The sequence below is a fragment of the Cucurbita pepo genome, chromosome 6, assembly GCF_057944985.1.
Source record: "Cucurbita pepo subsp. pepo isolate OVF chromosome 6, ASM5794498v1, whole genome shotgun sequence".
Taxonomy (NCBI): domain Eukaryota; kingdom Viridiplantae; phylum Streptophyta; class Magnoliopsida; order Cucurbitales; family Cucurbitaceae; genus Cucurbita; species Cucurbita pepo.
Genome location: NC_141803.1, coordinates 15,859,101 through 16,002,864, shown reverse-complemented (window position 1 = coordinate 16,002,864; position 143,764 = coordinate 15,859,101). Strand labels below are relative to the sequence as shown.

The window sequence follows — 143,764 nt, the reverse complement described above, 5'->3', positions numbered from 1 at the left end:
TATTTGAGAACATACTAGATTTTATATTAATTATCGAAGCTTATATTAGTTGTCGAACAATATTAAACAATAAATCATTGTTATATTTCCAAGTGATAAGACCAACTTAAGACAATCTATCATATTTATAAATAATAATACTCTAAATGTGAACTGATTAGGGCATTGGTTTTAATATTTGTAGGTATGTCGTCATCGTGGTGGGCAATGCCTCCATTTTGGCTGTCTCAGCCTTTGACTTTGTTAGCATGATTTAAGGAGGTGGCGACAAGGAAAATACTAAACTAAGTTATCATGTTTGGTCTTTTTTTATTTCATATCTAGCGACAGCCTTTCAAAAGGTTTAAGGTTTTTCTGACCTATTTTTGGTATTTGAACTTTTGTCTCTCAATTCTAAATCTCTGACATCTTTATCTTTAAGGTTTTCAAAAATTAAGGTAAACTAAATTTTCTTCATATGACGAAACTACCCCTCTTAATTATTTATGATTTCAATACATATTTTCCTTTTTGTATAATAAATAAATATAGTTTATTCTTTTGTGAAAGTAATAATGTTTTATTAGTCATCGAATTATAAAAATTAATAAAATAAGAATCGTTTTAATGTACAGTGATCGATCCTCAGTGTAATGTATAGTTGTAACGGCCCAAGCCCACTGTTGGCAGATATTGTCTTCTTTGGACTTTTCCTTTCGGGCTAACCCTCAAAGTTTTTAAAACGCGTCTGCTAGAAGGAGGTTTCCACACCCTTATAAAGTGCTTCTTATAAAGGGTGTTTCGTTCTCCTCCCCAATCGATGTAGTATCTCACACTCCATCCCCCTTTAAGGCCCAAAGTCCTCGCTGCCACTCGTTTCTTTTTGCAATCAATGTGGGACCTCCACCAAATCCCACCCTCCTTCGAGGCCTAGCATCCTTGTTGGCACATCACCTCATGTCCACCTCTTTCGGGGCTTAGCCTCCTCGCTGACACATCACCTAGTGTCTGGCTCTGATACCATTTGTAACAGCTCAAGCCCACTGCTAGCAAATTTGTCCACTTTGGCCCGCTACGTATCACCGTCAACCTCACAGTTTTAAAACCTATATGCTAGGAAGGGGTTTTCACATCCTACCTTTATAAGGAGTGTTTCGTTCTCCACCTCAACCGATATGAGATCTCACAATAACGATCAAATGATCGTGGAATCGAGTCGAGAAGACAAACCGAACACAGAACAATGAGGCTAGACGCCAAGACAAAGGTGGGTGGTACAAACTTTGAAACCAACAACGACAACAAAGCCAAAATTCCCTCATTTGGCAGCTTCGAGCAATGAATTTTTGTGAGAGAAGTCGATCCTACTCGACTTTTATGGCCAGGTGATAGGTCTCTTTTTCAATTTTTTTTTCTTCAAGATATTACTTTAACATAGTTCAACTAGATAACACGTACAAAAGTTCCTTATTCCGATTAGAGAATAGGTACATTTGGAGACTAAATTGTAATAAATGGTAAGCCAAGTTTGTCCAAAAGCAAAAAGGTAAAGGCTGGCTAGCCATGTGCTGATATGATCAATATCAATAAGTTGATTATTTTAAACACAAGTGGGGATTCATTAATCTAATTTTTGCATAACCTAAAATGGTCTTTCCAATCTCAAGACATTACTTTTATCACTCAATGATGGAGCTTTGGATAATTATATCCAAACTTTTTGACAATTTTCCAAAAGTTCAAGTGGATTCAACACCTACTAAAAGCTTGCATTTCTTTATATCAAGAACTTGTCGTTTTGTTTGTTTCTTCTCATGGTCGGTACCTATATTTGTTTAGAACAAATATTGGTCTACTCCAAGTGATTTCTTTATACCTATATTTGAGTTCATATGTCGTTAGGTAAATGAAAAATAAAGACATGTTATGCCATACTTGGTTGAATTTAATAATATAAAACAACTCAAGTTCATCGTTAGTAGATATTATATGTTTTGGTTCGTTACGTATCGCCATCAATTTCACAGTTTTAAGATATGTTACGGGCCAAAGTGGACAATATCTTTTAGCGATGGGTTTGAGCTATTATAAATGGTATCAGAGTCAGACATCAGACAGTGTGCCAACGAGGACGCTGAGCCCCAATAGGGGGTGGATTGTAGATCCCACATCAATTGGAGAGGGAAACAAAAAATTTCTTATAAGGGTGTGGAAACCTCTCCCTAATAGACAATTTTAAAACCACGAGGCTGACGACAATACTTAACGAGCTACAACGGACAATATCTACTAGTGGCAGGCTTGAGCTGTTACATAATATACGAAGAATTAACAAATAATGAATAAATTGATCATTATAACAATAATAAAATAAAATAAAAAACTAAAAAAAAAACGTTTGAAAGCTTCGTAACAATTTATAGCACACGATGAAATTAGGATCGCTACCATATGCATGCTATGAAAGTGTTTCAAAATTTAATCAGTTAAAAGATAAAACCTCTCAAAATAAATCAAAACTTTTATTTGTGATCTTTAAAAAATAAAAACAACATTAAAATATGAATGGCTGCCATTATTTGTTAGGTTATGCATGATTAGGATATTAGTTGAGTAGCTAACAATAGTATGCTGAGTATGTCGTAGCAAATGTCTCAAATGTTCTTAGAATGAAATTTTATATATCTAAGTAATCACAGTTAAAAATAAAAATAAATAAGTTAATTAATATACAATAATAATAATAATAATAATAACCGATCCATCTCTCCACCAACCTCTCACAACTTCTTCTCTAAAATAATTATTCTATCGATAATTCTTTCTTGAAAAAACAAACATAAACCGAAACAAAAATAGGTTTAAGCAGATTTATCGAGTATATAGCTTGAAGAGTTAGTTTGTCTAGTTAAATCTTCATTTTTTTTTATCTATTTTATTTGTATGAAAATAATATTATAACAAAAAATATTTGGATGGTATGATCCAAGCAGCATGAAATAATATTGACATTTTAAATGTATGTATTACTACTAAACACAATTTAGAAACAATGAAAACGTGAGATTCAATTTTTAATGAGATAATTAAGTTTATATTCCAAATAGGTGAAGCCTCAACATAAATGAGAACGAATTCGAAGGACGAAAGCAAGCAAATTTGGAGTTAGATAGAACTTTGGCTAAGGCCAATCGAGTAAGTGGTCTTACTATTGGCTCGGTCAGAAGACTTGCTCTATGTATGACGACACGTGCCCAGTGACACTTGCATGTGTCATTTATGCTTTATGTACTGTGATGATGATGATGATGTGAACTAGTATGATATTAGATTATGATGATGTTATATGATGATATGATGATGTTATACGATGATACGATGATGTTATATGATGATGTAATGATGTGATGATGTTATATGATGATATGATGGCGATGATGACGATGATGACATTATGATAGGACGATATAATGATATGATTATGACATGATATGATGACATGATGATGTAAAATGCATGATGGTGATATGACTTAATATGATGATATTCCATATTAAGATGATGTACATGTACTAAATTCCATGATACACTGTGATGAAGAGTTTTATAAGACACGTATGAAGACCAATGCATGCATGTTAAGAACCAAGGTTTCAGAATCGAAGGACCAAGGTCCTCAGGATAGATCATGATAAGAATCCCAAGTTATGTTTTAAATACCGTTTGTTTTGTTTCACGAAAAACTTACCCGTCTTTTTGGAATCGTCGAGTCACCCTATCCTTACACTTCTCGAACAGGAGCATTTTCTGAAGGTTGACTAAGGAAAATTTGGCATAAGAGGGGCATTGGGAGATCGTGTATGATGAGGGCACGATACTTTCGATGCCTCGCCAGAATTCTCGCACCTTTTTCGGCGATCGAGTTATTATTATTATTATTATTATTTTTGTCGTTAATTTTCTCTTTTGCTCTCTCTTTTGCCACAACTTCTCCCATTCGATATGTATTTTGTTTAGATATTTTACGCTCATCAACACACATTTGAATGACACTTAGAACTCAATTTTCTACAAAAAAAAACGTAACTCAAAAATAGATTTTCTATGGAATCGATAATTTACTTGTTACTTGCTACTTGTGGTAGTGTATATTTCCAATTATTCTTGTGAATGTCGCACCATTTTACTCCTATGCTTTCACAAGATTTCACCATGTGATCAATCAGCTTTGGTTTCATTTCACCATTTGAGACACTGTGGACATGAAACGTATGGTAAGTTACTTTCGAATATTTGGTTGTATTTACTAGATATTGTGTATAGTCATTTATAGTCTAAGCTTGACAAGAAAGCAGTCGAATGTATATTTATTGGATACGACGACCAAAGAAAAGGATAGAAGTAATGTGATCCACATTATCTATTGTGATTCACGTTTAGTCTCTACTATAAATATATCTTCAAAAAAGTTATAACTAGATATCTACGTGTCCATCGTTTATAACCCTGTCTCTAATCGGGAGAGACAAATAAGTTAGAGAATAAAAGAAAGTTTTAGAGAGAATTTAGAGATCTACAAAATTTTCTTAAGAGAGAACTTTAGGGACAAAAAAGTTATTAAGTAGATATGTTATAGAGAGAATATGTTATAAAGGAGAATTGGATGAGATAGTTTGAAAAACAAACATTTACAATTTTTTTTTTTTTTTTTTTTTTTTTTTTTTTTTTTTTGCTTCCATTTTCAAAGCACAAATTTGGTGCAAGTCACGTTCCTCACATTATAAGGCCAACTCAAATTCCATTTCATAGCAAAATTATTCAATATATGACCACTATAGTGTATGGTTGTCCTTTTAAAATTCTTTACTCTCTATGCGTAGGATTCAAATTACAATTTAGAATCTGAATTCAACGCTTGTATACCCTAGCATTTTCTTATATCTTCTACGACATGGTCTCGTTACTTATTTCTGGCTTCTAAAAGTGAAGATTATCCCCACAGATCATTATAGAGTTCTTTTAACATGCTTTCTCCTCTCTCACATGCTTTTTAGGAAAATTTTCAAAAGATCACTTGTGAAATCTCACATCGATGGAAGAGGGTTACGAAGATTGTGAGATCCTACACCGGTTGAAAAGGTGAACAAAATATTCCTTACAAGGGTGTGGTAACCTCTTGATGCGTTTTAAAATCGTGAGGCTGACAGTGATACATAATAGGCCAAAGTGGACAATCTCTACTAGCAGTGGGCTTGGACTGTTACAAATGGTATTGGAGTTAGACATCAGGCAATGTGCCAGCAAGGATTGTGAGATCCCACATCAGTTGAAGAGGGGAACAAATATTGTGAGATCCCACCTTGGTTGAAGAGGGGAACAAAGATTGTGAGATCCCACATTGTCGGAAGAGGAGAATGAAGCATTTCTTATAAGGGCGTGAAAACAATTTCCTAGTAGACGCGTTTTAAAACTGTAAAGCTGACGATGATATGTAACAGGCCAAAACAGACAATATCTGCTAGCGGTGGGCTTGGGTGGTTACAAATCATATTAGAGCCAAACATTGGGCGGTGTGCCAACGAGAATTTTGGGTTTCCAAGGGGGTGGATTGTGAGATCTCACGTTAGTTTAAGAGGGGAACAAAGATTGTGAGAACCCACATTGTTCAAAGAGGAGAACGAAACATTCCTTATAACGGTTTAAAAACCTTTTCCTAGTAGACACGTTTTAAAATTATGAGGCTAATGACGATATGTAACGGACTAAAGCGGACAATATCTCCTAGCGGTTGGCTTGGAGTGCTACATCACTCAACAAGAATTTCTCCAACAAAAGCATGCTAAACTTTGGAGTTTCAATAATTCAGCCATTAACAAAATGTATCTTGTTTGTATAGGTAGTAACTTTCAATTTTTTAGTATTTCTTTGTCATCCTATTCTCAAGATCAGATCGGTCTCATTTGAATGTGGTATTGGTTCATTCATGTACGGTAGAGTCTGGTATTAAAGTTTAGAATTTTAAAAATACAATCAAAGAACAAAGTTCAAATATAATTTAACTATTCATAATTAAATTAAACAAATTAAAATAGTTTTTATACTAAAGTTTAGTGACTAAAATCTACCTTTTGAAGTTTAAATTAACAAGAAAAGAAAATTAAATTTAACCCTAAATTTTGCGTGGGTCAATTTCAGTTATTTAATTTCATGGAATATCACTTTAATATTACCATCTTTACCTTTAACATGAATACATTTTGTTGCGAATTTTACTTTTTCATTGATTTTCTTTTGAAAAATGAGCAAACAATTTTATATTAAAATATGTGAAATTTTGAAGGTTCTTAAAATTGCATTTTGTGTTTTGGCAAATGAAATACTAAAATATTAAATAAAACGTTTCTTGAAATTTATCGTCTAATTTGATGGCGTGAAAACCTAGTTTCGGGTTTTTTTTTTTCATCATAAGCCCAAAATCAAGAATACTAAACTTTAATATATAAGAACAACGAACCTTCGTAATGATAATATATTGTTCATTTGAATCACTATGACTATACCTCCAAAACTTGCAAGTTTTTTTGTTGGACACCGGAGGATTCTATAAAATATCTAAGAGAAGGGATTGATTATGATACCATTTGTAGGAACAACGAACGTTCGATCCTTCACAATGATATGATATTATCAATTTTGAACATAAACTCTTTACTATGACTAAACCTTCGAAGCTTACAACTTCTTTCTTTAACACATGAAGATTCTTTAAAATATCTAAGATAAGAGCATGACTCTGATACCGCTTGAAGGAACAAGTGTAACAGCTCATACCCACTGCTAGCAGATATTGTCCTCTTTGGACTTTTCCTTTCGGGTTTTCCCTCAAGGCTTTAAAGCGGGTCTGCTAGGGAAAGGTTTCCACATTTTTATAAAGGGTGTTTGATTCTGGCATTCGTTCCTTTCTCCAATCGATGTGGGACTCCCACCAAATCCACCCACCTTCGGGTCCCAGCGTCCTTACTGGCACACCGTCTCGTGTCTACCCCTCTTCGGGGAAGAGCCTCCTCGCTGGCACATCACCCGGTGTCTGGCTCTGATACCATTTGTAACAGCCCAAACCCACCGGATATTGTCCTCTTTGGACTTTCCCTTTCGGGCTTCCCCTCAAGACTTTAAAACGCGTATGCTAGGGAAACGTTTTCACACCCTTATAAAGGATGTTTCGTTCTCGTCTCTAACCAACGTGGGATATCACGACAATGAACCTTCAAATCTTTATAACCATATGATATGGTTCATTGAATAGTGTCCTTTCCTCATATATTCTAGATCTTTCTCTTAATTAGCTACTCTAAAACACCCACGTACCACAACAAAAGTCCATAAATCATCCAGCATATAAAGTAAATTTGATTCGATTCTTTTCATTTTTATTGACTTCAAAGTTTCATCACGTTTTCTTTTTTATAATCCAAAGTTCATTACTTTCTCATTAAGTTTTATGTGCTCTCTATATTAATAGCGAGTTCTTTGAGTTGAGTATCCCATCCATTACAAAGCTTTTAGAACTCAGCAATAATCTTAAGAAACTAAGAGATTAGTATGGCCTCTGATGCTGTGCATGATATCAATTCCCTCGTTTCCTCTAAGGGGAGAGACTTTCTTATTCGTAACAACGGCGATCAGGTATGGTCGTTTGGTAACGTTTCTATTTTTAATTTCGTGTTTTTGTAGAGACAAAAGGATAGATAGCTGTTCATATTTCTTGTTTGATTCTCGTCTTTTAGAAATACATTCAAATTTGTGTAGGAATTTGAGTAATGTTCATTTTTCTAGTTTCATGTTTATCCGTTTCATTGTTTTTTTTTTTTTTGGAAGAGAAGTTTCAATAACTTTGCATTGTATTTGTAATAGCCCAATCCTACTGCTAGCAAATATTGTTAGTTTTGGCCCGTTACATATTGCCTTCAGCCTCACAATTTTAAAAGAGTGTAACTGAAGGCAACAGTAATAGGCCAAAACAGACAGTATCTACTTGTAGTGGACTTGGGCTGTTAGAAAGGGTATCAGAGCCAATCACTAGGCTGTGTGTGCCAGCGAAGACGCTGGACCTCCAAGGGGTGGAGTGTGAGATCCCACATCAGTTGGAGAGGGGGACGAAGGAACGAAGAATCCTTTATAAGGGTGTGGAAACCTCTCCCTAGTAGACACGTTTTAAAACCTTGAGACTGACGCCGATACGTAATAGACGAAAGTGGACAATACCTACTAGCGGTGGGCTTGGGCGGTTACAAATGATATTAAATCTAGACACTGGGCGGTGTGCCAACAAGGATGTTGGCCCCCAAGATGAGTGGATTGTGAGATCCCACATAGGTTAGAGAGGGGAACGAAACATCTCTTATAAGTGTGTAGAAACCTCTCCCTAGTAGACACGTTTTAAAACCTTGAGACTGACCACGATATGTAACAGACCAAAGTGGACAATATCTACTAACGGTGGGTTTGGCCTATCACAAATAGTATCAGAGCTAGACATTAGATAGTGTGCGAGTGAGGACGCTGGCCCTCAAAGTGGGTGGATTGTGAGATTCCACATCGATTGGAGAGAGGAACGAAACATTCCTTGTAAGGGTCTCGAAACTTATCCCTACTAGATGCCTTTTTAAAACAGGAAAACTGACGGGATATGTAACGATCAAACCAGACAAATATCTACTAGTAGACTTGGGCACTTACAGTATAATTTAAAAAAAACTAATTTTCATATAAATTTTTTTACATTCTTAATTTAAAACATACGAACATAATTATCGAACATGTTTATGTTTTTCCTAACTAGTTACCTAGGCCATTAATTTTTATTCTTGAACAGGTAAAAATCAGTTCTTTGGTGGGAAAGAACGTGGGATTATACTTCTCAGCATCATGGTGCATTCCCTGTTGCCTTTTCACTCCAAAACTAGCAAAAGTTTATGAGCCATTAGCTTCTAAAAGAGACTTTGAAGTTATCTTTATTTCATCTGATAGAGATGAAAACTCATTCAAAGAGTACTTCTCCAAAATGCCATGGCTATCCATTCCTTTTGCCGATTTAGAGACCAAAAAGAGCTTGAAAAAGCTCTTCAATGTGAATGGAATTCCTCATCTTGTTGTTCTTGACGCCAAGGGGAAGGTTTCAACTGAGGAAGGAGTGGATCTAGTGGTTGAATATGGAGTTGATGCCTATCCTTTTACTTCTCAACAAATCCAATCTTTGATTGATAAAGAAGCTAAGAAAATGAACCAAACCATTAGTTCTCTTTTGGGCTCAACGTCTCGGAGTTATGTTCTTACGAACGATGGAAATCAGGTATGCGAACTTCGTTCTTTTGACTCGATGTAAAACATTTGAACCAATCCGAGGGTTTGTTGGGTTGGTGACCTAGGAAATCAATGGAAATCAGTTGGATTGAGTTGGATTGAGTTGAGTTGAAAAAAAAATCTTTTGAACCAATCTAGGGTTAGTTGGGTTGGTGACCCAAGTAACCCGAAAAAAGTTCACAACCCAACTCAACCAATCCCTCTATTTTCAAATTCAGTCGGGTTATTATAATTCTCATCTCATAAAGTTTAAATATCAAACATTTACCAGTACTAGTTTCACTAACATTGGTTACAAAAGTTAAATATTCTTAATCTTTTTAACAATAGAGTAGGGTTAGGTTGGGTTGTAAGCCTATTTTCGGCTTGGTCGGGCTGACTTGACCAAAAAAACATTCAACCTACAAACCAAATCGAATTTTTTGGATTTAAAAAAATAATTCAAAAAATTCAACCTAACCCAAAACCGAAAAAATCTAACCCAACCCAACCTTTATAGTTTGAGTTGGATAGTTCGAGTTAGTCTAGTTAGCAAGTCATACGAACACTCCTCTTAAAAATCACTCTTAAACATGCTCTTAGGCTAGTTTCGATATTTTTATTTTGATTTATATATTTTAAAAGAATAATTTTTTTTTTCTTGTTGATTAAATTCTAACATAAACTTTTTCTTATAATAAATTACAAAGTGCACTATAAAGATTTAGGAAGGAATAAACTTTTTTTTGATTGATAAGAATAAGGGTATTTTATGCTTTCTTTATACCTTTCTAAAAGTTAAAGCTTTTAAGTTATTTAATTAAAATTACTTATCCATTACTTATATAATTATTTTTAGTACACTAATTTATGTTCATGGATACTAAAAAATAATTACAATCGAGGAACTAAAAAAAATCTTAAATATTATATTTATTTATTTTTTTTTTTATTGTAGATTCCTGTCTCTGAGCTTGAAGGGAAATTGATTGGGCTGTACTTTTCAATGCATGGCCATAAACTTTGTGATGAATTTACACAAAAATTAATTGAAGCTTACAAGAAATTGAAGGAGAAAGGAGAGAACTTTGAGATTGTGTTGATCTCTTTGGATGATAAAGATGAGAATTTATTCAAAGAAGCATTCAAAACAATGCCATGGTTGGCATTGCCTTTTAAGGATGAGAAATGCCAAGAATTGAAGCAATATCATGAGGTTAGTGACATTCCTTCCCTTGTTATAATTGGGACGGATGGGAAGACATCGAACCCGAATGCGGTTGAGCTAATCAAAGAGCATGGTATCGATGCATACCCTTTCGCTCTGAAGAAAATTGAGGGAGTTGATGAGGTTTCGAACGCAAAACTCGAATCAGAATCCCCGAAACCTGCTTTGGTTTGTGGAGCTAGAGATTTAGATTTGGAAAAAAACAAAGGGAAGGTAAAAGTTTCTTGTTGTAGCGGCGAGATGTCGAAAATGGACAAGGTAACCGAGAAGGAAAAACTAAATGTAACGGTTTCTTGTTGTAGCGGCGAGACGTCGAAAAATGAGAAGGAGGCCGAGGAGGAAAAATCAAAGGTAAAGGTTTCTTGTTGCAGCGACGGGATGTCGAAAAACGACGAGAAAGTCGAGGAGAAAAAATCGAAGGTAAAAGTTTCTTGTTGTAGCTCGAAAAATGACAAAGAAGAAAAAGACGGGTGCGAAGGATAAGAAAACAATTAAAGCAAATCCGAATATGGAAGTTTTATGAGTGTTCTTATACACTTATAAAACTTTTCCATATATATATGCTTTGGTTGTTTCCTTTGATTTCGTTGTTTGAATAAATCGAAAGATGTTTGTAGTTTCGAACATTTTATGAGCTAATTGTCCTTTGTATGTGCTTTCTACGTTCTAAAGTTGTTCTCTATAATATTCGTGAGTGTCACTTTTTTCTTCTCCTACATTTTTCTTTAGTCCGTTCTCTACTTGAAATAAATCTATTTTTTTAACGTCACACCATATAGTCGGTTGATAATATTGTGCAATGTGACATATAAATAGGTAGATAAATAGGTAAAAACTTGAAGGTGAAGCTATTTAAATTCAATAGTTAAATTGTTACGAGCAAGTTCATATCTAAACTTATATTTATGCAAATTGAGAATGTAAAAATTATTTTATAATCTTATAAGAGAACACAAGTAAAAAAAGACCATGCTTGTCCAAGACGTGTTTCTATGACTGCATTGTCAGATGTCCTGATCATGCTTGTTCAGAACGTGTTGTCCATGGCCGCATGTCCGTTTCAAACCTCTTTTACATGCTTTCATCTTAGATAGACCTTTACTGTTTCTTGTTGTGTCAATACGGGGGTGTATGACCGGTCACCAAAATCATGTCTACACTTGCCAGGGCTAAAGTACCCAAAAATGTACTATAGAGGGATGTGACTAGTACTCAATTCTTCATACCCAGATTATATACTATCAAAATCGTTGTTGCCTACTTGCTTTTACTTTTAGCTTATAAGATTTCTTTCTTTACAATTGATTTCAATATATTTCTTTGCTCACATTTTCCAAAATATTTCTCTCAAACGTGACCCGAGGCTCGAGCATACACTTATATTGTCCACAAAGTTCGAATTTCACATGGCTGACTTGTTTCTAGGGTTAGAATAAGTGTCGGACAATCACTATCTTGCTACCGCAAGAGTAAGATTGTGACAAGTGGTATCAGCGCCGAGTCAGATACTTGGAAAGTAGTACACTAGCATCTTCGTTGTAAAACAACTGGGCAAGTCTTATACTGACCGACTGACTAAAATAAAAAAAACAGTTACTCTGCATGAGTGAAGTTCCTGATAAAATTGGGCTTTTGGAATCTCACATGAACGAGATTTTTGCTAAAGCCGACAAGATCGACGAGATGGTAGGCCACCTTGAGGCAATGCCTGTCCGCCAATTAATGTTTAGGGTTGAGGCCCTAGAAGACAAGGTCATAACTTCTGGTGGCTTCGAGCGTAGAGATAGCTAGATGGGCTGTTTGTCCAAATGGAAGAACACGTCGAGGGCTTAGACAATGCCCAAAAAGCGATCATTCAGATGGTCTCAGAAATGTCTGAGTATTTAAGAACAACTCTTGGAATGGTCAGAGCTAAAGTGGCGGATCTACATGCTAGATTAAACCTCACCATAAGATCAGTGGGGACCAAATAGGGGTGTAGTACAATTTAATAAGATAAAGGTCCCAGAGCCCAAGCCCTTTTGTGGGGTTCGAGATTCCTAGGATCTAGAGAACTTTATCTTCAACCTCGAACAATACTTTCAAGCCACAAATATCGTGGTGGAGATCCAAGTACACGAACATTCAAGATGTTCGATGTGTTGGATCGCTATGGCAACCCTAGAGGGGGTGAATAGGGTTTCAACGATAAAAATATTTAAGCGTAATTAATTTTTCTAATTATGAAACTTTTTACAAATATGTAGAGGATGATAATTACTAGAACAAAATAGTTCAAGCCAAAACAATAATCAACTAAACATGCAATAAATCACAATAATAATTTTAAAATTAAATAGGAAAGAGTTAGAAAATATGACACCGTAGTCCACTCCCCAAGCGCCTCTTGGGAATTTGAATAAATAACTTTCTCGACTCTTTACATGGATTAGAGTCAAACCACTACACCACTCTTTTTACGAGTTCAAGAGCAAACTCAATCATTTCCACGACGTAGGATCAAACCGGTACAAGTATTTGAATTTGATAGTAACACACTACAACTCTCTCAAAGAGTAGATTTACAATTTGGACCACTCGCAACTATTTCCTCACAATACAATAATAATCCCTCTCAAGAATAAGATGAAGAGAAACAAACTTGGAAGCTTGGAGAAAACAACAAACAATGGAGACTTTAAACAATTGAGGATTGTAGAATTACAAAAGTTGTGTATTTTAAAATGTGGGGAAGTTGATGAGTTTATATATGGAAGAAGAGTGGCAAAATGTAGAATTAATATTGATCATTCAATTGTGTTAGGAATAATGAAAGGTGGAGATTAAAAGTAAATAAATAAGAAAAATTTTTAAATTCATTTATTTAATTTTTTAAAATATAATAATAATATAATATAAAAATAATAATAACGAAGGTGAGTAAGGGTCAAATAACAAATTCAAAATTTATTATAAATCTAATAGTCTAATAATAATAAAAAGTATGCGAGTAAACACTAAAATTTTAAAATATAATAATATAATACAGTAATAATAAAAATCGGTGTAACGGTTAGATTCAAATTTATATTAGGTAAAACTCATTTTATTTAGAAATATAATATTAAGAAAAACTCCTCCATTTGTTACTCTTCCAAAATTATAAGTGTTATACTTTGATATATTTTGATTTGCTGCCACATCATCACGTCAGCTATGTTGTCTCGACTGTAATTTCTTCGTTTTAGCTCTGATTTAAGTAATTGAAAAGTCGTTGAAATTGTTATTTCCAACCTTATACTGTGGATGGCTCAAAAGACTGAAAATAGTTAATAATTAAAAGTAGGTTTGTTATCATCAAAACATCAAACAATTAATTGATTGAGATTAATTAAAATGAGATCAATGGCCAAAAAGCCAACACGATGTATTGTGGACACTTATAAAAGCTTACACGTAAACCTACACGTAAAGACAAGTTGGGTGTCATTGACCTACACTCTCCAACTTGAGAAAGAGTATTGGAATATATTTTATAGAGCTTTCCTTATTTTCCAGATTTGGTTAATAATATATTTGATATACTTCATCTTATTTTTCAAAATTTGTAGTTTGTATTCTATGTGAACGTTAATGGAAATTAAACTTTCAATCCCACTTCTGGACTTTTGATCCCATTTCTTTTTTCATTCTTAACATGGTATTAGAGTAAGGAGTAACATCATGTTGATTTAATCTAAGCTAATTCATCATGCTATACGTGTAGATAAGTGTTCGTATTCATCACTTGCAACAACCATAGGCTCAAACTTTCTTGATATACTAATGAGAAATATTTAAACTTTTTGATTACCAATTTCTTCCCCAATTGATCTCAAATTGTTGCTATAGCACGAATATGATTAATATATATATATTTTTTACATTTGATTTCTTTGATCATCTCGATGGAGTAAAATTCATACATGAAAAGTTTTAGTCTTACAATATTTACCATATATGGCAAAATTAATGAAATGATCAAAATAAAATCAAATGAAGTAGTCAAACATTCTATATATGGAGTACTATGATACCCACAAAATATAAGAGCCTCTTTAAATTTGGTGGTCTTTTCTTAATATAGTTTTCCTATAAACCTATATATAGGGCTTCACCTTCTTAGAAAAATTCAAGCATCCACTTTAGCCATTGGTACTCTTCATCAGTTGTGAAACGAGCTTGTAACCTTACAACTTGAAGACGCTCCACAATGGCTATGGGCAAAGGTTTCAAGCTCTTTCACATCCTTTTCTTAGTGATTGCTTGGCAATGTTGTGCGAAAGTGGGTGCCGCTTTTGGCGATGTCACCGGTGATGTGAATCTTGATCATCAATTTTCATTTCGTGCTCTTGGATCACATGAAACACAAATCCCAACAGTTGCACCAATTGGAAGTAGTACAGAAGTCCTAGTGGATGCACCGTTTGGAAGCATTGCTCAAACTCCGGAAGCTCTAACCCCGGAGGGTGCATCGGTTGGAAGCATTGCACTGACCCCGGAGGGTGCATCGGTTGGAAGCATTGCACTGACCCCGGAGGGTGCATCGGTTGGAAGCATTGCACTGACCCCGGAGGGTGCATCGGTTGGAAGCATTGCTTTGACCCCGAAGGGTGCATCGGTTGGAAGCATTGCTCTGACCCCGAAGGGTGCATCGGTTGGAAGCATTGCTCTGACCCCGGAGGGTGCATCGGTTGGAAGCATTGCTCTAACCCCGGAGGTTGCACCAGTTGGTATTGTTCAAACCCCAACCATTGCACCAATTGGAAGTAGCACACAAGCGTGAAAGTGAGAGTACAATTGGAAGTAGAACACAAGGGTGAAAGTGAGAGTAGCATTGCTGCCCATCGAGGATTTGTTTTGGCTATTAACAAAGTAAAACCTAAGCCAGATTGAATCAATATTTTGTATACAAATTCATTATTTCTATATTTTTTCATAAATGGACTGATGTTCCTTTTTTTTCTTTCTCATATTTAATTTTCTATTTTAATTTATGGACTCTATTCTATCATTAAAAATTATATACATGTTACTTGACTTACTACCATAGGAACGTAAATGATGTAAATCACTTAAAGAATGGATGGAACAAGGACCAAAGGTTTTTTGGTATTGATATTTAGGAAATTATGAGTTGAAAAGAATATAATAATAGTATTAAAAAATTTACAAATTATACGCCTCCTAATTTTCTAGATCTAATTAGTGACGTTACCCATGCATACGACTTAAGCGGAAGCTCATCATAAATAACCTTGGAAAATACAAAATTAGTTTTTATAAAGGTCAAAAAAAATCAAAACACACAAAGTTTTTCATAAAGGTCGTCCATAAATCCAAAAACACAAAAGAAAAAAAAAATCCAAAAACACAATAAAAGATCACTTCATAAAGGTCACAACAAAGTCTTTCATAAAGGTCCAAAAACCATCACAACAAAGTCTTTCATAAAGGTCCATCTAAAAATCGTCACAATCCAAAAACAGTCACAACAAACCTCAAACCTCCCTCTAAGTCCAAAAATCCATGTTCAATATCACTAAATAAAACCATGTTCAATAACTTAAATTAGTTAAATAAACTTCTATGGTGTCTTCAGCTCCACTATCAACGGTGCATTGGTGCCTTGCCTTTACTTCAAAAATATGTACATTGGCGCCTTGCCTTTACTTGAAACATTAATGTAGTATAGTCGTACATTGGCGCCTTACCTTTACTTGAAACATTAATGTAATACATTGGCTCCCATAGTGTCCTCAGCTCCACCGTCAACTGTACATTGGCGCCAACCGTACATTGGCGCCTTGCCTTTACCTGAAAAATTTATCAACCGTACAATGACGCCTTGCCTTTACCTAAAAAATGTAGTACATTGGCGCCTTCTTTACCTGAAAAATTTGTCAACTGTACAATGGCGCCTTGCCTTGAAATAATGTAGTACATTGGCTCCTTGCCTTTACCTAAAAAATGTGTCAACCGTACATGGCGCCTTGCTTTTATCTGAAAAAATGTGTCAATCCTACATTGGCGCCTTGCCTCTCCTTGCCTTTACCTAAAAAATGTGTCAACCGTACATGGCGCCTTGCTTTTATCTGAAAAAATGTGTCAATCCTACATTGGCGCCTTGCCTTTACCTGTCTGAAAAATGTGTCAACTGTGCATTGTCGACTTTGCCTTTACCTGAAAAATGTAGTACTATCTGAAAAAATGTGTCAATCCTACATTGGCGCCTTGCCTTTACCTATCTGAAAAATGTGTCAACTGTACATTGTCGGCTTTGCCTTTACCTGAAAAATGTAGTACTATCTGAAAAAATGTGTCAATCCTACATTGGCGCCTTGCCTTTACCTATCTGAAAAATGTGTCAACTGTACATTGTCGGCTTTGCCTTTACCTGAAAAATGTAGTACTATCTGAAAAAATGTGTCAATCCTACATTGGCGCCTTGCCTTTACCTATCTGAAAAATGTGTCAACTGTACATTGTCGGCTTTGCCTTTACCTAAAAAATGTAGTACTACCTATCTGAAAAATGTGTCAACCGTACATTGGCGCCTTGCCTTTACCTAAAAAATGTAGTACATTGATGCCTTACCTTTACCTGAAAAATGTAGGTAGCATGGCTTGAGTATTTTATGAAATAATCAGTAAGTCACCCCACTGTTGGGGTTAGAAATACAAACACATGCAACATATGAGCGGAACCTAACTTTTCATAAACTTTACATGGCGCTTTTCTATTTCGGGTAGGTTGGATGTATGGTACTCCTTCACACACGGCCCATGTATGCGTACATGGACCCACTAGGTGGGATCATATACGTACCCCAGGGCCTGGCTTGGTCGGGCACAACGTATTACACGTCGCCGGATACCACAAATTAGAAAAGGGCCCTCATGATATCATGGCGAACATAAATATCGTATTTCATTCTTTCGTAACATAAAGTGGAAGTATCGCAAGTGACATACATATATGCATGAGGTCCCTTAACGTACCTAACATGGCGTTACATAAGCATTACTAATATTACATGTACGTTTCTTACATTACATGACATATTACATAACATGAAAATACATTCTAGTTCCATAAGCATCTCATGACATGACTCGATAATACTACGTGTATCCATGACATCAATCAACATTTTCATGGCATATAATACTAGCAGATCAACAATCTTTTCGCAGTATAAATAGTCAACATCATCCATAATTTTTCATAGCGTAAACAGTCAACAATCAACATAATCCATAACATTTCATAGCGTAAACAGTAAACAGTCAACTGTTAACATAATCCATAACTTTCCATAGCATAAACAGTCACATAATCCATACATCATAGAGTCATAACACATAAAATATGGTGCATGCAGGGGCCACAGGGCACGCACCATCATACAACACGCAGTAAGCTAACTCCAACAGTAAGGTCACTTACCTCGAAAGCCTTGGTCGAAGTCAGTCACAACAAGCTAATTCCAACGGTTAATGACGTCCTATAATCACCTCATAAAAATTTAGGAACCTTTCATAATATACCCTAGCTAAATCTCATGCTATTTATAAAAAATAAACTCCCAACACAATCTTTCTTTGATGGGTAGGAATCATACTGATCTCAGATGGTAAAAGTAAGGGCAGAAACGGCTTCGGAAGGGCCAAAAATCTTCGAGTTGATATATTATAGTGATACCGAGCCGATAAGCCGAGTTGTCGAGTCGACCAACTAAGCTGCCAAGTCGAACTATGGGAATTGATGGAGCCGAGCCGACGTACCCGCCAAGTTGAGCCGAGAGTACACGTGCGGAGCCGAGAGCATGCGTACGGAGCGAGAGCAGAGTTGCAGGCACGCGTCTGTGTTGGGCCGAAACGCACTAGGCCCACGTTCGTCCACGGGCTGGTTCAGAGGCCGAATGATCCGACCCCGACTCTGCGTCTCCTTCGCCCGAAACCTCACGAAAACCCTAATGAATGATGTGTCGCCGCCGCCGACGGCACAAACTTCTCTATTTCCAACGATCGTCACGTGGCGTTTTCCTTCTTCGATTCCGACAGTCTACCTTCTTCGACGCAGCGATCTCGACGTTGATGCTTACTTCCACTCGATTCTTCCTCCGAAACAGCAACACTAATCGATTTCGAGAACTCACCGAAAAACCAGCAAACCAACCCACACGCCTTCTCCTCTAGCACTCTCTATTTTTCCTTTTAGACACCCTCGGACACACAAACGAGTTTGGAAAGCAAAAGTTTTTTTTTTAAGTAAAGAGAAGGGTTAAATATAAGAATACAAAGAGTCTCATAACATTTCATAACTTCCTTGTCGGAAATCACACCCGCCACAATAAATACATAGCATAATATCTTGTCATTTATAAAAATAAAAATAAAAATAAAATCTTAATCAAATAAGAAAAAATGAAAAAATCTGAATCATTACAGTATCATTATTGGATTTGTGGCACAATAATAGTCCGTTTGACTCTAAAGTGAAAGGTTGTGTGTTTGATTAACCCTAATTTGTAACGCTAGAAAAAATTGATTCACATCGGGATTCAAATAGGATTGTCTTTAGTAGGGTGACTTTAATTAAACAAAGGAGAAAAAATCAAAGGTAAAAGTTTCTTATTGCAGCGAAAAGACTGTCAAAAAAATGACAAAGAAGAAAAAGACGGGTGTAAAGGATAAGAAAACAATTAAAGAAAATTGGAGTATGGAAGTTTTATGCGTGTGTATGTGCTTTCTACGTTCTAAAGTTGTTCTCTATAATATTCGTGAGTGTCACTTTTTTCTTCTCCTACATTTTTCTTTTGTTCGTTCTCTACTCGAAATAATTTTTTTTTTTTTTTTTTTTTACATCATATCATATAGTCTGTTAATAATATTGTGCAACGTGACACATAAACAGGAAGATAAATATGTAAAAAGGTGAAAATATTTAAATTCAATAGTTAAATTGACACAAACAAATTCATGCCTAAACTTATATTTAAATTATTTGATAATATTAAAAGAGAACTCAATTACTCTACCTGAGTGAAGTTCTTGAAAGAATGAGGCTTTTGAAATCTCGCATGAACAAGATTGTCACTAAAACCAACAGGATCGACGAGATAGCAGGTCACCTTGAGATAATGTCTGTCCGAAAATTAATGATTAGGGTCGAGGTCTTAGAAGACAAGGTCATAACTTATGGTAGCTTCAAGCATAGAGATAGCTAGACGAGCTTTGTTGTCCGAATAGAAGAACATGTCGAGGGCTTAGACAGTGTCCAAAAAGTGATCATTTAGATGGTCTCAGAAATGTCTAAGGATTTGAGAGCAACCTTTGGAATGGTTAGGGCTAAAGTGGCGGATCTAAGCGCTAGATTAAACCTTACCATAAGAGTGGAGAGGTACCAAACCCCAAATAGATGTGTAGTACAATTTAATAAGATAAATGTCCGAAAACCCAAGCCCTTTTGTGGGGTTCGAGATTCCTAGGATCTAGAGAACTATATTTTCTACCTCGAACAATACTTTCGAGCCATAAATATCGTGGCAGAAGAAGCGAAGGTTACATTGGCAACAATGCATCTAGTTGACGATGCAAAGTTGTGGTGGAGTGCCAAGTACACAAACATTCAAGATGGTTGAGGTATTCTGGACACTTAGAAGAGCTTAAAACCAGCACTCTTCTCTTAGACCTTCCTAGAGAATGTCGAGATAATCGCAAAAAGGAAGTTAAGAGAGTTGAGGCATACCAGCAATATTTAAGAACAAATCAAAAGTCTAGAATAGTTTTTCGACACTCCAAACTCCAAACTCCAAACTATCGAGAAAATTTTGACCTTGTCTCATGGAATTGTGTGTAGGTGCTTACCAGACCCTAATTACAGGTTGACTTTGACAGGTTTCCCAAAATTTTTACTATTTTTTTTTATATTTTTCTTAAGCTCATGAATTTTTTTTAATCATTTGTTTCTTCTACCTCGAAATTTGACGTCTAAGTTCCTTAGTAAAATGGAAAAAGTTTAACTTATAAGAAAAAAATCGTGAATTTAGTTTCTTGTCGGGGCTTGATTTTTACAATGTCAAGCGCTTAGCTTTTAAGTATTGTTCCCTATATGTATTGCTTGAGAAAAGTCGGTTACGACCAGTTACATATTCTTTCATGGCCAAGAGCCTAGTTTAAGTCCTTAAAATGCTTAAAATTCCTCTTATTATTCTTGCAGAGGTCCCTTCAATGAACTATGATTCCACAACTATCAATAAATCTATAAGAATCGATCAAAAAGATCAACTTAGAAAAAATAAAGGTTGTTCAAGAAAATAAAAAAAAGTAGTTCAATCAATAGAATGGACAACCACGTCATTGTCTTCTACCTATAAAAAAAGTATTATGATGTAACGGCCCAAGCCCACAACCACGTCATTGTCTTCTACCTATAAAAAAAGTATTATGATGTAACGGCCCAAGCCCACCACTAGCATATATAAAAAGTCTTCTACCTATAAATAGTATCTTTGATATATTTTATCTTATTTTCAGGATTTGGATAGTAGAATATTTTCTCTTGTTTTTAGAATTTAGTTTGTCTTCAAATTGGACTTTCAATCTCACTTTTGGACTTTCCATCCCCTTCTACTTCTCTTTCTTAACATGATATCAGAGCACAGTAAAATCAAGAACATATTTTTATCGAGATGTTTTTGGTGAGCTATCTAGATTTCATCACCAACAAGTAGCCTCCTAATCTCATCCTTAAATCATTTATGCGTGGACCAAGAAGTGATTAAGCAGGATATTCACTTATTCCAATCAAATTAACTGGACAAATTACCAATTCTGGAGTAAATCATTACCGTCTATGGCAGGGTTTTGCATCTTCCTAATAAATTCCATAATTTCTTGGAAGTCTAAAAAGCAAACCAATGTGTTAAGATCATCTGGGTTTTGCATCTTACTGGTAAGTTCAATTATTTGTTAGAAGTCTGAAAAAGCAAACCAATGTTTCCAGTTTTGCATCTTCCTGTGACATTCATTTATTTATTGGAAGTCTAAAAAGTAAACTAGTGTTTTCAGATGATCAGCAAACACTTGTTTAGAGTTAACTTGACAGATATTTTCACTATTGGAGAGACAACAATTTGATTTTCTAAAAGACAAGTTGGGTGCTATTGACCTACACATAGAGATAAGTTGGGTGTTATTTGTTAAAAGAAGACTCATTAATTTTTGAGGTAAATCTCACACACACTAACGATAGAACGCTCCGATACCACTTTGTGAAAATACTACTCGCATATTTGCGAAGGAGATGTGGAGAGAGGAGAGACAAGGAGACAAAGAACACTATTTTATAAAAAAAAAAAAAAAAAAAACCTTTTCTATTGCTCTATATTTCTTTTCTCTCTCTCGCTCTCTTTTGCTCTAACTTTACAACAGAAGGACGTATTTATAACTTTTCTATCGCTAATAATAAGGATGAGAGACACCCATAAGCGTACCATTATTCGTACAAAGGCTCTTTTCTTTGGCCTGACTTTTCAAATTAACCTCTCCTAACAAATTACCCAAAATTAACCTTTAGCATTTTAAGTTTATTTCAACAAAACTCCCCCCATAAACTTAAATGCTTCCACCATCTGTCATGCCAATCATCTTCTTGTATTTGTTGAAAAGTACTTTCGGTAGCCGTTTTCTAAAGATGTCCGCAACTTGATCCTGACTTGCCACATGCTACAATTCCACGCTTCCTTCCTTCACTTTTCTATTTTTTGTAATTAGTTTTTCTATTTTTGTAATTACATTTGTTATTGAAAGAATTCAACGGGAGAGAAATAAAACATCGAGTCTTCAGCAAATCTCTCTCCCTCTCTCCTTTTACTTCCACTCTTTTTTCTTTCGAAGAAACCTTCTGCCAGCTTTTTCGTCGACATTTTCCTCCGAATTGCCAGAGTCAACATGCACCTCGTTGCTTTAGCTTCATCTTACTCAACAAATTTTTAAGTCATCTCGCGTCACACACACACCAAGATGGTGCCACATACTCAGCTTCACACGTCGAGAGTGTCACAATCAGTTGTTTCTTTGAAAGCCAAGTAAATGCTATGTTGCCCATGAAGAATACAGATGTACTTTTTCGATCGTCTATGTCTCCGCAGCAATCACTGTCAGAGTAACCAACTAACTTGTAATCTTTTGTTTTCGAGTAGAATAACCCAAGTGACACTGTTCCTTGGGTACCGTAGGACTCGCTTCAATGCCTTCCAGTGTGAATAAATCAACTCCTCCATGAACTGGCTTATAATGCTGACACATAATGAAAGATCTGGCCTTGTGCATGTAAGATAGCGAAGGCTTTCTACCAGGCTCTCGTACTTATTTGCATCTACTCGTTCTTCTTCATCGTACTTTGAGAGTTTTGCACTTGGTTCCATTGGTGTTGATACTGGGTTGCAATTTTCCATCTTGTACTTCTTCAAAATCTCCTTTGCATATTTCTCCTGTGATATAAAAATACCCGTCTCTCCTTGTTTAACCTTCAAACGAATGAAAAACTTCAACAATCCCAAGTCTGTCATCTCAATTCTCGTGTCATTGTGCTTTCAAACTCTTCTATCATTTCATCATAGTTGCCTGAAAAGATGAGGTCATCGACATAAAAAGCAACAAGTATCACATTACCTTCACTTTTCTTTGTGTAAAGTGCATGCTCGTGGGGATATTCGTTTGAAAAATCGCCCATTTGAATTGAGTTGCTTGAGAAATGAGCAATCGGATTGTCTCCATTCTAGCGACGGGAGCAAACACTTCGTCATAGTCGATTCCCGCCTTTTGCTTGTATCCCTTCGCAACAAGTCGCGCCTTGTAACGCTCTATCTTCCCTTGAGCATTCATCTTTTTCTTGAATACCCACTTCACACCTATGGGCTGACTTTCTTCTGGTAATTCTATCACCTCCCATGAATTGTTGCGATGAATCGCTTTAATCTCCTCTTCCATGGCAGTTTGCCACTTCTTGTCTCGCACCACCTCTTCAAAGCTGATATTTTCAACATCTGCTAGAAGACATACAAGGTGTACCTCATTTGTTAAGTCATACAGGTCTCGCAAACTTCGCATTTTGGGTTGTCAGGGTTCATCTTCATCATCGAAAATTTGTGAGTCTTTTGGTGCACTTGTTAGTGCAACGACTAATGATTCTCCAACTTGGATATTAACTTCTATCGAATTGTTCCAGTCCCATTCGCTTGCTTCATTTACTCGCACATCGTGACTTACTATCACCATCTTGCTTATCGAGTCAAGTAGCTTGTATCCTTTTGTCTTCTCATCATATCCAATAAAAATATACCTTTTGCTTTTGTTTCAAGCATATACCTTCGTTGATCCGGTACGTGAGGATAAGCCACACTATCGAACACTTTGAGATGAGAGATTGTTGGCTTTTGTCCACTCCAAGCCTCTTGTGGTGTTTGATCATCTAACTTCGCATGTGGACATCGACTTTGTACGTAGATGGCGCATTGCACGACTTCTGCCCAAAATTCCTTTGGCATCCTTTTGCTCTTGACATTGATCGAACCATGTCGAGAATGGTCCGGTTCTTTTTCTCGACCACACCATTTTGTTGAGGGGTGTACGATGCTGTTAGAAATCGCCTTATGCCTTTCTCCTCGTAATACTCCATGAAAGCCATCGAAGTATTCTCGCCACCTCTATCGGACCGTACAACTTTGATGTGTCTACCAGTTGCCTTCTCCACCATCACTTTGAACTTTTTGAACACCTCGAATGCCTCGGATTTTTCTTTCAAAATTTAAGCCCAAGTTTTTCGTGAGTAATCATCGATAAGGAAATAAAATGCCTCTTTCTGCTGAAAGACTCGGGGGTAATTGGTCCACATGTATCTGTATGAATCAACTCAAGAGGTTGTTTAGCCCAAAATTCAGCCTTCTTTTGAATGGAGGTTCTCGCATGCTTGCTGAGCATGCATTCTTCACAAAATTTTCCTTCAAGTCCATGTTGGGTAGCCCATGCACCATATTCTTCTTCGCTAACTCTTTTAGGCCGCCATGATATAGGTGACCAAAGCGGAGATGCCACAGTGATGCTTTGTCTTCTACGTCGACTCACAAACAATTTTCTCATATGCTTCTTAAATTCAGTTTCTACATCCGATTTCTTCCTATCTCGACTCGAGCAACCAAACACCCTTGCTTATCCTTCAGGTGTAGCAGGCGGTTCTTTAAGAATATCGAGTAGCCTTTCTCTATGAGTTGCCCCATACTCAGTATGTTGGTCTTGAGGTGTGGTACGTAATAAACATCTTTCGTTGACCCCATTACACCATCCTTTTGTAAGAAATGTATCATACCTCTACCTTTGACCTCCACCTTTGATGTTAGATAAATCCCTAGGTTGAAAATCATTCCTATTTTTTTGGTTATATTTTTTAGTTAACCACGTAATTAAAGTTATTTCTCTCTCCCTTTGTTTTCAGTTATTTTCTTCCTTGAATAAGTTTTCCTTACGGCTGTTTTTTACTTCGTCGACGTTTTCCTCTCAATTGCCAGAAGTCAACATTTGAAGCATCTCCAAATGACACACGACCATCTTTAATCTTTTGCATCTCTTTGAATAGGTACTCGTGACCGTACATATGGTTGCTTGCCCCTGAGTCGAGGTACCACAAAATGTCATTGTTGATATTGTCTTCATTTTGAGCCATCAAGAGAAGACCTTCATTTGTTACGTCTTCCAAGGCTAGGTTGGTTGCTCCTTCCACCTTTTTCCGGCTCAACAATCTTTTGCAACATGCCCCACTCTGCCACAATTGTAACATTTGTTAGAGTTACAATCATTTGTATAGTGACCATATTTTTTACATTTATAGCACTGAATGTTGGAATAGGTTGATCAGCCGCCTCTTCCTTGACTGTGTCATCTTCCACGACAATTTGCTTGGCTCAACTGTCTCTTCTCCTAGTAATGTCCTTCATTACTGCTACCTTGACCACCTCGACCATTTTCGCGACTTCCATGACCTCTACCTTGAAAATTTTGAGAGTAGAGTACCTTTTCATATTTGATTGATGCCTTGGTTTGAAGTGCTTGATCGAGTATTTCCTCCTTCTTCTTCTTACGTTGCTCGTGTGCCTCGAGAGAACCGACGAGCTCATCGACCGTGAACGTCGCGATCCTTTGACTCTTCTATCGCACATACAACATTCTCGAAGTTGTTGGTTAATGACCTCAGGATCTTCTCCACAATCCGCGTCTTGAGTAACATTTCTTCATTTCGATTTAGTTGATTTGTCACGGTCTATATGTGTGTAATGTAGTCAGATACATTTTCTGACTCCTTCATCTTCATGCTCTCCAACTCGCCACGCAAAGTTTGGTGACGCACTTGCTTGACTCGGTCGGTTCTTTTCAACACCTTTTCTAAAGTGTCCCACGCTTCTTTTGAAGTAGTTGCCTTGGCAATCTTCTCAAAGCCCGACTCATCTATAGCTCGGAACAGCATGTATAATGCTGTCTTATCCTTTGATCGTAATTCTTTTAACGCCTTGTTTTGCGTTGCCATATAACTCGTGGTATCTTTCGGTTCTTCGAAACCTTCTTCGACCACCTCCCATGCGTCTTAAGAACCGAGAAGAACTTTCATTTGGATGCTTCAATTCTCGTAGTTCGTCTTTGTTAATCGCGGTAGCGACAGTTGACCCATCATATTCGCCATCGGCTCTGACACCAATTTGTAGAAATAAAAGCTCACTCTAATACCAATTTCTTAAAATAAGACTCACTGTGAGGTAAATCTCACACACACTAACGATAGAATGCTCCGACTGTGTGAAAATACTACTTGCGTATTTGTGAAGGAGATGTCGAGAGAGGAGAGAAAAGGAGACTAAGAATTGTGTGAAAATACTACTCGCATATTTGTGAAGGAGATGTCGAGAGAGGAGAGACAAGGAGACAAAGAACACTCATCTTATAAAAAAACCTTTTCTATTGGTCTGTATTTCTTCCTTCTCTCTCTTGCTCTCTTCTGCTCTAACTTGACAGAGTACTAGTTATTTATAACTTTTCTAGCACTAATAATAGGGATGAAAGACACCACTTACTTTTCAAATTAACCTGTCCTAACAAATTATCTCAAATTAACCTTTGCCATTTTAAGTTTATTTCAACGTTATTAACCTATGCTTAAAGACAAATTGGATGTTGTTACTGACCTACACTCTCCTACACTCTCCAACTTGAGGGAGAGTATTAGAATATATTTTATATAGCTGTAATCACGATTTTTCTTTATTTTTAGGATCTGGTTAATAGTATATTTTATAAAATCTTATTTTCGAGAATTTGGATAGTATAATATTTTCTTTATTTTTATGATTTAGTTTGTAGTTTGTATTCTATTTAAATGTTGTGAACATTAATGAAAATTGGACTTTCAATCCCACTTTTGGACTTTTTGATCCCACTTCTATTTCTCATTGTTAACATGGTATTAGAGCAACGAGTAACATCATGTTGATTTAATCTAAGTTTATAGGAGTAACATCATGTTGATTTAATCTAAGTTTATAGGATTGAAAAAACTCATCATGAGTATAGATAAGTGTTCATATTCATCACTTGTAACAACCATACACTCAAACTTTCTTGATATACTATGGAGAAATTTTAAAACATTTTGATTACCAATTTTTTCCTTCCCCATTTGATCTCAAGTTGTTGCTATAGCACTAATATATATATATATATTTTTTGACATTTAATTTCTTTGATTTCTTTGATCATCTCGATGGAGTAAAATTCAAACATGAAAAAAGTTGTAGTCTTACAATATTTACCATATTCTCTTCTTGATAGGTGAATTAATGGAAAAATTAATGAAATAATCAAAATAAAATCAAATGTAAATCTAAAGAGTAATTTTTAGACTTGAAAATTGAATAACATTAACTTACCTCGCAATTTCATAGACCAAATTTATACTTTGACACATTAGAAATGGAGTAGTCAAACATTCTATACTTGGAATACTATGAAACCCACAAAATATAAGAACCTCTCTAAATTTGGTGGTCTTTTCTCAATATAGTTTTTCCATAAAACTATATATAGGGCTTCACATTCTTAGAAAGATTCAAGCACTCACACCTTTGCTATTACTACTCTTCATCCTTTTTGAAACGAGCTTGTAACCTTACAACTTGAAGACACTCCACAATGGCCATGGGCAAAGGTTTCAATCTCTTTCACGCCCTTTTCTTAGTTATTGCTTTGCAATGTTGTGTGAAAGTGGGTGCCACTTTTGGCGATGTCACCGGTGATGTGAATCTCGATCATCAATTTTCATTTCATGCTCTTGGATCACATGAAAAACAAGCCCCAACCATTGCACCAATTGGAAGTAGTACAGAAGTCCTAGTGGATGCACCAGTTGGAAGCATTGCTCAAACTCCGGAGGCTCTAACCCCGGAGGGTAAATCGGTTGGAAGCATTGCTCTTACCCCGGAGGGAGTTGGAACTATTGCTCAAACCCCAACCATTACACCAATTGGAAGTAGCACGCAAGCGTGAGAGTAGCATTGCCGGGCATGGAGGTTTTTTTTTTTTTTTTGGCTAATTACTAAGTAAAATTTATGCCAAACTGAATCATTATTGTGTAGACAAATTCATTATTTCTATATATTTTTTCATAAATGGAATGATTTTCCTACATTTTTTTTTTTTTTTTTGCTCATATTTAATTTTCTATTCTATCATTAAAAATTATATACATGTTACTTGACTTACTACAATAGAAACCAAAATGAGGTAGATTATTCGAGGATTGAAGTCAACCAAAATGAATTGAAGTCAACCATAAATATTGGTAGTACTAAAGTCTAAAAAATTAACCACTAAAATACCAATTCTAATGGAAAGATGAAAAATGACATTGAGGTAAGTTGTTTCATTAATGACAATAGTTTTTAGGACCAAAGGTTTTGGGTATTGATTAGTACATTTACGAATTTGTGAGTTCAAAAGAATATAATATTAAAAGATAGTTAGAATATAATATTAAAAGATAGTTTGTTTGACTCCCGATTGAAAGGTTATGTGTTTAATTCACATCTGATTCAAATAGGATTGGTCATTGTTTAATTTAGTAGGTAACTTTAATTAAGCAAAGGAGAAAAAATCAAAGGTAAAAGTTTCTTGTTGCAACGAAAAGACGTCCAAAAATGACAGAAGAAAGAAAAAGATGGTGTAAAGGATAAGAAAACAATTAAAGCAAATTGAGTAGGGAAGTTTTAGGAGTGTTCTTATACACTTATAAACCTTTCCATATATCTGTGTGCTTTGGTTGTCCATTTGTGATCGAGATTTAGTTGGTTGAATAAATCAAAAGATGTTTGCAGTTTTGGTATGTACTTTCTACGTTGTTCGCCGTTTAATTAAGCAAAAGATGTTTGTAGTTTTCGACCGTAGAGATAGTTAGACGGGCTCTGTTGTATGAATGGAAGAACACGTAGAGGGCTTAGACAATGTCTAAAAAGCGACCATTCAGATGGTCTTAGAAATGTCCGAGAATTTGAGAGTAGCCCTTAGCCCTTGGAATTGTCAGGGCTAAAGTGGCGGATCTAAGCGTTGAATTAAACCTCACCATAAGAATGGAGAGGAACCAAACCCCAAATAAGTATGTAGTATAATTTAATAAGATAAAGATCCGAGAGCCCAAGGCCTTTTGTGGAGTTTGTGATGCTAAGGATTTAGAGAAACTTATTTTCAACCTCGAACAATACTTTCGAGCCACAAATATCGTGGCAGAAGAAGCGAAGGTTATATTGGCAACAATGCATCTAGCTGATGATGCAAAGTTGTAGTGGAGTGCCAAGTATACGAACATTCAAGATGGTCGATGTACTGTGGACACTTGGAAGAGGTTAAAAGCAGTACTCCTCTCTTAGTTCTTTCTAGAGAATGTCGAGATAATCGCAATATCTAAGAACAAATCAAAAGTCTAGAATAGTTTTTCGAACGCCCGGAGCATTTCTTATAAACAAACTCAAGTGAAATTCAAACTCCAAACTACCGTCTTTAACTTATAAGAAAAAATCATGTATTTAATTTCTTGTGGGGCTCGATTGTTACAATGTCAAGCTTAACCTTTTAGGGTTATTCCCTACCTGTATTGCTTGAGAAAAGCTGGGTACGGCTACTTACATATTCTTTCATGTCCAGGAGTCGAGTTTAAATTCTGTTTAAATTCTTAAAATGCTTAAAATTTCTCATATATTCGTGTGAAGATCCCTTTAATGAACTATGATTTCACCATTCAATAGAAAGGACAACCAAGTCATTGTCTTCTACCTATACAATGGAGAACAATGGAGAACACGTATGCAACTCTTACTCTGATAGCTTAAAACTTGATTTTGTGAGCTCGATTAAGTAGCTGTCTCTAGATAGTTCCTTATAAATATTTGTAAAGAATTTGATTTCATCTGATGAGAGTATGTAAGAGGAAGAATTTCTTGATTTACAAAATGAGCATTAGATCCTATTGAAATGTATTCTATATATTAGGATTTTTCCTTATTTTTAGGATTAAATTAAAAGTATATTTGATATATTTTATCTTACTTTAAGGATTTGGATAGTAGAATATTTTCTCTTGTTTTTAGAATTTAGTTGGTAGTTTGTATTCAAATTGGACTTTCTATCTCACTTATGACTTTGGATTCCACTCTTATTTCTCATTCTTAACGTGGTATCAATCAGAGCTTCTCATTCTTAACATTGTATGAAAGCAAAGAAGAACAGAAGAAAAGTGATAAAGATTAGAATCTTAACATTATAGTAAGAAGGAGAAGAAGAAGAACAGAAGAAAAGTGATAGAGATTAGAACCGAAGACGATAGATGAATTGGGATCACCTTCCACAAATATATAATCATTTTAACCTCACATCTAAAAAGTTTTAATTTCTGATCTCTATAGCCATTGTTACTGATTGAGCACAATCAATATCTCTATAGCCATTGTCCTTGGTTGAGCACAATCAATATTTGGTCACCCTCCTAATCTCAACCTGAATAACATTTATGCATGGACCAAGAAGTGATCGAGTAGGATATTCACTTTGTTCAATCAAATTAAATGAGACAAATTACCAATCCTGGAGTAAATCATTGCAGTCTATTGCTGGATTTTGTATCTTCTTGATAAATTTAACTATTTCTTGGAATTCTAAAAAGCAAACCGATGTGTTAAGATCATCTGGATTTTGCATCTTAAGAGTAACAATTATTGTAAATGGGATTTTGCAAAAAGGGAAGATTCTTTTTGGTACAGGTAGTAATAAGGATTGGAGTGGTGGCAACAAAATGAGTTATGGACTTGGAGATTGTGACAAGGTCGAGATTGTAAATTGTCATAAGTTTTTTTTATATTTAATTTAGTTATTAATTCTCATCCATTTATAACATTGATTAAATAAGAGTATTATTAATTTGGTTATAAATCTTGCAACCATTTTAATATTAATCCTTATTTAATTTCATAACTTTTGATGATTCAAACAATTGTCCCTATTAGGATTGTCTAGGAGGTTGTTGATATAGGAATTTGATATCAGAATTCATTTCTTAAGTGACATTTTGGTGAGAGTCTTTTGTAGTGTAAGAGTGAGGTATTCACTTGTAACACTTTGATTATTAGTGATTGTTTGCTACACGTGGATGTAGGAAAATTTCTTCTCTCCGAACCATGTAAATATCTTGGTGTCTCTTTGTGAATTCCGTTCATTGTGGTTATGAGTACATTCGTTCCGTTTTCGCTACAATAATCGGTATCATATTTTTGTGGTTGTAGGCATTTGACGCACAACCAGTGGTATCAGAGCCTGATTGTGGTATTTGGGGTATTGTGAAAGTTTTGACCTCATCGACTACTAGACGTGCTTACAATCGTGCTTATTTTTCTTGAAAATCAATTTTCAAGAATTGTGTTTTTCTACCTTCATCCAGATTACTTATTACAAATGGCAGAGCCATCTGGAATTAAATCACGACGTGGATCAAGAATTTTAAGTTATAACCTCGAAGTAGAGAAATTTGATGGAACCAATAATTTTAGTGTTTGGCAAGGCGAAGTTAGCAATTTGTTGGTCATGCAAGATCTTGATGCTTCTCTCTAAGAGGAGATGCGTGAAGACATGACAGATGCCGAATGAAAGAAATTAAGTCGACAAGCTTGTGGAATTATTCGATCTTGTCTGGGTAAGGATCATAAATATTCATTTATGATGGTGACCATGGTGAAAGAACTATGGGACAAGCTTAAGGCGAACTATGGGACAAGCTTGAGGCGAACTATATGCAGAAGAGTGTGGAAAATAGACTCTATGTGAAGAAGAAACTCTTCTGTTTTGATTATAAGAAAGGTATCCCAATGGCTGAGCATTTGGATGATTTTAACAAAATCATCACTGATTTGCTCAATCTTGATGTTATAATTAATGAGGAAGACAGACATTATTACTATTGAATTCTTTGCCAGAATCCTACGAGTTTTTAGTAACCACCCTACTACATGGAATCATTGATCTTGAATTTGAAGATGTTTCAAATGCCTTGATGAATAATGAGGTGCGAAAGAAGGAAAAGGAGGCATATCAAGATTCTAGCTCAAATGTTCTCACTGCTCGTAGAAGGACTTCTACTTGGAAAAAGAACGAATGTGGAAAGTCCCAATTAAAGTCGAGAGGTAGATCTAAAAATTGGAAAAAGCTTGATAAAAATGAGTGTGCATATTGTTGACAGAAAGGCCATTGAAAAATTGCCCGATCTAAGGGGTCGAAGTCCAATGTGGTTAGAGATGATGACACTGATACAAATAATGCCTTGACGATTTCCTTATTAGTCAGCCAAATCAGTGAATGGATTCTTGATTCTGGATGCTCCTATCATATGTGTCCCAATAGATAGATGTTCTTATTCTTTAAAGAGTTCAATGGGGGAGTTGTCTATATGGCAATGATAGCACTTACAATATGACGGGAATCGGCTCAGTACAAATCAAGATGTTTGATGGGATATACGAAAACTCAATGATGTGAGGTATGTCCCTGATTTGAAGAAAAATTTGATTTTCCTTGGCATTTGGGATGCGAGTGTTTATCGTATCATTTTGAAAGGAGGGAATTTGAAAGTAGCTCGTGGAGCTTTGGTGGTAATTAAAGGGACTAGAAGAGGTAGCATATACTACCTCAACGGAACCACAATAATTGGGCATGCTGCTGTGGCAAGTTTAAAAGAACAAGACATCAAAATTATGGCACATGCGACTCAGGCATGCTGGTGAGAAGGCGCTCCAGACATTGGTGAACCAAGGAGTCCTTAAGGGTGCCACAACTGGTAAAATTGATTTATGTGAACATTGTGTATTTGGTAAACAAAAAAATGTGAAGTTTGGTAATGCTATACACCAACAAAGGGCATCTTGAATTATGTTCATACTGATGTATGGGGTCCCACGAAGAATGTCACATTGGGAGGAAAGAGGTGGTTTCTCACCTTTATTGATGACTACTCGAGGAGAGTTTGGATGTATCCACTGAGGCACAAAAATGAGGTTCTCCAAATTTTCCAAGAGTGGAAGAAAATGGTAGCAAATCAGACGGACAGGAAAATAAAAAAGCTGAGATCAGAAAACAGTGGAAAATATACTTATGATCCATTCCTTAAAGTATGCTGAGATAAAGGGATCGTTCGACACTTCACCGTTCCTGGTAAACCACAACAAAATGGAGTTGCTGAGAGAATAAACCAGACATTGATAGAGAAAGTTCGATGCATATTGTCTCAAGCAGGATTGAGTAAGACATTTTGGGCTGAGGCTCTCACTTATGCAGTTCACTTGGTGAATTGTTTACCTATTTTTTGAAATGGTTGAAAAACTCCGCTTGAGGTATGGTCAGGTACTCCTGTTAGTGATTATGATAAATTGCATGTGTGTGGTTGTCCTGCTTATTATCATGTGACAAACGCAAAGCTAGATCCTAGAGCAAAAAAAGCCAAGCTTATGGGCTTTAGCAAAGGCGTGAAGGGCTATAGGTTATGGTGTCCAGAAAAGTAAGATTGTTAATAGTCGAGATGTGACAATTGATGAGTCTTGGAATGTTTTTGCATAAAATTGAAAATAATGACAAGGGATCGAAGCAGGTGGAGAAGGTGGTGTTCTCTCCTGATATGGTTACTTCTACTAAAGAACCTATTGAGCAGGTAGATAATATCTCTAATGTCTTAGAACAGGTGGAGCAAAGCCTTGTAAATGAAAGAGTGAAGGAACCTGAGTTCATTGCCAGCAAAGCCTTATAAATGAAAGAGTGAAGGAACCTGAGTTCATCGCCAGGAATAGACCATGAAGGAAAATTCGAAAACCTGCTGGTTTGATGATACAATAGCATATGCTTTCCCTATGATTGATGGTGTTCCCAACCACTGCAAAGATGCTATTTAGAGCCCAGATAGATTATGGCAAGAGGCTATGAATCAAGAGATAGAATCATTGCAAATAAATCAAACTTCCCATTTGGTACAACTTTTTAGTATAGGTAGTAATAAGGCTTGAAGTGGTGGTAACAAAATGGACTTGAGATCTTATCACAAGATGGAGATGGTAGTAAATTGTATAAGTTTTTATTTATTTAATTTAGTTATTTACTCTCATCAATTTATAACGGTTGATTAAATAAGAATATTATTATTTTGGTTATTAATCTTGTAACCATTTAAATATTAATCCTTATTTAATTTCATAAAGTTTTGATGATTCACACTGTCCCTATATAATGGGCTTGTATAGGAGGTTGTTGATATCGGTGTTCATTTCTTGAGTGACATTGTGGTAAGAGTCTTTTGTAGTGTAAGAGTGAGGTATTCACTTGTAACGCTTTATTATTAGTGATTGTTTGCTACCCATGGATGTAGGGAAATTTCTTCTCTCCGAACTACGTAAATATCTTGGTGTCTCTTTGTGTAATTCCATTCGTTGTGGTTGTGAGTACATTCGTTCCATTTTCGCTACAACAATCGATATCATATTTTTGTGGTTGTAGCATTTGGCGCACAACAACAATAATTTGTTAGAAGTCTGAAAAGCAAACCAGTGTTTCAAGTTTTGCATTTCATGTAAAATTCATTTATTTATTGGAATTCTAAAAAGAAAATTGGAATTCTAAAGAGCAAACTAGTGTCAAATCTACTTGTTTAGAGTTTACTCAAGAGAGACAACAATTTGATTTTTTGAAAAACAAGTTGGGTGTTATTGACCAACACTCTCCAACTCTCTACAACTTGAGACACTCCCCAACTTGAGGGGGAGTAAAGACAAGTTGGGTGTTATTAACCTACACGGAAATACAAGTTGGGTGTTATTAACATACACGCAAAGACAAGTTGGGTATTATTAACCTACACTTAAAAGACAAGTTGGGTATTATTAACGTACAGTCTAGATGTGTGTTATTGACCTACACTCTAGATAGGTGTTATTGACCCACCCTCTAGAACTCGGAGGGAGAGTATTGGAATATATTTTATATACTCCTTAATTAGTTAGGGTTTTTCCTAATTTTCAAAATTTTGTTAATAGTATATCACGTTTATTTTATCTTATTTTCAGGATTTAGATAATACAGTATTTTCTCTAATTGTTAGGATTTAGTTCGGGGTTCTGTTTCTCATTTTTAATGTGGTATTAGATCTTTTCATGGTATTAGAGCCTCTCATTCTTAACACATCCACTAGAAGTAACATCATGTTGATTTAATCTAAGCTAATTCATCATGCTATAAGTGTAGATAAGTGTTGGTATTCATCACTTGCAACCATACACTCAAACATTCTTGATATACTATTGAGAAATTTTTAAACTTTTTGATTACCAATTTCTTCCCCATTTGATCTCAAGTTGTTGCTATAGCACCAAAAAAATATATATATATTTCTTAGATATTTAGTAATAAATTATAGTTTACCATATATTATATTTGATATTTTATTATAAGGCAAATATCTAATAAGTATCTTTACATTTGTTGTTATTTCCATTTATTACTATTTTCATATCTTTGTAATTTATTTGATTATAAATAAGATAACTTTCACACCATTTAGGTACGGTGGATTAATCAAACATTCACATGGTATCAGAGCCATTTTGGTTTAGCAACCCGTATCCTTTCTTTTCAATGGCTTTTGAAATCCTCTACTGTTTTTCTCCACTACCACTGCTGGCTTTGACGCCGCAGGGGCAGTCGCCATGGCTGCCACATGCAGAGCCGATTGATTACTCTTCGGCTCCACCCTTTTGACTTCCAAATAATCCTTCGTCATACTCTATACATACAACCTCACCTTTTCCAAACATAGTCACTTTCATTTTCTTCCCAATTTTCTCTTCATCATTCATCCTTCATCTCTTCATCCTCATCTTAGGATCTTCATCAGCGTTCTATTCGGAAATATACAGAATCTCGATATGCCCATCGACCCTATGCAGAGATTTACCTTTGGAATCTGGGCGCCGCACTGGCCTCTTCGCCAACCAAGTTGCCGCCGCCCTTCTCGCCAAAATTGGCTCCTTCGCCCAATGTGGTGACTCTTCCAGCTGCCCTTCTTGCCAAATTTGGCTCCTTCGCCCAATGTAGCGACTCTTCCGGCTTCAACATTATCTTTGTCCCTTGCTCTAGGTTTCCCCTTCTACTTCTTGGGGTTAGACATATTCTCACCAGAGCCAAGGCAGCATCGTCGCTAAGCGACAATCCCTCTTCATGGGTTAGACATATTCTCGCCGAAGCCAAGGCAGCATCGCCGTTGAGCGGCGATCCCTCTGCAATTTTCGATGGCCAAGAAAGTGTTTCTCTACGCCTCCTCTGAACCAGGTTGTTGACATCTTCACAAAAAGTGTTTCTCAGCCTCTTTGAATTTTTCAGATCCAAGCTTCACATTCGTTCAAATCTGACGCTTAGCTTGCGGTGGGGTGTTAAGGATATTTAGTAATAAATCATAGTTTACCATATATATTATATTTAATATTTTATTATAAGGCAACTATTACCATAAGTATCTTTCCATTTATTGTTATTTCCATTTATTACTATTTTCATATCCTTATAATTTGTTTGATTATAAATAAGATAACGGGTGGATTAATCAAACATTCACACTTACATTTGATTTCTTTGATTTCTTTGATCATCTTGATGGAGTAAAATTCAAACATGAAAAGTTGTAGTCTTACAATATTTACCATATTCTCTTCTTGATAGGTGAATTAATGGAAAAATTAATGAAATAATCAAAAATAAAATCAAATGTAAATCTAAAGAGTAATTTGTTAGACTTGAAAATTAAATAACATTAACCATTAAAGTACCAATTCTAATGGAAAGATGAAAAACGATATGGAGGAAAATCTCAATATTTAGAATGAGCAATTATGAGCATGTCCACGTTTTGAGTTGTTGTATTAATGACAATACTTTTTAGGACCAAGGTTTTGGGTATTGATTAGAATTTGTGAGTTCAAAATAATATAATATTAAATGACTTACAAATTGTATCATTATTAGATTTGTGTTAGATTGATTTGTTAGACGAACACGACTCTCCACAATGGTATGATATTGTCCACTTTGAGTATAAGCTCTCATGGCTTTGCTTTGGGTTTCCCCAAAAGGCCTCATACCAATGGAGTTAGTATTCCTCACTTATAAACCCATGATCATTCCCTAAATTAGTCGATGTGGGACTTCCATCATCCAACACCTCCCCTCGAACAAAGTGCGCCTCCCCTTAATCGAGGCTCGACTCCTTTGGAGTCTTAGTCTTTCTTTAGGAGTTCTTTGTTCGATATTTGAGGATTTGAGGATTTATCAATCTATTGGCACGACTAAGTTTAGGGCATGGCTCTGATACCATGTTAGACGAACACGACTCTCCACAATGGTATGATATTGTCCACTTTGAGCATAAGCTCTCATGGCTTTGCTTTGGGTTTTCCCAAAAGACCTCATACCAATAGAGTTAGTATTCCTCACTTATAAACCCATGATCATTCCCTAAATTAGTCGACGTGGGACTTCCATCATCCAACATGATTCACATTAGATTTAAATAGGATTGGTCATTCAAATGGTTCTTTGTAATACTGTCACTTATTTCTTGGCCTACATTTTTCTTTTGTCCGTTTTCTACTTGAAATAAATTTTTCTTTTTTTTTTTTAACGGTTCGTTCTCTACTTGAAACTCAAAATAAATCTTTTTTTTTTTTTTTAACGATACCATATAGTCATATTATGCAACATGACAAATAAAAATGAATATAAATATGTAAAATGGTGAAAATATTTATTTAAATTCAATAGTTAAATTGATACGAACAAGTTCATGCCTAAACTTATATTTAAATTATTTGATAATATTATAAGAGAACACAAGTAAATTTTGCCTAAACTTATATTTAAATTATTTGATAATGTTACAAGAGAACACATGTAAATTTTTTTGACGTTATAGTTAACAATAAGTGTTTTAGATTTTTTTTAGTTCTAGTAAAAAGAAAATTATAGAAAATTATTCTTCATTTAAATACTTGAGCACTCTATTTGTCAAAATACTCTATTCTCTCTTTTATTTCATTCCTCATCACACTTTCTACCTTTGGATTTTGGTTGTTTGCTCTAAACTAATGGGATGGACTAGTTTTATGATCAATTAATAATGATCAATTACTTTGCATGCGTGAAGTTCCTGATAGAATGGGGCTTTTGAAATCTCGCATGAACGAGATTATCGCTAAAGCAGACAGGAACGATGAGATGGCAGGCCACCTTGAGTCAATGCCTATCCGCGAGTTAATGATTAGGGCTGAGGCACTAGAAGACAAGATCATAACTTCTGGTGGCTTCAAGCGTAGAAATAGCTAGACGAGCTCCGTTGTTAGAATGGAAGAACACGTAGAGGGCTTAGATAATGTCCAAAAAGCGATCATTCACATGGTCTTAGAAATGTCTCAGGATTTGAGAGTAGCCCTTGGAATTGTCAGGGCTAAAGTGGCGAGTCTAAGTGCTAGATTAAACCTCACCATAAGAGTGGAGGTGAACCAATCACCAAGTAGGTGTGTAGTACAATTTAATAAGATAGATCCAAGAGCCCAACCCCTTTTGTGGGGTTTGAGATGCCAAGGATCTACAGAACTTTATTTTCAACCTCAAACAATATTTTCGAGCCACAAGTATCGTGGTAGAAGAAGCGAAGGTTACATTGGCAACAATGCATCTAGCTGACGATGCAAAGTTGTGGTGGAGTGCCAAGTACACGAACATTCAAGATGGTTGAGATAGTGAGGACACTTGGAAGAGCTTAAAACCAAAACTCCGCTCTCAGTTCTTCCTAGAGAATGTCGAGATAATCTCAAAAAGGAAGTTAAGAGAGTTGAGGCATACTAGCAATATCTAAGAACAAATCAAAAGTCTAGAATAGTTTTTCCAATGCTCTTGAGCATTTCTTATAAACAAACTCCAGTGAAATTCGAACTCCAAACTACGGTCTCGAGCAAATTTTGACTTTCTCTCGAGAATCCTAAACCCTCCCTCTCTTCCTTTTCCTTTTTTTTTTCTCTCGATTGAATTGTGAGTAGGTGCTTAAGAGACCCCTAATTAGTAGGTGCTTATGAGACCCCTAAGTTGACTATGATAGATTTTCTAAAATTTTTACTATTTTCTTTTATATTTTTCTTTAACTTCATGAGCTTTTTTAATCATTCTTTTCTTCTACCTCATCTTGAAATTTGACATATAAGATTCTTAATAAAATGGAAGAAGTCTGACTTAAAAGAAAAAAATCGTGTATTTAGTTTCTTGTCGGGGCTCGATTGTTACTATGTGACTTAAAAGAAGAAGTCTGACTTAAAATGGATGGTGACTAATGAAGGGGAACGAAAGCCCCTTGATGAGGCCCTACAGTTGGAGGATACAACTAAGTGGGAGCAAGCCATGGATGATGGGATGTCTAGGCTTCAGAAATGCGTTACTCTTTCATCTGCTGAGGCTGAGTACGTGACATTAGCTTAAGCTGGAAAGGAGATGATACGAATGACAGACTATCTAGAAGAATTAGGCAAGAAGCAGCGCGAGAAGATTCTTCAGGTTGATAGTTAGAGTGTCATACAGTTGGCGAGGAACCCAATCTATCATTCAAAACACAGAAGGCGATACCATTTCACTCGGAGGTTAGTTGAAGATGGTGATGTGTTTGGAGAAGATAGAAGGTGCAAGGAATCCAACAAACATTTTGTGTTGATGTTGGAACATTAAGGTTGTGCAAAGCCTCAATTGGTATGGTACAGATTGACAATGGAATTCTTATTACTGTAGGTTTAAATCTTTTGAATCTATATTTAGTAAATTGAAACCATATATATATATATATATATGCCCTTGTCAGTGCTCTCAAAATGTTTCTCTTCTTCTCTGTTGTTGTACATGTCTGACATCAATAATAAAACCTTTAACCAATATTCCTCTTTGTATTTTCTCTCTTCTATTCTTTGTGCTCATCTTGATTGAGTGTGTGCATATAAAGTTGAGCGATCCTAACAATTAGTATCAGAACTAACAACTGGTATCGATCCTAACACCTTTACTATACTAAAACCCAAGTCCTGTCATCAAGGAAGCTTTAGAAATTGGTTTCAGGAAGTTCCAAACACTAAGAGATATCAGGTGAACAAACTACTTTAGGTGATCCTAGGTTCGTGTACTTTGTTCACCTAATTTGTTCACCTAATTTAGGTGGATTCAATATCCAAATGAGATTTTCACCCATTACAAGTAGACTTATTATTAAAATACTAAATTTAACTTTTAGATTATGAAAATTTGAACTTGTTAGGTTTCTATTCATATGTAGTAAGAAAGAAAAGTAAAACACATCTTAAACTATCTAAATTTCTTTACTTTCGAGATCTCGAGGATTCGTAGGTTAAATAATTACGTTGATTCCCACTAAAAATCGAACTTTCTATGACATAATGTCATTTGAGTAGTAGCTACAATAGATCGTGGGTTTATAGGCAAATTCATGAAGATCATCGAGGATGACTCGAGTACCCTTTCAGCTTGTGAGCATTATCTTTAATCATTACAATTAAACTCATAGGAGAAAGAGTAATTCAACTTGCTATTAAAGAGAAGTGTAGGTGATAATCAAAATATCAGCTATGGCAATAAGGAAGTACAAAATCATAAGTGAAAAGTTTCCATCAAAACCTATGGAGAAAAAATTAATCAAAAGATGATTGGGAGGATAGAATATTGGTTTAAAATATTGATTTTTTCATGGAGAGAAAATGAGTTTGTAATTTGCAACTACGTATTTAAAGAGGTGATGACACACTGAGAGATTTCGAGAAAACGATTGCATCGAGCCTTCGAAGTGCACTAACGAGGATGAAAACCTACAAATTACACTTAAACCTCAACTCCCTGCAAACCTAATCCCATCGAGATTTTCGAGAATGATAGGACTTCTTGATAATTGGACTTTCGTAATGATTGTACTTGATTCTATTAGAGTAGTGATAATCTTTTAACACGAAATATGTTAACTCGGAATAAAAAAAACAACAAAAAGAACAAGAAGAATCAAGATCCATAAAAGGAAATAAGCGTGTCGGGAAAATAAGTTAAAACGAATAGGGCTAAGATAAGAGTAGAAGGAAGATGGGAATAATCGACTCAATAAAGGAGTAGTAATTAATATAGTAACAAAATTAATACAATTCTTAGAGTACAAGGAATATAATTATAATTTTACGTACGCTAATAAAAACATTAAAAAAGAGAGTATGAAGAAAAGAAACCATCGTAAAGTAGTTGTGTTATAATACAAAGATATTGGGTACATGAGAAACTTTTTCTCGTTCAACGTCACCTTCACCGACTTCAAGCTGAGAACATCCGAGCACTCTCAAATGATTCAATTTGGTTAGATTTGACATGGCTTCTTTCGAGGACAAGTTTTTCAAATTTTTGCACAAACATAACTCTAATGTCTCCAAAGATGTAACGTTTCCCAACCATTCTGGCAGAGATTCCAGGCCATTAAAATTGTTAATATACAACGATCTTAAAGTAGTGAGGAACATAAGTTGTCGAGGAAGCTGTGTTAAATTAACGGTTCTTATTTCATGCAACTCAAGAACTTCAAGTGAATTGAAGGGTATGAATCGACTCCAATCATAATCATGCATTGGCCCTTCAACTACCAATGTTTTCAAGTTATGAATACCACCAAGCCCTTCAGGCAAGTTATGAAAGTTTTCGAGTCTTAATGATGATAAGTTTTGCATATTTTGCAAATTTGGTGGGGAAATATCATCGTGAAAGTCGCCTATGCACAAATCGACGAGTGAGCTACAGAATTCCAACCAGTTTGGTAGCTTTATCAAACTTGTACAGTTATATATGCATAGAGATTGAAGCTTTGGTGGACTTTGAAAGCTTGAAAACAATCTTGCATTAACCGTGTCAGCCTCCAACCTCTGACCATGAGTTGTAAAAATATTTGGAATATTCGTTAGTTTGAGACAAGAACAAATAGTTAAGCTTTCGAGATGAGGAAAAGCCGTAGAATTTGTCAAAGCAGCAACTTCTTCCCATTGCTCTAAATTGTCCATTTGCAAAATATCAAGTCTTTTCAATTTCGGAAATAAAGTTCTGCTATCGCAATAATTCCCATAAAATTGGCTTCCAATACTTTTTACAGCACTGAGCTCGTTAATTTTAAGAACCTCAAGTTTGGATAACTGTCCGAGCATCGGTAAAGTTTCACATTTTTTGCAGTAGTCTAGATTTAGCTCAACCAAGTTTTCAACAAAAATACAGTTGGGCAGAAGTTCACCAGCAAAATTATGAATTCTCAATGCTTGAACGTTTTCGTGTGGTTGAAGCCCTTTTAACACATTCAAATCATTGTCACCACAGTCTTCTCTTTCAACACTCCATTCAAAAAGTAGATCAGAAATATTTTCCTTTCGTACTAAATTTGCAGCCTTGGCCTCCTTTTTACTTTTGACTTGCTCGAGATGTAAAAGACTTAATTTACCTTTAAGGTCTTTTAAAGGTCCAAGCTCGTCAATCTTACGTCCTTCATCAAACCCAACTACAAAAATAGAAAGCGTTTGAAGTTGAGTCATTTGTAGGAAGCTTTACATCACATCCAAGCTTCAAAGTCTGCAAATTGTAAAGCAAAACGATAGATTTTGGGAGCTTATTTATTCCAGACTTTGAAATGTCAAGATACCTCAAATGCTTCAATTTACCGATTGTATCTGACAATTCAGTTATGTATCCATAATCAATAATTAAAACGTGCAAGTAGATGAAGTTGATGATCATATCCCGACTATCAAAGTGTACATTTTCACAACAATAAACTATTCTTCTTCTTTGACGGATCGAAAGAACTTCATCACCTTCTGATTTTCCATTCGTTACAAGGTGCCTTCTCAAATTTTGATCATTTGAAATAGCACATGCGACCTCGTGTATATGATCAGTATATAATTTTTCCTCTCTTATCCTTGAAAACATCTTGAAACAAGGAACGAGACAACAAAATATCAAAATGCATCACTCCAATATCCTCCATCGTTACATTGCTTCCATTGGGTAGTTGAATAAACCCTTGTGCTATCCACATCTGAACAAGTGCTTCCTTATAGAAAATAAAGTCGGGTGGAAAATTTGAACAATATGCAAAACATTGTTTCAATGAGGAAGATGGTAGCCGCTCCACGCTTAATTTGATTGTGGATTAAATAAGATCTTCCTTTGGTAATTCATCGTCATTCTTGCATGATTTCACCATTCCTCCCAACACTTTCACAACCAATGGTATAACACCAAATTTTTTAACAAGTTGTTCTCGAATCACATTAGGAATTATTGATAAATCAGTTCCGAATGCACATTTTTCAAATAAAGACCAACAATGATCGTCCGATAACTGTCTCAAATGATGTCTGTAATTTGTCTCCATAATTTCAGCAACTTTATCACTCCGAGTAGTCACAACTATAGCACTTCCAACATTTTCACTGATCTTTAGTAAACAGGCCTTCAACTCATTCCATAGAACGGGTTCCTCATTCCAAACATCATCGAGCACAAGAAAATACTTTTTGACACTCAACAGACTTTTGAGCTCCCGAAGTATGAGTTCCCTTTCATCTGAGCCACCAAATGTAGGATTCAAGGATACCACGATTGCTCTCAAAATTTTGTTGATTTTAAAATGATCAGACACACATACCCATATAGTTGTATCGAAATTCTTCCTTATCATATCATGATGGAAAATCTCCTTCACCAGAGTTGTTTTTCCTAATCCACCTGTACCAACGATGGGTAAAACAACCAGAGTTTCTTGATTCTTACGAGCGATCAGTTTATCCACTATATTTGATACTTGGTTAAGATCAGTTTCAGTTTCATTAAATGTTGTAGCAACACATCTGGGAGGACATTTTGTATAAACTAACTCATCCAACTTTTTAGTAACGGTTGTGATTTCATTTGTCATTTTAAGACGAAAAGCAAAGAAATTTTTGGAGAATGAAAAGAAATTGCGTACCATCAGATCTTTCCCGATTTCCACTTTGCGTCGAACATCTTCATAAGCGAGTTCATCGAGTAAAATATCGGCTTTGAGGACGATATCTTGAAGCTTCTTCACCCATAGCTTTAACGAGTCAAGGTCTACCTTCATTTTTTCAACATCCCTTAGGATGGCTTGCGCCATGAGTAAAGAGTCCTTCATTTTCGAGAGTTCGTCCTTGAATCCCCATGCCAACCCGACCTGCTCAGCCGCCAGCTTCACCGTCTTCTTCAACACTTCTTGTACAGCAAAGGTCCACAGGAATTCCGCCATGGTTTTCTTCTTGGATTCTCAAAGCTTGCAATTCGGCCCCAATCAGTTAGGATTTTATATTTGATATATTTTATTTTATCTTCTGAATTTGGTTACTAGAATATTTTTTTCTTATTTTTTTTTATTTAGTTTGTAATTTGTATTCTATTTAATCCGTGTGAATATCAATGAAAATTGAACTTTAGATCCCATTTGGTACTTTTGGTCTCATCTATGTTTCTCGAACATTCGATCCCCTTATTATCAAAAAATTTTATTTGATTTTTTTCCCCTTATCATCAAATATTTAAATTTAAGTTTGGTAACACTAAAAATTTAATAAATAAACCAACTAATTAAAAATGTTGATATAGCTCGAGACTGATTTGTTAAGTCTTCTCAAGTATTTCTTAGCGTTGGAGCAATAGAATCTATGTTAATTGACCGTTGTTCAATATCCTAGGATGCTTTGTTTACTGGAGCCGTCATAACCTAGGTCATCGTCTAGCCAACTTAACTCTAACGCTCTAACTTTGTGCAAATAATCACATTCTAGATCGAGAGCACACAATTAAACACTTGAAGCTAAAACATACTATAACATGTGGACATATAAGCAAACGAGCTCAACAGGAAGATAACATTCATCAATCACCTCGAGCACAAATCACAATAGGTCATCCTCCTTGCTAACATAGTGGAAAGCATATAAAACAACAATCATTACAAGTCTCGTCATAAGGGCAATTTGGTAATTTTTTATATGATGCTTAAGATATTGATTCACATTGTCCAACTCCTATTCTAGTCGAGCATGCTTCTCAGAAATCTCAATTTAGGGGTATAACGGTAATTTTATCATAACTTACATACTCATAAAAATGATCTTCCAAAGTCCTAACGTGCATTTTCTAACCACCTAAGGTAAGGAATGCTTCGTGCTAGTACTCTTTTCAATCCCTACAAGTATTACTGGCCGAAAATCCGTGTGGTTACTTACTTTGATGAACCGTGCCTTCAAACTACTGTCTCGAGCAAATTTCGACTTTCTCTCAAGAATCGTAGACCTTCCCTCTTTTCTTTTCTTTTCTTTTTTTTTTTCTCTCGTTGGAACTGTGAGTAGGTGATTACCATACCTCGGGTTGACTTTGACAGATTTTTCAAAACTTTTACTATTTTCTTTTATATTTTTTTTTTTGTAAGCCGATGAGATTTTTTAAGCATTTTTCTCTTCTATCTATCTTGAAATTCGACATCTAAGATCCGGAGGGTGCATCGGTTGGAAGCATTGCTCAAACCCCGGAGGGTGCATCGGTTAGAAGCATTGCTCAAACCCCGGAGGGTGCATCGGTTGGAAGCATTGCTCAAACTCCGGAGGGTGTATCGGTTGGAAGCATTGCTCAAACTCCGGAGGGTGCATCGGTTGGAAGCATTGCTCAAACTCCGAAGGCTCTAACCCTGGAGGGGGAGGCTGCATCGGTTGGTAGCATTTCTCTAACCCCGGATGTGGAGGGTGCATCAGTTGGTAGCAGTGCTCAAACCCCGGATGCTGCGTCAGTTGGAAGCAGTGTTCAAACCCCAACCATTGCACCAATTGGAAGTAGCACACAAGCATGAGAGTAGCATGGGTGTGTATGGAGGTTTCTTTGGCTATTAACAAAGTAAAACCTAAGCCAAATTCAATCACTATTTTGTAGACAAATTCATTATTTCTATATTTTTTTTCTTAAATGGAATAATTTTTCTACTTTATATTTTTAATATTTAATTAAACACGTTTTTAAAATGGTATCGCTTCACATTCTATTAAGCGAGACCATGCCCAATAAATTTATCAATGCATTAATACAAAATGTTTGATATGTATCGATGACTTTTGTCTTAAACTCAAAATACGAAGGCGTTTGGAAAATTGTTCTTTGATATTTGCATGTGATGTTTGAGCGGTTGCATTAATGACAATACCAATAAATTGAAGAAGTCTTATTGGGCAACCGTTTCTAGAGGTAGAGGTTTTAAGGGTCCGAATTCTTCTTGGAATGTCTTCCTTATCCATTCCTCTAGCTAAAGGAATTGGTTTGGAGAAACGTCTTTAAGTGTGTGGCCTTAGTTTTGAGAAATTATCCACGGTCTGCAACTCACCCGAAAATGCTAAATCTCCTTTTCTTAGGTAGCTTGTTCTAGAACATATTAACTCTCGATTTCTTCATCAAAGTTAACATATTAACTCTCGTTTTAAGAAAAATAGGTTGTAGGTGGAAAATTGGCCTCAAATTTATCCCGAAACTGACCTTCAATTGAGTACTCTTAGGGACTTGTTAGCCTTCATGGTCTTATGTGAAAGTGCTCTTTGAAGGTGCAGAAACTGAATGGGATTAGTCACACTCGACGAATTTGTGTGTAGGCTCGGATTGAAATTTCAAGTTTTCTTTGAAGTTCTTCAATGGTGGATAGGATTGGGGGAATGGGTTTCAAGCTCTTTCAACACTCGTTCCTTCATAAAACTTATGGATAATCTTATTTAGAAGGTGTAGGAACAAGTCTGGAGGGAAATGGTGGAAAATTGCTCTCGAATTTGAAAGAAACTAGAGTAGAAAACCCAAAAACTCAACGGCTCACGATCGAGATCTCGACTTAGTTCGATTCTTCATCCAAATGAAAGGTCATATTCCAGACTTTAGGGAGCTTAAACCGACGTTGAAACCTCAAGAATCGTCGTGGGATCAGAGCAATTTGGATGTGAGATGAAGTGTGTCTCCGCTCTATTTTTCCTTTCCAACTCTTTAATTACCATCCGAAATCATACTTGTCATCCCAATACTTTTAACATTACTTCGAGTGTTACATCAGCGATCACACTTGTCATCACAATACTTTTAACCTTACTTCCGGTGTTACATCAACAATCATACTTGTCGTCACAATACCTTAAAATCCTTCGTCTACATCCTTCTCAGACACACCACGAACGTGTTGGAGCATGACTCTTCCCTTCTCGTCTTCACTTTCTCGCATGAAGGAATAAAGTTGAGTTTGTGACGAGCAACTCATACACCGCTACACAACCTAAACTTACATATCACCCCATCTACTACCATAAATATTGGTGGTCCCATAGTTTAAAAAAATCGATAGGGCATCCATATATAGAAGGAATCATTTTTTGAAACCGAGTGAAAATCCAACAACATACCAAAAAAAATACGACCAATTATGAGCATGGTGACCATTGGAAGGAGACGTTGCCACACCCGAGATAGCTTCTATCGAAACTTGAGGTAGCGGGTATGAATATTTAAATGTTACCAATTAACTGTCCTAATATATATATGAACTTGGGTGTGGGTCTTTTTTGTCGAAATGGAATGACCTTATCTTTTTATTTTTTCTTTTTAGTTAATGGGTTAAGGGCGGGGTTCCGTTATAAATTAAATATAGTATACCCAACCCGAATCAGCGTATTTTTTTGTGTTACGCCCCGTAATTCTTCCTCAGCCAGGCTTCGGCAGAATAGTAGAGCAAGTACAAGTATTAGTAGGATAGCGAAAATGTGTTCCTCGTCATTAATATGTTTGCTCGCGGTAATTGTGACCTCTCGGGAGAATCGATGACTGCATCAAAGATGCACAGTACGTCTGAGAATTCTTAATTGGCTAGTTGTAAATAGACCTAGACTGTGGAACAAAGGATTATCCCGGACCTACACTGAGGTATTGACGGTGATTCTCAAATATCGCAGAACAGAATTTGATACGATGAGATAGAATGCAATAGAAACAAAGACACAGGGAACGGAACGAGTTACCTATTCTTAACCGTGAAAGCGAACCCTTTCATTCCGAATTTTATATATATATATATATATATATATATATATACTACTTTAAAAAATATTTTTAAATTTATAAACGAATTATATCAACATTGGATCCGTGGCGCAATGGTAGCGCGTCTGACTCCAGATCAGAAGGTTGCGTGTTCGATTCACGTCGGGTTCAATCTTTTTGGAAATTTTTCTTCCTCCCAAATTTCGTTTTTGTCCTCTTCCAATCGTGTCGTAATTTCACCCTCATTACAGATTAGAACAGCAAGGGAGCCAGATCGAGAGGGAAGAAATGGAAGCTGATCAAGAGCCAGCAGGAGCCAAGGAAAAAAATGGGCATGAAGGTAAAAGAAACTTTCAGATTCTCTCTCTGTTTCTTTCTCTGAATCAATGTCGATCTCGAAAACGTTATGTTATGGTGTTCTTCGTCGAAAAAAAGCTTGAAGTATAATCAAAGAAAGCAGACATTCGCGGAATGAAATCTAACACTGTTTACTTAATTACCATAATCGTTGACAATTCCTCGATGACGCGGCAACCACGCGGTATATTTCGCTTTAATCTATGGCGTTTCATTGGACTTTCCCTGCTTGTTGCTTTTCCCTTATTTCTTCCAATTATTCTCAATTTTTTATTTCTTTGGAATCTCAATCTGCTTCTTCCCTTCCTATCTGGAAAATTCTCTGGTAGTTAATTGATTCTGAAACTAGGTTTGTCATTGATGTTCTCTGTGGGTTTCTGTATTGATTTTTCCTGTTAGTTTGAAATGGATCTGGTATTGGGTGATTGATTGGAGCTTCGATCGTGGGTTTTTCAGTGGGATCTGCTCCTTTGTTTGCTTTTACTATTCTCTAGATGTGAATTTAGGACTCTGATTCGTATCGAAACCGAAAATTGCTCGTTCTTGTTTTGGTTTTGGTGTTTGGAGTTTGATCTTAACGTGGATTTGTTCCCTCTTTTCCTTATGCAGTTAGGCATCATTTTGTAGTTCTTGAGCAATCAGTGATTTGAATTGATGTGCAATGCGGAGGCGTGTTGGAGCTCTTCTTCGTGATAGAAGAGCTGTTGAAGTGTCTGTTAGTGGAAGGAATCCTTTGTACAAAGTTTCTCTGTCTTTGGTTTTTGTTCTGTGGGGACTTATCTTCCTCTTTAGCTTATGGTTCATCCGTGGGGATGGCTGTCAAGGTACGGTTTGATCAAATCATTTGATTTCCTTAGTAAATATTTCTTTGAATTCAGAAATGTATTGAAACTAATCCCATTACATCTCACTCTTTTGATTCTGATCCTGACTGAGCTGTTTTCAATTGGTTTTTATCAGTTGGCTGCTTCCTTGTTTCCTACATAGAATTGGATTCTTCAAAAAGTTTTGAGTAACTATGCCGTTCTATTATCCTTTCTTTTATTTTCCAACGTGTTGGCTTTATTAGAGATTCCAAATTGTTCGGTTCCCCCTTGTAACACTCCAAGTCTACCGCTAGCAAATATTGTCCTCTTTAGACTTTCCCTTTCGAGCTTCCCCTCAAGGTTTTAAAATGCATCTGGCAAATATTTGTCCTTCGGGCTTTCCCTCAAGGTTTTAAAATGCGTCTGGCAAATATTTGTCCTTTGGGCTTCCCCTCAAAGTTTTAAAACACATCTGGAGAGGTTTTTACACACTTATAAAAAATGTTTTGTTCCCCACTCTATCTGATGTGGGATCCTACACCCCTTATATTGCAAATTAAATTTTGTCCTCTTTGAACTTTCACTTCCGGGCTTCCCCTCAAGGTTTTAAAACGCGTCTGGAGAGGTTTTTACACACTTATAAAAAATGTTTTGTTCCCCACTCTAACTGATGTGAGATCCTACACCCCTTATATTGCAAATTAAATTTTGTCCTCTTTGGACTTTTCCTTCCGGGCTTCCCCTCAAGGTTTTAAAACGCGTCTGGAGAGGTTTTCACATACTCATAAAAAATGTTTCGTTCCCCTCTCCAACCGATATGGGATCTCACATCCCATATATTGCAAACTAAATTATGGTGTCTGTTTTAGTTTACCAATAAATATGATGCTCTATATTCTTACATTCATATAAAAAAAAAAAAAACAATACAGTTTGTGTTATCGTACTTGAATGTTGCAATAAATTGCCATAAGGGTAAATTCAGTGGGAAATATAATCATATAATTGATTGTTTCTATCGTTTTTTGTTTACAGAAATAATAAAAGTCCTCTAATGAAATTTGAGCATAATGATACAATGCCCAGTATGTCTATGTGGATATCATAGTGTAAGCTTAGTAACCTTACAGCTCAAAGGATATAATTGAGTAACCCCCTGCAAAGTACTTTGTTTCCTGAAATTATATTACAGAGACGATTCTTAGTGGAAACTTTAATGGAATAAGCACTTGTTTAAGTTAGTTTGGAACTGTTGAACTGATTTGGCTTTGTTATTCATCACCAAATTGGCTAAATTAAATGTTAAATATGGATTTTCTACACTAATAATCACCAATTCATGATTTATTCACCAGAATAGTATTACTGATTGATTATCTATGCCTTCTTTTCTTTGTGTTTCAGAAGGATCAGTTTTACTTCCTGATGGTGTATCTACTTCAAATGAATCTACATTGGAAAGTAACAAGGACTCTGACGTTTTATATGAACCTTCAAAAGGAGAAACTGATTGTACCAGTCATTTAAACGATTCGTGCTCAATTGATGCTACAAGCCATGACGTTTTATACGAACCTTTGAAAGGAGAAACTGATTGTACCAGTCGTTTAAATGATTCGTGCTCAATTGATTCTACAAGCCAGGCTTCTGACAATGAAATGCTTTCAAGTGAAGAAAGTAGCAGTCATGTACAAGCTGCTACGGGGTTGCCTGAGGCTGAGAGCTCGAGCACCGGAGTAAAATCGGAAAGTAAACCTCTCAAGGGAGATATCTCGTCCGACACTGTTCTACTGGGCCTTGAAGAATTCAAAAGCAGAGTCTTTACATCTCGGACTAAGGATGAAACTGGTCAGGCTGGGAATACTATCCATAGAGTAGAACCTGGTGGTGCAGAGTACAATTACGCTTCAGCTTCAAAGGGAGCAAAGGTTTTGGCTTTCAACAAGGAAGCAAAAGGAGCTTCTAACATCTTAGGCAAGGACAAAGATAAGTACCTCAGAAATCCATGTTCTGCTGAAGAGAAATTTGTTGTCATAGAACTTTCAGAAGAAACCTTAGTAGTAACAATCGAAATCGCTAATTTTGAGCACCATTCTTCTAACTTGAAAGAATTCGAGCTACATGGCAGTTTGGTTTATCCAACAGATGTTTGGTTCAAGCTTGGGAATTTCACTGCTCCAAATGCAAAACATGCACATAGATTTGTTCTCAAGGATCCAAAATGGGTGAGATACTTAAAGTTGAATCTTCTTACCCACTATGGTTCAGAATTCTATTGCACACTCAGCACTGTTGAAGTTTACGGAATGGATGCTGTTGAAATGATGCTAGAGGATTTAATATCTGCTCAACATAAACCCTCTATATCAGATGAAGCTACTATCGATAAGCGAGTAACTCCGTCCCAGCCTGGATCCAATGATGTAGGACAACAACATCGTAGAGAGTCGCAATCTCTTGCTAATGAGGAAAGTGATGATGATGATGTCGTTTTAGAACTTTCAAAGAGTAATATACCTGATCCGGTCGAAGAATCACACCATCAACAACCTGGCAGAATGCCTGGTGACACTGTTCTCAAAATTTTGACGCAGAAAGTTCGTTCATTAGACCGAAGTCTATCTGTTTTGGAGCGGTATCTCGAGGACTCAACTTCCAAATATGGCAATATATTCAAAGAGTTCGACAAAGATATAGGAAATAATGGTCTACTTATTGAGAAGACTCGTGAGGATATAAGAAATATTCTTAAAGTCCAGGATAGCACAGTATGTCATACTCTTCTCCTTTCAATCCATCTTCTACTAATAACAATGCCAATTAACATTGGTTTGTTGTCATTGCAGGATAAAGATCTTCATGATCTCATTTCTTGGAAGTCCACTGTTTCCTTGCAGTTGGATGGTCTGCAAAGGCATAATGCTATTCTCAGGTTTTTGCCCCCCCACCCACCACCACACAAACATCTTATAACTGTTCCTATGTTCTATTTTTATCAAAATAGTACTTTTATGCAGTAGTTTGAGTGTTGTAGTGGCTGCCCAAACCATATTTTGAAAGGAGTTATGGGAAGTATTTTTAATCAAAGAATGTGTAGCTATCCAGGAAGTTTTCGTTACTCATAGCTATGATATTTACTTGAGGAAATTGTTTGTTTTTACCTTTTCTTTTGTTTTGAAAACTTTTTCCCCCTTCTTTTTTTCATTTTTTGTAATTTTAAAAACACTTCTGAAAATGTTTCTTTGATATTTGATGAGCGGCCGTACTATGATCGCTCAGGCGACATGGCCCCACACGCTACACACAACAACAAATTGTTATGCGGTCGGTAAACTCTTTTTGCAGACAACCTATCAAATCATCTCACGTATTTTTGAATATTTCGTTCCGTGTCATATACATGTCTTCGGTCTTTCATTTTGATATTCCCGCTCGTGCCCGGAGAGAGAATGCATAAATATTGTTTTTCTTTGTTTATTATTTTCCTTCCTACTTTCTTCAAACTGTTTTCCATGTATCGTATCCAATAAAATTCCTGGCAAATGTTCTCATTTCTTGATCATTCTTACCTAACATTTCCTTTGGGGTAAAAAAGACTTGGGAATCTTTGTTACTTCAAAAAATGTGCAAATTTCTCTTTGTAGAAATCTTCTTGTAGAGATGGAAGATGCTGAAAGCTTCTGTTTTGTTTTGCAGATCTGAGATTGAAAGGGTCCAGAAGAATCAAACTTTTCTGGAAAACAAAGGAATAGTTGTTTTTGTTGTGTGCATCATTTTTTCATGGTTTGCTATTTTAAGATTATTTCTGCATATTGTTGTTAGAGTACGTGAGAGAACAAATAGTTCCAGGAAATTTTGTTGTATAAGCCCTTCCTGGTATCTATTACTTTTGAGCTGTTGTATTATTCTTTTCATACAGTCGCTATAATCATGGATTGCCCCCTTTTTCATCCATTTTTCCTTCTCCAATTTCTCAGCTTTAATTAAAGGCCCTTCTGATTCAGATGAACTTGAGGTACTTTAAAAAGGGTTATTCAATAGGGCAGGAGCTTTTATGATATGATATGTTATGATATGATTTGTTGAAGGCATATTCAGGATATATTATGCGACTCTTATGATATACGATATGATATGTGCATGGTATGGATTGTTATGTATGATATGACTTATATGTTACATGAATGATATGATATTATTGACAGGCAAAACGACAACTAGTATGAAAGATGCTGTAATGGCCCAAGCTCACTGCTTACAGATATTGTCCTCTTTAGGTTTTTCCTTTTGGGTTTCCCCTCAAGGCTTTAAAATACATCTGCTAGGGGAAGGTTTCCACACCTTTATAAATGGTGTTTTGTTTTCCTCCCCAACCAATATGGGACAACACAGATAAGATGAATGTTCCAAGAATTGATGTGAACAATGTTATGATATAAAGAAGATGCTAGCGGAGTTGTATTATGTGTTTATGCATTGGGGGATATCCCTATTCATTTACGATAATACGAACATGTACGCTACTAGACAGGAGAATGATTATTATGTTTGACATAGTACTGCCGTAACGGTCTCTCTTTAGAAGGAAAATACAATAATGGGAAGAACAAACTATATGAATCGAGAATCTCTCTCATTTTCAGCAAGGAATTGACTCACAAAGAAGCAATGAATCTTGTGTTTTATGAGCTGTAGAACATTATAGTTATTAGCACACATTCACAAGCATAGTATCACTTATGAGGATGATTATGGCAGATCAAAGGCATGGAGAAGGAGAAATGGAGCATTCCAAGAAGCCATTCTTCTTCTCATCTTTTAACCCATTTTTGTTTGTGTTAATTTTTCTTCCTTCTCTTGTACTTGTTTCTCTAGTTTGCAAGCTTGATTTGGAGGTTCCTTGGACGACTGGCTTGGATAAGGTCTTCTCAAGTTTTGCTCCTCACTTGCTTGACACAGCTGCTTTGGACCTCAAGGGACACTCTTTTTCCTCTCCCATTGTAAGTATAAAATTTATCGTTGCAAATCTAACTCGTTTGTACCTTTTGTAACCTCGTTGACTTGGATCATGATCATTAGGAAGGATCACAAAAGACGGTACCTGAAAATAAAGAACGTAAGGGAAAAGATGCAACTTCGGGGATCAGTAGAGTTGAGAGATACACTAAGTTGGAGAAAATAGAGGAGAAGTTGGTAAGAGCAAGAGCAGCGATAAGAGAAGCGGGTCGAGTTCGTAACCTTACGTCTGTACATGATGATCCTGACTATGTTCCTAGAGGTCCAATATATAGAAACCCAAATGCTTTCCACAGGTACGAGTTTAAATGACAATTTTAACCTTACGTGTCTCGATTTCAATTTCAATTTGGATTCTATAGCTTAGTTTAAGTGACAATTTTAACATTATGGGGTCTCGATTTCGGTTTCACTTTGGATTCTATAGTTTAGTTTAAATGACAATTTTAACCTTATGTGTCTCGATTTCGGTTTCAATTTGGATTCTATAGTTTACTTTAAATGACAATTTTAACCTTATGTGTCTCAATTTTGGTTTCAATTTGGATTTTATAGTTTAGTTTAAATGACAATTTTAACCTTATGTGTCTTGGTCCTACTTTTTCAACCATCTGGCGTCGTGATCTTGACACACTTGCGACCAACCTTAAGGGGAATCAAGTCCCATATATATTTTTCACCCAGGTTTTGTGGTTTCATCGGACCCTAGGCGAGGTTTGTATCTGCCAACCGAATATCGCTTGTGCGAAATCCAAGCTTGTTCGACCACACACGCCGTCTGCGCGTGCATGTTCAATCGTCTACGACACAACCGACTTGCCTCTACACTAGGCCAAGTCACTTAGCTCGACCTTGCCTCTACTCGGGGCCAAGGTCTCTCATTGTATCCATGACTAACGTTTACATTAAATCATTGTTAATTTTCATCGGTGGTAGAGAAATCTAGTAAACATCTACGAATTTTTTTAAAGTTTAGAGACTAAATTGAAACTAAATTCAAACCCAAACTAAAACATATAACTTCATCGGGTTTGGGTTCGTGTGCAGGAGCTACCTAGAAATGGAGAGGCTTTTAAAGATATACATATACAAGGAAGGAGAGCCACCAATGTTCCATGAAGGTCCATGCAAGAGCATATACTCCACAGAAGGAAGGTTCATTCATGAAATGGAGAAGGGAAACTCATACACAACCAATGACCCTGATCAAGCCCTTCTCTATTTCCTCCCTTTCAGCGTTGTCAATTTGGTTCAATATCTCTATGAACCAAACTCTCATGATGTTAATGCCATTGGCGTTGCAGTCCAAGACTATATCAATGTCATCTCGAACAAGCATTCTTTTTGGAATCGCAGCCTCGGTGCTGACCACTTCATGCTTTCGTGTCATGATTGGGTAAGCAGCTTTGGAATGTTAGGAATAACGACTCTCCATAATGGTATGATATTGTCCACTTTAACAAAGTACACCATAGAGCCTCTCAGGAGGTCAATGTAGCCCTCGAATAGCCTTCCCTTAATCGAGGCTCGACTCCTTTCTCTAAAGTTCTCGAACAAAGTACACCCTTTGTTCGACACTTGAGTCACTTTTGACTACCCTTCGAGGCTCACAACTTCTTTGTTCGACATTTGAGGATTTTATTGATATAGGTAAGTTAAGGGCATGGCTCTGATACTTTGTTAGGAATAATGAGTCTCCACAATGGTATGATATTGTCCACTTTGAGCATAAGCTCTCATGGTTTTGCTTTGAGCTTCCCCAAAAGGCCTCATATCAATGGAGATGTATTCTCAACAATCCTCCCCTCGATCAAAGTACACCATAGAGCCTCCCGTGGGGTTATGTAGCCCTCGAATAGTCTCCCCTTAATCGAGGCTCGACTCCTTTCTCTAGAGCCCTCGAACAAAGTACACCCTTTATTCGACACATGAGTCACTTTTGACTACACCTTTGAGGCTAGCAATTTCTTGTGTTCGACACTTGAGGATTCTATTGGCATGACTAAGTTAAGGGCATGGCTCTAATACCATTTTAGGAATAACGACTCTCCATAATGATATGATATCGTCCACTTTGAGCATAAAGCCATTGGCTTCGATCTAAGCTTTCTTTCTTCGTCTCGCAGGGGCCACGAACCACCTCGTACGTTCCACTTTTATTCAACAACTCCATCAGGGTATTGTGTAATGCAAATGTTTCAGAAGGTTTCCATCCCTCTAAAGACGCATCGTTCCCAGAAATCCATCTTCGAACGGGAGAAATCAATGGACTTCTCGGGGGACTCTCGCCTTCTCGTCGACCTATTCTTGCATTCTTTGCAGGTCGTTTACACGGCCACATAAGGTACTTACTACTGCAAAAGTGGAAGGAAAAAGACGATGACGTGGTTGTTTACGACGAGCTTCCAAGCGGAGTATCATACGAGTCGATGTTGAAGAAGAGTCGGTTTTGTTTATGCCCGAGCGGGTATGAAGTAGCGAGTCCAAGAGTTGTGGAAGCTATATATGCTGAATGTGTACCTGTGTTGATATCAGAAAGCTATGTCCCTCCTTTCAGTGATGTTTTGAATTGGAATTCATTTGGTGTGCAAATAGAAGTGAAGGATATAGGAAACATAAAAGAGATACTAAGAGGGATATCTCAATCTCAATACTTGAGAATGCAAAGGAGAGTGAAGCAAGTTCAGAGACACTTTGTGATTAATGGAACTCCCAAGAGATATGATGCTTTCCATATGATACTTCATTCGATCTGGCTCAGAAGATTGAACGTACACATTCAGGACTAAGCCACATCGATATGAATCCAACTACTGATCCATTACATGTATCGAAGGACCCATTATAAGAAGTAAGACACAGAAGATTTAAGAGGTATTTACATTACTAGTGAATGTACGAGAAAGAGAAATTTTTTAGCCCAAAATTTTTTATAATAATAGTATATCAAGTAGAGAATAGAGCCCAAATTTTTTTATAATAATAGTATATCAAGTAGAGAATAGAGGTAATAAATAGTCGAACTACCCTTTAAGACTATTTATGTCATAAGTATTATTTTCTTCTTTTAATTCAAAGTCATTTACTGGGCCAAGAGCACCCCCTCGTGTAAGAGCTTCAATCGTCGATTGACCAAAATGAGGATCCCAAATTGTATGAGCAATAGGTCTTACATGTAAAGGGTTTTGTAACCATGCTTCAAAATTACCTTGTCAAGCTACATGAAAGAGATTTCTGGAAGTCCACAGCAAAATTATTGCCAATTGCCCGAAATGTGAAGCAAAAATAGTATGATATAGACGTTCTTCAGTAATATTATCATGACTTTCAAAGTCATGCACGGTAGCAATACCAAACCAAATACGATGAGTAGTGGGATCCTGAACTAAACTTTGGCTAGACCTTGGAAATCTTAGTGCCGCTTGAAAATGTTTGTAAGGATTAGTATTTTACCAATTCATTAGATAAGTCTACATAAAGCTAATTCTAGAGTGAGCTGTCTTAGGATCTAAGAAAGCATCTCTAAATACTCATTTTTGCTTATCTCAAGCAAGTTTGAACCTAAGAAAGCATCTCTAAATACTCATTTTTGCTTATCTCAAGCAAGTTTGAAAGAAATTACAAGGCCGCTCTCTTGGTTGAAAGGTCTGAAAGAGAACGTTGTTCTAGTACCAGATTCAAAAGATTAGCGCACCATTGAGGCAATATCAGAATAGACATTACGATTACTGGTCAATAATTCAATCACATATATAGGGACACCATAATTGAATTGTTGCAAGCGTAACGAACGGAGTACTTTAGAAGAAGCGATGTATTGCCAAGTCATTACAATCCAAGAGTTCACTAAGAAGTAACTGAATATTATATTATAACCCATTAGAAATGGATATGATAGTACAAACAAAAGCATAACTAATGCATTCAAATACATTTTTCTTGTCCAAAAATGAATGGTAGAACAAAAACTTGAATCTAGTCTTGTATTTATGAAGAAAGCAGAGTATAACCTGAGACTGAGAAATGTTGTATATATACACAAACCTCTCTCTCCACTTTGAAGTTTCTAGTAGGAATATGAACTTGAGGAGATCACTAAATATGACCCAATGTTGCTGAGAATATGAATCATCAAGGTCTGTTGTGATGCTAGAAGTATTTGGAACCAGAAGATGACTGTGGAGGTGCTGGTGGCAGACGGTTTGGAGTACGACGACTGCTCGAGTTTGAACCTGAGTATATGTCACCATTTTGTGTGGGATCGTTAGAATACCTACTGCGACCATTGGAAGAAGATCTTCTGGAGTCGACCCGACCATTAGCAGCTGCATCAAATGCAGATTTCCAGTCATCTCCAGGCGTTCCGCTAGTTCGGGGACTACTTTCTGCAAAGATTCGTCGCAGGTTTGCAGGTTAAGTTGTATAATCGCGAAAAACAAAATGATGCCATGTTTCTACTCCAGTTTCATTTTACAAAAATCAAGCAGATCAGTAACGTAATATATTTGCTGCAACTAGTGGCTAAGATTACCTGCTGCATCATTGTCGGACCAACCAGCAGCAGCTGCACTATTATCGTGGATGCTGAGCTGGCGCGTAAGTTTCGAAAGGAGAGAGGATTGTTTTTGATAACGTTCTCTCCTCCGTTTTACGTTTGGGTCCTCCAGAAGAAGCTCCTCAATCCTGGCTGAGCTTTGGCCACTGTTCATCATGAGCATACAATAAGATGGATTTCGAACTTACGATCAACAGTCAACGTTAAAATGAAAATATTTAAGCGTTAAAAGTAGAATTAAAATAGAAAATATGTAAGAATATAGAGTCTATACCAACATTAAACCCAAACTCTACCTGATCGAGCTATATAATTGGTTTAGCATGTCTTCCTTGGCCTTCTCAACTTGACAAAGTACAACAGCCTGCAAAATTCAACAACTCGCTAATGAAATAAACTGTGTTGAAGACAAAGACATGAACTACATGGGATAATCATTCAAATATAAGTTTCTATTGACGTTTGTTAGGAGGGAGTCACACATTGGCTAATTTAGAGAATGATCATGGATTTATAAGTAAGGAATACATCTCCATTGGTATGAGGCCTTTTGGGGAAGCCCAAAGCAAAGTCATGAGAGCTTATGCTCAAAGGGGACGATATCATACCATTGTGGAGAGTCGAGATTCTCAACATGGCATCAGAGTCATGCCCTTAACTTAGCCACAAGTGTCGAACAAATGGTGTACTTTGTTCGAGGCCTCCAGAGAAGGAGTCGAGCCTCGATTAAGGGGAGGCTGTTCGAGGGCTCCATAGTGTACTTTGTTCGAGGGGAGGATTGTTGGGAGGTAGTCCCACATGGGCTAGTTTAGGGATTGATCATGGGTTTATAAGTAAGGAATACATCTCCATTGGTATGAGGCCTTTTGGGAAAGCTCAAAGCGAAGTCATGAAAGCTTATGCTCAAAGTGGACCATATCATACCATTGTGGAGAACCGTGATTCCTAACAGTTTCTACATAAATTACCTTGGGGACATTTGCAGCCAAACTATTTAAAACTGCTTCAACGTAACCACGAACTTCTTGAGACATCCACCGCAGCTCTTCTTCAGGATCAGCAGGTTTTCGAGTCATTGTGTCCTAAAGAAAAAGTGGATAAACTCTATAATGTTAATTCCAAACTATAATCAAGAGTAAGAAGTAAAAGAAATTTAAAGTGCATGACAAGTGCTATTTTAGACGTCTTCTCACAAGAAAATTAGACAAAATCAGAGTAAAGCTAGGTAATAATCGAGCAGAGTTCGATGATATACTAGAGAGCCATCAGATAGACTTTGCCGCAAGGTAAGACCACCTCCAGAGGATGAACCTTTCGTTTGTCCTCCTCGGGACGGTTGAATGACACGGCGTATCTTGTTCGTCCATTCCACCTTGTCAGCGACGCTCTCGGCTTTCAAAACAACAGCACTATGGGCTGAAGAACAAAGCAGAATTGAACCAACAAACAGGTTTTCAACATAGAATTTACAGATTTGTAACATTTATAAACAGAATATTACGACACTTGCAATAAACATAAAAGAACCTTAGTAAATTTACCTTTTAAAACAGTTTTATATGGAACTTTGCTGGTAATCTTAAACGCAAGACTTGGTCCCTTTCCAGAATCTGGCCCATTTGCCTTCTTATCCTTAGAACTCTTTGAAGGTGGAGGCTGTTCCTCATCTGTAACTTCTTCTATATTACAATCCTGTAAACATTTTTGGCAGTCAATGTGGCCATTCAGATAACCAACAGTAATACATGACAAAATCACTGTTAAAAAGCAAATAATTATTCGGGATACTTAAAATTGAGGAACGAGATGGCATTGTTTATGTGGGTGTGCCTGTTTACGTGGGGGTCGGTGGTTCATTATGCTCTGCATACCTCTAAAGGAATGACACCACGAAAGTCTCTCTCTTCTTGCTTCTTGGTGTATCCAAGCTGCACAATGCGGGCATAATATTAGTAAATAATCGTCTCTCCGGGTCAACACGAAAAGATGGCATGGCAGAAACTCATAAGTGAACTTATTTACCAAAACTTCAGATGTGATATTCATATATACATCATATGTTCAAAGAGCACATTGAAAAACAAATGAAACAAGTTTTCCACTTGAAAACAAGAAGCACAATCTGGTAGAAGCATACACGCAGGCAGTCCCTAACCGAACTTGAATGGAGAGAGTAAATTTTACTCCAAGGAGCATATTGATGCATGCAAAGACTCTTCTTCAAGATACACACAATAAAACACTTATTTTGGCTTCAAGTATAAGCTCCAACTACCTTGAACACATCAGCTGTTTGTGTTACAACACTGTAGGTTCCTACATTCTAAAATCATATCTTCATTTATACATTAATAATAAAGCATTAATACTGATGTGATGTCCAGTGCTAAAACCTGTAGAATTTACATTAAATGGACCTGCTGAAAAATATATGAACAACAAATGGTAAACATTCACAGGAACCACCCATTTCTACTGACCATTACAGTAAACATTCACAAAATTTTACATACCTTTCCAGTCTTCTCATTCAAAACAAACCATCGCCTGCTCCAACCATTAGTTTTTGCACTTCTCTTTAACAAGAAACCTGCAAATAGAAACAAAGCTTTAAAAATAAACCTGCAAATTTAATAGTCGCTTTAAAGTTTACTCTGAAATAAACTGCTCTTGTGATGTAACCACAGCGCACAAACTATTATGTAAGCCATCATACAGAATTCCAAATGTAAAACAGTGGTCACAGCTTCAGAATTGCAGCGCAGACAGTTTGACATGAGCATAATACAGGGAGGAAGTTAGGGAGTTGGAGAGGTCTAATTCTTCTTTTTGGGTGTCGATCACTAGACCGTTTTGCAATTATAACATTGGTCTTGCTCATTTGAACTTAAGTCCTTTATGTAGTGAGTGTCAGACTCCTATTTTCCATTTTTCTTTTTTTCTTTCTTTTTTTTTTGGCTTTTCTTTTCTTTCGCCATTGTATTCTTTGATTTTTTTTTCAATAAAAGTTCAGCTTCTTACCAAGCATGAGTACGATACAGCATGGATATGCTGACAAATAATCACAGTAAAACATAAAATGTGCATTGAAAGAACTAACTAATTGGATCTAAGAACTCTCGTGAACCCTCATGGATATGCAATCCCCTAGATCACAAATGCTAAAACCGCCAAATCATCCCAAATGACTATAACTTTTGAAAATTTGATCTAACAAACTGACCGAAGAATAAGACATTTAGATCTAAACATCCAAAAACCCCAAAACGACAAGAAATCACCTAAGGGGATAGTAAGATCTAGATTACCTTGTTAATAAAATATCTCAAGGAAAGAAAATTTGTTTGAGATTCGAATCACTTCATAAGCAAGATAGATCAGGTAAAACTTAATAAGCATGCAGCCTAAACTACATGGAAAATGTAGTAAAACGAGCGTTTGTGCTTCCTATCCTCAAAATAATACCCTTGACCTTCCATGAGACATATCAAGAATCGTAACTTTCATACTCTATAACCATAATTAACCACTATGTAAATGTAACCTTAAAGTAAATAAATGGTCTTAAAATCCATTAATAAAACACCACAACTCTAGATTATCCTTAACCCAAAATGTGTAACAATGAAGTTTGAATCTTCATTAATGTAGCATTAATGTAGCATTAGATCCTACTGTATGATTGAGATGTCTTTATATTAAAAGTTCATTCTTCTACATATTCAAAATGACCCAGCATTTTACTTCCTAAGTAAAGGTTTAACGGACTCCACAACCAATAACCATTAGGTTAGCATTTCAATATATTGTGAGTAATAAATAAAGGTTAAAAACAAAATCCAAAAATCAAATCTAACTTCAATTATATGCACAACAATAATTCCAATGATCTAGTCCAAAGTTATTCCTTGATTTGTGCGTTGTTTTTCTTTCTTTAATCCACATGTCCAAGTATAACTAAGTGTTAGAAAAACAAAGTTACCGAAGAGTCAAGACTATAGTTTGAGTGTCCAACTTTGATCCGAAGTCCAACAAATATTATACTCATGGATGATATCCAGAATAAAACTGCCAACACAAGTAACAGACTAATTATGTATTTTATTGCATCTCCATGTTAAAAACTAGACGATCCAGGTACTGCTGCATATTTGAAGATTCGAACATGTTTCGGCTTGGGGAACTTACTAGAATAATAACTCCAAATAAATCAGAACTAAGTTACTAATCAAGCACTACACAGTTCATTTAATACTAGATTTAAGGGATAGAGATAAAATAGAGACAGAAGTTTAGGAGTCCCATATTAATTTAAAAGAAGTCAAAGAGAGTCTTCTAAAACAAATTTCAAAATGCCTTCATAAACAGCTGAAAGAAATATGTATGATGAATATTGAAACCCGGTAATAGCATTGCATGCATACCAGCTGTTATCTCTCCTTCAGCACCTGCTGTCTTCAAACCCGTACTTTCCTGCGCTTCCTTCTCTTCCGTACTAGGTTTTTCTTTCATTGATTTCAAGCTTCCACCAGCTTGCTGACTATTTGTTTGAGGACTACTTGCCTGGGAAAAAAACTATACTAGTGAGAAAAGCAAACGCAAATGAGAGCTGGCGCCCCTACATTAACTCGAATGACTCACCCTCTTTGACATCACTTCAGCCTCTTGTCCTTTTTTTGATGATCTAGTCTTCACTTCCTCTTCCCGGCGCTGTCTTTCCATCCTAAGTTGAGAAATAGAAAGTGGTCTCATTTACAACCAATTTACTATTGAAATTTAAATTTCTTGTCACCAAAAATTGCATAGCATGCATATACCTAGGAGGTTGTGGGAATGGGGTGGATTTCAATTGGAATGTGCACGGCATTCAAGATATTACAATTTCACACACAAAAAAGGTAAAAATTTAAAAGCAATACGTTCCAAGAACAATAGAGCTGAAGGACAGATTAGCAATATTAGATTTCATCATGCGTGTAGGATTTTCCCCCCTTCTTTCTCACAGCAGCACTACAAGAGTGAACCAAACTTACCTTCTTTGTACAAGACGTATAAAATGCTGCGGTGGGACAAATGCTCGCTCCATGTCAACTAACGCCACAACCATCTTTTTCGCTTCATTTTTAAACCCATCCAGGGCAGCACTTGCAATGGCCACAACCTAGAAAAATAATTGGTTTTAGAGGGTGAGAAAACAGCTACTTAGAGCTCTCTCAAAAGAAACAATTTATTTGAAAAAAGAAAAAGCAAATAAAACCATTTAGAAGAATTACAGCCTATATAAGAAAAAAAAAAAAAAAAAAAAACCCTAGCACAAAAAAAATATTAATGCAAACTACAAAAGAATATAAGATAGAAGTTTTAAACTATGAAATCCTAAAAGGCTAAACGATGTGATCAAAAACAAAATAAAAAGCCACCCACCTCTCTTTTGAATGGTGCGTATCTTCCAAGACCTGGGGTGCCATTAGCAGCAGCAGAAACAATATCTATCAAAACCCTGTGCACCTACATTTTTGTCAAACCAGAAAATAATGAATTTCTTAACAATTAGAAGAAACAACGAAATTCTCCTGGCTTCTCATGAAGAAGTTAGGAAAATTATGAGGCTAGAGTAAAAGTATCATTGTGTAATCCCGAATTCTATATTTTTGGGTTTTTAAATGGCCTCCTCATTATTTATTTAACTTCTTCTTAAGTATGGGCGGATGTCCAATTTGGTTTCTGTTCCTCATTCACCAAAAAGATTAAGCAGAACAAAAGAAATTGATAAGCTAAGGCTCAAATTCTAAAAGAGAATTCAAAACAAAAAACAAAAGAAATATTCCATGATCAATTTAGTGCTCCACATTTCATGCCCTTACGCATACATTTACCTCGTCAACACAGAGACGTGATGGTTCTTTTGCAAGCTCCAAAACACCTTTTATTAAAGATCTCAAACCCTTCTCAGGTGATATAAGATAAGGCTGATAACCATCAGCTTCTAATACGATCTGTCACAAAGAAGTCGAGAATGAATCTACAGCCTGATAAAACATAAACTACTAAAAAAAGGAAGGAAGATAAAACATACCCTCTTCACATTATTAATATCGAAGTGTCTGTCTAAAGGTAATTGCTTGATTCGATTTGGAAAATTTCCCTCGAAGCTAGCAACAATTTTCCAACCTGCACCCTGATATGCTAAGTAATGTTAGACTTATAATCACAACCCTCACTGCAATTCACCAAGGGTTAGCTTTGTTCTGACAGTGAAATTACTTCAAGTCAGACTAGACAAGTAATTAGAGGGAAAAAATGATTTCATTACAATTTCACTAATAATGATTCATCGTACTTTCTAACTTATCCAAGTATATTCTCCATGCATATGAAGAGAACTCCCAAGAGATACACTTAAATGCATTCCCTTGCTAATGAAGATTTCACAGTTCATATAAATTGTTTTGGATCATCTTTAAAAGGAAATTAACCAGGATCATTGAACATACAAACACAAAAGAAAAGCAACTTTTACTGTTAGGACTTCATTCTTTTTCCTTGGGAAGAAAACTACATGCTGTACGAGTTCACTTACAATAACCTCCAAAACAAGTTTATAAAACATAGGGTAGAGAAATAAGAGATAAGAACAAAAACAGAGAAGAGAATTAATAAGATCAACTCTACACCCAACCAGCAGACAAGGGGCAAAACTTCATTGAATCCACCAACCCCACATTCGTGACTACCCTTTAAAGAAAAATCATCCTTTATCATAGAATTTGCTTCCATTTCCCCTTCCACGTGTTTCAACACATCCATCCTTCTAACAGTAAGACATTAGCAAAGTCCATCATAAGATTAACTTAAATTATTAGGAAAAAAACTGTATATGCACAGAAGAAAGCTCCGTCATGCTTAACAATTTTATAGAAAGATTACAGACGTTGGAAAAGGGCACTATAAGTCCAGCCCCAACCTAAAAATAAAGACCATCGCAATAAAAAATAAGTACCACAACTTGTCTTGCAGAAGTAGAACTGTGAAAAAAGTAAATAAATAAAATAGTAAACCTACCTCACCAGAGCCTATGTGCTGGAGAAACTTATCTTCAAACTCACGGCAAAGTTCCAAAGCTAGAGCTCTAGTCCCCTCAACGCCGTTCACCATTTGCTCACCAAGCCTAACTAACTCATCCTGAACTATTTGAGACTTCCCTTGTAACCTTGAATAAAAGTAAACTATAGATATCAACAGGATGTGAATTTCATCCAATGTGTTAAAATATACATTTATCCGATTGAAATTCTGCCAGATAAATATGCCCCTAGAAAACCACAAATACAGCAGATACCATTCTTAAAAACAGACCCTCATTCAACTCAAATACTGAAATTGACCTTGGAGGCACTTTAAAATGCGAACTATTTGAAGTTTTAAATCACAAATGCCAAAAATTAGAACATCAAGATTAGTGTTCCATGATTTCTTTTACCCAGGATACATTGTGAGAAATAGGTGATCTTAATTGTTACTACACTTGCCCGGGGTACAATAGAAATATTGGGGGCAAATAAGACCAAACATGCACAACAGTTTGTCAATAAATACTTCATAAAATTTGGGAAAAAAATTACCCAGAAAGAAGATTAGGAAGCCGGACTTTCATTTGCTTCCGGATTTGTTGGGACAATGCATCAACTAAAGCTAGCCTGCCTAGCTTACTTTGAGGGGCACCAGTTAGTATAGATTTTAGACTTTCACTCTCTGCTCTCCAAGCAGTCTCCAAGGAATTCTCAGAGCCAACAGATCCAGACTGGGTAGTAGCTATTGAAACCGACTGACCGATTAAAGCAACCCACGGGATATCAGATGCTCGTGCTGGCCCTTGATTTAACAGGAGAGCCTGCACTGCAGCAAGAGACTTCTGGTCTGAAGAAGCTTGGTCAATTTTGCTAATTACACCAATGGTTCTGGTACCTATGTTGAGGATATCTCTCAGATTAAATCACTTAAAGAATCCAGTGGAATATAGAGAATAAAATATGCATAATTTGATATAAATTAATAAACAAAATTGAATTTTAATATTGAAAATGATTCCTATAAACAGAATAAGGAAAAACAAAAAAAAAAAAAAAAAAAAACAAAACAAAACAAAACAAAACAAAAAACAAAAAAAAAAAAAGAATAGGAAACAAAGATCCATGATAAATGTTTGGGAAGGTCGAATAACATAACACCGAACTTGGAAAAGAAATGTGATAATGACTGTGAAGCATATTACCTTCTGCATCAAATTCCTTGGCAGCTCTTAGGGCTCTAGATGAAGCAATTTCAGGAGCTTGAGCTGCTGGTACAATAACTAGCAAAATTGCATTATTGTGTTCGGCATATTCACTAACCTATGCAAAAACCATCAAAATATAATTACTTAAACCATTAATAATAATCATCATCAAAATATAATTACTTACACCATTAATAACAGTCTACATACTAAGTCGCACTATCACTTGGCTAAGAATAAATGCATAAACATTCTGCATGGATAATGGATTCAGAATTTATCCAAAAAAGAGGCACTAGCTTATTAATCTTTTACTCAAATATGTGAGCAAGTCCATGAGAAACTACTTACCACAGAATCATCCATGGCCCGTTGATCAAGCCCAGGTAAATCAACCAACTTGAGTGGAGGTGCTGAAATGAAATTGTGTAAATAAAAATATTAAGGAAGGATAGCAAACTAAATGAAGTAGATATAAATAGCTGATAATCATTCTTCATAAGAAAAATATCGATGTATGCAAGAACATGACAAATACAACATGCACAAAGACAATTCAAATTTCATCAGAGATTGAACCATCAGATGATAAAATCCTATTCATAAAGGGTGGGTACATTAGTCAATAAATTTCTCTTGGACATTCTATGAATATTTACAACAAAATTGCTTCTTTGGCTTTATAGGCTGAATACTTCTTTGCACAGTCGGCAGTTGTTTTCCTAAACAACTAATAATAGAAAATTAATGATAAACAGAATTATAGAGCACCCAATTGACATGAAAATTAACTAGCACCCAACATCACTTTTTCTAGAACAAATACACGATTTCCTTTATTATGGACCAGAAACTGAAAATGTAATGCTAACATTCCAAATATAGTCCTGCATAATCTTATTCTTCAAACATTTCATTTTACGAAATATTATGTTGGCTAGATTATCAACATTTCTGTGTTTCAAAATAAAATCAAGATCAGTTATTCAGTAACCAACAGAATTCCCGAGCACGGATTGGACACAAAAACAAGCTAGCATCCAACATCATCATGTTTTCTTTCCATAAGAAAATTAATGATTCACAGTATGATATATATACTTATTTAAAAAAAAAACATTAATACAATAAAAACTGAAAAGAACAAACTTCACCACTCCACTATTCCAAGATAATGATTGCTATAAATATTCAAAACTAACCATGAAGTGACCTCAGCCAGCTAAAACAAAAGGGAACTTCACATGAGAAAGCTTAAAGTAGGAAAAGTGCAATAAGAAGCAACCAGACAATCACATCCAAATAAAGCTTAAAGTAGGAAAAGTGCAATTTGCATAAAATCAAATACTTGATCATATGATTATTTTTTTTTTTTTTTTAATGAAAAATCATGCTTTCATCAAGAAGAATGACATAACACTTGTTTATGTGGTTGTCATAGTAAGATATTCAAATAACAGTTTTTACCAGCACTAATACACCAGTGCACACATTTTAAAGTCCAAGAAGTTCACACTTCCAAAGAAATATAAGAATTACATATTAAATTAAAAATTATTAATGACTTGCTGCATACTCCAAAGGCCAAATGCACAAACTAACCTGTACTTGTGCGAAGTTTTAGATATATTTCATCTCGGCCCTTTCCAGAAGAACCCTTGCTCAACCTGTCCTGTAGAGAATGTCGCAAAGCACCTATAAAAAATTGGAATTAGTGCTGACATTAATTATAGAAGTTTATCTAAATAACCATTAATATCTGAAATATCATCACCTCTTATACTAAAATTGCAGTATATGTAACACACAACCAAAAGCTTACAAAGGAAAAGATGCTAATAGACATTCTACAGCCAAGGCCCCAAGGGCAGATCATCAATATTTTTAAGTTCACACAGAATATTGCTGAAAAAGAAAAGAAAAAGAGAGAGAGAGAGAGAGAGAGCAAGAACCATCCCTCTGTAGAATGATTGATTTTAAAAAAACGAGAATTTGTGAAGTTACTAACTTGCAGAAACCTGTTGAGATTTATTATCAATTTGCAGAATGATTGATTTGCTACTCAAAGAACTATCCCTCTGCAGATCAATGCTTATTGGAGCTCGTGTAGCACCATTTTCACCAGTTGGCTGGACATAGAATGGAAAATAAATTACACATAAGAATAACATTACTAAGATCGGCCTGTAGATCGATAGAAAGAAAGAAAGAAAGAATCAACCAAGTACATTTAACTTACCAAAACAGGATGCCCAATTAAACTATTCAAAACTGCAGATTTGCCAGCACCCTGAAAATTATATCAAAGAAATAAAGATATCATAAACATCTTCATAAAATAATCAAGTGTAACATAAGAAGGAACAAAAACAATACTTAAGATGGATTCATTTCATATTTCGAATCAAGGTAAATTTTCAAGTAGCTAGACATGATCTTTGAGCATATGATACTTCTAAATACTGCGCTCATTATCGATCTCCTTTTCCGGTGCAATAGGAGTTCAAAAGATCATAAGGATAAGAATTTCCTACACTTTAACTTTTGATTGAAGTAAAAAGAAAATGCAGCTCCAGAAGCACGACAACATAAAAAATGAGAATTGCATTAATAAAAGGTAAGCATAGCAAAAGTTTCCGTCATAATTGGCAAGAGTTTGAGGCTTTTGTCCAGATTTTAGATTTTGAAACGAATAAGAATCCAGAGAATTATGAACAGACGACCGATAAGAACTGAATACACTATCGGATACTGAATTGCTGGCTCAAGAAAAACCTCAAATTTGAGATGTAAATATAACTCCAACTGCAAACCATGATGAATAAGAAGTCCTAACTCTACATGTATGATCATACTAGAGTTTTCACAGCCAACCGATCTCTTGTAACTGTCATGGAAGAACAATCCAAATAAACAATCCACCGCACTACTCCAAATATTACTGTTCCACTACAAGCACTATGACTTTGTAAAAACGGTCAATCCATGAAGGTGACCTTTCAAATCGTGCATCAACAATTTCCAAAGTAGAAAAATAATGAACTAACAAACATGTCCTATCACAAGGGAGCTTCAAATTTCCTCGACAGCAGCTTGAAATTCAAAAATCTACCAACTAGACGACATTAGATTTCACATGGTTCCATTACTAGAATACTCCAGCAAGCTGAACAAAGATCTGCCACCTCCGACTAAAAAATTCAAAAACTCAAATCTAGAAAAACGCTCCAAGACAAAGCACACAGAAGGAAACTGATCCGATAATCAAAACGCAGTAACAATACAGAAAACGAGAAGAAATGGTGAACTCACAACATTGCCCAAAGCCACAACATTGAGGAAAGTCACAGCCCTACGAGAAGAACCACCAGAAGCAGAATTCTCGTCAACATCTTCATCAGCAAGCAAAGCCGCCGCTTGGCGCATCGATTCAGCCAACTCACCCAACTCCTCGATCGCGTCCATTGTATCCAAAGAAAACTACCCAAGATCGACGATCTAAAACTCTAAACAACCCAACTCAAGAAATCGGTCAAAAAATCAGAAAAGATTAGAAATTCAAAGTGGAGAAAGACAAGGATATCGATTAGATTAGACCCTAGAACAGAGACGGGAAGAGAGTGTTAGATTGAATGGCACGATGACCTATATGGGTCACGACCTCATGTATTTATAGATGCGTATAATGAAGATTACATTCCAAATCTATGATTTGGTAACAAACCATAAAATCATAGATTTGGTAACAAACCCTTCAAATCATAAACTAGTAAATCTTAGACTATTTTAGTATATACAGTTATGATCTATTTTAGGTTTAACACTCCCCCTCAATCTGGACGATGTACTACTAAGTTCAGATTGCGCCTAAAATAGCTAAAAGAAGGAGCTGGCAGTGGCTTTGTCATGATATTGGCGAGCTGATCCTTGGAAGATATGAGTCGAACATCAAGCTGACGAGTCGATACTCGTTCACGAACGAAGTGATAATCAACCTCAACATGCTTCGTCCGTCGATGAAAGATTGGATTGGCGGATAGGTAGGTGGCACCAATGTTGTCACACCATAGGCTAGGCGCTCGCGCTTGCGAGATCCCGAGCTCACGCAAGAGAACTTGGATCCAAATTAATTCGGCAGTGGCATCAGCAACCGCCTTATATTCGGCTTCCGTACTAGAACGAGAAACTGTCGATTGTTTCCTCGAACTCCAAGAGATAAGATTGCCACCAAAGAAGATCACATAGCCTCCAGTGCTTCGACGATCATCAGGATTCCCAGCCCAATCAGCATCTGAAAAGGCACTCAACAAATCAGTGCTGGACTTTGTAAGACACAAACCCATATCAATAGTGTCATGTAGATAACGGAGAATTCGTTTGACTGCCGCCCAATGTATAGAAGTCGGAGAGGACATGAACTGACACACTCTGTTGACACAGAAGGATATATCAGGACGTGTCAGAGACAAATATTGGAGAGCACCAACGACACTTCGATAGCGAGTAGTATCCTCAGGTGAGAGCTTTTCACCACCATTCAATAACAACTTCTCACTGGGAAGCATAGGTGTGGGCACACCTTTGGAGGTGAGCATATTGGTTCTGGCTAATAAATCTCGAATGTATTTATGTTGTGTCAGAATAAGTCCACTAGAAGTATGGCGGACCTCAATCCCAAGAAAATAACTCAAAATACCAAGATCCTTGACGGCAAAATCATCCTGAAGCTGTGTAAGAAGTTTCTCAGTAGCCGTAGAAGATGAGCTGATGATAATAATATCATCAACGTAGATGAGAATATACATCTGAATGCCCGTTTTGTTAAAAATAAAAAGAGAGACATCAGCCTTTGAAGGTGTAAAATCCAGCTGTAATAGTTTGGAGCTAAGGCGAGAAAACCAGGCACGCGGAGCTTGTTTAAGGCCATAAAGCGACTTATCCAGCTTGCAGAGATAACCAGGGTGTTGAGAATCCACAAATCCAGGGGGCTGCTTCATATAAACATCTTCATTAAGAAGGCCATGAAGAAAAGCATTTTGAATATCAATCTGCCGAATAGCCCAACCACGAGAAATAGCAAGAGATAATAAGAGCCGAATGGTAGTGGGCTTAACAACTGGACTAAAGGTATCATCATAATCGACGCCATACTGCTGTTTAAAACCTTTAGCAACCAGGCGTGCTTTGTAGCGATCAATAGAGCCATCTGGCTTTTGTTTGAGTTTGAAAACCCATTTGCAATCAATAACGTTAAGACCAGCACGAGGAGGAACTAAGTGCCATGTCTTATTTTTTTGAAGTGCCTGAAATTCATCATTCATTGCCTGACGCCAGAGGGGATGCTCCATAGCAGTAATATGTGAAGTAGGTTCAGAGGCAGAAGACCGAGCTACAAGATATGTTACTGTTCCATCTGTACGCACCTTGGGTTTCTTGATATTGTGCTTCAATCGAGTACCATATGGATGAGTAGTAGGTGCAGGATCCACATTTGAGGGGACGGCCGTATCAGCCGTTGCGAGGGGAGCAACCGATGCTACAGCAGTTGGTTGACCAACGGCCGAGGATTCGACCGGGCATTGCGCAATATCATCTGCTGGCGGAGAAGCCGATGCCTCAATCATTGGCGGAACAACCAACGCCGATTCGAATGGCAGCGACGCGGAGGATTGTTGCGGCAATTCCGAAGCTGATGTAGACACCAAATTTTCTGCATCCAAAGAGTTAGTAGGCCCAGACATATGCATGTGATCATTCTCCAAATTAGTACTGCTATTACCCAAATGCAAGGTGCACAAATCAGGGGCATTATGCGTCGACTGCATGATTGGGGAAGAATTAGGTGAGGCTCTCTTGAATGGAAAAACATTTTCATCAAATATGACATCTCTAGACATATAGACACGACCAGAATCGGTGTCAAGACACTTATACCCTTTATGTGAAGAACTGTAGCCTAGAAAGACACATTCCTTTGATCGAAAAGAGAGCTTTTGTTTGTTATAAGGACGAAGATGAGGCCAACAAGCACACCCAAAAATTTTTAATAAGGAGTAATTTGGTGGGGTATGAAAAAGAAGCTCTAAGGGGCATTTTTTATCGATGACACGAGTAGGAAGACGATTGATGAGATATGTGGCTGTAAGAAACGCGTCGTCCCAAAATTTAATAGGTACATGAGCATGAGCTAGAAGGGCTAGGCCAGTTTCAACAATATGACGATGCTTGCGTTCAGCAGACCCATTTTGTTGATGTGTGTGAGGGCACGAAACACGATGACCAATTCCAAGGGAACGAAAAAATGTGTTATGAATTTTCTGATATTCCCCACCCCAATCAGATTGAACCCACTTGATTTTAGTATCTAGGAGGCGCTCAACATGAGCTTGGAATTGCAAAAATATACGAGGAGCTTCTGTACGATCATGCATCAAATAGATCCACGAAAATTTACTGAAATCATCAATGAAACTAATATAATATTTAAAACCCCCAACAGATGGAGGTGCAGGGCCCCAAACATCCGAAAAAATAAGTTCCAAAGGTGACGAAGACCTATGGGAAAAACTAGTATATGGTAATCGATGACTCTTTGCTAACTGACACGCATTACAAACTGACAAAGATGACTCACTAGCACACGAAATATTATTTAGACGCAAAATGGATTTTATTACTTGAGATGAAGGATGTCCAAGACGAGCATGCCATTGGGCGTGAGTAGTAGATCTGCTCACCAAGGCGTGCTTGAGATTATCGACATCGGATGGCTTAATAGGATAAAGACCAGATTCACACCTCCCATTTAGGAGACTTTTCCTCGACTGTCGATCCTTTATAGAAAAATGCCAAGGATGGAATTCAAAAAATACGTCATTATCACGAGAAAATTTATGAACAGAAAGAAGATGTTTGGAAATTTCAGGCACATGCAAAATATTACGCAACGCAAGAGGACGAGTAGCAGTATTAATTAGAGAATGACCAGTATGCAAAACACGCAAACCTGCTCCATTGCCGACTTGAACTTGTTCACCTCCATGATAACGTTCACGCACAGCGAGACGATCCAGGTCACTGGTGATATGGTCCGTAGCGCCTGTGTCGCTGTACCAATTTGGGTCAATCTTGTAAGAGGAAGTAGCCGCCAGTGCCGTAGGAGGAGCAGAAGAAGGTTCATCTTGATAGGACTCATCCATCCTATGCCAGCAGCGGATAGCAGTATGCCCCACTTTGCCGCAGATCTGGCAGGAAGGACGAGCAGAAGGGCCACGACGATCACCAGCAGGACGAGAGGGTGCATAACCTTGAGAACGACCACGACCGCGATCCCTACGCCCACGATTCTTCTGCTGACCACCACGACTAGCATAATTGGCAGAAGATCCAAGATTTAACTGAAGTTCAGCCTGGTGTTGTAGTTGGCGAGCTTCATACGTCATTAGATGTGCAAACACATCATCAAGGGTGAGGGCTTCACTCTTGGTAGTCATTGAGGTGACGAAGGGATCATAGTCAGGGCCAAGACCAGCGAGAAGATACGCGATCACATCATCATCCTGCAAGGCAGAGCCGGCGGCGGCCAGCTCGGTGGCTAGCCCTTTGATCTTGCAAAAATAATTTGCAGCAGATTGATCTCGTTTCTTGGACGTGGCAAGCTCAACACGAATCTGAGTAGTGCGAGCACGAGTTGACGATGAAAACATCCGCTGCAGGGTATCCCACGCCTCCTTGGACGTAGTAGCGGCAACCACATCATGAAGAATCTCCTCAGACATGGAGGAGAGAAGGCCGCTAAGGACTTGTTGATCCTGATCATACCACTGATTATAGGCCGGATTAGAGACCAGCTCAGCACCAGCAGCAGTTGAGGAAGGGATCAGCTTGGCAGGTGCAACATTGGTGCCATCGAGGTAGCCCATAAGCTTCGTACTCCGTAGGTAGGGGAGGAGCTGGGCACGCCATATGATGAAGTTGTTTTTGGTTAGACGAATTGTGACAACATGGTGTAGAGGGATTGGATATTGTTTAAGGCCAAAAGTCGCCATGGTAGTTGAGACGGTGTTGGAGATGGTGGATGGAGAGGAGGAAGAAGACATGGCGAGGAGTTTAAAAAATAAACCTTGGCTCTGATACCATGTTAGATTGAATGGCACGATGACCTATATGGGTCACGACCTCATGTATTTATAGATGCGTATAATGAAGATTACATTCCAAATCTATGATTTGGTAACAAACCATAAAATCATAGATTTGGTAACAAACCCTTCAAATCATAAACTAGTAAATCTTAGACTATTTTAGTATATACAGTTATGATCTATTTTAGGTTTAACAGAGAGATCGAGGTAGAGCTCTCCAAGCCTCTCTGGGTCTGTAAAAGATTTTGAATTTGAATAACTGAAGAACGGAAGGGATAGATTTTTTGAGGGACGAGGGTTTATGAGAACGAAGAAGAAGAAGTAAGTTCACAGTTTCTCTCTCTAGAAGACTCTCCCTTTCTCTCTCTTACTGTCACTGTTATTGGAGTTTTGAATGCTCACCCTCCCTGTTGATTTGATTTGAATTTTTTCCCTTTTTTTCTTTTTTTTTTTTTAATAAAATTAATTATTTCCCGTTTCCTCGGGTGTACATTCAACTAGACAACTCCGACCAACCCAACCCGAACTATAATGGTTGGGTTGGGTTGGATTAGCATTTCGGGTAGAATTGGGTTTATTTTTCTGAACCCAAATTGAATCGCTGCGGTTTTAAGTTTGTGGATAAAACGTTCGGGTTCACCTGAGCCAAATAAAAATATATAAATTATATTAAGAATCATTTCATGTTAATAGGTTTGTCAGAGTAGTACCTCGACCTCTCTAAGGACACTCACGTCGAGGATATACATTTTTTTATTAATATTTTATTTAATTTCTTTTATTTTATTTATATTTTGTTTAATTTCTTTTATTCACGCGGGCAATTAAAATATTTTATAGTATTTTTAATTCGGTTATATACAACATCTTTAAATTAATCATTTTTATTGTTTATTTAATTTGATGATCTATCTTTATACTTTTCTACTCTAACCAATTCTAAAAAATGTCGGTATTTAGCTAACTTTAGTTTTATGATAATGTTGAACTATGTTATAATTTTCGCTTTGTGTTTTTTATTGATTTTTTTATGTGAATAATTATAGATTTGTGTTTGTGAACTTTTAATATATTTTATCTAAGATTGTATTCGAATAATTATAAATTGTGGATAAATAAAACTTAAAAAGAAAAAATTGACAACCCGAACCTAACCCAAAAATAGAGGGTTGGGTTAGGTTATGAAAATTTTCGGGTTGGGTTGGGTTACCCATCCAACCAACCCGAACTTTTGGGTTAGGTCAAAAAAATCCCTCAACCCAACCCAACCCGAACCTAACCTGAAAATAGAGGGTTGGGTTGGGTTACCCATCCAACCAACCCGAACTTTTGGGTTAGGTCAAAAAAATTTCTCAACCCAACCCAACCCAACCCGGACCATGTACACTCTTATCCTCATTTCTTTTCTTTTTTTCATTTCAAATTGTTTGTTATCCAACAATTTTAAAAAATAATTTTTCTAGGTTTGAAATTTTTCATATTATAAATTAAAATTGAGTTGCTCGTTTTAATTTTAGGTTTAAAATATGATATGGAATCAAGCTCTGAGACCAAAGGATAAGGAATCACTACGAGAAAAGTAACATTCGGATTGAATATCAAGGCAAGAACACTTGTTTGAAATCCAAATCACTCACAAACAAGATCGATCATGTCGAGCTTGAATGATTCAACATGCAACCTAAACTACATAGAATTGCAAACAAACTTAATCATTGGCTAAAAAAAAGCACAAATGTTTCTTTTAGTATATTTTCCAAGTCTCTCGGTTCATATCAAGTAATAAGACACTGAACTATTATTATATGTTTCATGGTTGAGTTTAGAGATGTCCCCGAGACCCGGGAAGCATTTCTCCCTCCCCCGTTCCTATTTCATTCATTGTTCTTACAAATTTTTTCATTTATTTTTAAACGATTAAAGCAGAGTTTCTACTTGAAAATATGTGAAAATCGGGTTACCCACAAATTTGTTTCCATTTCTTGTACATATAAAGACACAAAATTAATTCATGGGGTGCGGTGGGGCCGGGATGGGGTGGAGACGGGGTAATTCTCATCTATGTCTCCATTTAGCTAACGGGAAATAATCTATTTCCACTCCCTCTTTATTCCTCGTTGAAAAGGAGATTTCTCCCTCAGTTCTAGGTGAGTGTTCGTGGCGTCCCGACCTAAATTTCTTATTTAAAAAAAAAAAAACTAAAAAAAACATAAAGACAAGAGGACAAAGGGATTGTAATTGATGGTAGAATGAAAATATAGTAAATTTCTTGCTTAATTTGGGTTGGATGTTTCACATCCCTTATATATTTTATTTTATTTTTAATTAAATTGTAGAGGTGTTTGCCAATAGGGTTGAGTTGAATTGAGACATTTGTACACACAGCTCCCGATGTTTGGACCGTAAATTTTTTCAACTTAAACAATTCTTACCAAATAAAGAACCGAACTAAACTCAACCATGTTAGAATTAGATTTGATTTAGTTATTTGGATTAGATTTGATTTAGTTATTTGGATTAGATTTGATTTAGTCAATCATATCCGATTTGATTATGTAACGCTATATAATAGCCCATTTCATTCTTCAATGGAATGAGAGATTTCTCCCCCCCATTCATTCAGTCTGATCTTTCCAGTTTTTCCCCTCCAAGAGAAATACACAAATTGAGTGTTTGAGAGGAAAAAACACTGAACAAAATGGCAAGTGATTTAGGAAGCTTTACTGCACCATGTGTTCCTAAATTCGATGGAGACTACGAGCATTGGAGTTTGGTCATGGAAAATCTCTTGCGTTCCAAATATTGGAGTGCTATTCAATCTGGTTTCGAGGAACAAAAGGAAACGAAGATTAAGCGCAGTCCAACAAAAGAAAATTGATGAAACAAGGCTCAAAGATCTCAGAGCAAAGAATTATCACTTTCAATCCATTGATAAGGAAAACTATCATTCAAAAGGATACTTCCAAGCAATTGTGGGATTCAATGAAACTCAAGTATCAATGAAATGCTAGAGTGAAGCGAGCCCAGCTACAATGACTTCACAGAACATTCGAAACTTTAAAGATGAAAGCAGAAGAAGGTGTTTCTGAGTATTTTTCAAGAGTTATGTCTACTGCTAATGACATGAGGAATTGCGGAGAAGATATGCCGGATGTCAAAATTGTTGAGAAAATACTTTGAAGTCTCACTGATAAATTCAACTGCGTAGTATGCTCAATTGAAGAATCCAAGGACATTGACCAATTAACCGTCGATGAAGAGCAGGTTCTACAGGTGGAGAATGTACCAAGGTATGGACAAGGAAGAGGCAGAGGGACATTTCAGAGAGGAAGAGGTTACTCTAGAGGACGGGGAAGAGGTAGATTTTTTGTGAACCGGTCGGCCATCAACTGTTTTCGATGTGGAAAGCTAGGACATTACCAATTTGAATGTTCGGGCTTAGAAAAAGAAGCTGAATTTGACAAGGAGGAAGAACTAATATTGATGGCGTACACAAAGAAAAGTAAAGTTGAAAGAGAAGGCATTTGGTTTCTCGATTCCGGGTCCTCAAATCATATGACAGGAGACAAAACATGGTTCATTGAGCTTGACGAAAGTTTCAAACACACTGTCATGTTGGGAAATAGCTCAAAATTGGCAGTTAAAGGAAGAGGCAGTGTCAGATTCGAAGTTGAAGGTATCACACTAACCGTGACAAATGTCTACTATGTCCCCAATCTCACCAACAATTTGCTCAACATAGGGCAGCTACAGGAGAAGGGCTTGGTGATCTTAATCAAAGAAGAAACCTGCAAAATCTATCATCAATAAAGGGGCCTGATAATGAACACAAATAATGGCGAATCGCATGTTCTCAGTTCATGCAAAGATGAAGACATTGATTGACAAATGTTTGAAAATAGAAGATGAAGACTTGGAGGTCTAGAATGTGGCGACGGAGGTAGCAAAAGCAAAGGAGATAAAAGAGAAGGAGGTCACCTGTGACGGTGAAAAGAATTAGAAGAAGATGCAGCTAGGAGGATGGAAGAATTTATTCAGAAGAATGTTGAAGAAGGGCTAAACTCTAAAGAGACTAAATTAGAAATACAGAGGCGAATAGAGGAAGGTCGCAAGAAGTTGTTTGATGATGTTGATGTGCAGCTTGAGAAAGAGAAAAAAGTCGCTCTTACTGCTACAAGACAAAAAGAAAAACAAGCATGGAAAGAGAGAGAAGAGCTAGATAAAATGCTGGAAGAGAATAGGAGAAAGGTAGAAAAAGTTAAGCGACGATTAGCTCTGGAGCTGCACCAGAAGGAAGAAGAACAATATCGTGAGCTCAAGTTGATTCAGAGACAAAAAGAGGAGGCAACTCGGAGAACTAAGCTAGATGATGAGAGTTTGAGTTATGTTTTGCTGGGAGTTAGTGAAGAGTCAAAATCTTACCGACTCTATGATATAGAAGCGACAGATAAAAATATTGTAGAGGAAAATATTTCCCCTGGTTCTTTAGCTGAAGCAAGCTCTCCTAGCTCGAATAAGGCGAAGAATAAGAGACCACCAGTCTGGATGAGAGACTATGCAATAGGAGAAGATTTTTGTGAAGAAGATGATGAAGCAGTCTGGATGAGAGACTATGCATTAAGAGAAGTTTTTTATAAAGAAGATGATGAAGCTCACTCGGCCATGTTTACCACTACTGAACCTATAAACTTTGAAGACACATTGATTTAAAGACGCATTGAAGAGTGAGAAATGGAGACAAGCCATGGATCTGAGCTATGGATCTGGAGTAATAAACAGAAATGGCACATGGAAATTGATGAAGTTATCTCAGGGTGGAAATGGAGACGCTATAGATCTAAACCATGGATCTGGAGCAATAAATAGAAATGGCACATGGAAATTGATGAAGTTACCTCAGGGTAGAAGTCTGTTATGAAGGTCGTAGATATAAACTGATTACTATTCGTGTTCAGTTTAAGAGAGGAATAAAAAAAAAACGGTATATAGAATAAAAAAAAGGAAGTATTAAATTATATATATATATATATATATAGATAAATAGATAGATAGATACATGCATACATACCCATGAAATCTAACACATGGACCATTGTAAAATTTAGAGAAATAGTTTTGCAGAAGTTTAAACTTAAAATTTATGTCAAGGGATCACGTAGGTTGACTTGGATTTCGAAGGACAAAATCAAACTTTCATTAAGGATAAATTGGTGACACCAACTTAAGCTGATCAGTTAAGTGACGTTACTGTTTGAGTTTGGTAATTAAATGATGTATGATGGTGCATGTTTTGTGACTTCTGCATCATATTGTTTGTGTTGTGTATATATTCTATGTAATAACATATGATGCTATGATATGTATGCATGTGATATCCATTACGTCATGTTAATGAAATGAATTACTATGTACGTTATGTTATGTATTACCATGTACAGTTATGTGATGGATCATGTGATGACTGTCATGTATTCATGATGCATATATGTACAATGTCATAGATGAAAGGAAAAAAGGAATGATGTTAATGAATGAAAATCATGGGGACGTCATGCATGTATGTATATATGTCATGTGCATCGAGATACTTCTCCGTTATGTTATGTTAGCACGGATGCATACTTTCGATATTTATGTCCACCATGATATCATGCAGATCTTTCATTTTATGAGTCGTCCGCGTGACGTATAATACGTTGTGTCTGACCAAGTCAGGCTCAGGGGTAAGTATACGAGCCCGCCTAGTGGGTCTATATGTGTGTACGTGGACCATGTGTGAAGAAGTACATGGACCCCTGCATAGATAACGGTGAACGCTAGAATGGTCATGGAAGTCAAGATAGGGCAATAGTATGCATTAAATTTCATTTAGTAGGTGATAGGTGGTTTATTACATATTTCGTGTTAAAAGACCGTTATTTCTAATTTTTTGTTTTAAATTAAATGTGTAAATTCATATCTATATGTTTATTTTTATTTATTTGAACTCAACTCAATTAAGTTGATACTCCAGTTAAATTTTCTCAATGCTTTAAAACGCGTCTTTCAGAGTTACCAGAGTTACCAGGCGGAACTGGTGCTCATCCAGATATATTGTCTCAAGGCTGTAAAACGCTTCTTTCAGAGTTACACAGCGGAACTGGTGCTCATCCAGATATATTGTCTCAAGGCTTTAAAACACGTCTTTTAGAGTTAAACAGCGGAACCGGTGCTCATCCAGATATATTGCCTCAAGGCTTTAAAATGCGTCTTTTAGAGTTACACAGCGGAACCGGTGCTCATCCAGATATATTGTCTCAAGGCTTTAAAACGCGTCTTTCAGAGTTACATAGCGAACCGGTGCTCATCCAGATATTGTTCTCTTTGGGCTTTCCCTTCGGGGCTTCCCCTAAAAGTTTTTGGGCTTTCTCTTCTAGGTTTCCCCATTACACGTATGCTAGGGAGAGGTTTTTTGTTTTCCTCCAACCAATGTGGGATATCACAATATATATAAGTTGGTTTTTAGTGTTCGGTGGCGTTCGGCACAGGGGAGAACATCCAAGTCGTGGAATTCACACGAAAGGGAACAAGGAATGATCAACGAAAAAAGTTCTCTCTGAACGTGAAAGTTGTTTTCCTGCTGGGGAACTCTTCCTCTGGAGCAGTCGCGACACGAAGTTCCTTACCCTTCCACTTTCCCTTTCTTCCCCTGTTTCCGCACGCGGACACTTTTCTGTTGTCCTTAATAGAACCGATCTGATTCTCTGAACAATCGAAACGACAAAGGAGAGGCCCATAATAGAATCTAAATCTTCTAGCTGTTTTGTTCGAAATTCACCACGGTACCATATCAAAGTCGTTCCAGTTCATTGTCATTTTCATTATTTCTCTGTTGTTCGGACTTATGTGTTAAAACCTTACAATTAATTATCTATTTGCAATATAATATAATCTATTCTAAATAAAATACAAAATTGTTCGTATAATCTTGAACAGTATATGGTTGACATACATTATGATCAACTCACTTTGTAATTGAGTGAGATTGAGTGTCTTACCGTGCTAATACTATTGATACAACTCACTTTATAATTGTTACAAATTATTTGATTCAGGTCGTTCATGTGGAGGCATGTGAGTGACGGCATCCTAAACAATGAGTTTGTATAGACTGATTCACAAAATATTTGATCTCTCTTTATAAATACATTAATCGAGAAGATTAATTTTTCACTGAATGATTATATGTGACTCGATCTTGATCCTGAATCATTACACACTCCTGTCTACGAGTGACTTTTGTAGCCGATTCAATATGTCTATCGTTTTGGAGACTTGACCAAATAGAGAGTTGTAAACGTAATGTACGAGATAATTTACTCATTCTCATATAGGGTAAACATATGAGTAGTTCGTTGAAGTGCTGATTACGAGACTTGATAATGAGACCCTACCTTCTCACAAACTCGAGAAACTTAGTTTATGGTTGAATCATAAAAAAGAAAAATGTTCATTAGAGGACCCGTGATAAATAAGCTATAAGATGTAATTAAAGAGATAAACCAGACTTTTGATCTGGATATAATCATGAACATGTAACCGTTCAAGCCCACTACTAGTTGATATTGTCTTCTTTGGGTTTTCTCTCAAGATTTTTAAAACGTGTCTACTAGGGAGAGGTTTCCACACCCATAATCGATGTGGGTGATGGTGTTAATATAACACATGCGGAAGCAAATTGAATCTTAGGCACTTTTAGAACATTAATTATAGTATATAAGTAGCATGTTCATTAGTATTAAAACTTAATTAGTTTAGATACTAACCTTTTGTAGTTCAAACTCTTTTTTCCTCACGAACCGGTTTCGAACCACCACTAGTGTCTTCTCCACTATCCTCCGGCCTTAGAACGGGATTGTGGAATCCGGTGAGTGACTAAACTTGGGAGGAATTTTGTATATGTGAAGAGAGTGTTTGTGAGAGGTTTTTCTCAAGGTTTTCCACCAAGAAGAAGAAGACCTTCCATGTACCATGATCACTCTATGTTTGCATGTTCATGCAAATCTGAGATCACCAAATTTTGACACTTAAAATTCCACTCAAATGTTTGGGATTATGTGGCAAGCATGCATGTTTGAGTTAACCAAATTTTGACACTCAAAATTCCACTCAAACTTGTGGGGTTTATTTGGCAAGCATGCAAGTTTGGTTAAACCAAATTTTGACACCTCAAAATTCCACTAACATGGATTTTTCCATTAAATGAAGTCAACATTTTGACTTTCAACATTTTGACTTTCTTCATTTTAATTCAACAATTAATTTGAATAATGAATTCCAAATTAGAGTAACATTAAATGATTAATTAAACTATTTAATTAATATTTAATATTAATTCAAATGCCAATCCCAATCAATTCCGACACATAATTGATTAAGATATTTAAATCTTATTTAAATTTCTCAGATTCTCTCCTTTTGTTTAATTCGTAAATAAAACAAAAATGCGGTTAAATATATCGTATATATGTAGCGCATATTCCCTAATTTGAATTCGAACACTTCGAACTCACTCGTCACACTGTTCTATGGTTTAGTTCGATATGAGCTAGCAGAGGGACCTAATGGACCTATAGATCATGGGCTTCAACGATCCAAGATTAACCGGCTAAACTCATTAACCTTGTTAACCAACATTCGTTAACTACTAGGACACTCCACTATAGCCTAGTAGTTGCACTCCCCTCACTATAGATATATTTCTGTCCATGTGATATAACCATGATTAGTAAGTCGATCCTTCACAGGTTGTTCGTAACTAGAGCTGGGTCAATTTACCGTTTTACCCCTAAAGTTACTTCTTGTTCCTTATGTCTCACTGATCCTCTAATGAACAATTGGTTTGTGGTCCAACTAGTAAACCGAATCCCTCTCAGGCCAATGAGAGGGTGGGGCCCCTTGTTCAAGACCTGGAGTCAGTGCTTAAGAGAACTACCTTTCTTCTATCCCTAAAAGTGGATAGGAGTGAATTTCATCTTGCACCCCACGTCACCAGCCATTCACCTAGTCTTACCCCTGAAATGGGAGGCCTATTGAGTCGGCGAACTAGAGCCACTCTCGCTCATGCAAATCTAAGGATAATTCCGAATAAACAGGAGTTCATGGTTAGCTCAGGATTAAAACCGAGTTACCTAGGTTATCGAATGAAAAGAAAATCAGTCTCAACAGTAAACGACATTATAAAGTGAGAGTGGTTTTCTTCATGGTCCGATCTTATGCAATACTCATTGCATAGGATGCCCCCACTCACATGTCTCCACATGTACAATTTAGTGATCACATTGTTTATATCATATACAAAAGTGGGCCGCATCCATAGTATCCCCAGAATAAGGTACTCAGCCTTATCCTTATACTATAAATCATTTTGACTATATACTTGCACTTGATTCACTCTTATGTCTCTACATATAGTTCAAGTAATCATACTATAGCCAAAGTGTTCTTAGTTTATTGGATTTAGATTAATGATCGTAAAGTTCACTTTATTCAATAACAATGTTTACTGAATAAATAACAATAATAACTTTATCGAAAATAGAATATGTTTTTGTTTACAAACTATGAGTTTTAGGACATAAAACCCAACAGTGGGATCTCACAATCCACCCCCTTCGAGGCCTAGTGTCACGGTCATGCTTGTCCAAGGCATGTTGCTCATGACTGCATGCTCGTGACACGCCAAAACCTTTGTCTTGTACTACTTTATTGCTTTCTTTTACCGCTTTCATGTTTCTTGTTTTCTTTAAGAGTATGACGTTTCGGCGATGTCATGGCTACGTTTGGTAGACATGAAATGCCTCAAAATGTACTATAGGGGGATATGACTAGTTGTCAACTTCTCCCTACCCGATAGTTATATGCAGTGAGCGGTTGTTGTTGTCTTTTGCTTACGTTCTCATATTAACACCAATTTCAATTTCTCTCTCTTGCTTTCAAGACTCTCTTTCCAAAACCTCTCCCCCGCTTTCTAAAATCTTCTCTTAAAATCGAGACTCAAGGTTTGTATTCACGTTGCCCGACCGCAGGCAACGTAACTCGAAGTAGGCTTGACCCACTCAATGCTGAGAGTGGGTGCCGACTCGCCAAATCCGCTGCCTAGAAACCGCGATTGTGACACCTAGCGTCCTTGTTGGTACTCGTTCCTCTCACCAATCAATGTCATTCCCCTGTCCAATAGGTGTGAGATCTCACAATCCATCCCGTTCGAGGCCTATCATCCTCACTGGCACACCACCTAATGTCTGGCTTTGATACCATTTGTAACAACTCAACCCCACCGCTAATAGATATTGTCATCTTTGAGATTTCTCTTTCAGGATTCCCGTTTTTAAAACTCGACTGCTAAGGAGAGGTTTCCACACCCTTATAAAAGAATATTTCGTTTCTCTCTCCAACCGATGTGAGATCTCACAATCCACCCCCTTCGGGATCAGCGTTCTCACTGGAATTCGTTTTCCTATCAAATCCATGTCATTTCCCTCTCTAGTCGATGTGAGATCTCACATAACAACTCGTGAAAAATTGACTTATTTGTAATGATTATATTCATAGACATAACTTATCTTATAATGTATAATAGTTAACAAATACGAAGAGATTTACGAAGAGATTTACCAGGGTTAACGAATAAAAATTAATTAACCACTTAAAATCTGTATGTCATAAATTTAGTTATTTTTTTAAATGATCAAATTAATATATTATTTTAAATATAAAAGAGAATAATATATTTATTATATTTAACCATTAAATAAAAAAATATATATTTAAAGTTTGGATGAGATTTTGGTTGAATTTTCTTTTAATGTTCAAATTAATATATATTATATTATATTAGATATATTCACTATAAAATGAGAAAATTATTTTTAATTTGACGGATTTAAATTAATATTTAGTGTATTATATATTTAAATATAAAATAAAAGAATATATTTATTGCTTTTAACACATTAAAATTAAATAATTAATATATACTATATATATTAAATAAAAATATATATTTAAAGTTTTAATAAAATTTAAATTGGTTAAATATATATTGAGATATTTTATAATGTTTAAATATGATTTAAATATAAAAATATATTATTTTAGATTTGAAAAAAAAAATCATTTTATAAATAGAATTATTGGGTTGAGTCAAATGATCATTTAGCACATCCCCTACCCGATAGTTATATGCAGTAAGCCGTTGTTGCCTTTTGCTTTCAAAAACTCTCTGCCCCCGTTTTCTAAAACTTTCTTCTTGAATCGAGGCCAAAGGCTCGAGCATACGTCGCTTGGCCGTAGGCGACGCTGCCCCCGTTTTCTAAAACTTTCTTCTTGAATCGAGGCTAAAGGCTCGAGCATACGTCGCTTGGCCGTAGGCGACGCAAGAACAAATAGGTTTAACTCACTTGTTGTTGGGAAGTGAGTGCTACACAATCGCAAGTCAGTTCAGAAATTTGAGAAAGAATTTTCCAAAATAGATCTGGTTGGATTCTCCAAAAACTTTTAGTTTATATTTCCTTCAATGTAAGTTTGCTTTTAATTAATTCTAAATAAATTTAAAATGAGAAACTTACAAAGCCCGATCGAGATTTAGTTTTGATACGAAAAAGACGGGATGTAGATAACAATCTAGTCATAAAATGTTACGTATAGTAATAGTTATATAACATGAGTCGACGCCATAAAGAGTGTTTGATATAGTCAAACATGGTAGGATAATACATTTAATTTTCGTTATAGATTGATTAAAAACCGTGTGAACAAAGATCTTGAGATTCAAAATATCTCCTAATACCTTGGAGACATAGATCCAAAATTTTTATATCTTTTATTAACTACGAGATATAGATGTTCGTTCATACAACCTTATTTTTGTTAGATGAACACGACTCTCCACAATGGTACGATATTGTTCACTTTGAGCATAAACTCTCGTGCTTTTGCTTTGGGCATCCCCAAAAGGAACTTTCACTACCCCTTGAACAAAGTATGTCTTCCCTTAATCGAGGCTCGACTCTTTTTTTTTACTTTTGGAGTCTTCGAACAAAGTACACCCTTTGTTCGATACTTTAGTCACTTTTTGACTATGCCTTCGAAGCTCACAATACTTTACTAGACATTTGAGGATTTGTCAATCTATTGGCATGACTAAGTTTAGGACATGACTCTAATACCATGTTAGATGAATACGACTCTCCACAATGGTATGATATTGTTCACTTTGAGCATAAGCTCTCATGATTTTGCTTTCGGCTTCCCTAAAAAGCCTCACACCAATGGGAGATAGTATTCCTCAATTATAAACTCATGATCATTCCCTAAATTAGCCGGTGTCGGACTTTCATCCAACAACTTTTAGTTCATTTTTCTAATGAACACAGAATCAAAATAATGGGATTGCTGCCCTAGGGTATCAAATAAAGATTGATAACTGATTCATGAGCAAAATAACTACGACAAGAAACCTAAAAAGGTCACGGGCCCTTAATTGATCATAACGATATCGGATATCGTGGAAATGCTGCACGGACCCATATATATATATAAAAAGAAAGAAAATCACCTTAGTATTAAACCAGATCAAGCCCGGGGAGCCTTAAACCATCAAATGTAAATCATCAGAACACCCAAAGAAACAAGCATCAGTTCTCCAGCTAACTCTAACAGTAATGAAAATAATCTGTCAAGTCTTTTAGCCTCATGTCAATAAATTAGCCAAACATTACATATACAGAGCGATCCTTTCAACATAATTAAGTTACCTCTGGTTATATTTACACAGCAGTTTTAAGATTTTGCAGAAAAGTATGGAACACTTCTAGAAGCTAAAAAAGGGTGTGCTTACTTAATATAGCTCTCTACCAACTCAGAGGATTCTTCGACTGTTGAACTTTAGCATTGTATGAAGATTCTATCTCCTCCTGCAAGAAACAAGAATCATGGCTGAGAGCTCTATCTCACGAAAGATACAACATTCGTGCATTTAAAGCGTGTTTGAGCGTTAAAAGAAGAGGGTAAAAGGTGTCGCAGACCCGACATTTGAGCTACAAAAGTCTATATCATTCAAACATGTAAAGCATGGAATGCAAAAGGAAGAGGTTACAATATCTTGTAAGCCAACCTCAGTGCCTCCCTGTACTTTTGCCATATAGCAGTAGAAAAAATCCCTAATAGAAGATGGCTATATCCATAACGTTCAACTTAGACAAATTCCAATCGGACATAAATAACAAGCTCAAGACGGTTAAAATGCTGCCTATAACTAATTAATAATGTGGCTGCTTCAGATTGTTTGGGGTTTTCATGGTGTGTAATAGGGACTTTGGTATTAGGAACCACGACTCTCCACAATTGTATGATATTGTCCATTTTGAGCATAAACTCTCCTGACTTTACTTTTGGAGCATTTTGAGCATAAACTCTCGTGACTTTACTTTTGGTTTCTCCAAAATGCCTCAAACCAAAAGAGAGAGTAGTCCTTACTTATAAACCCATGGTCATCCCCTTAAATAGCCAATGTGAAACTCCGTCCTAACAACCCTCAACATTGGGCTCTTTCATGGAGGAGATCTTGATGAACTCTCCATTTCAGCATGAAGGGAAAAGACTTGTGGTAGGGGCTCATTTTGCTATTTTGTGGGGGATGCGTCGCAAAAGAGGAATGACGAGTTTTAGAGGGGTTGAGAGGTATTGGAAGGAAGTGGGGGTTTCCAAGTCTTTATTGGCGTCCGTTAGTTGAATTTTTTTGTAACCATTGGCTTGATCGTTCTTTTGGATTGGAATCCGTGTTAAAATATCATCACTAGCCCAATAGGTCAAGCCCAATAATTATATGAGCTTATTCTATATTTATTATTAGAAAAATGAATTAAGTATTTTAGAATAAAGATACCTAGAAAAAATTTAGACATTTTAGGACTAGATTATCTAGCCTCTACTATAAATACCCGTCTACCCTCCTGCCCAAGTTTTCACCCCAACAAGTCTCAGGCAATCTAAACTAGATGTAAGTATCCCTCTACCCTACCTAAGTTTTCATCCAAACAAGTCCCGAGCAGTCTCAATTAGAGCAAAGTACCCCTTTACCCTACCTAGGCTTTCATCCCAACAAGTCTCAGGCAATCTCAACTAGAGTAAAGTACCCCTCTACCCTACCTAAGTTTTCATCCAAACAAGTCCCGAGCAGTCTCAATTAGAGCAAAGTACCCCTTTACCCTACCTAGGTTTTCATCCCAACAAGTCCTAGACAGTCTTAGAGGGAAGTACCCCTTTACCCTACCTAGGTTTTCATCCCAACAAGTCCTAGACAGTCTCAGTGGGAATAGTATTCTACAGAGTGTCTTGTTATATTTTCTCGATTGGTGTTAATAAAGAGTGCAAGTGTTTTCCACAAAGAGTTGTGTTCAACCGTCCGTTCTTGTAGTTGAGGATCCTTTTGTGAGCTAGATTTTTTTGTATGCCCTCATATATTCTTTATTTTTCTCAAAGTAAGCTCAATTTTGTACTGAAAAAATAAAAGTAATGTGGTTATTCCAGACGATGATGCAAGAAAATATGAACGTAGTTCTACCATAAGTAGCCTAGCTTCAACCTTTAACCTTTTCTTTTTACAAAGGAACAAATTTTGCATTGATGTTTGAAAAGATACAAACCACCAAACCTTCTAAAAGAGACTATCAAGGTACGCCACCACGAATAAACTACACATTCTACAGAATAAAACCACAAGAAAGCAAGCAAACAAACTATAAAGCTGTATAATTAGTAGCCTAGTTCTTCTAATAGACTAATAATTACCCTGCACAATTTAGAGCCTACAAGAATGATGATCTAAAATTTGGAAGGTCAGATATTCACTCCATATATTAAGAAAGAACTACCTTGCATGATTTCAGTAATGGCTGTAAGAATGCCGATCTGAAAAACCTAATCGATTCCCCAAGTGAGGTTCTATCCCAGTCTGTCATATAGCAAAAAGATTTATAACAGCATTAGTTAATCTCTAATATTAAGTTATCCTACCGCAGCTACCCAAACAAATAAAGTAGGAGCTTCTCGAATCTATAGTGAAGGTTGCATATAACGTACCAGTCTCACTATCTACTTCCATGTCTGCTGCATTAAGTTCTTCTAGGAGCTGCAATCATTATTATAATTCAAGTCATTGATCAGAAGCCAAATTATCATCAAGCATAATTATACAATTGCTGTATATCACGGTTGATCTATACACATATTTATCGTCTTTCTTCAGCTATAATGCATAAAGCTGGTACAGCTATATATGTGGTAAATATTTATAGCTTATTCAATGGTTCTACTAAAACTATGAAAATGGTCCATTTATAGTGGTAAATATTTATAGCTTATTCAATGGTTCTACTAAAACTATGAAAATGGTCCATTTTTTACTATAAATAAGCTGGTAAAGTCATACATGCTGACAGTTATATATGGTAGATGGTTATATAGCTATATAAAGTAAACTGAACTATATATATATACTCCTTAGGCCCTGCTTTGAAAATGTAGTTTCTGCCTTTGTATTTTCTTTTACTGTACATACCTAAAGTCATCAAATATAAACTTTATTCTCCCTTATTGTACCTACATACTAAAGTCATCGATATAAACTTTTAGCCAATATTACTCCTTGCATTTTCTCTTTCTTATTCTTTGTGTTCATTTAGAACGATTCCTGTTCTTTGTGTTTATCTAGATCGAGTGTGTGCGTTGTTATGTGATCCTAACACTAACCACGAAAAATTTCCAGGTACTAAATTGAAAATTAAACATTTTCCTCGCTGCAAATCAGTTGGCAAAGACATAATATTATGTACGTAATATCCCTTTATTTCTTGTTGTCTTACCTGGGCAACAGTTGGCACGGTAGTAGGATCAAACTCATCACAGCGTTCAGGGTCGATCGGGACACAGATACGACCTGGAATAAAAAGGTACAGGAAGATTCAATAATATGTAAACACATTTTCGCTCCACAAAAGTGAAAACATTGCCTTCATACTACCCAAATTACTTGCAGGATTCCAAATCAAGTGCATTTTGATGGTTATTTTTCAAAATATTTTTCCATAAGAACGTTAAAGAATTTAATTTTAGATTGAGACCACATTGAGATTTCGGCAAGTCAAAACTCGTCTAATATTAGCATTTAGTTCCAACACTGACCTGTTTTGGGATGAACACAGAATGGTGCTTTTAGCAGATGGTTCATGTGTTTAGTAACCTGAAGAATAAAGAACTTGCCTCATCAAGGGAGTAAACTAAAATCAGCTTTAACAAGTAAATTTGAAATTTTGGTTGCAATCCCTATGCACGCCAATTAAAGATTCAAAATGTAACGAATCAAATAGCTAGAATAGATTGGCCTAATTCCAGTAAATGGAGAAAAAAATCTAGTTAAGATAAAGTCATGTAAGAAACGTACCTCCAAGTCAAGCCTAGGGTAGGTAAAAGAGAAAACGATCTCTTCAACATGCCGACGCATTCCTTGTGACTGAACAAAGGAAAATGTCACAGTTATTGTCTAAATGTAGCACAATTGAACTTTACACTTCCTAAACTCAACATAGAAGACTCAAAAAGAAAAGAAAATAAAATGTAGCACCAAGACACATCTAGCCGCATTACTGGAAAGAAAGAAAGAAAGGGGAAAAGGGAGATAGATGCTTGAGAAAAGGCAACTAAAAATAAAGATCACAGTTACTTGGATTGCACATGATAAATCTTGAAATATATACGTTTGTATCAGTCTAAATAATATAAAATAAATAAATAAATAAATAAATAAATAAATAATCAAACTTGAATTGAAAAAACTGAAAGAATAGAGAAGAGCCAAAGGCTTGCAACACGAGCCAACAAAAAACGGACTTACAAAAGAGGCAAACCAAAAGGAGCCAGAAAAGAGATCCATTCCAAAAAAGAGAAAAAAAGAAAGAAAACCTAATAAATAATTACAGAAGTCTTTAGACTCAATCACCCAGACCAAGACATTAAATGAAGCTAAGGACAAACCTCCTCTAGAGATCTTATCATGTCCAAAAATATTCTATTATTCATTTGAATCCAGATGCCCCATAAAACTGCAAAAAACCAGCCTGACGAAGAACACTATCATTGTAACAGTCCACGCTCACCGTTAACAGATATTGTCCTCTTTGGACTTTCCCTTTTGGGCTTCCCTTAAAGGTTTTTAAAACGCGTCTGCTAGAGAGAGGTTTCCACGAGGGTACCAAGGGCATATTAGTCATTGGCTAATAAGTTCATTACCAAGAAGAGATTCTGAATGAAGTGGGAGGGAGTGAAAGCAAGCCACCGTTTATATGTTTGGGGTTATACTTGCTCCAAAAGGAGGTATACAAGTTCTTCGAGTTACCTGAGATATTTTATTGCATTTATCGTTCTGCAATTTAAAATACAATTTCTATTCCAACTCAACGGTGCCTATCGTATTAAAATACTACTTATATTCTCTTAAATGTTGTCCTTCAGTAGAAAAAGGCTTGAGAGGTCTATCAAGTCTGGTACAAGGATGACTGTCCATGGAGGTGAAGTGTTTCATGCCATTTGCAAAGAAAATTTTCATGGAAACTTTGGAGTTAGAGAAACAAACTCTTTTTTAATCTTTGGTAGAGAACAGGGCAGATGGGTTTGTTGATTGGACAAAGGTTTTAATAGGGGGCCCTTTACCAGAAGAAAGATGAGAGTGATCGACCATAAATGTGAGACCTACGGCAGAAAGCTGTTTTGACAAATAGGCTGGATTTCTGGGGAAGGGTAGAGGATATCAGTTAAAGCTTTTAAGAACTTAGGCATATGAGGACAAAATGTTAGGAATAACGACTCTCCACAACGGTATGATATTGTCCACTTTGAGTATAAGCTCTCATGGCTTTGCTTTTGGTTTCCTCAAAAGGCCTCGTAAGAATGGAGATGTATTCCTTACTTATAAACCCATTATCCTTCCCTAAATTAGCCAACGTGGGACTCCCTCCTAACAATCCTCAACACAAAAGGTATAAGAATTTATCATTGGAGGACGAAAGGTAAGAGGGTGAACTGACTTCAGAGGGGGAAGGGGGCTTTTGACTGTTGAGTGAAGTCCTTAGAACATAAAGTATCTCTTGCTCGTTCAAGTCCTTTAGAAAATAGTAGCTCCTTTTTCTTCCTCAAGCTCAAAATCTATGTTTGCTTCCCTAAGGAAATTACCATGTCTAATGGCTATCCCTCCCCTGATTGGTAAATAAATCACTTCTACTCTATTTTTGGTACTAATTGCACTTGAAAAATATTGTTCCAAACTGCAGCATTACAACACAAAGTACTCGTCATTGAACCGTTCCAAGTTGTAATTTCTTGCAAGTATGAGAAAGATGTTGATTCTACCTTATGTTTCCCTGATTGCAACATATTTTTTAGTTGCTCCCATCTTACTAAATTAACATCATTTTTAGAAGATCGCCTATTATCTTGCCACCTTCCACGAAGCTCTGAGGTAATGGCTGCAAGAAACTCTATTAGTATCTAACGTATAGATTATCATACTGACAGTACTTAACTGAGACAAATACATAAATCACTTACATTCATCATGAATCATATCTAATATTTTCTCATATCTCTCCTCAGTTGAGAAAATCTTTTGACTACAAAGCAATTTTGATTCAAAGCTATCCTTGAGAACTTCGATGTATGATCTCCTGGAAAAAAAATACATAAGTTAGCTGAGAAAAAAAAAAGAGAACGAATCATCACATCTTAACATTAAGAACCACGTACGCGAGAAATGGATGAAGAACCGGACCCGTTAGAGAAATTTTCTTGCGACTATTTTCATTACCCTGCACATCAACCAACCATATTCAACTCCATAGCACAAGACACTAAAATTCACCAATATTTTATAACAACATAGTATAACCTGATATAAATGGAAATAGTCAGCAATGGCAGCTCGCTGTTCATTAGACAACCTGCAGGAGTGATGGTGGAAATTTTAGACCTTTACAAAGAATATATTTGACTGTAAATTCAACAATTTCATTACTAGCTTTACCTTCTTGCTTTGCCATCACAGACCCAACAATGAACACCACGTCGACCACTAAATACCCACAGAATGTGGTTAAATCCGAAGTCATCTGCAACACAAATTTCAAGTGTATCGGTGGGACTGAATAGGAAACCATGCGCTATCTAATCATAGGGCTGCAATTGGAAACTTAATTCTCAGATGCATTGGACAATGTCACAGTGCCATGTTTTTCAAAATCTCTTCGAAAAAATTGTTGTGAGGCTCAATGTATGGACATATTTAAATAATGATAAGCATTGCAAATATAACTGGCTGCAGGAGACAAAGTAGTAATACAGAACAGAACTGACAGTAAGCCAGTAATTAATAATCTGAATTTTTTAGAATGCACAACACCTTTTACACATTCTACTTCCTCCTTCTCTTCTAGCCAAATGTGTTGAAGTAAGAATTTAGAAATAAGCTAAAAAGAAGTAAGTACACTAAAGAGCTCAATATGGAACATCTCATTCTCAATAAAAGTGAAAAAAGAAATAGGCTTAGGCATCGGGTCAGGGAGGGGAAACTACCAAGAAGGTAAGTGATTTCTCTAAAGCGAGCTAACATTCATTGACATGCAACCTGTAACGACCCAAACCCACCGCTAGCAGATATTGTCCTCTTTGGACTTTCCCTTTTGGGCTTCCTCTCAAGGTTTTAAAAACACGTCTGCAAGGGAGAGGTTTCCAAACACTTATAAAGAATGCATCGTTCTCCTCCCCAACCGAAGTGGGATCTCACAATCCATCCCCCTTCGAGGCCCAGCGTCCTCGCTGGCACTCTTTCCCTTCTCCAATCGATGTGGGACCCCCAATTCACCCCCATTCGAGTCCCAGCGTCCTTGCTGGCACACCGCCTCATGTCCATCCCCTTTGACGCTCAGCCTCCTCGCTGACACATCACCCGGTATCTGGCTTTGATACCATTTATAACAGCCCAAGCCCACCGCTAACAGATATTATCCTCTTTGGGCTTCCCCTCAAGGTTTTTAAAACGTATCTAGTAGGGAGAGGTTTCCATACCCTTATAAAAAATGTTTCGTTCTCCTCCCCAACCGATGTGGAATCTCACACAACCTTCCCTATGCTCATTCCTTTTCAAATTAAGAGTTGTGAGAATGCATGCAATCATACCTTGAACGACTTTTTAGATACAGATGACGAGTTTCTTACCTCGGAGAGTAGTATCAATCACTTTGATCGCAGCAGTCATTAAAGGCCAGCAATCCAAGCAAACATCAGCTCCAGAACAACAATATCTAACATCATCATAATCGGTCATATCCTGCATATGGAGGAATTTCCACGATTAGTTTATCAACGAAAAGGATTTCATAATTAAATTAGAATACCGAGCATATTAACAAACAATCTGCTTACAATATCAAAAACTAGCTCTCTCTCCACTGGAGTAAATACATTAGCACCAGCATATGCGTGTCTCTTTGCAGGCTGAAGCAGAATAGTTGAAATGTGTGAGACACAGATGAATATTACAAAAAGGAAAAAGGCTCATTCAAATAAATAATACACAAAAACAAGTATCCAAAATGTTTGAAGCCTTCACTTCTTGAAACAAATCTGATTACTTAATACCAAATTATGAAAAAAAGAGCAACAGGGAAGAATTTTGCTTACATCCACGCTGTATACAGGCCCAATATCAATTTTAAATGGACATTTTTCCTTGGTCGAACTTTCCATTTCAGATAAACTGTTGAAGGATTGAAACCGTAGATAAATATCATTATCCAAAGTGAATGAAAATTCTCTCCGGCCAATATAGGAATGATCACTGCCCGGATGCTTGCCATCTACAACCACATTAAGCAGGAAATTTGCATATTCAATATTAATTAGGTTCTTTTGACGGGATAACATTTTGTTTCTGATTCCAAGAATCAAGGGCTTACCATTTCCATAAGACATCCATTTGAAAAAATCAGCAAAAGGAAAAAGCTTGCCTACAACAATTACATTTCATATCCTTTCAGTAGCAGAAAAACATAGAACAGAAATTTCTAAAAAAAAAAATCGAAAAAGGTATAAATGGTGCACCGTAGTAAATTTTGAGATAATTCGCATCGAAAACATTTGAAACAATGTTCTTCGGCTTCTGTTCATTCCCGTCAATTACCATATCGCTTCCGCCATTCTCAGCCGCTTCGTGAACCATTTCCGCCACAGCACTCTGTATACTACTGCACAATTGAAGCGGCGAAGGAAAAATTTAACGAAAAACAAAACAAAAACCTAATAGGATAATGAATCGCAGTGGAAACAGATTATGAAGTTCGATCGGAAGATTGGAGCACTGGGATTCGACGCCGCAGACACAAATATAATTAGGAACAGAAATGGCGGGAGTCTACTGACAGATTGGGGCAAGATAGGAAGTTTAGGCGGGAAGTTGCCCCTTCCTCTTGGTTCGGCCGGTTCGGTCTGTTTGAACCGATGGTAATGAAAATATGTGCCATGTATAAAATAAAAAATTAGGATAAAGGTAATAAAAAAATTCGTAAAAATTTCGTTCGATTATAAACTTATTTTAATTGGATTGGGTCGTGATAAAAATTTGTTCATAAGTTTCCTTCAAACTAAATTGTGTCGAACGAAATCAACCTAAATTTATTGCTAATTTAAAAAAAAAATATATATATATATATATATATATATATATATATATATATATATATATATATATATATGTATATGTATATGTATGTATGTATAGAGATATCACATCAGTTAGAGTGAAGAAAGAAACATACTTGTGAAAACCTCTCCCTACTAGACCCGTTTTAAAAATTTTGATGGTAAGCTCAAAAGGGAAAGTCCAAATAGGACAATATTTGCTAGCGGTGAGTTTAGGCTGTTACAAATGGTATCAAAGTTAGATACGGGGCGATGTGCTAGTGAAAAGACTAAGCCCTAAAGGGAGTGGATACGAGGTGGTGTGCCAGCAAGAACATTAGGCCCCGAAGGAAGGTGGATTTGGGGAGCCCAAAGAGGACAATATTTGCTAGCGGGGAAAGCCCAAAGAGGACAATATTTGCTAGCGTTGAGTTTAGGCTGTTACAAATGGTATCAAAGTTAGACACGGGGCGATGTGCCAGTGAAAAGACTAAACTCCGAAGGGAATGGACACGAAGCGGGATGCCAATAAAAAAACTAAGCCCCGAAGGGAGTGGACATGAGGCGGTGTGCGATATTAGGCCCCGAAAGGTGAATTTGGAGGTCCCAATTAGAAAAAGGAAACGAGTGCCTTAAAAAATATAAAGGTGAGAGAGGCACACTTAATTAACCTCTCTAGCCAACCTCAGATTTCACAATAAGAAATCTTGTCAAGAATGGGATTTGAACCCATGCCCTTTCGGACTAGTACCTGAAACTAGCGCCTTAGACCAACTCGGCCATCTTGACTATTTACTCATCTTTTTGTAAGTGTGTCAAGTGTTGGCAAGTGTTTAAACGAAATCTTAAATCGATAGAAATCGAGGTGTGCAAGTGTTTCAGATGTGTTCAAACGATCTAAAATTTCCTCCATAAGATCTGGTAGTAGAACTTTCTCCATAAAATCTTCATAGCTATGACTCGAACAAATGACCCAGACTTGTAGGAGACACTTGAAAGAAAATTCTCTATGAATCTGAGAAGCAAAAGTCGAGAGATTTCTCCAAGAAAGTACTTGGCTTAACTCAATAGTCATACAAATTTCCCAATGTATATGTATTTAAATGGTACGTGTTTAATTTTGTTTTTGTAACAGCTCAAGATATTGTCTGCTTTTACTCATTATATATCGTCGTCAGCCTCACAATTTTAAAACGCGTATACTAGGAAGAAGTTTCTACACCCTTATAAGGAATGTACTTTGTTCCCCTTTTCAACCGACGTGGGATCTTATAGTCCACCCCCTTGGGGGCTAACGTCCTTGCTAGAACACCACCCGGTGTCTAGCTCTAATACCATCTGTAACAGCTCAAGCCCACCGCTAATAGATATTACCCGCTTTGGCCCATTACATATCGCCGTCAGCCTCACAGTTAGCCACCACTAGCATATACTGTCTACTTTAGCCTGTTACACGTAAGTCCAAGCCTAATGTTAACATATATTACTCGTTTTGGCCTATTACATATCGTCATCAGCCTCATGTTAACAAATATTTGCCCGCTTTTGTTTGTTACTTATCAACGTTAGCCTCATGCTAGAAGATATTGTCCGCTTTGACCCATTACGTATCGTCGTCAGCCCCACGTTAGCAACTATTGTCCACTTTAACCTGTTGCATATCCCCGTCAGTCTCACACTACCAGATATTGTCTGCTTTGACCCGTTACGTATCGCCATCAGCCTCATGCTAGAAGATATTGTCCGCTTTGACCCGTTACATATTGCCCTCAGCCTCATGCTAGAAGATATTGTCCGCTTTGACCCGTTACATATCGTCCTCAGCCTCACGCTCGCACATATTGTCTATTTTGACCTGTTACATATGGCTATCAGCCTCACGTTTGCAGATATTGTCCATTTTAGTCCGTTACAGGTGAGCTCAAGCCCATTGCTAACAGATATTTCCCGCTTTGGCCTGTTACATATCAATGTCAGTTTCATGCTAGCAGATATTGTTCGCTTTTATCCGTTACATATTGCCATCAGCCTCATGTTAACAAATATTATTCATTCTGACCTGTTACGTATCGTCGTCAGCCTCACGCAAGCATATATTGCCCAATTTTGCTTGTTACATATCATCGTCAGTCTCACGCTAGGATATATTGTCCGCTTTAACTCGTTACGTATTATCATCAGCCTGCTTTGACTTGTTATGTATTGTATTGTCAGTCTCACGCTAGGATATATTGTCTACTTTAACTCATTACGTATTATCATCGGCCCGCTTTGACTTGTTATGAATTGTATTGCCATCAAGCATCACTAGTAGATATTGTCTATTTTCGCTCGTTACATATCGCCGTCAGGCTTACGCTAGCAAATATTGCCCGCTTTAACTCGTTACGTATTATTATCAGCCTCACACTAGTAGATATTGTCCGTTTTGACCTGTTACATATCGTCGTCAGCCTAGGATATGTTGTTCGCTTTAACCCGTTACCTACCGCCCGCTTTGACCTGTTATGAATTGTATTGCCATCAAGCATCACTAGTAGATATTGTCTATTTTCGCTCGTTACATATCGCCGTCAGGCTTACGCTAGTAAATATTGTCCGCTTTAACTTGTTACGTATTATCATCAGCCTCACACTAGTAGATATTGTCCGTTTTGACCTGTTACGTATCGTCGTCAGCTTAGGATATGTTGTCCACTTTAACTCGTTACGGGTTATCATTAGAGCATTACACTAGTAGATATTGTCTGCTTTGACCCATTACCATCATCCAGATAGTATCTTACACTAGCTTATCCTAAAGCATTACACTAGTAGATATTGTCCGCTTTGATCCATTACTATCATCCGGATAATATCTTACACTAGCTTATCCTAGCCAAATATTATCGTTACACGTTAATCGCCGTCAACCTCATCCTAGCAGAGATATTGTCCTCACCCTGTCCGCTCGCTTTGATCTGTTATGTATTGTATTGCCATCAACAAGCATCACTAGCAGATATTTTGTTTAATGCTTGCTCGTTACTTATCGCCGTCAGGCTTAAGTTTGCTTGTTGCATATCATCGTCAGTCACTAGCAGATATTTTGTCTAATGCTCGCTCGTTACTTATCGCTGTCAGGTTTAAGTTTGCTTGTTGCATATCATCGTCAGTCATATTGTGCCCAATTGCCCAATTTTGTTTGCTTGTTACATATCATCGTCAGGCTTAAGTTTGCTTGTTACATATCATCGTCAGGCTTAAGTTTGCTTGTTACATATCATCGTCAGGCTTAAGTTTGCTTGTTACATATCATCGTCAGGCTTAAGTTTGCTTGTTACATATCATCGTACTTATCGCCGTCAGGCTTAAGTTTGCTTGTTGCATATCATCGTCAGTCACTAGCAGATATTTTGTCTAATGCTCGCTCGTTACTTATCGCCGTCAGGCTTAAGTTTGCTTGTTGTATATCATCGTCAGTCATATTGTGCCCAATTGCCCAATTTTGTTTGCTTGTTACATATCATCGTTTGCTTGTTACATATCATCGTTTGCTTGTTACATATCATCGTCAGTCATATTGTGCCAAGTTGCCCAATGTTGCTTGCTTGTTACATATCATTGTCAGTCATATTGCTCTTCACTCTAGCAAATATTGTCAGGCTTTGATCTCTTCCACATCACCTCATGTTTATACCTCCAACCCATGTTGGATTTCACAATATAAAAAAAATCTTGTCAAGAATGGGATTTGAACCCATGCCCTTTCGGACCAGTACCTGAAACTGGCGCCTTAGACCAACTCGGCCATCTTGACTAATGCTAAAGTGGAGATATTGCTCGCCTTGACCCATTACATATCATGCCTCACGATTTTTAAATGTTGTTCGTTGTTACATATCATCGCCTCATGTTTATACCTCTCCAACCCATGTGGGATTTCACAATATAAAATATATTGTCAAGAATGGGATTTGAACCCATGCCCTTTTGGATTAGTGCCTGAAACTAGCGCCTTAGACCAACTCGGCCATCTTGACTAACGCTAAAGCAGAGATATTGCTTGCTTTGACCCATTACGTATCGCCGTTAGCCTCACACTAGCAGATATTGTCCACTTTGATCCGTTACGCATCATCTCACGCTAGCTATTGTCATTTATTCTGGCCCTGTTACATATCGTCGTCAGCCTCATGGTTTTTAAATGTTGTTCGTTTTACCCTGTTACATATCACCATCAGCCTCATGTTTATACCTCTCCAACCAATGTGCAGCCTCATGTTTATACCTAAAATTGGCGCCTTAGATCAACTCAATCATCTCGACTATTTGTTTACTTTTTTTTTTGTAACATCTCAAATCCATCACTAGCAGATATTGTCCACTTTGGCCTATACGTATCGCTGTCAGTCCTACGATTTTAAAACGTCTCTTGGTCATATCTGGGAGCTGAGGAGGTTTATTGGATTCCTAAGCCAGCTAGGTGGCTTAACTCGAGCTTTTGACTCCATGTTATTCTACTCTGACCCCTCGAGGCATCCTGACCTAAGTACCAACCTAACTCTAACACCCTAGATCAATGTAGATAAGCACGCTTCATGGGGAGAACACACAGTCAAACATCTGGAGCTAACTCATACTGTATCATGCACAATACAAGCAAACATGTTCAACGGAAGATAACATCCATCAATCACTCGAGAGCACAGATCGCGATAGCTCATCCTCTTTTCTAAAAAAAATAGAGTGGTGTAGCAAAAGCAAGGTGGACCCATAACCCATAGGTCCTTGCTCTAATACGAAAATGCTTCCAATTCTAATTACTTTTATTGTGAGATCACACATCGATTGGAGAAGGAATGAGATATGGGATCTCACAACCATCCCTTTGGGTCCCAGTGTCCTCATTGGCGAGTCCACCCCCTTCGGGGCCCAGCATCCTTACTGGCACACCACCTCATGTCCACACCCCGAAGTCCTTACGTCTTTACTGGCACACCACCTCGTGTCCATGTTCTCCTTCTCCTCCTCTCCTCAACAGATATGGGATCTCACAACCATCCCCTTTGGCTCCCAGCGTTCTTACTAGCATACCACCTCATGTCCACCCCCCTTCGGGGCTCAGCCTCCTTGTTGGCACATCGCTCAATATCTGCTCTGATACCATTTGTAACCGTCCAAACCCACTACTAGCAAATATTGTTGTTTTTGGGCTTTCCCTTTCGAGCTTCCTCTCAAGGTTTTTAAATGCATATGCTATGTAGAGGTTTTCACACCCTTATAAACAATGTTTCGTTCTCCTCCCCAACCCATATGAGATCTCACAAATTATATCTCAAAATGGATAAAATAATGTCTAGCGGTATAAAGTTGGTTATCAAAATACCTTTTGTGAATACGTGCTTGATGGTCGTCGATTCTTACGCTAGTAACATGCCTCTATCGAACGTTACAATCAATTCATAGTGTCGCCGACATGCTCATATAAAAAAACCACCCTTTCGTTTTCCCTCTTTCTCTCTGTCACTCACTCTTTTCTCATGCACGAGCGTTTCTAGAGGGTGGCTGAAGATGGTTCACGAGTTGTGGGTGTCAGGAGAGCGTGTATGACAAACTTTTTGAATGACCGACTGCTTGTAGTGATCACATCCATGAATACAATTTGTTCTATATTAATGTAACGTTAGTGGAATGGTTTTGAATTAATAAATTAAAAAAAATATTAATTTTAATTAATTAAATTCGTGTCAAAGCTTATAACATAAGATTTCTTGAGCTAGGAACATTAAACGACCAATAATGTAAAAATAAAAAAATAATAAAAATTGAAATGTTCAAGCTTATTATATAAATAAAATAAATATATTTTTTAATATAAAATATATTAAAATATATTATTTAAATTTGGTAAAGATCCGGTACGACGCATTGGATTAAGTCAAAAATGCATCTCTTCCACAAACTAATAATTGTTTTTTTTTTTTAATATAAAAAATACTTCCAATCTCAATTTGATTTATTTCTAATTAATTTCTAAATCTCTTAAATAATTATTTACTTCCACTATGGGAAAATTATTATTTTATATATCAAAATCACAATTTAAAATTTTTAATTTCCCGTGTAACAACCCAGGTCCAGATTTCATATCAGAAATCGAAATTTGGATTCGACATCTGATGGTTCCGACATTTCCCTACATTCCTTACGAGATGGTCACGTTACGCCCAACATAAAATTGTTATATATTAAAACCATAATCCGTTTCTTTTAATTCCCCCGTGTAACAACCCATGTCCAGATTTCAGATCAAAACTCGAAATTCGGATTCGGCATCTGATGGCTCTAGCATTCCCCTGCATTTCTTACGACATGGTCACGTTACGCCCAACATAAAATTGTGATATATCAAAACCATAATCCAAATTTTTTACTTTCCCGTGCAACAACCCATGTCCAGATTTCATATCAAAATTCGAAATATGATGGTTCCGGCATTCCCCTGTATTATTTACGAGATGGTCACGTTACGCCCTACATAATATTGTTATACATCAAAACCATAATCCAATTTTTTTAATTTTCCGTGTAAAAACCCATGTCTAGATTTCAGATCAAAATTCGAAATTCGGATTCGACATCTAATGGTTCCGGTATTTCCCTGCATTCCTTACGACATATCACGTTAAGCCCAAAATAAAATTTTTATATATCAAAACCATAATCTATTTCTTTTAGATCCCCCGTGTAACAACCCATGTCTAGATTTCATATCAAAATTTGAAATTCAGATTCGACATCTAATGATTCCGACATTTCCCAGCATTCCTTACGAAATGGTCACGTTACGCCCAACATAAAATTGTTATACATCAAAACCATAACCCAAATTTTTTACTTTCCCGTGCAACAACCCATGTCTAGAATTCATATCAAAATTCGAAATATGATGATTCCGGCATTCCCCTGTATTATTTACGAGATGGTCACGTTACACCCAGCATAAAATTGTTAAACATCAAAACCATAACCGAAATTCTTTACTTTCTCGTGTAACAACCCATGCCCATGATCCAGAATTCGAAATTCGAACTCGACATCTGATGACTTCGTCATTCTCCTACATTCCTTACGACATGGTCACATTACACCCAACATAAAATTGTTATAATATCTTTTAATATGTCGTGTAACAACCTATGCCGAGGATCCAAATCAGAATTCAAAATTCGAACTCGACATCTGATGGCTCTAACATTTCCCTCTATTTCTTACGACATGGTCACGTTACACCCAACATAGAATTGTTTCAAATAAAACACGTTTAACCTTGTTGTTCTGATAATGAAGCCACTGAAAAGGACGGTAACAACAACTTAAAGGTATATTCAGTAACTTTCAATCATTTTAAACTCATCTCGATCGTGCTTCAAATATAACATCAGTTCATCTATATATCTCTATTTTATTCGGGGTCAGATTAATTATTAAATATTTTATAGCATAATGACCTTTACAATTGGATCAAGTTGGCATGAATCCATATAAATTAAATTTTTATATAAAAATCTCACCCACCACAAAATATAATCATTAATTAATTAAAAATTTATTATTATTTAATTAAAAATTTATTATGAATAAATTGAACATCAATAACAATTAAAATATTATATTTAGACATTTGGTAAATTTAAAGATAAAAAAAAAAAAAATATATATATATATATATATATATATATATATATATATATATATATGCATGTGAAATAATCACTTTAGTGGGTCACATTCTCATGGGTTGGTTGAGCCAATTTTTGTCTTTTTCTTTCTTTTTTCCTATCTACAATTTTTTTTATATTGTAATTAAAAAAAAATTATTTTATTACTTGCTTATTCTATTCAAACGTATGTTCATTTTTTTTATATGAATTATCGGTGTTGGATGAAAGTCAGACATCGGCTAATTTAGGGAATGATCATAGGTTTATAAGTGAGGATTATTATCTCCATTGGAATGAGACTTATCTCAAAGCAAAGTCATGAGAGCTGATGATCAGAGTGGACAATATCATACCATTGTGGAGAGTCGTGTTCATCTAACATAAGAGTGTTCGTGGGTTGGGTTGGATTGAGTCGTGGTTGACACATCTTAGACTGGGTGTTGATTATTTTGGGTGAATTCGTTATTTATTAAAAATGGGTTGAGTTGAAAAATTTATAACCTGAACATGTTAGTCTAAATAATGTCCAAACCCGACCTAACCCAACTTAACCCACTAACTCTGTACATGGGCGGGTTGGGTTGGGTTGAGAGATTTTTTTGACCGAACCCAAAAGTTCGGGTTAGTTGGATTGGCAACCCAACCCAACCCGAAACTTTTCACAACCTAACCCAACCCAACCCAACCCTCTATTTTCGGGTTGGGTTGTCAATTTTTTTTCAAAAGTATTATTTCTCCACAATTCATAATTATTCGAACACAATATTAGATAAAATATATTAAAAATTCACGAGCAAACACAAATCAATCTATAATTATTCAAAAAAAAAAAAAAAAAAAATCAATAAAAACACAACGAACATATTAACATAATTCAACATTGTCATAAAACTAAAAACTAAACGCAACTAAATACCAACAATTTTTTAGAATTGGTAAAGTAAAATAAAAATACATAAAATTAAATAAACAATAAAAATAATTAATTTAAAAATATTGTACATAACAAAAATAAAAAATATATAAAAATATTTTTATTATGACCTTAGAACTATTACAAAATAAAAATATATATAAATTATGATAATAACGTTACACTAAATAGAAAATAAATATTATTAGAATTTAAAATATGCTTTAAAATTATATATATATAATAATTTATGACTTAAATTAAAATTTAAAATATTTATTAAAGTTTATAATTAAATTTTAATTCAAGAACATAAACTAACCGTTGTAATCCACTAGTCATCTTGAAAGGTTCCCCACTTAGATCTCTCTTGGTATTTGTGCTTTAATTTTTTTTTAAATTAAAAATAAAATAATAAACTTTTAAATTTTTATTTTAAAATTATTTTTATTTCCCTATATTCCAAATAAAATTATAAAGTTTTAAATTTTATTTTTAAATTATTTTTATTTCCCTATATTCCTTAGGGAATATTAACGTTGAGCATTATAACGTTGGAAAAATCCCTCTTTATAAAACATCCTCTCTCCAACAATAATTACTCAATTAGCCATGGAAGCTCCTAACCCATGGCTCTTACCCTTCCTCCTCCTCCTCGCCGCCGCATTCTCCGATCAACTTCCGCCGTCCTCCGCCCAATTCCCCTTCCCGGAAACCACCTCCACCGCAGTTCCCGACCCAACTAAATTCTTCTCCCCCTCCCTCCTCTCCTCCCCACTTCCAACGAACTCCTTCTTCCAAAACTTCGTCCTCAACAATGGCGACCTGCCGGAATACATTCATCCATATCTCATCAGAGCCGCCAATTCGTCCCTCTCTGTTTCATACCCATCTCGTACTTCCAATTCCTCGATCACCCAGTTGCCGTTTTCCCCCGATCTTACCATTTCCTCTGTTTCTAACAAAACCCATTTCGTCTCGTCGTTCAGTGACCTCGCCGTTGATTTAGACATCGGGGATTTCAGATTTCATCTCGTTCGTGGAAGCCCTTACTTGACTTTCTCTGTTTTGAAAAACTCCTCTGTTTCGATCTCCACCGGCGGCTATGGCGTTGGTTCTGTTGATTCTTATGATGATTCCACTAAACATATCATCCGGTTGAGCAATGGTCGGGAATGGGTAGTTTATTCCACGGCGGCGATTTATTTAATGAAAGGTAAGAGTTCTGAGATTGTTGCTTCCGGTGGATTTTCCGGCGTGATTCGGGTTGCTGTGTTGCCAAATTCCGCGGCGGAAACAGAGCAAACTCTGGATCGGTACAGTGGGTGTTACCCTGTTTCTGGGTATGCGAAATTGTCGGGAAATTTTGGGTTTTCGTATAAATGGCAGAAGAAAGGAAGCGGCGGTCTTCTCATGTTAGCTCATCCGTTACACCGCCGTGTCTTGTCGGAAAATTTAACTGTTCTTCAGAATTTTAAATACGGCAGTATCGACGGCGACCTTGTCGGCGTCGTCGGAGATTCATGGGATTTGTACTTCGCTCCGATTCCGATCACTTGGCATTCAATTAACGGAATCGAGAGAAAATTCTTCCCGGAGATCGTTGCTGCTCTGAAACACGACGTCGGAACTTTAAACGTTACAGAGCTTTCGTCAACGGCAGCGTCGTATTTCTACGGGAAGTTGCTAGCCAGAGCTGCGAGATTGGCATTGATCGCCGAGGAGGTGGATTACGCCGGCGGTGTCATTCCGGCGGTGGTGAAATTCCTTAAAACAGGGGTCCAGCCATGGCTGGACGGGAAATTTGGGAGAAATGGGTTTTTATATGACCGGAAATGGGCCGGATTGGTGACGAAGAACGGCGCTACAAGCAAAACAGAGGATTTCGGATTCGGAATCTACAACGATCACCATTTTCATTTGGGTTATTTTGTGTATTCAATCGCCGTTCTTGCAAAACTCGACCGGAATTGGGGGAGTCAATACAAAGCTCCGGCGTATGCTTTGGTGTATGATTACATGAATTACAGATCCAAAAACACCCAATTTTCAATTCCGTTCAGAAACTTCGATTTCTGGAAGCTCCACTCCTGGGCCGCCGGATTGACAGAATTCCCCGACGGCCGGAATCAAGAGAGTACAAGCGAGGCCATCAACGCGTATTACGCAGCAGCGTTGATGGGTTTAGCATACGGCGATGAATCCCTCACTGCCGTGGGATCAGCACTGACGGCGGCGGAGATTGCAGCGGCACAGACATGGTGGCATGTGAACAGGGGAGGAAGAAGCTCGATCTACGACGAGGGATTTACAGAGGAAAACAGAGTGGTGGGGATTTTGTGGAGTGGAGCAAGGGAGAGTCGGCTGTGGTTTGCCACGGCGGAGTGGAGGGAATGTAGAGTCGGGATTCAGGTGCTGCCGGTGGTGCCGGTGACGGAGAGGGTGTTTGCCGATGAGGGGTTTGTGAAGGAGGTTGTGGAATGGGTGTCGCCGGCGTTGGAACGGGAGGACGCCGGAGAGGGGTGGAAGGGGTTTGTGTATGCATTGGAAGGGATCTATGATAAGGAGAACGCTGTCGGGAAGGTGAAGAAGCTGAAGAAACATGATGATGGGAATTCTTTGAGTAATCTTTTGTGGTGGATGTACAGTCGGCCGGAGAGACAAGGTTGAAGACAATGGCTCCGGACATGTCGGAGTTTTATTCGATAATTTCCCACGTGTTTCACGTGTGTCCATTTCAAAATATATATTTAATTTATCAATTATTAATTACTTTGTTTCTATTACTCGAAAATAAAAAATCAATCAATTCAACACATGCTTCATTTTTTATTTCTCCAATGGGACGGGACGAGTCCTCAGCTAATTTAGGGAGTGATCATGAGTTTATAATTAAGGAATACTCTCTCCGTTGGTTTGAGGCCTTTCGGGAAGTCCAAAACAAAGTTATATGAGAGCTTATGTTCAGAGTGGACAATATTATACCATTGTCGAACAATTGAGTTGGGTCCCAACCCGACATAGGAAACCCTAATTTCAATAATTAAAGAAAAAAAAGAAAATTGAGTTGAAAAATTTGCCACTCGAACAATTGAGTTGGGTCCCTGTTAGACGAACACGACTCTCCACAATGGTATGATATTGTCCACTTTGAGCATAAGCTCTCATGGCTTTGCTTTGGGCTTCCCCAAAAGGCCTCATACCAATGGAGTTAGCATTCCTCACTTATAAACCCATGATCATTCCCTAAATTAGTCGATGTGGGACTTCCATCATCCAACACCTCCCCTCGAACAAAGTGCGCCTCCCCTTAATAGGCTCGACTCCTTTGGAGTCTTAGTCATTTTTGACTGCCTTCGAGGAGGGGCTTGGCTCCTTTTTCTTTAGGAGTTCTTTGTTCGATATTTGAGGATTTGAGGATTGGCACGACTAAGTTTAGGGCATGGCTCTGATACCATGTTAGACGAACACGACTCTCCACAATGGTATGATATTGTCCACTTTGAGCATAAGCTCTCATGGCTTTGCTTTGGGCTTCCCCAAAAGGCCTCATACCAATGGAGTTAGCATTCCTCACTTATAAACCCATGATCATTCCCTAAATTAGTCGATGTGGGACTTCCATCATCCAACAGTCCCAACCCGACTTAGTGACCCCTAATTTCAATAATTAAAAATATGGAACATAACTGATTTGAAAAATTTACGAACAGAACAATTGAGTTGGATCCCAACCCGACTTAGGAACTCCTAGATTGGTCCTTCTCAAGTCACTAACTCCTAGTATCAATATCTCAGAGCTAACGATGTGATACCGAGAATGGAACCTCTTAGTACGAGTCAAGGGGAATACATGTTATTTCCCCAGCCTAGCTATGTTGTCTAGTAGACAATAAGGTCGCCTAGGGCATCCACCACAAAACTGTTACTGTGTATGTCCGTGCCTTCAAAACAATTTGTGAGCAACTTCATGCCATTAGCAGACTCGTCGAGGACATTGATAAAGTGCACTGGTTCCTTCGTGGACTCGGCACCGATTTTTCAACTTTTTCTACTGCTCAAATGACTCTCACCCCTCTTCACTGTTTTGCAGATTTAGTCTCTAAACTGAAAGTCAAGTCTTCTGAACGCCAACCCTTCAAAATCATCTTCCAATTGAGTTGTCGACGAGTCATTAATTAAAAAAATAAAAAAATTGAGCTGAAAAATTTATCTCCCGAACAATTGAGTTGGGTCCTACCAACCCGACACACACCATCGCCTAAAATTTAAATATAGATTGCATAGGATAGGAAGAGGAGTGAAGGAAGTGAAAATGCAGCCGTTCAGTGTTTCGTCGGAGATTTCCACCTCCCAACTTCCATGGAAGCACCGCCTTACTCTCCGATTCGCCGCCCTACTCTTCAACGCTTCTATCCGATCAGATCTCACCGTTAATCGCCGGCTTCTCAATTTCCTCGACCCCAAAATCCCTCCCAATCCCAATTCAATCCACGCCGTTTCCTCTTCCGATCTCACAATCGACGCCTCTCGTGATCTCTTCCTCCGAATCTTCACCCCCACCGACGCCGCCATCAACGCCGCCGCCGTCGCCGCCACGGACTCACTCCTGCCGCCGGTAATTTTCTACTTTCACGGCGGCGGTTTCGCCTTCGGTTCTGCCGCCGCCACGTCAATGGACATGGCCGCCCGCCGTTTCAGTAAGGAACTCGGAGCTGTCATAATCTCCGTGAATTACCGTCTCGCTCCTCAGTTCCGATTCCCCTGCCAATACGACGACGGATTTGACGCCGTGAAATTCATCGACGAAATGGACGACGACGATCCATTGTTGGGTAAGGCAGATCTGAGCCGTTGCTTTATTTTGGGGGAAAGCGCCGGGGGGAATCTAGGGCACCACGTGGCAGTGAGAGCGAGCGAGTACGCTTTCAAGAGAGTGAAAGTAATTGGGTTTATAGCGTCGCAGCCGTTTTTCGGCGGAGAGGAGAGAACAGAGTCGGAGATTCGGCTCTGTAATCAGCCTCCGTTAACTCTGAAACTTGCGGATTGGTTCTGGAAGGCGTTTTTGCCGGCGGGGGAAGACCGGGATCACGCGGCGGCGAATGTGAATGGACCGAACGGAAGGGATGTCTCCGGGCTGAGGAATTTTCCGGCGACGATTATTTTGGCCGGAGGATTGGATTTACTGATAGATCGGCAGAGGAGGTACTACGAGGAGCTGAAGAGAATGGGAAAGGAGGTGAAATTGGTGGTGTTTACGAACGGCGTCCATGGATTCTTTAGCTTTGAGGATCTGCCGGAATATTCTCTAATGATTAAGGAGATGAGGGATTTCATTGCAATGTTTCACCGGAATATTCTTTAATCTCTATTTCAATGTTTAATCGTTTTTCTTTTCAAACCCCTAATATGTACTTTCCAATTAATGCACCAATCAAACTATATTCGATCTTCGGTGATGTGGTTGCTTGCTCCATTGTGAAGGTATCACATGTTGGTCACCACTCGGTTTTTTCCTTTTGTGAGAAGTTTCGCCTGACCTTTTCTTCGTTGAGCATCAATAGGTTGGACATGTTCTCGGCCAACATCAGTGCGGGATCTTGATCTTGCGTGAGTGTGAGGTTTACCTCTTCATCTCGCTTCTTCTTGCGGCACTCTACCGCATAGTATTGATATTTTCCACAAGAATAATACTTGATCATAATCTTGTTCTTTCAGCGGTTGGCATTGTCATGGGTTTGTGAGGTATTGTTACGGCATCCTCTGTCACCATGTCTACGGCCATGTTCGCGACTCTGTTTTCTTGTTATGGCGGCCATGTCCCCTCGTACTTGAAAAAAAAAGAGTCAAGTTGCATCATTCTTTTTCGTCCATGTGAGCCACTTCTCATGTGTGAGTAAGAGGTGTTTTCCCCCCTTTGTCTTCATAGCCACGAAGTCTCTCCTCATGGACCTTAAAACAACCAACGACCTCTGCAACTGACATGTTCTTGAGGTCGTTGAACTGCTCGATGGAGGTAACAATTTGCATGAATCTTGGGAGAACGGCTCGAAGGAACTTCTTGACGAAGAAGATCTTCTCCACCATGTCGCCTAATGAACGGATGCCACTGACGATCGTCTTAAACTTCATGGCAAAGTCATCTATTGACTCACTGTCCTTCATGCGGATAGCCTCGAACTCACTCTTCAAGATCTGCACCTTTGCTTCCTTGACACCCACATGCATTGATTGCAACGTCTCCCACGCTGCCATTGTCGAGTCCTTCTCTCCCAACATAAGAAGAACGTCCTCTGGGACTGTTTGGTAGATGGCGACAAGAGCCATCCTACCCTTACGCTCCTCAACTTCGTCCCACATGCCCTATTCCTGTAAGTTAACACACATCTTTATCGACCATGTTGCTAGTTACTCTTCGTGAGTAACGGGTACAGGAGCATTACACTCCCCTCCTTTCTACTTCTAATCGTTGTCACATCTCCCCCGGCAACTTTGTGTGGTGACGACATTTATTTCAGCATCCTAACTTTGATATCAAATGTTGGAAATGACCCACGATCGAAATATGTTGAAACAAATAACTGAAGCAGGAAGAACAACTTGAGCGGAGAGATCTTTCGAAACAAAGAAACCTTAAGCACTTAGCTTTTCAACTTTGTTATTGTTGTGATACTTCTCATGTGTATTTATAGTGAAAAAAAAGCACTAACTTGCTTCTTAAACGTTCTCCTCAAGTTAAGAATCACTAACAATCTTCCTGTTTAAAGCACAAATCTTGGTCCACAACAGAAAAACTTGGTCCACAATCGGGCAACTACTACCAATTCTTCTGTAGTTGCTTCATAAGTTAGTAACGGGCAATTCTCCTAAGATTACTCCATAAGTTAGTAACTTGTTTTACTAAGTCGAGTAACAATTTTTTTAAAGTTACTATATAAGTTAGTAATTTGTTCTACTCGCTGAAGTTTATTAGTTCACAAAATCAATGCATCTATGAAATAGAAACTAAAAATGTTGTTAGTCGAAAATATTAGAGGGCTTCTTTTGTCAAAATACTAGTTCAAATTTAAATTATACAACAGTTACATGTTACGTAGGACAGAATACGACGTCGTAACCAGTACCACCAGGGCACGTCAACGTACTAGCTTCATCATCGAATTGGTAGCTATAAACATCAGGGCACAAAGCTTTAAAAAATCTCGAATAACTCGTAGGCCCACACTTCATCGTCGAGTTAACACAACAATATTCATTGGTCTTGAACACCGTGCATGGACTTTGGCAGCCGCCGGGCGCCCTCAGCTCCGTAGGGCACTGTCGATTGATATCCGCTGCGCAACTGGCTCCCCTACTACATCCATAGGCCGTCTTCGGACTGAATTTGATTGGAATATTGAAGCCTTGGACAAGAGAGATATCCAAGAAATCCAAATTGTTAGCTTGATTGAGTGCAAATTCAGCTAGAGTTACGGGCGGTGCGCCCGAGTCTTGGCAGTTGAGAACTCCGCGACAATCACCAGTCTCACAACGTCCTCTCCCTAAGCTGTCGAAGGAACAATTTGTTCTACCCCAAATATGTCCTACCGAACTGTCGAGCATATTCAAGGTCCAAGCCTCGCCGCTTTCGAGACGTCGACCGCTGCCGAAACTTGGGGTAATGACTAGTATAGCTGCCGAAATCGTGGAGGGGCAGTTGTTGAGTATAGTGATGGTAGAGGCACCACTACGGCGAGTGCCGCAGCTTCTAGTGAACCTACCCATGTTATTCTGTGAGCCAAATGGCAAAAGGGCTTGGTCCATTAAGGTTTGAGCTTTGGTAATGAATATGAAAGTGATGAAAAGAGAAGAGAAGAGGAGATGTTTGTACATGGCTGGAATTGGAAGCAAAGGAACAATTAAAATGGGATTAAAATGCTTCTTAATCTGTCACATCAAATCCAAGTCAACGCGTTTACTTGTAGTCAACACGTCAGGTTGACTTTTCGAGCATTAAGGTGGCTTTTGGTTCATGTCTTCTAGAAGGACATTGCCGAGAAAATTGGGGTTCAAAGGTTGTCTTTGTGTGTAGATATTCTTTGCTTTTTTAAAAATAATTTGTAATATAATTCCCAACCATTTATTTTTGGGTTAGGTTTAATTTTTTTTTTTAATTTAATTTTTAAAAAACTTTTAAATGATAACGAGAGAGCAAACTATCATTTATAAGGGTGTGGAAACCTTCTCCGAGCAGACGCGTTTTAAAGCCTTGAGGGCAAACCCGAACGGGAAAGTCCAAAGAGGACAATATCTGCTAGCGGTGGATCTGGGTCGTTACAGACTGTTGTTCTCCATCGACAACACATTGTTGTTCACCCTACAACCAACACACCAAAGAAAAGGGATATAGAGAGATGAGAGAGAGGAGGAAATCTCACCAGTAGATCTCAAACTGATGACGTAGTTTCTCCCTCTTCGAGACAACCTCGATGTGGTAGGTGAAGCCTCAATTCACAGTGATGGTCACTGTCGTTGTTGGTGATGAAATCAAGTGAAGAAACTATCATCAGAAGCATCGTCGAAAATAGATCACGAGAGAGAAAAAATCATCAGAAGTCGGGTCAAGAAGACGAGATCCATGGGTTGAACATTTGGACTCGGTACGGTCGAAAAATCGCTCACGACCTGATACAACTCAACCCAAAGGTGCACGACCCAACCGTTTAGGACCGAAACCAAATGCGTGAGGCCCGATCCAATTGTCGACCCGAAACCTATGCCTCTACTCGAAAACAACAAGTGCCTCTCAACTCTACACGTGCATGTCGCGTGTTCTGCCTCCAACCGTGACTCAACATCGACTCGCATAGCGACTTAGGATTGGGGGGTCCCACGCCGATTGGAGAGGAGAACGATTGCCAGCGAGGACGCTAGACCCGGAAGGGGGTGGATTGTGAGATCCTACATCAGTTGAAGAGGGGAACGAAGCATTCTTTATAAGTGTGTGACAATTAAAGTTTGAAGTGATGATGACATAACTAAGCCAGAAACATAAACAATTGAAGTTTGAAGCGAAGATATTATTGAATACTGAACTTGACTTTTATAGCCTTACAAATACCATAAATAGAAATTAACTACAAATCTTCGAAACAAGTCGTAAACAAATCTGAAAAATATTTAAATTAACAGTTTCTTCTTTTGTAAGATCTCTAAGAAAGTGAAATCTTACTCTTATGTGTTTGGAACGTCATGTAGAATTGGATTTTTGGATAGCTTAATAGTTAAAGTATTTTCACACATTAGCTTTGTTCCTTCTATTTGAGAGTGACCCATCTATTTGAGTATCCTCCTCATCCAAAGAGCTTGACTTGCACAAGCATTAGCAGCAACAAACTCAGCTTCTATGGTTGATAAGGTGACTATAGGCTGCTTACGAGAAGACCAAGCTACTGCTCCTCCACTCATCATAAACACATAGTCTGAAGTACTCTTGTTATCTTCCATGTCTCCAGTATAGTCACTATTAGTAAATTCATTTAAATCACTAACTCCTCCCTTTCTATAAAACACACCATAATCTACCGTACCTTTCAAGTACCTTAAAATCCTTTTAGCTGCTGCAAAATGTTGTTGTGTTGGACATGCTATAAAACGACTAATCAAGCTTACAACAAACATGAGATCAAGACGAGTAGCTGTGAGATACATCAGACTTCCCACTATTTGTTTATACAAAGTTACATCTACTTTTGCACCACTTTCATCTTTGCTAATTTTCTGTCTTGGAACAATCAGATTACAAACAGAATTGTAATTCTCTATCCCAAATCGATTTTAAACTTCAGCAACATACTTTCTTTGACATATAAAAATACCACCTAATCTTTATATTAACTCTATTCCAAGAAAAAATCTCATCTGACCTAAGTCATTCATGTCAAACTCTTTCTTCATGGAACGTTTAAACTCCTCCAATAATTCTTCATAGTCTCCATTAAATAAAAGATATCAACATAAATGCTTACAATAAGAATTTTACCTCTCTTCCTCTTGATGAAGAGTGTTTGCTCACTGGAACTGCTTTTGAATCCTTCCTTGATGAAGTAGGATTCTACTCGACTAAACGAGGTTATAGGTGCTTGTTTTAATCCTTAGAGAGCCTTTTGGAGTTTGTACACCATCTTCTCACTTCCCTTTTTCTCATAACCTTCACCGGAATTTGCTAACCGTACAGGTGGATGTCGATTTCTCCACTCCCTTATTGTCAAATCTGGTGTAACAATTACTGGAAAATTGTTTTCAGCAACTGGTTTAATTGTTTCAGCAACCGATTCAGTCGTTTCTTTCGTGATTTTTCCTTCTTCGTTTTCAACAATTGGTTCAATTGTTTCAACAACCGGTTTAGTCGTTTCCTTTGTGATTCCTCCTCTTTCGGTTGTGTTCTTATCAATTTCAATGTTTTCCCCCAGTCCAATTTCAATGTTTTCCCCCAGGCCTTTCACCATGTTTTTGTGTTTCAAGGAGCACAAGCCTTTGTAGCCGAGATGACCATATCGATGATGCCAAAGTGTTGACTGATCCGTATTTGAAACTTGGAGGCATCTTTCTTCATTTGTTATGGTAGATAGTTCAGTATCCAAAATAAATTGCCGATTTGCGCTCATAATTGACTCTGCCATTTTTTCTTTTTTGTGGATGATAAATGTTACATACACCATCTTTAAACAGCACCGCTACTCCTTTTTCTTGTAGTTGTCCAAACGCTCAAGAGATTATATGTGAGTTCAGGTACCCAATACACATTACTAATAGTGCAACGAACCTCATGCAAAGTTAATTTCACTGAACCATTTCCCATAACTTTCATACTTATATTATTTCCAAGTTTGACAATGTGGGAAAATGTCTTGTCTAAGCTTGAAAACATACATTCACTTGCACACATATGGTTTGAGCAACCAAAATCTAAGAACCAAGCATCACTCCTTTTTGCTTCATGTCTTTCCGTATGAACCATTAACAACATTTCATCATCTTCTTTCCGCTTTGCATAATTCAATTCCTTATTCCTCTTTGGACATTCATATTGAAAATGACCTAAGTCATGACACCTATAACATTCAACAGTTGCTTTGTTGAAAGTTGATCTTCCTCTTCCGTGTCCTCTGCCCCTGTAAGTTCCTCTTCCTCTATTACTTATTTTGGTTCGTCCTTCGACTTTTAGAACTTGCTCCTCTCCATTAATGTTGGATCTTTGAAATTTTTGTTCATGCACCACTAATAAACTTTGTAATTCATCAATAGACATGTTATCAATATCTTTGAATTCCTCAATGGATACTACACCATAAGTAAATTTTTCACTCAGGTACGCAGAATTTTTTCTACAATTTTCTTGTCTGGCATATCTTCTCCATTGCTTCTCATCTTGTTGGAGATTATCATTGCTTCTCATCTTGTTGGAGATTATCATTGCTTCTCATCTTGTTGGAGATTATCATCACTCTTGCAAAATAATCTGTGATACTTTCATCATTCTTCATCTCTAGGATCTCAAATTTTCTCCTTAATGCATTAAGAAGAGATTTCTTCACTTTTTGGTTTCCACCAAATTTTCGCTTCATTGAGTCCCAAACAATCTTGGCTGTGCGACGATCCAAGATTTGTTCAAAAATAGTACGATCAATTGCCTGGGAGAGGTAATGCTTTATTTGGTGATCTTTAAGTCTAGCATCATCAAGGTGACCCTTTTGTGCCTCCGTCAACATTGTTCCTTCCTCTGGTTCTGAGAAACCATTCTCCACCACACTCCATAGACCTTTTGCTCTGAGCAAATTTTCCATTAGCTCACTCCAATGATCATAGTAACCATCAGAGTGAGGGATCTTCGTTAAAATTTTGTCTTCATTCATACTCTCTCTATTTGATCACTCAAAAATTGCGGTTCTGATACCAATTGTTAGGTTTTGACATAACTAAGCTAGAAACATAAAGAATTGAAGTTTGAAATGATGACATTATTGAATACTGAACTTGGCTTTTATACCCTTACAAATAACCCTAAATAGAAACTAACACAAATATTGGAAACAAATCTGGAAAAATATTTAAACTAGATACCTAAAATATTATGACCTAATCAAATTCTTCTATAACACGTTGTTGGTGATGAAATCAAGTTAAGAAACTATCATCGGAAGAATCTTCGAAAATAGATCCATGAGAGAGAAAAAATCATCGGAAGTCGGGTCAAGAAGACGAGATCCACGGGTTGAACATTTGGACTTGGGTACGGCCAAAAAATCGCTCGCGACTTGATACAACTCAACCCAAAGGTGCACGACCCAACCGCTTAGGACCGAAACCAAATGCGTGAGGCCCGATCCGCTCAGGACCGCTTAGGCCCGATCATTTAATTTTTTTAATTATTTACTTATTATTATTATTATTATTATTATTATTATTGTTATTATTGTTATTATTATGGTTGTTACATCATATACCTCTAAAAAAAACTTTCGTCCTCGAAAGTACTTTAATCTCATAATAACTCAGGTTCTCGTTCTAAGAGTTGTTTGTTAAGTCTTGAAGCACAACTAAGAAAAATTCTTAACAAGTATGTCATAATCCATATGTTAGTATGCATAAATCTTTCATAAGCAATTTGTCACCTGTTATTCATAAAAACCTTGATTTCTTATAAACTTTCGTACTTTTTCTCTTGGTTCACATTCCAAAGTTTTCCTAATCTTCTTAAAATCTTGTATACTTACCCTTAATATCATAAATGAGTCTCATATAAATTTATATAGTATTTTGAGTCTTATAGGATCTTGAAAGCATCTTATCATTTTCATAAGGGTATTTTGGTCATTTACCGCTCCAAATTTTGGTTTAATTTCGACATATTCCAATGGCTTTGTAACTTTGTATAATCCCTTTAAACCATGTCATAAAGCTCTTTATTAAATTTCATGTCATTTAGAGATCACTTTGGTCATAAGTAAGCGGTACGTAATTATAGAGGCATTTTAGTCATTTTACACCTATCCTTAGTTTATCCTCTTCTCTGATCTAATGGTCACCAAACTTCATACATAACCTTATCATGTCATATTGAGGCTTCTCCTAACATTTCATGAACAATAGAACTCATTTAGTAGGTTTGTGGCTCAAGCGTTTCATTGAAATCAATGTTCATGTGTACACTAAGGTTGACAAACTTACTCAACCTTAATCTCAAGATCCTTACTTTTTTCATGATGATTGCTTCCTTCTAGCAACTAGATCAATAGTTTTACTAGTTTCATGCATTACATTGTCCTCCAAGTCAAATGATATGGAATCAACCCAAGGAAAAGTATGGAATGGATTACCTTGATGATCAAGATCAAGAGTAAACAAAACTCGTTTCTAAACTTGTGATTCGAATCACTCTACAAGAGGTTTGATCAATACCACTTGAATGACTCTAGCATGCAAGTTCTAACCATAAGAATTTACAAAGAAAATATTAGCTCTCAAAAAAGCTAAAAAATAGAAATTTTATTCTTTTTAATTCCAAGATGTGATGTCTCTAATCAAAAGAAAAGAAGGCTTTATATAGCCTTTACAACCTTAACGTATGTGACACATATGACTAGTAAATGAGAAATACCCATAACCTCCGTATTAAAATGGCTAGTTAATGGTGAAATATGGTAACCTATGTGTGTTACAATATAACCTTAACTCTTATATTAAAAATAAACAAATATTTAAATTATAATGAAATAGTGTTAATGAAATGTGTTTATTAGTTATCCTGGGACTAGTTCCATAAATTTAGCTGAGTTCATTAAATGCAACTTAAAGTGCATTTAATGCATCTCTTTCTTGAACCTCAACTTTGCACAACATATAAGGGAAGTCTCCAACGTCTTCAAAAATTTCTTTTAATGAGCTCACCATAGCTTGAATATAAGTGTACAAGGTTTGTTGTAGCTTCTTGGCTCTCGTTCTTGTAATTGGACCTTGAAGTATGAAAATTCCTTGTTCGTGGTTCATATCATAAATTCCCTAAACTTTGCTAAATATTCAATAATTAACCTCTTTGCTCATACATCCTCGCAGTCTCATTTTAACAATTGTCCTATAACCACAATGAAAGGACACCATAACATTTTTTTTTTCTCAACTCCTTCGTAATACCAAGAAGGAAGCTTAACAAAATTCTCTTCTAAAAATTGGTATGAAAATGGTATTATATAAGCATGGTGGATATCTTTAAATGCCATAAAAATTTGGGATACTTAAAAATCCAACTTAAAATGACAGTCTTGAAACCTTAACTATGGTGATACTTTTTAAACAGGTTAACATTGCTAGGAAAAATTCATTGATAATTTTCTATAAAAATTTGTTTATATTGAGCTTTCCGCAATGCATTCGTCTAGGGGTACAAGGAAGATTACCACGAAACTTCTAATTGATTTAGAGACAATGTCCCACCTCTGTAATCCTCGTGTACCTCCCGCCCAAGTCTATCTTCAATCATGGTTTCTTAAATTTAAGGCATCTTGACAATTTCATACTGTAGTCCCTCCCCATATATACTTATAAAATTTTGATCATGATCGTAATGTCTCATCCAAACTGTGGCTCAATACTTTTAAATCACCTCATAACTTTCATATTTACGGCTGTGGTTTTAAAACTTTCCAATTCGTATTAAGGCAGGGTTCCATTAAAAGCATTTATGTGATTACCAATAATTGAAGTATACAAAGTTTTCAAATTTTATAGTGTTAATTCAATTTTTTTCCAAGTGGTAACCCCAAATCACTTTAATCTCATATTTATATACTTCATAGTGATGGAATTTTCTTTGGACACTACTATTTTTAATATTTATAGCATACTACGCGATATTACCATCTATGAAGCTTCCTTGGTCATTTTCTTTTCCTCTGACATCTCCCACACATGTTAATATAACTCAATTGCCTTGTTGGACTAATCTCTTTGTTTTCATCATCGAGCTACCTTTGGAGTAGTCCTGATACTTTTGCCTTTAAACATAAAGATAGGTTCCGCCAGTGGTGAGAATACTACTTTTTTGCGACAGTCTATACTAGCACGATTTTCAGCTAGCCAATCCATGCCTAGTATTAGGTCGAAGTCCGCCATTTTTTTTTTTTTTTTTTTTTTTTTTTTTTTGCTGCTTGAATGGCAGATCATTGTGCTGTTGGAGGAGGTGTTGGGAGAGAGATATTGGGGATGATGGAGAGAGAGAGGGATCATTTACTTTATTTATTTTTTAATTATTATTTACTCATTATTATTATTATTTTATTTATTTATTTATTATTTTTACGGTAGTTACATCATATACCTCTAAAAGAAGAAATAACTCGGGTTCTCTAAGAGTTCTTTGTTAAGTCTTGAAGCACAACTAAGAAAAATTCTTAGAGTTGCTACTAACGACCCTAAATTTTCAATTTCAGCTTTCCACTTCTTGAAATAAATCCACACCTTTCTGCTAAAATCATGATGAAGGTGACGTAGAACTTTGATCTGCCAAGTGATGGAACTGGAGATGGTCCCCAAACGTCTGTATGGACCATTTCCAACCGCAATTCTTCAATTCCCTAGCAGTCTTTGTGAAGCTAGCTCGTTTATGTTTGCTCATAATGCAGTTCTCACAACGATTCATATCAACAAATTTCATACCTTCCAAAATTCTTTTTGCAGCCTATATCTTCATTCATTTGTCGCTCATATGTCCAAGTCTATTGAGCCATAGCCTTGAATTTGAATCACTCTCAGCAACAAAAGCCATGTTCATACAGTGGTGTATAAGGTTTCAAATTTTATGCACTCTTCACAATCTAACACGATTTCTTCTCAAACTCCAAAATCTATTGCATATCTCGTGCTATCTAACTGACCAATAGAGATCAGGTTCTTGAGACCAGGAATATATCTAACATCTTCTAATGTCCACTGATTTCATGCCGTAGTTTTTATGCAGACATCCCATTTTCCATCAATATCCAAGACTTTTTTGTCAGCAAGATACGCCTTCTCGAAATTTTCAGAATTGAAATTCTGGAACAACTCTTTATTTGGAGACAAATAAAAAGATGCACCTGAATAAAAAAATTCAAGATTCTATCGGATTGTCCACGCTGAGGATTAGAGTATCCCAATGTCTTATGCTGAATTTATAGAATCAGTGTCATTCTATGATTTGTGATTTTGCTTCATCTTTGGTCTTGTACAATCGGTATGAAAGTGACCTATTTCTCTACAAACACGTTACGTTTGGTCAGTTTGAAAAATTTTCACAATTTTTTCATTTTGATCGACCTTCGGTTGGACCCTTCGATTTATTTCTTCCCCTTTGGTCAACACTGAGGGCACTACCAAATGAATCCCCAATTTCTCACTTGCGAATACTTTTGCTAAGATCTACATCTCGGATTTCATCAAACTTCAGCTTCTCAGATCCTCGAGAACTGCTGATCGCGGCAACAATAGTATCCGACGACTCGGGTAAAGATGACATCAAAATTAGTGCCTTAATTTCATCTTTGAAATTAATTCTCACCCAACTCAGTTGACTTACAATCATATTGAATTCATTTATATGATCAACAACAGATCCACCTTCAGACATTTTTAGATTGAACAATCTCCACATCAAATACACCTTGTTCATATTCGACAATTTTTTTGTACATATTCGACAACGTCTTCAGCAGATCTGACGTTGTCTTCTCCTTGATGATATGGAACGCCACGTTTCTAGACAGTGTCAACCGGATCAACCCTAAGGCTTAACGATCCTTGAGCTTCCATTACTTCGTGGTCATGGTATCCGACTTCACCCTCAACAAGGGTTCGTGAAGATCTTTATGGTACAGATAATCTTTAATTTGCATATTCCAGAAACTGAAATCAGATCCATCGAACTGATACCAGTTGTTAGGATCGACCCACATTCGATCAAGATGAACACAAAGAAATAGGAGAGAGATACTGAAAGGAGAAATATTGTCAAAGATTTTTTATTAATGACTTCAGGTATGTATAGAGAGGATATAGATAACGAAGAAAGTATATCTTGAAAGCACTGACAATTACATGTTACATGTTACGTGTTACGAAGGACATAATACGACGTCGTATCTAGTGCCACCAGGGCACATCAACGTACTGGTTTCCTCATCCAATATGTAGCTATAAGCATCGGGGCACAAAGTTTTAAAAAATCTTGAATAACTCGTAGGCCCACACTTCGTCGTTGAGTTAACGCAACAATATACGTCGGTCTTGAACAACGTGCATGGCCGTCTTCGGACTAAATTTGATTGGAATATTAAACCCATCGACAAGAGAGATGTCCAAGAAATCCAAATTGTTAGCTCCATTGAGTGAAAATTCAGCTAGAGTTAGGGGCAGTGTGCCGAAGTCTTGGCAATTGAGAACCCTGCCACAATCACTTGTCTCACAAAATCCTCTCCCTAAGCCGTCGAAGGAACAACTTGTCTCACAAAATCCTCTCCCAAACTCGTCCTGCCGAATTGTCGAGCATATTCAATGTCCAAGCCTCACCGTTGTCGAGACGTCGACCGCTACCAAAACTTCGGCTGGTGTCTATTATAGCTGCCCAAATCGTGTAGGTAGTGATAGTAGAGCCACCACAATGGCCAATGCCGCAGCTTCTAGTGAAACTACCGATGTTATTCTGTGAGCCAAATGGCAAAAGGGCTTGGTTAAAAGGAGGCTCCATTACGCTTTGAGCTTCAATAAAGTGATAGCTAATGAACACGAAATTGATGAAAAGAGAAGAGAAGAAGAGATGTTTGTAGTAGAAGAATGACATAGCTAGAATTGGAAGCAAAGGAACAATTATAACGTAGAGGAAATGAGATTAAAATGCCTCTTAATCCTTCAAATTTAATTCAAGTCAATGCGTTTACTTGTTAAATTACTTCTAACTCGTGACTTTCTAAGCATTAAAGTTGCTTTTGGTTCATGCTTTTGAGAAGGAAATTGCCTATAATATTGACAAACCCACGCCACTTTGGCTCAAAAGATGGTAGAATATTGTCCACTTTTTGGGATTCCCCGAAAGGCTTCTTGCTAATGAAGATAGTATTTCTCTCTTATAAAATTAGCTAAGGTGGGACTCACTCCCAACAATCCTCGAACAAAGTACACTTTAAGCCTCCCCTAAGGCTTATGGAGCTCTCGAACAATCTCCCCTTAATCGAGGCTTGACTTCTTTCTCTAGAACCCTCGAACAAAGTACACCATTTATTCCATATTTGAGGATTCTATTGTCATGGCTAAATTTAGGGCATGACTCTGATACCATGTTAGGAATCACGAATCTCCACAATGGTATGATATTGTCCACTCTAATCATAAGCTCTCATGACTTTGCTTTGGGCTTTCCCAAAAGGCCTCATGCCAATAGAGATAGAAAGTATATTGTGGGGGAGGCGTATGAAGCTCTCAAACAACCTCCCCTTAATCGAGGCTCAACTCCTTTCTCTAGAGCCCTCGAACAAAGTACACCCTTTGTTCGATATTTGAGGATTCTATTGTCATGGCTAAGTTTAGAGCATAACTCTGATACCATGTTAGGAATCACGAATCTCCACAATGGTATGATATTGTCCACTTTGAGCATGAGCTCTCGTGGCTTTGCTTTGGACTTTCCCAAAAGGCCTCATACCAATGAAGATAATATTCCTCACTTATAAACTCATGATTCCCTAAATTAGCCAATGTAGGACTCACTCTCAACAATCCTCGACATGTTTGAGGAGACGGTTTAAAGGTTTTACTTTCTTTTCTCCAACATCAAAATTGTGTTTGTGGGTACACATTTTTTAGTTTTCTCAATTTCTTTTTTCAATTTTTATTGGTTTTCATTGGTTTTTTTATTTTTATTTTTATTTTGTAATATGATTCTCTTTTTTGTATTTTTTTTAATAATGTAATTTTGTGGTTTTCACTATTTGGTTTTTTATTTTTTATAAAAAAATTATTTTGATCTGTAAATCTTTTTTAGGGAGAATTAAGAAAATAAGTGTTTATAGAGTAAAATAAATATAGTTTATAGTGGTGTATTTGGTATCATCAACACCACACAATCTTTTTTTAGGTATCATTAGCACCGACCACTCATCTATTAACAATCTGCGACCTGAAACTAAAACAGCAGCCTTGGCCCACTATGTATATTCAGACACGAGGTTCAAATCACAGCAATTGGCCCAGACACTACAGCCCGCGCACCCGCAGGTATAACTAGAGACCTGCACCTCGACACGGTTCACGACCCGTGTGCATGTCAGCTGTCCTCGACAACACGTGTCACTGCTGCAGATGTCGAATCCTTCGGTTAACGTGGCTTCATCGACTCGGCTCAGCTTCGACTGCGGCTCGGCGGCTCCTCGGCTAAAAAACGTGCTACTCGGCTTGGGTTGATCACTTTTACATCATGCCTTATGTTTTTGACCCTTTTGGAGATGATTTTGACCTTAAGGTAATTGAGGTCAGTATAACGACCTATTTCCCAAGTTCAAGCTAAATTAGGTTAAAAATGTGAATTACTAACAAAGTGGGATGGACTTCTAACCGGAAACAACTCCCGACGGTACTTGGAGCAACTTCAGGGGATGAAATTCAAATGTACTCGAGTATAGAGAAAATGCTAGCTAAGGACAATCAAGTAAGTGGTCTTACTATCGGCGTGGTAGAGGACTTGCCTTATGTATGATGATACGTGCCCTGTGGTCTTTGCACGTGTCATTTATGCTTTATATTATATAATGATGTGATTATGTAATATGATGATGAAACTATATTATAGGATGATGTATTGTGATGATGTATTGTGATGTTGTATGATGTTATACGATGATGTTATATTATTATGTGATATGATGATGACATGATGAGATGATGTATGATAACTTGACGATGTAGATGCATGATGATGAGATGACGTTATTTTGTATTAAGACAATGTGCATGTATTAAATACCATGATGCATTATGACGATGATTTTCTAAGACACAACCTTAGTTAATGTTAATGATGATGAACGTATGAAGATCAATGTATGTGTGTTACTTAGATAAAATTCACACTGTCACTAGTGAATACAAAACTGAAAATGGCTAAGCGGTTCGTCATGGGCCTTAATCCAGAAATCCGCCAAACAGTGGAAGCCATAGATCCTACCACTTATGAGGTTGCCTTGAGGGCAGCTAAGGTCATGGAAAAACCTAGAGAGAAGGTGCGGCGAGAGTCAACTGTTAGTATCGAGCACGAACAATAGTATGAACAGAGGGACTCACATCGACAACCACCAAGGTGTAGACATTAGTATATGGATAAACACCATCCTCGATATGCAATTAGATACCCCAGAAACTAAGAGAGGGTCTAAGGTGAGAAACCATTTTTCCGCGAACGTGGAAAACAACATTGGGACATATATATGGCTGGATCTAGGGCTTGTTTCAGATGTGGTCATAAGGCTATGTTGCTAAATGCTATACTACGAATTGGACGAAAAACCTAGTCGATCCACCAAGGGGCCCAAGTGGAGCCGAGAGACCTATGCAGATCCTCTCACAGGCAAGGGTGTACGCATCCACCAGTAGGGACGCTGGGAAATCCGACACAGTGGTGAAAAGTACATTATCCATCCTGGGACACTACGCTTTAATGTTATTTGATTAGGTTCTACGCATTCCTTCATATCTGTGCCATTTGTTAATCAAGTAGGGTTTGAACTAGAACCCTTATTGCATGTATTAACTGTTAGCACCCCAGCGGGGGTAGACCTAGTTGTTAAAGATATAGTAAGAGACGAACAATTAATAGTAGTAGCACAACCTTAAGTGTAGACCTGATAGATTTTAGCATGACAGACTTCGACTTAATATAAGGGATGGATTGGTTAGCTAAGAACTACACCAGTATAGATTGTTACAAGGAGGTAGTATTCTCACTGTCATCAAGACCTAGTTTTGAGTTCAAGGGCACATGTACTAGAGTTACCTCTAAATTAATTTCGATGATAAAGGTCATGAGACTAGTTCAACAAGGAGGGTTGGTCATATTAGCTAGTGTAGATACAAAAGGGAAAGAGAGGACCATGGATACAGTACCAATAGTGCATGAGTTCCCAGATGTCTTTCAAAAGGACTTACTAGGAGTCCCTCCCTTCCCCGCGGCAGATTTTGGTATAGAACTTGAACCAAGAACTAGACTTCTGGCGCTAGCAGAATTAAAGGAACTTAAGGCACAATTACAATATATACTTGACAAAGGATTCATCTACCCTAGCTTGTCTCATTGGGGTGCATCAATGTTATTTGTTAAGTAGAAGGATGGCTCGATGCATCTGTGTATTGACTATAAGGAGTTCAACAAGAAGACAATACAAATAAGTACCCACTCCCTCGTAATGAAGATTTTCCTGACCAACTCAGAGAAGCGACAATCTTTTTCAAGATAGATCTTCGGTCAGGGTATCATCAGATTCAGAACAAGATACGACCACTACGAATTTGTGGTGATGTCGTTTGGTCTCACTAAAACTCCGGCGGTATTCATGGAGTTATTGAATAGAGTCTTTAAGGAGTGTCTTGACATGTTTGTTATCTTGCTCATAGACGACATCCTAGTGTACTCAAAGACGGACCAAAATCACCAACGAAACTTTCGAAGAGTCCTAACCATTCTGTGAGAGAGAATAAGTTGTATGCCAAATTCTCCAAGTGCGAATTTAGCTTATGACAAGTCTCGTTTTTAGGACATGTGGTGTCAATAGAGGGAATCTAGATAGACTCAACCAAGGTTGAAACGTCACTAAGTGGAAAGACTTGACTACAATTACGAAAGTTCCCAGTTTAAAGGGGTTGGTAGGATACTACCGTGGTTTGTACAAGACTTTGCTAGGATAGCCTCACCACTTACGCAGTTAACGAAGAAAGGTGTTCTATTTTTATGGAGCAAAGCATGTGAGACAAGCTTTTAGAACCTAAAACAGAGGTTAGTATCGGCCCTAGTGCTCACGGTGCCAAAGCGCTCGGAAGGATATGTGATATAGAACGATGCCTCCGAGAAGGGACAAGGATGTGTGTTGATACAGCACGGTAAGGTTGTTGCGTATGCATCCCGTCACTTGAAAGACTATAAGAAGAACTACCACTCATGACTTGGAATTGGTTGCAAGTGTTCACACTTAAAATTGGGCACACTACCTATGTGGAGAAAAGACTCAAATTTATACCAACCACTAAGAGTTTAAAATATTTCTTCACCAAAAAAGAATTAAATATGAGACAACGAAGGTGGTTAGAATTGGTGAAGGATTACGACATAGACATCAGTACCACCCTAGCAAAGCAAACGTGGTCACCGATGCTCTAAGTAAAAAAAAAGCACACTGTCAGCTCTCATTACCAGAGAGTCACAAGTGTAGGCGAATTTCGAACGGGCCAACATAGTAGTAGTAACTGAAGGAGTTATAGCTCAGATTGCTTGAATTACGGTACAATCCACACTCCGACAGAGGATTATCGGGTCTCAATAAGAGGACCCTAACCTATATAAAATTTTGAGTTAACTAACAGCGGGTCTAGTGGACTCTTACTCCATATCATCAGATGGTAGACTACTTTGTCAAGGACAAATGTATGTTCCAGCAGTGGAGGAACTAAGGAACGAGATACTAATTGAGGCTCACAACTCGACATTTTCTATGCATCTAGGTGGTACTATGTAACGATCCACCGCTAGCAGATATTGTCCTCTTTGGACTTTCCCTTCGGGCTTCCCCTCAAGGCTTTAAAACGCGTCTACTAGGGGAAGGTTTCCACACCCTTATAAATGGTGGTTTGTTCTCCTCCCCAATCAATGTAGGACATCACAATCCACCCTCCTTCGGGGCCCAGCGTTCTCGCTGGCACTCTTTCCTTCCTCCAATCGATGTGGGACCACCCCCAAATCCGGGGAAGGTTTCCACACCCTTATAAATGGTGGTTTGTTCTCCTCCCCAACCAATGTGGGACATCACAATCCACCCCCCTTCGGGGCCCAGCGTCCTCGCTGGCACTCTTTCCTTCCTCCAATCGATGTGGGACCACCCCCAAATCCACCCCCTTTAGGGCCAGCGTCCTTTACTGGCACATCACCTCGTGTTTACCCCCCTTCGAGCAACAGCGAGAAGGCTGACACATCGTTCGGTGTCTGGCTCTGATACCATTTGTAATAGCCCAGATCCACCGCTAGCAGATATTGTCCTCTTTGGGCTTTCCCTTTCGGGCTTCCCCTCAAGACTTTAAAACGCGTCTACTAGGGAAAGGTTTCCACACCCTTATAAATGGTGGTTTGTTCTCCTCCCCAACCAATGTGGGACATCATTGTCACGACCCAGTATTTTACTAGGATCGTGACTAACGACAAGACACAAATGCCTAAAATGCTTTAAATATGAAATAGAGAAAATCTTTAAATTCCAAAAAAGTTTTCCAACGACAAACAAACCGAACACATGACAGTTTGAAAATAAATTTTGAAAGAATACAAATACAAAATAAAGACTGGACTGACGCCTCGGGACAACCCGTTCCCCTGTGACAATCCCCGTCTCCATCACGCCCGCCCTTGACCGAGGCCTCGCGCTCCTGAAAAAAAGGAAAACATAACAAGGATGAGTATAAAAATTATACTCAGTAAGCCACCTACTTATAGGCTCTCTTCGCATCTTAGTTTAACAAAATTCCCACGGTTTCCTACTTCGGTTCTAGGACATCTGGTTCTAATCTTAGTCCCTTGAGGCTTGCCCCTTGGGTTTCACCGGTTTGTCGTCGTTTCATTAAACGCCTAGAGGTTCCTTACGCCAAGCTAATATGGTCGGTATCTCTCTATGAGGCGCTACCTCTACATGGCTATCTGGGACTACATGGTACCTAGCCTAGGGGTGTGCTGAATACCCCTACGCCCATATAGTCCCCCTATGGGGGGCGCGACCCAACCCGTTCCCATGCAGCTAATGGGCTGTACGACGTGGGGACACATTTCCCATGCGAAATGGCTAAGAGCAATAAGGACTGATCAAGGACCCTTGGTCCTCCCACGAAGCTATAGATACCGTTCTCACACTAGCAATCTATGAACACTCCGAGGTACTTTCTTGCCGTGGTATACCCCTAAGTTCCTAGGGGAAAATTAAGTCTGGCTGGAGCGACATATCGCTCCTAACAGTAATTCCTTAAGCTTATCATAGAAATGGGCCCTAGCAATTAACAGAGTGTGCATGCAACCTTCTTCTAACATCATAGTATGTAATTCATGCAAACTAGGCATACCGGCTAAACGGGGCGATGACCTCCATCAAGCACCCAGAGCACGAAGTTCGCACTCAATGGAGCGAATTCGTCCATCAAGCACCCGGAACACGGCATACACAATTCTAACATAAATTAAACGCATGCATACATACGGCGGAAGCTTAAAGCATACAGTAACACTCATGTAATTCACCCAATACAATCATAATAATTAATCTGACTAATAATTTACATGGAGAGCTAATCTGAAGCAAAACTACTAACATGCATGCAATCCAAGCGAATCCTACAAGTATTTCTTCCTAAATACCGGGTGGTGACTTACCTGGTTGACGCGTGCCCTTTTTGCTAGCGTTTCTTTGCCCGTGAGGTGTCCAAAAATACTGATTTCTTTAAATTAGGTCCCTATTCACGTAAAAACAATATTAGAACTAGAACCAGGACAAAAATCGGGCAAACAGAGAGCAACCGGGCCAAAACAGCCGGTCCACGCGCGCTCACGCGCCGGCAGTGCGCTGGGAGTGCGAGGTCACGCGCGCGGGAAGGCGCCAGTCGCAGGCCACACCCGCGCCCGCTTCGCACAATCGCAGGTAAGCCGGTCCGGTTTGACTTGGCTCGGCTCGGCTCGCGTTTGTAGTTCGGCTCGGCTTGCAGGCAACACGTGTCGTCGCCTCGCTGGAGTTGCGTTGCTCTAGCCAACGGTCGACGCGTGTCCGGCGCTTGTCGCCGCCCTCCGCCGCTAGCCGGCCGACCTTTTTTTTTTCTCTTTCTTCTCTGTCCTCTGAAATCCGTAACACAGTCCCATTTTCCGTTTTTCATATCTTTCGATCCGTAGACCGGATCGATATGATTTCTTCGGCAAAGTTCTAGATCGGGTTACGGGCTACGTCTTAGTATTTTTTTTTGTAATTTTTGCTTGACTACCGAACGAGTTAAGAACGTCGGAAGTTCGCTCACTATTCTCGGACGATTCTCAGATCTCCGCCTTGGGGTTGAGGTCTCGGCCAAACTTCTTCACAGACCGTGCGTGAGTTGTTCAGGTGAATATTTCAGCATTTTAGGATCGATTCACGTAGGGAAAACTCAGATCTGAGAAATGTCGTTCAGAAACCTTACCTCGCGAAATGTTCTTGGGTCTTGACGGGAGCGTCGGCCTTGCTAGCCTCTCAATCCTTGTACGAGTCTTGTCTGAAGATGGATCCCGGCAGTGGTCCGTTAATCTTCACGGCTGACTGCTCTCTAATTTCTCTCTAACTCCTTCTTTCTTTTGCAGGGGATCTGTCGAGGTTCTCCTTGGACCCCTATTAGGGCCGGAGGGGCAAAATGACATCTTTGCCCCTCAGTTGACTTTTTTTTTTTTTTTTTTTTTTTTTTTCTTCTTCTTCTTCTTCTTCTTCGTGGCGTTACATACTAAGATGTACCAAGACTTGAAATAACACATCTGGTGGCGAAGTATGAAAAGATATAATAGAATTCATAAGTGTCTATGCCAACAAATGAAATCTCCTAAACAGAGGGGAGCAGGGTTAATGCAGCCTTAAGTGTATCTGAATGGAAGTGGGAAAATATAGATATGGACTTCGTCGGAGGCCTACCCAGAAGACTAAAAGGTTATACGACAATTTGGATGATCTTCGACAGACTTCAGTGTCGAGTATTTTGGCGTGTTATATTCAATAAAAATCCTTTAGGACAAAACAACCGAAAAATTAAAATAGACATAAGTAAAATAAAACAGAAATACCCTATATTAACCTATAGTCTACAAAATTAGTTATAACTACCCTATGCATGTGTCATAGTTTTCTAAGTTGTAATATCACCGTCAGCCATGCAGGGGAGCAATGTTGAGGATTGTTGGGAGGGAGTCCCACATTGACTAATTTAGAGGGTGGTCATGGGTTTATAAGTAAGAAATACATCTCTATGAGACCTTTTGGGAAACCCAAAGTAAAGCCATGAGAGCTTATGCTCAAAGCGGACAATATAATATGTGCGAATAGGGACCCACCAGTCAGTTCGAACACATCCTTGGTCCCTTTTCCGCCGTTATGTTAAACATAGTAATCATTTTTCTTTTTATATGTACTCATACTAAACGGAGAATCCTCACGATGCATAAGGTCCGTTTTTTTCATATCATATCACAAACACATCGTTTCATAACATTTCACACATATCAAATATATGACACATGCAGAGCTACGGGGACGTGTCTTCATACATGATACAATTTCTACCGATAGTAAGGTCACTTACTTGGTTGGCCTTAGCCAACATTCTCCCTCAAATAAATGTTTGAGTTTGTCATTCTAATCTTATTCCAAGAGTTGCCTAGGAATTTCCTCTTAGAACATCCATCTCATTAATAATTAACCTTTTCAAACTAATTCAATTTTAGTTTGAGTAATCCTACGTCAAATACATGAGGTTAGATCGGACCTGATGAAGCCTTTCTTCCTCACTCGTTTACGTCGCGAATTCTGAAGCTTTTCTCTCTCTCTTCCTGAAATCGTTTCGACGTCATTCTCCCTAGATCTAGGTTGCTTTGCACATCTGATCACTTCCTCTTCACTCTCGGTGTCATGGTACTTTTATGCACCTACGAAAACGTGCTAATCTGATGTTACGATTTTTTCTTAAACCCATCTTCGCCAACAATATTTTTGACGATACTGTAGTTACAACACACAACTTACTTACCACTAGGATATCGAGAATCGTTAGTAGGCTTCCACTCCGTGTGCTATGTTCGTCGCAATATACTGAACTCGAGTTTCTCAACCTCGCTAGAAAGTGAGTCATTTGCTTGTTCATTTAGTCGCGCCACCACCTTCCTCTCCGTATTCTTACTCTCTCAATAATACCAAAGCAATGAATTGCGTAATGAGGAGTGGAAGGTGGTTAAAAAGGGAAGGGGTGCGAGTTTCATCGTGTAGGAACATTCAAATTTCGCCGAAAATCTCGAGATTTTCAGGCAATTTCCAACGAGTCTGATTTTTTTTTTTTTAATTCCTTACATCAAAGTTCAAGAACTAAATTAACAACACCTATAGATATCACTATCATTAATATCCTCGAGTCGTATTTCAACAATTTTACATATTCATAACAAAATTTCATCCGCCAAATAAACAATACACTCTCAAGGTCTATCCGGCGTTTTTTTTTTCAAAAAATCATGAACGAACATAAATTTTGTTGTAATGAATTACTATTTCATCTTTTTCTTTCTACAACATATGGTAGTTAACAACCTTAAAAACAACAAGAAAATAAATCTACAGAAATTAAAAAAAAAAAAAATTAATAGTAACATTTGTATTTTTTTTATTTTTTATTTTGAAAATATTAAATATCTGCGTGGCAGTTCCCGTGGCCCCTAAAAGATTTCAGCTGTCCAATCACAAACCGTCAACCGGTAGCGGGAGGACGATAGCCGAATTCCGTTGGCGGCGGCATTGAAGAATCCCCGCCGCCGTGGCTCTGATTTTCCGGCGGCCGGAAATATGCAATCTGCTGCTGAGCAAACGGCAAATCAAAATTCAAAGCACCAGAAGAAGTACCCGAAGAAGAAATCAAAGAATTTGGATTCACAAATGGCGAATTACAGAGCACCCTGTCGAACGTCGCCGCCGGCTGGCCGGAATTCTCGCCGGGATTCTGAATCAAATGAGAATACTGCAAATAGTCTGAATCAAATGGGAAAACCGGCGGCCGCACCACCGGAGACGGGGCTAAATTTGGGGTCGGCGGCGAAGACAGTGGAAGGGTAGTGACGAATTCAGGGAAATTGAGCTTAGCTTTGCTGCCACGGAAGCGTAAGGCGGCGCTGTCGTAGGCTCGGGCGGCGGCCTCGGCAGTGTCGAAAGTGCCGAGCCAGACTCGAGCGGCCTTCTGAGGGTCACGAATTTCGGCAGCCCATTTTCCCCATGGCCTCTGTCTTACTCCTCTGTATCTTGTTCTTGTTATCTCTTTGCCGGGAAATTCCGCCGTCGTTGTCGCCGCCGTAGCTGTGGCGGCGGGGATGGTGTTGCTTGAACTTGAACCTCCTTCCTCTTTTACTACTGCCCACAAGAATTACAAATTCAATTAATTCTAATTTCTTTTATGAATTAGAAAATTATATTTGGATAAATTAAATTAATTCTAATTTTTTCTTTAAAATTTTATAAAGATTTATTTTTAAATTTCATAATTATTTTTTGATTATTTATTTTTCAACCCTTCTTTGAAAATAATTTTTAATTATTTTTTTAAATTTTATTTGACTATTTATTCTTCAACCATTTTTAAAAATAATTTTTATAACCAAGGTAATTTATCAAAATATATATTAAAATTGAGTTACAGTCGTGTTTAAAAATAAGTAAATATTTAATTTTTGTTAAAAAATTATTTTAAAATCGATAGTATAATCCGAACCAACTCAACTCAACAAATTTATGATTGGGTTAAAATTTACCATTCCAACAACTAGGTTGGGTCGAAAAGACATTTTTACCCAACCCAGCATGATTTTGGTAGAAAATTATAAAATTCGAACCATTGGGTCGAGTCTCAAAGATGTCTCAACTCGGCCAACTAAATCCATTTCATTGTTTAATAATTTATAATTCGAACCACGTGTCAATCCTATCTAACCTGACCTACTTCATTATTTAAGAAAAAAATTAATAATTCTACCAATTGGGTTAGATCTAAAAATGTCTCGAGCCCAGTTAACCGGACCCAGTTCATTATTTAAGAAAAAAAATTAATAAATCTAAAAATTGGGTTAGATTTAAAAATGTCTCGACCCGAAGACGAGAATTAGAAACTCACAAATTGCCGGAGAGGGCATGGAATAACTCTGAATTGCTCTAAACTTCACAATCCCACCTTCTTCTTCCCTCTCTCTTTTCCTAGAACACCTAGTCGCCATCGTCGTCGCCATCGCCACCGTCGCAGGAGCATCTGAACGAGACGAACAACCAACCCCAGAAGCACGAGGAGCGCCACCCGAAATGACATGAGTCAAAGCCGACACCATTGCCATTAACTCCCCCTCGGACGAAAACATAACCTCCTGGTCATCTCCGCCGCCATTGTCGCCGCCGCCGCCGCCGTGGTTCGCCACCTTGAGAAAGCACATGAAATCAAGGGCAAAAGTCTTAATTTGAAGAGATTGGATAAAAGGGTGTTCATAATTTATATGTAATTTGAAGAACGTGCGTGGCCGGCATAGGAATAGTGGAGAAGGGGGCTTGGCGCCAACAGGGTATGGCCGCTAATATTCTTGAAGTGGAGCTTGGGTTCACACCTCTAGGGTATTCATGGGGGGATGGACACATGAAAAAGGAATAAAGGTATTAAGGGAGAAGAGTTCTTTATTTTTGTTTTACTTTCTTTTTAAGTCGGTCATGTGGGTTTGGGATTGGATTGGATTGGATTGGATGGCCGACTTAATATTGTAGGAAGGCCTTATACTATTCTAATAAGAACTACTATCCATATTCAATTTTAAAATATACCAAAAGAAAACCTTATACAATCTAGATCGGATAGAAATAAATATGAAAGATATTTGGTAAAGATAGAGATATTTCGTTAAGATTTAGTATAGATATATTCGGTAGAATATATAGAGTAGGTTAAATTTGTTAAATGTATATGTAGTAAACCGAAATCATATATACCCATTATATCAGTGCTCTCAAAATATACTTTTATTCATTCTCTGTATTCTGTCTTGGTGTACATACATGAAGTCATCAATATTTCTCTTTGAATTTTCTCTCCTGTTGTTTGTGTTCATCTTGATGAAGTTTGTGCGTTGTTGTGGGATCCTAACAACTGGTATCAAAGTGAGGCGAAATTCACCACGATTTGTGAAGATGAAAATGTCAAAGATTGGAATTAAAAAGTTTGATGGATCCTATTTTAGTTTCTGGAAGATGCAGGTTGAAGATTGTATGTACCAGAAAGGTCTTCACAAACCCCTGTTGGGGTGAAGCCGGATACTATGACCATGGAGTAGTAGAAGCTCAAGGATCGTCAAGCCTTAGGGTTCATCTGGTTGATGCTGTCCAAACACGTGACGTTCAATATTATCAAGGAGAAGACTATATACTATTCCAATAAGAACTACTATCCATTTTCAATTTAAAAATATACCAAAAGAATTTTTTTTTTTTTTTTTTTTTTTTTTTTTTTTTTTTTTTTTTTTTTTTAAATAGGAGCTGATGACTATCTAGATCTGGTAGAAATAGATACGATAGATCATCTGTCAACAGGTGTCGGTCGCATCTGATCAATCAGTACACACGATATCTGTTTGTAAATAAATCGAGATTTTTTTCGTTATGAGGAGTAAGTATTGTTTATCAGAAAGGAATTGAAAGACTATATCTGGGCTAGCTCGACTCCACCCCTACTCGATAAATATCGATATATATGGTAGATATTTCGTAAAGATTTGGTAGAATATACAGAGTAGGTTAAATATGTTAAAACCATATTTAGTAAACGGAAATCATATATATACGCATAGTGCTCTCAAGATGTATTTTCATTCCTTATCTATATTCTCTATTGTTATACATGCATGAAGTCATCAATAAAACCTTTAGCCAATATTATTCATTGAATTTTCTCTCTCTTGTTTTTTGTGTTCATCTTTATCGAGTTTGTGCGTTGTTGTGCGATCCTAACAACTGGTATCAGAGTGAGGTGAAGTTCACCACGATTTGTGAAGATGGAAATTTTGGATCTGATTTTTGTTTATGGAAGATGTAGGTTGAAGATTGTCTGTACTAGAAAGGTCTTCATGAACCCCTAGTGGGGGTGAAGCTAGATACTATGACCACGGAGCAGTAGAAGCTCAAGGATCGTCAGGCCTTAGGGTTCATCTGGTTGATGCTGTCCAAACACGTGACGTTCAATATTATCAAGGAGAAAATAACGTTAGATCTGTTGAAGGCGTTGTTGAATATGTACGAGAAACCGTTGGCTATGAACAAGGTGAATTTGATGCGGAGATTGTTCAATCTACAAATGTCTGAAGGTGGATCTGTTGCTGATCATATAAACGAATTCAATATGATTGCAAGTCAACAGAGTTCGGTAGAAATTAATTTTGAGGATGAAATTAAAGCATTTATTTTGGTGTCATCTTTACCCGAGTCGTGGGATACTGTTGTTGCTGCAATTAGCAGTTCACGAGGATTTGATAAACTGAAGTTTGATGAAACTCGAGATGTAGTTCTCAGCGAAAGTATTCACAAACGGAAAATCGAAGATTCATCAAGCAATGCTCTCAGTGTTGATCGAAGGGGAAGAAGCAAATCGAAGGGCCCAAACAATGAGCGATCAAAATCAAGGAACCGAGAAAAATCTTCAAACAAACCAAACGTAAAGTGTTGGAGTTGTGGAGAAAAAAGTCACATTCGAACAGATTGTACAAAGAGAAAGCAGAATCACAAATCAGAGGATGACGATTCTATACATTCACCATGAATGAGTTATGTATGATTTTAAGGTCATAGGAACGAGTTTAAGACTTATACCAACAATCAGAGTGAAAATGACAGTAATACCCCCCTAATGCACGTTCTATGGTTTGGAAGAATTATGATCGACCTAAAACTTTACAAAACACTTTGTTATGATGCTATGACTACTTATGCATGATTTTTTTTGATAATTTGGTATGATTATTGATATGAATGTTTGAGTTATGGCTTATGAATCTTATGAGGTATTTTATGCTTAGGTTGTGCTTAAGCCTTTTATGATTGACCCTCAGGGCTAAAAACATGAATTTATGTTCTTAAGACATATGCTCTATGGTCGTTAAATGAGTCTCGCTTATAGCACTAAGTTACCTGAGACCTCTCATATCTACAACGTCATGTTCTCATGTCTTTCTTCACCATCCCCATGATGCCAAACTCATGTTATGTCACACAGGACCCATGGAAATGTCAAAGCTACCATAGGCTAAATTTGGATTCAAAATCCTGGACTCACGTATATCCTCGTGTTCAAATTTTTAACTAACTATGTGACCTAATGGGTCTTTCAAGGGAGTATTTTATGATTATAACAAAATTTGTGTGGCGTGGAAGTGATGGCCGGATGGGATCCACTCTCCTTAAACCTATTCTAGGATGAGGGGCCACCCAAGTGATTATTAGGGCGAGGCGAACAAACTTTCCAAGTATTCATAAGTCATAATAGAATCAATGATTATATTTTATAGATAGATTTAGAGTATAGTACCATAGTGTCAACAATCAATACGATATAGAGTCTAGAAGTAGGTAACTTATGGAGTATTTTATACTAATTGCATTTTTCACATGTTTTTCAAGTACTAACTAGATGCTGATCCGGGAAGGGAGTGGTCTAGGAGCTAATCCCATGGAGAGATAGCTTAAGACAAAAAAGAGATATATCCTCGAAACAAGTTCTCATAGTATTTGTGATGTACTTTCGGAAGAGTTACCAGGTCTACCCTCGATAAGGGAGACAAACTTTGGGATCGAGTTAGAACCCATAACTACACCAATCTCCTATGCATCTTACAAAATGGCTCTTTCAGAACTTAAAGAACGTAAGGAGCAGTTACAGGAGTTGCTTGAAAAAGGAGTTTGACAAACCTAGTGTGTCACCATGGAGAGCTCCAATATTGTTCGTCAAGAAAAATGATGGATATATGTAGTTATGTATAGACTATCAGGAGCTTAACAAAGTCGTGATTAAGAACAAGCACCCCTTATCGAGTAGAGATAACCTATTTGACAAACTTTGAAGGGTGTCCCGTGTTTTCAAAGATAGGTATGAGGTCAAGATACCACCAACTTAGAATCAAGGAAGAGGACATACCGGAAACTACATTTATGAACTATTACAACCATTACAAATTTACAATTATGTCATTCGGTCTAACTAATGCCTTTGCAGCCTTCATGGACTTAATGAACCAAGTATTCAAAGATTTTCTCAACATATTCATGATCATTTTTATCGACAATATACTAATATATTCCAAGAAAAAATCATGGCATGAAAATCACTTTAAGAAGGTGTATATCAAGTTCTTCAAATGTGAATTTTTGCTCTAGGAAGTGTCTTCCTTAGGCACATCGTATACCTAATGAATTTAGAAGCTATAATAAAATGGCTCCACCCGACCATAGTCATTGAAGTCAGAAATTTCTTAGGGTTGGTGGGATACTATCGTTGCTTTGTTCGAGATTTGTCCAAAATTTCACCGCCATTAACACAGTAACCAAGAAGGGCAAACCCTTTATATGGACGTCACCATGTGAAAAGAGCTTTATTGTGATCAAAGAGAAGCTAGTGACTGTACAAGTACCCACAGTGTCGAACAACTCATACTTTTGTAATCTATAGTGATGCTTGGTTTGTGTGGTGGTACAAAACGATAAGGTCATAACCTATGACTCTTGAGAGTTAAAAGAACATGAGCCTAACTATCCTATACATGACTTTCGACATGTTGTCAAGTTGTGGGGCATTCCCACGAGAATTATCAGTGATTGTGATGCGAGATTCATAGGGATCTTTTGAATTGACTTATTCAAGCTATTGGGGTCGAGCCTAAACATCTCTTCGAGTTATCATCCCCAAACTGAAAGGTTTAATAACATGCTCGAAAAGTTCTTACGTCACTCTGAAAATTTGGTAGCACTGTTTGTATGAAGAGAAGATACAAGTATTTACTAACCATAAAAGCTTGAAGTATCTATTCATACAAATGACTATGACGTTTAACATTGTAGCAAACACATTAACAAAAAGATGACTAGTTTACGATTAAAGGTGCTTTTGGTAAGATTGACTTAGTTAACCGTTCAACCTATCTTCAGATAGCATAAGAGAGATGTTCAAGATAGTGATCTGTCCCTTTACGAAGTCCTAAAATAGCTCAGGCGAGCGGTTCAGAAGGATTTTTCAGTATCCTTAAACAAGGTGTCATGACCCAATTTTCGTGTTGTTGCTTAATATACGAGAACGGTAAAAAATTTTACATTTTAAAAAACATAAACATATTTTATTTACGAATCCAAAACAAGGGTCAGTTTGAATACATTGTACTCGGTTAAAAGAAATAACTTAAAATATTAAATAGTTGAAAAATTGGAATTGCTCTGTATGACACTTGCTCCATATCTGCTTTCGTACTCGACTAGCTCCTTCTTGTTACCCGACAAATGTGAGAAAATTAAAAAGACACACGATATTTTAATCTGAATTAGCAAGGCACGTGAATTGTTGAAAGCCGAGAACTTCATATTTATAGTTTTGAAACTTGAATCGACCTTGAATCATCTAGAACCGAATTAATTTTGAACTTAAAATTTCTAGTATGTTCGTAAAAAAAATCTACTCCGACGAGGGCGTCACCGATTTTAGAATTGAACATGCTGAAATTTTAGCTCGATTCAACGGTTGAATTTTGAAATTCGATTTATTATTTGAAGTTGGTCGTATCTAGTTCTAGGTTTTTAATGGCCGGACAAATCCGTAAATAACTTGAACTTCAGGGGTATTTTACTATTTTGTCACTTATTATTTTTTATGAACAAAAATTAAAACCGATTTTATTACTAACTATCTTGAAATTCCTTCTCGATAAGAAATTAAAAGTATGAGAAATTCCTTTAAAATTAGAAAAATGATATTTTTGCACTTTATATTTACTTTTTTTTCATTTCCAATCATTTGACAAACGTATCAAGTCACGTGCTTGAAGTCTTTTGTCCTTACTTGGGTCCCTTAATTCCTTTCTTGGGATCCTTTTACAACAAGTCTTTTCAACATGTTTTGTCTTCACTCACGTGAGTTCTAGAAAATTTCTAACAGGTCATCCAATATAGATTTGCTCCAAGAAAGCACGCTTAACCATTGAGTTTCTGTGATTGAGCCACCAAAAAGAAAAGTGCACTTTGTTGGTACAAGTAGTAACTGTAACGACCCAAACCCACCGCTAGTAGATATTGCTCTATTTGGGCTTTCCCTTTCGGGCTTCCCCTCAAGGCTTTAAAACGCGTCTACTAGGGAAAGGTTTCCACACCCTTATAAAGGGTTTTGTTCTCCTCCTCAACCAATGTGGGTTATCAGAATTAATATCTAGTAGCGGTGGGTCTGGGGCGTTACAAATGGTATTAGAGTCAGACACCGGACTATGTGCCAGTGAGGAGGTTGTTCTCCAAAGGGGTAGACACAAGGTGGTGTACCAGCAAGGACGATAGGTCCCAAAGGGGGGTGGATTTGGTGGGGGTCCTCATCGAATGGAGAAAAGAACGAGTGCGAGCGAGGACGCTGGGCCCTAAAGGGGGGGGGGGGGGGGTGGATTGTGATATCCCATATTGGCTGGGAAGGAGAACAAAACACCATTTGTAAGGGTGTGGAAACATTTTCCGCATTTTAAAGCCTTGAGAGAAAGCCCGGAAGGGAAAGCCTAAAGGGGACCATATATGCTAGCGGTGGGCTTGGGCCGTTACAGTAACTTTCAATTCTTATAAGCCTTTCTTAGGCATCATATCCTCACAATCACTCTCATTCAGACATAATCTCGGTTCATTTATGTACTCCTTTTTTATTCAGGTGTCACAGTTTATATTAGTCTGTTAATCACAATTTTAAAGATTTAAGAACTAAACTTATAATTTAACTATTAAACAATGAACGAATTGAATTTCAGCAGCATACGACACCTTCGTTAATGCAAATATGAAACGTTTCCGAGTCTCTTTCGAGTGGTTGTACTAATCCCATCAATGTTCATTTAAGCAATGATAACCCAATTGACAAAAAAAAGTGAAAGATCGAACAGAATGAACCGAAAGTAGTTTGCTTTTTTGAAGTCAAAGTCGAAAGAGAACGATAAGGGTTCTTTTTCTTTAGTTTGAGTAAGAGAAAGAATGTTTACAATCACTTTATAGCTATCACTTTCAAACATTTGAGCTACTTCTATTTTGATGGATAATAATATTACACTTTTGAGCATCATTTTCAGCCACATTTTGCCACTTTAAAGAGATGCCACTTTTTATTTCGATCTTCAATGAAGAAAATCGATCCATTTAAACCAACACGTACAATTTGAGTTAGGTTATTAACTTTATTAAATTGGTTCGGGTTTAAATAAATGAAAATTTGATGGGTTGGATTGGTTCGTGAGTTCCACTTAAACTAGATTAGATTGAACTGAATCAACACAAATTATTATTAAATTTTAAATTATTTAGACGGTAATTGTGAGATGTCACATTAGTTGGAGAGTAGAACAAAACATTTTTATAAGACTTCGACAGACGCGTTTTAAAATCGTGAAGCTGACGGCGATAAGTAATGAGCCAAAACATACAATATCTGCCGCAATGGACTGTCACAGTTATTTTTTTAAAAAAAAATATATAACAAATTAAGTGTAAATCTTAATTAAATGTTTGAAAATAAATAAATAGATGGTTACTAAACGAACCATAGTGGACAATATCTACTTGATGTTTTACGAACTAAACTGGCCAAATCGGACAATATCTGTTAGCGGTGGGCTGAAAAATATTTGCTAAATGTTTTACATACTGAACGGGCCGAAGCGGACAATATCTGCCGTGACAGACGCGTGTGGAAACCTCAATTTGAGAGGGGAACAAATTATTCTTAAGAGTGTGGAAACATCTCCTTGACAGACGGTTTTAAAATTGTGAGGCTAATGATAATAAGTAACGGGCCAAAACGTGCTAGCGGTGGGCTGTTACAGTAATTTTTTAAAATATATAACAAATTGAGTAGTAAATTTTAATTAAATATTTGAAAATAAATAAATAAATAAATGTTTACAAACTAAACCGGCAAAGGAGACAATATCTGCCGAGATGTTTTACAAACTAAACTAACAAAGGGGACAATATCTGCTTGATGTTTTACACTAGCAAAGCGGACAATATCTACTTGATGTTTTACGAACTAAACTAACTAAAGTGGACAATATTTGTTAGCGGTGGGCTGGACAATATTTGCTAGATGTTTTACATACTAAATGGGCCGAAGCGGACAATACCGGCTAGTAGTGGGCTATTACCGTTGTTTTTTAAAATATATAACAAATTGAGTGGTAAATCTTAATTAACTACTTTCGTAATGCTACCCCGTCTTTTTCTTTTTGAACAAAGACCTCGTTTTTTTTTTTTTTATCAGGTTGAGAAAGAGGGCTAGGCAGAATAAAGATGCGGAATGTTGGATAATGAAAGTCCCACGTCCACTAATTTAGGGAATGATCATGGGTTTATAATTAAGGAATACTATCTCCATTGGTCGGAGGCCAATTTTTGGGGAAGTCCAAAGCAAAGCCATGAGAGCTTATACTCAGACAATATCATACCATTGTGGAGAGTCGTATTCATCTAACGTGGTATCATAGTCATGCTCTAAACTTAATCGTGCCAATAGATTGGTAAATTCTCAAATGTCGAACAAAGGACTC

The 143,764-nt window shown here is 37.3% G+C and overlaps 11 protein-coding genes, 5 non-coding genes and 3 pseudogenes across 22 annotated transcripts; 7 read left to right on the top strand and 12 right to left on the bottom strand.

The window, feature by feature from the left end:
- Positions 1-7,495: 7,495 nt before the first annotated feature.
- Positions 7,496-11,267, top strand: LOC111796921 (putative nucleoredoxin 1). Its single transcript, XM_023679732.2, has 3 exons — positions 7,496-7,665; positions 8,855-9,331; positions 10,280-11,267. Exons 1-3 carry the CDS (start codon positions 7,582-7,584, stop codon positions 11,030-11,032), a joined length of 1,314 nt encoding a protein of 437 aa, XP_023535500.2. The 5' UTR covers positions 7,496-7,581; the 3' UTR covers positions 11,033-11,267.
- Positions 11,268-25,093: 13,826 nt separating this feature from the next.
- LOC147792452 (uncharacterized) lies at positions 25,094-26,152 on the bottom strand. The gene is made up of 3 exons (XM_087124488.1): positions 25,916-26,152; positions 25,642-25,776; positions 25,094-25,390 (listed from the first exon to the last, which is right to left on the bottom strand). The coding sequence occupies exons 1-3, from the start codon at positions 26,150-26,152 to the stop codon at positions 25,094-25,096; spliced, it is 669 nt and encodes a 222-aa protein (XP_086980614.1).
- A 15,209-nt stretch (positions 26,153-41,361) lies between these two features.
- LOC147792451 (disease resistance protein RGA2-like) lies at positions 41,362-44,598 on the bottom strand (annotated as a pseudogene).
- A 3,876-nt stretch (positions 44,599-48,474) lies between these two features.
- TRNAW-CCA (transfer RNA tryptophan (anticodon CCA)) lies at positions 48,475-48,546 on the top strand. The gene has a single exon. It is a non-coding gene; the product is annotated as a tRNA-Trp (tRNA).
- A 15-nt stretch (positions 48,547-48,561) lies between these two features.
- LOC111797283 (SUN domain-containing protein 4) lies at positions 48,562-53,492 on the top strand. 6 transcript variants are annotated; one of them, XM_023680256.2, is made up of 5 exons: positions 48,562-48,715; positions 49,342-49,556; positions 50,952-52,306; positions 52,385-52,470; positions 53,235-53,492. In XM_023680256.2, exons 2-5 carry the CDS (start codon positions 49,394-49,396, stop codon positions 53,464-53,466), a joined length of 1,836 nt encoding a protein of 611 aa, XP_023536024.2. In that variant the 5' UTR covers positions 48,562-48,715; positions 49,342-49,393; the 3' UTR covers positions 53,467-53,492. The 6 variants fall into 6 exon arrangements, with proteins under 6 accessions (XP_023536024.2, XP_023536020.2, XP_086980888.1 ...); XM_023680252.2 differs by having other exon boundaries at positions 50,946-52,306; XM_087124762.1 differs by having other exon boundaries at positions 50,943-52,306.
- A 131-nt stretch (positions 53,493-53,623) lies between these two features.
- Positions 53,624-57,717, top strand: LOC111797284 (putative glycosyltransferase At5g03795). Its single transcript, XM_023680257.2, has 4 exons — positions 53,624-54,538; positions 54,618-54,850; positions 55,602-55,950; positions 56,681-57,717. Exons 1-4 carry the CDS (start codon positions 54,278-54,280, stop codon positions 57,341-57,343), a joined length of 1,506 nt encoding a protein of 501 aa, XP_023536025.2. The 5' UTR covers positions 53,624-54,277; the 3' UTR covers positions 57,344-57,717.
- Positions 57,718-58,398: 681 nt separating this feature from the next.
- Positions 58,399-70,999, bottom strand: LOC111797054 (dynamin-2A). 2 transcript variants are annotated; one of them, XM_087124729.1, is made up of 22 exons: positions 70,697-70,999; positions 69,624-69,674; positions 69,393-69,513; positions 68,987-69,079; positions 67,736-67,797; positions 67,382-67,499; positions 66,732-67,074; positions 66,172-66,319; positions 65,186-65,287; positions 64,986-65,105; positions 64,534-64,617; positions 64,143-64,270; positions 63,751-63,832; positions 63,534-63,672; positions 61,623-61,699; positions 60,981-61,037; positions 60,651-60,801; positions 60,365-60,525; positions 60,078-60,191; positions 59,406-59,473; positions 59,086-59,255; positions 58,399-58,939 (listed from the first exon to the last, which is right to left on the bottom strand). In XM_087124729.1, the coding sequence occupies exons 1-22, from the start codon at positions 70,847-70,849 to the stop codon at positions 58,704-58,706; spliced, it is 2,778 nt and encodes a 925-aa protein (XP_086980855.1). In that variant the 5' UTR covers positions 70,850-70,999; the 3' UTR covers positions 58,399-58,703. The 2 variants fall into 2 exon arrangements, with proteins under 2 accessions (XP_086980855.1, XP_086980856.1); XM_087124730.1 differs by lacking the exons at positions 69,393-69,513; positions 69,624-69,674; positions 70,697-70,999 and having other exon boundaries at positions 67,382-67,494; positions 68,987-69,074.
- Positions 71,000-74,812: 3,813 nt separating this feature from the next.
- On the bottom strand, positions 74,813-74,952 carry LOC147792449 (small nucleolar RNA Z247). The gene has a single exon (XR_015421557.1). It is a non-coding gene; the product is annotated as a small nucleolar RNA Z247 (small nucleolar RNA).
- A 3,608-nt stretch (positions 74,953-78,560) lies between these two features.
- Positions 78,561-79,338, top strand: LOC147792448 (uncharacterized). The gene is made up of 2 exons (XM_087124487.1): positions 78,561-78,607; positions 78,711-79,338. Exons 1-2 carry the CDS (start codon positions 78,561-78,563, stop codon positions 79,336-79,338), a joined length of 675 nt encoding a protein of 224 aa, XP_086980613.1.
- Positions 79,339-88,197: 8,859 nt separating this feature from the next.
- On the bottom strand, positions 88,198-97,030 carry POLA3 (DNA primase POLA3). Its single transcript, XM_087124442.1, has 16 exons — positions 96,718-97,030; positions 96,573-96,623; positions 96,298-96,473; positions 96,040-96,111; positions 95,833-95,944; positions 94,643-94,727; positions 94,508-94,559; positions 94,366-94,427; positions 94,171-94,286; positions 93,973-94,088; positions 92,012-92,080; positions 91,753-91,810; positions 91,434-91,507; positions 90,652-90,700; positions 90,444-90,523; positions 88,198-88,484 (listed from the first exon to the last, which is right to left on the bottom strand). The coding sequence occupies exons 1-16, from the start codon at positions 96,833-96,835 to the stop codon at positions 88,422-88,424; spliced, it is 1,353 nt and encodes a 450-aa protein (XP_086980568.1). The 5' UTR covers positions 96,836-97,030; the 3' UTR covers positions 88,198-88,421.
- A 971-nt stretch (positions 97,031-98,001) lies between these two features.
- On the bottom strand, positions 98,002-98,082 carry TRNAL-CAG (transfer RNA leucine (anticodon CAG)). Its single transcript has one exon. It is a non-coding gene; the product is annotated as a tRNA-Leu (tRNA).
- A 2,929-nt stretch (positions 98,083-101,011) lies between these two features.
- On the bottom strand, positions 101,012-101,092 carry TRNAL-CAG (transfer RNA leucine (anticodon CAG)). Its single transcript has one exon. It is a non-coding gene; the product is annotated as a tRNA-Leu (tRNA).
- A 142-nt stretch (positions 101,093-101,234) lies between these two features.
- On the bottom strand, positions 101,235-101,315 carry TRNAL-CAG (transfer RNA leucine (anticodon CAG)). The gene has a single exon. It is a non-coding gene; the product is annotated as a tRNA-Leu (tRNA).
- A 5,186-nt stretch (positions 101,316-106,501) lies between these two features.
- Positions 106,502-108,684, top strand: LOC111796490 (glucan endo-1,3-beta-D-glucosidase). The gene has a single exon (XM_023679128.2). The coding sequence runs from the start codon at positions 106,525-106,527 to the stop codon at positions 108,580-108,582; it is 2,058 nt and encodes a 685-aa protein (XP_023534896.2). The 5' UTR covers positions 106,502-106,524; the 3' UTR covers positions 108,583-108,684.
- Positions 108,685-110,130: 1,446 nt separating this feature from the next.
- Positions 110,131-111,371, top strand: LOC111797486 (putative carboxylesterase 18). Its single transcript, XM_023680494.2, has one exon. It carries the CDS (start codon positions 110,228-110,230, stop codon positions 111,275-111,277), a length of 1,050 nt encoding a protein of 349 aa, XP_023536262.2. The 5' UTR covers positions 110,131-110,227; the 3' UTR covers positions 111,278-111,371.
- A 1,571-nt stretch (positions 111,372-112,942) lies between these two features.
- Positions 112,943-113,781, bottom strand: LOC111797499 (thaumatin-like protein 1 pseudogene; annotated as a pseudogene).
- A 3,554-nt stretch (positions 113,782-117,335) lies between these two features.
- On the bottom strand, positions 117,336-117,806 carry LOC147792445 (uncharacterized). Its single transcript, XM_087124486.1, has one exon. The coding sequence runs from the start codon at positions 117,804-117,806 to the stop codon at positions 117,336-117,338; it is 471 nt and encodes a 156-aa protein (XP_086980612.1).
- A 5,232-nt stretch (positions 117,807-123,038) lies between these two features.
- LOC111797488 (protein P21 pseudogene) lies at positions 123,039-123,763 on the bottom strand (annotated as a pseudogene).
- A 9,645-nt stretch (positions 123,764-133,408) lies between these two features.
- On the bottom strand, positions 133,409-135,655 carry LOC111797348 (ethylene-responsive transcription factor ABR1-like). Its single transcript, XM_023680335.2, has 2 exons — positions 135,088-135,655; positions 133,409-134,327 (listed from the first exon to the last, which is right to left on the bottom strand). The coding sequence occupies exons 1-2, from the start codon at positions 135,395-135,397 to the stop codon at positions 133,678-133,680; spliced, it is 960 nt and encodes a 319-aa protein (XP_023536103.2). The 5' UTR covers positions 135,398-135,655; the 3' UTR covers positions 133,409-133,677.
- Between the last annotated feature and the right edge of the window lie 8,109 nt (positions 135,656-143,764).

Excerpts from the sequence above, each read along its gene's own strand:
- LOC111797284 (XM_023680257.2), top strand. The coding sequence starts at position 54,278 with ATGAGGATGATTATGGCAGATCAAAGGCATGGAGAAGGAGAAATGGAG. Across the intron at positions 54,539-54,617 it reads ACTCTTTTTCCTCTCCCATT|GAAGGATCACAAAAGACGGT; the intron begins GTAAGTATAAAA and ends CATGATCATTAG. Across the intron at positions 55,951-56,680 it reads TGCTTTCGTGTCATGATTGG|GGGCCACGAACCACCTCGTA; the intron begins GTAAGCAGCTTT and ends TTCGTCTCGCAG.
- LOC111796921 (XM_023679732.2), top strand. The coding sequence starts at position 7,582 with ATGGCCTCTGATGCTGTGCATGATATCAATTCCCTCGTTTCCTCTAAG. Across the intron at positions 7,666-8,854 it reads TTCGTAACAACGGCGATCAG|GTAAAAATCAGTTCTTTGGT; the intron begins GTATGGTCGTTT and ends ATTCTTGAACAG. Across the intron at positions 9,332-10,279 it reads TTACGAACGATGGAAATCAG|ATTCCTGTCTCTGAGCTTGA; the intron begins GTATGCGAACTT and ends TTTTTATTGTAG.
- POLA3 (XM_087124442.1), bottom strand. The coding sequence starts at position 96,835 with ATGGTTCACGAAGCGGCTGAGAATGGCGGAAGCGATATGGTAATTGAC. Across the intron at positions 94,560-94,642 it reads TGTGATGGCAAAGCAAGAAG|GTTGTCTAATGAACAGCGAG; the intron begins GTAAAGCTAGTA and ends TCACTCCTGCAG. Across the intron at positions 91,508-91,752 it reads CTGTGTTCATCCCAAAACAG|GTCGTATCTGTGTCCCGATC; the intron begins GTCAGTGTTGGA and ends TTTTTATTCCAG.
- LOC147792445 (XM_087124486.1), bottom strand. The coding sequence starts at position 117,806 with ATGAATGAAGACAAAATTTTAACGAAGATCCCTCACTCTGATGGTTAC.
- LOC111797054 (XM_087124729.1), bottom strand. The coding sequence starts at position 70,849 with ATGGACGCGATCGAGGAGTTGGGTGAGTTGGCTGAATCGATGCGCCAA. Across the intron at positions 65,288-66,171 it reads AGCACATAGGCTCTGGTGAG|GGTGCAGGTTGGAAAATTGT; the intron begins GTAGGTTTACTA and ends TTAGCATATCAG. Across the intron at positions 63,673-63,750 it reads CTGAAGTGATGTCAAAGAGG|GCAAGTAGTCCTCAAACAAA; the intron begins GTGAGTCATTCG and ends TTTTTTTCCCAG.
- LOC111797283 (XM_087124762.1), top strand. The coding sequence starts at position 49,394 with ATGCGGAGGCGTGTTGGAGCTCTTCTTCGTGATAGAAGAGCTGTTGAA. Across the intron at positions 52,307-52,384 it reads TTAAAGTCCAGGATAGCACA|GATAAAGATCTTCATGATCT; the intron begins GTATGTCATACT and ends TTGTCATTGCAG. Across the intron at positions 52,471-53,234 it reads AGGCATAATGCTATTCTCAG|ATCTGAGATTGAAAGGGTCC; the intron begins GTTTTTGCCCCC and ends TTTGTTTTGCAG.
- LOC111796490 (XM_023679128.2), top strand. The coding sequence starts at position 106,525 with ATGGAAGCTCCTAACCCATGGCTCTTACCCTTCCTCCTCCTCCTCGCC.
- LOC111797486 (XM_023680494.2), top strand. The coding sequence starts at position 110,228 with ATGCAGCCGTTCAGTGTTTCGTCGGAGATTTCCACCTCCCAACTTCCA.
- LOC111797348 (XM_023680335.2), bottom strand. The coding sequence starts at position 135,397 with ATGTGCTTTCTCAAGGTGGCGAACCACGGCGGCGGCGGCGGCGACAAT. Across the intron at positions 134,328-135,087 it reads CATGCCCTCTCCGGCAATTT|TAAAAGAGGAAGGAGGTTCA; the intron begins GTGAGTTTCTAA and ends TGTGGGCAGTAG.
- LOC147792452 (XM_087124488.1), bottom strand. The coding sequence starts at position 26,152 with ATGGCAACGCAAAACAAGGCGTTAAAAGAATTACGATCAAAGGATAAG. Across the intron at positions 25,777-25,915 it reads AGATGAAGGAGTCAGAAAAT|AAGAGTCAAAGGATCGCGAC; the intron begins GTATCTGACTAC and ends TATGTGCGATAG. Across the intron at positions 25,391-25,641 it reads CATCAATCAAATATGAAAAG|AGTGGGGCATGTTGCAAAAG; the intron begins GTACTCTACTCT and ends CAATTGTGGCAG.
- LOC147792448 (XM_087124487.1), top strand. The coding sequence starts at position 78,561 with ATGACTTCACAGAACATTCGAAACTTTAAAGATGAAAGCAGAAGAAG. Across the intron at positions 78,608-78,710 it reads AAAGATGAAAGCAGAAGAAG|TCTCACTGATAAATTCAACT; the intron begins GTGTTTCTGAGT and ends AATACTTTGAAG.